Source organism: Protopterus annectens, chromosome 7.part0 (assembly GCF_019279795.1).
Source record: "Protopterus annectens isolate FY-2018-M chromosome 7.part0, PAN1.0, whole genome shotgun sequence".
NCBI lineage: Eukaryota > Metazoa > Chordata > Ceratodontiformes > Protopteridae > Protopterus > Protopterus annectens.
Window position 1 is genome coordinate 259,097,377 of NC_056739.1, and position 130,000 is coordinate 259,227,376.

The window sequence follows — 130,000 nt, forward strand, 5'->3', positions numbered from 1 at the left end:
GACCACCCCTTTTAAATGGTGGTCTAAAAATTTAAACTAACTAAAACAAAATAATAACTAAAAAAGGCCTGCATACAGCAGTTAGTGTATCATTCTAAATTATTTATTCTTAATTTTTCATTTTACTATTATATTCAAAAGTGACCAGTGCATACCAGTTTTGGCATTACTGCCTTCATCACTGCAATAACTCTCCTATCATATATAAGTTTAATTAAACAGCAAAACATGTTGATTGCTTGTGTATAAATGATCATTAAGCCCTGGAGAAAATAACTCCCCTAAACTAATTATCCAATTTTGTTTTTATTTAATATAACAAGCCATCCTCTCTTATTATTGCAATTTAACATAATCCTATTAATAATAACAAAACTGAATTCATATGTATTATGTTTGATAGTACATTTAAAAAAAGCATTTGATGAATGAGTACACCTGATACCACTAAGATGTTCTGAAATTCTTAATTTAAAAGCATGTGATGTTTGGCTTACATAGAAAGCTGAACACCTACATGTGGCCAAATAAAAGATCCAATCCAAATTGCAATTGCCAAAAATATTAATATTAAATATCCTGGAAGCATTTTGTGAAGTAAATTATTTACTTGTGCATACATAGTTACAGAAACTGCAATTCCCACAAAGTTGACATCCCTTCAATGCTTGACCTCCCATCATTGACTGATATAACCCAGAATTGGTAAAATTCAATTTCTTATAATGATTGAACAATCCTTCCAATGTCTTGTCCCTTCTATATGAAAAAAGACACCTAGCAGGCAATAAATCCCTAAATCGATCAGCTGATATCAGGATACCCCAATGTTTCTGAATGAATTCTGTAAAAAATGGGTATTGCTACCAACATTGGTAGTAAATCTAAGTAGATATTTTGGTTTGCTCCTAATATTACTTCTTAATAATTGCAACCTATGGCTGTAACTGATGGATGCACAGACCCAAATACATCTGAACACCTATACCCTCTCACAAAACCTTTCAACCATATCATTTTCTTGTTTTAATAATTCCTGTTTCAAAGAACAGATTCTATGTAATCTAAGGAACTGTGATTTGGGAATATTTTTGATAATATGTTGAGGATGACAGCTATTTGCATGTAGAAGAGTATTAAATTGTGGATGTTTTTTAAATAAATTACTAGCTAATGTACCATCCTCCTGCAATGTAATCTGTACATCTAAAAATTTTATCAGTTTAAGATGAAAATGAACTGTAAAATGAGTCCCCATTTATTCTCATTCAAATACTGTAGAAATTCATGTAAATACATTGCATCTGATCTCCATACTAGCCAGCAATCATCAAGATGTTTTCTCCAGATATCCATAGAAACCAAAAAAATATTATGGGCCACATCATAAATAATTTCTTCCCTGATATATGCCATAAATAAATCAGCATAAATGAGTGTAAAAGATGCACTCATAGCTGTATCCCTAAGTTGCAAATAACATTCATCCTTGAAATGAAACATATTTTTTGTTAAAACATGTTCCGTAACACGAAGCAAAAATGTATTAAATCCAGGATTATATATCAAGGCTCAATTCAAATAATATTCCAAGGGTAACAGCCCAAAGCAATGAGGAATATTGGGATAAAGAGCTGTACCATCAAAGGTACATAAGTACCAGCCCTTCTTCAATTGTGTCTGATCAATTATATTTAAATATCACATGATCTTAACTCCCTGAATGAATCTTTGGATGTCTTTGAATATAAACTTACTAAAATACAAAAGTTACATGTTGAGAATGGGTATTTAATGGAGTGCATTCAAACAAACAGTGTCCCTAAGGGCTTAAGACTGTGGAAATATCCAAAAGATCTTGTCCATAATTCACCACTGCATCAGTGTGTCCAATCCACCTACTGCATGTCTTTGGGATGTGGGATATTACTCTGGGAAAAAAAGAAAAGTTGCCAATTCACTAACAGGTAGTCATTTGCAGTATTCCAACAGGTGGCATTTGTTGCTTCCTTAAATCAGTGCTGATTAGATGAAGGCTAGAACTATTGTCATTTACAAGGTTGAACTTTGTTGGCAGTTCTGCCAGTTGCTGAACATTGTGCTGTATTAGCATTTTGTTTAGTGTTTGGGCAGTGGGTTAACAGTACTTTTTGAAATTTCTCCAAAATTTGTGATATCTGGAGTATCCAAAGGGAAGATATTTTGGAGCAGATTTTGTAGGGAGTTTGCAGTAGAGGGGGAGAGATATAGATTATGCCAAGGTATATGTTAGTATCAGCAATAGGTATATCAACTAAAATTCCAGTTTGCATTATAGCAATTGTTGGTTCCTGCTGTATTTACTGTTTTGATAGTGATTGATAAATTATTATAGAGTGACAGAGCAACACCTCTACTTGGTTTCTCTCTAAACTACTTGCTTTAGAGACAGGTAAAGTTTAATTTATGTAATGTAATTGGACAATGTGTTTCTTAAAGCCATGTTTCAGTTATTCCTAATATATGGGGGTTTTCATAGATTCATAGGTTCATAGGTAGGTACTAGGCTATCTGCCTGAGGGCATTTATAAGCCTAGCCAGAGTGTGTCGGCTTTTGCCGCCCCATTGATTAATTAACTGAGCCTCTGTCAAGCAGAGCCAGTGAAGTGATCCCCGGGGTGTATTTCTGTTACCCATCCACTTGTCAAGGTTTCTCTTGACGAGTATTTAGTGAGGTGCTCTGCCTAATGTCCTTAGGAATTTTGTTCCAAAGCACGGGGAGTCTCTGTGACAGGAATCTATTCCTCCAGCATGCTCTATTTATTGTTGTGGTGAGGTTTAGCTCACTAGAGTGCGTGGCTCGCAGTGACTTGGATTTCTTTAGGTGGAGCATGTCCATCAATTCTGAGTTGGACATGGCTTTGTAAGTCAGGCAGAGATCACCTCTGAGTAAGCAATATGCCACTGAGTACAGCCAGAGGTTTTTCAGTCGGGCTGCATAGGGCATATGTTTGATGCCAGTAATCCTATTGGTGAGGTGCTTTTGTGGTCTTTCAAGCTGTTGGAAGTGTCTTGTGAGGTACATCCCAAATGGGGCATTATACTCTATGATGGGTCTGATGAGTGATGAGTAGAGGGACACTATAACCTCTTTATTTCTAGATGCGAACCCTTAGTAATTAGATGGGCCACATAGAAGGATTTCTTCACTACTTTGGCAATATGATTGTCAAGGGAGAGATTACTATCTACCTGGGTCCCCAGATCTCTTATTACCTCTTCTGTATTAAAGGGGCTGCCGCCTATGTGGTAATTCGTGGGTGCTTTGTTTTTCCCATATGGGATGACTATGCATTTTTTGGCATTTAGCTTGAGGCCATGACTTTGACACCAGGTGTCTGTCTCAGTAAGGCCTTTTTGAAGGATGTCCATGTCAGCTGGAGAGTCAATTATCGCTCCCAGTTTGCAGTCATCGGCAAACTTGGTTAGCCATAGTCCTCCTGTGTTTGCCTGTATTTCTGAGAAGTATATGCCGAACAGTAGGGGTCCCAGGACCGAGCCTTGCAGGACACCACTTGTGACTGGTTTAGAGTCGGACCTGGAGCCCGCTGTTCTTACCATGTGAGTTCTGTCTGTAAGCCAGTTGGCAATCCATCTTGTGATATAGGGGTTTATGTTCTGGCTGGTGTGTTTTTCTATAATACTCGAGTGAGGAATGGTGTCAAACTTCTTGGCGAGATCAAGGTAGGCTGTGTGAACCACCTTTCCCTTGTCTATGGCCTTGGTGACTGTCTTGAAGAAGTCAATCAGGTTTAGTAGGCATGATCTGCCCTTAACAAAGCCAAACTGTGTCAGGTCAAGTGTTTGGAGGTTCCCAATGTCTTTGTTAATGAGTTCCATGATGATGCGCTCCATAGCCTTGCAGACCAGGCTAGTCAGGCTTATGGGGCAATAGTTACCAGGGTCAGTTGTGGCCCTCCTTTGTGGAGCAGAATAACCGTTGATGTGCACCATTCTATGGGCACATAGCCTATGGAGAGGCTGAGGTTGAACAGCGTGTTTAGGTGGGGGTTAGTACGTTCTGTAGTTCGTGCAAGACCCAGCCTGGGACACCATCTGGCCCCACTGATGCTATGTTTTTGGCTTTTGAAAGGGCTGTTTTCACCTGTGCTTTTGTGATTTCTGGGACACTACACTTTTTTGGTATTGTTGTGGGCACTTTTGAAGGTGAGAGGGGGTAAAGTTTGCACTGAATCTATCTGCCAGGATGTTGGCAATATCAGTAAGTTCATTATATTTTGTGCTATTTTGCACTAACTCAGAGCATATCTGTGAGTTGCCACTTAGATTCTTGACATAGCTAAAGAAGGCTTTGTGGCTATCTTTTGAATCCTTGGCTATTTTTCTTTCGAAGTTAGCCTTGGATGATTTTATGAGGGACCTTTGTTTCTTACTGATACTGATCAGGGATGTCTTTCCTTCTTGGGATTTGCTTTTTTACTGAACTAGTTTCCTACGTTTGTTGTATAACCTGTTTATGGCAGTGGTCCACTAGAGTGGTTTCCTTCTCTTAGTGGAGTGAGTCTTGATTTTGCTAGGGATGGCACAATCCATGCATCCTTGTAGGTGCTCATAGAGTGTAATTGTAAAGGATTCTGCATCTTGGGCAGTGTTATCCTTTAGCGTGGGGGCTGTGAAACTTACCACCTCTGCCTTAAGTAAGGTGAAGTTTGCTTTAGAAAAGTTTTTCACTGTGGTTTCCTTGGTTGGGGGTGGTGTTGGGGTGTGGACATCCAGAGTGATTTGTTTATGGTCTGACCTAACCAGTGACGGGTTGACCTCCATTGCGGAACACCTGTTGCCCATGTTGGTAATGACCAGGTCCAATATGTTGTGCCTCTGGTAGGGGAGTTTACCAGCTGATCTAGGGCATTTGAGTTGATAAATTCCAGGAAGCGCTGAGCCTGGGAGTTTGCACTTAAGTAGTTTTCCCAGTTAATGGCAGGGTAATTGAAATCACCCAATATCAGGGTGTTTGGTAGGACCTTCATGTTTTCCAGTGTCTCCAGAAAGGCGGAGTGGTGGTCCTGGGTCATGGAGAGTGATCTGTAGCAGGCCACAATTTTTATTCATTAATCTAGCCTTCTACTCCTGTGTATTTGTTCTTTAAGCTTCTAATATTTATTCATGCAATTTGAAGATTGTTAGAGCTGGATATGGCTATGACTGAGTGTGAGCTTTAGATGGTATGTGAGCTTGAGTTTGGGCATACATTTGTTGATTCTGAGTCTGATGAGTTAATAGTTGGGCCTGGGTTTCTTTAAATGTCACCATCCAAGATTTTTTTTTTTTAATAAGATAAGAAGACTTATATAAGTTTTTTAGGAATGGCATGGGCTTTGAGGTAGTTTTGCTGAGGATACAAATGAACAATAAACTGAATTATATGTGTGCACCTTAGAAATTTAAAGTATATTTAAAGAAACATTGTGGGGTTAATGATGAAGTTGTAGTGAGAATTGCACTGCATTGAATGCATATTGTTTTACAATATTATAATGTTATAGAGCAATAGGAAAAGAGGAAGGATAAGGAATATGATAGCGTTTGCGATTGTAGTTTATATTTTCATTTTGGGAGGTATTAGTTTCATGGATAGGCAGATTTACACTGGGGATGTGTATGGTAACATGTAATGTGTTTTTAGTAGGTTAAGAATAGTGGAGTTAATGGTAGCAATGTTTAAATAGAGATGTTTAAGGAAGACTGAAGGTCTGGTTTAAGGAAGGGAGGACTGAGTAGTAATGCTTTGTTTTAGCTATTATAAATGTTGAGGGGTAGAAAGTTCAATATCTGTGAGCTGAGCTGTAAAGTTGAAAGTAAATTGATATGGGGTGTGGTCACTGATGTGTGGGGGGAGTAGAAGTGGTGAGCAGGTGATGTGTGTGAAGTAAGTAGGTGGGATTTATTCAGGATGGGGAGTGGCTTAGACTGTATACATTTAATGATCTGGGGGTGGGTGGGAATGTGGGTAGGGTGAGGAGAGAAATGAAGCATACATAGTACAGCAAACATTTTGTGGCTAGCTCGCCATGCTATATCACATACAACAATGAGATTTCCAGCAAAAAATTCCATTTTACTGCACTTTGTGAGTGACAAATCCCTAATTTAGACTGTAGTTTAACTTAGGTCTAAATTTAAGTTTTAGAGCTGGCAGTATAGCTAGTCTTCACTGAAAGGAACAGTAACAGTAAGCTTTAGAGGCTGCTTATGAATAAGAAAGTCGTTTGCTATCTATATATTGCCATTAACAAGCCTGAATTACATTAAAACAGGAAGTGTCTTTTTCCTTTAGCAGTAGCACTGTCTGTATGCTCAGTGGTGCAGATGACTTAACAATGCTAAAGGTACCTGTCTGTTAATTGCCCACACAGAGCAACAACCTTTGCAGGTGACAAAACCTCCTTTGCAGAAGAATGATAATTGTGATAATTGATAATTAAAAGGAAAGTGCAATCTTATAAGCCCAGAGCAGCTCTGATCCTTCAAGTGGAGTGTAGCTGTACTGGCTCTAAGTGTTAGATTGACTTTATAACAAGAAATGAATATTTTGTCTACTGAAATTTGCTGACCTGTGAGGGAACTATTTACTGTACTGGGCAGCATGAATTAGTGGGAAATGGAGAGAGTGAATTTGTTGGCAATTTCAATGTAAGAATGAATCCATTCCTTGTGATAAAGTTTAATGGCTGATGAAAAGGCAGATCAACTAATCAGTTACGTAGCACCCAGTGACTAACAGCATACCATCATGTCTGAAAGAATTAGATGATACATCTTGGACTGGCCTGGTTGTATTAGTAAAGCATTCTTCATGTTGGAAGAAACAATTCTTCATAATCCTTACATAGGTTCATAGGTTCATAGGTTCATAGGTTCATACTAGGCTATCTGCCCGAGGGCATTTATAAGCCTAGCCCATTGTTTTGTGGCTTACGCCACCCCTTTAGTATGGGGAACTATACCCATTATTTTGCTGTGCCTCTGTCGAGCAGTGACACTGAGGTAATTCCTGGGGTATATCTGCGATCTCCCATCCATTGGTCAAGATTTCTCTTGAACAAGGCCAGCGAGGTGCTCTGCCTCACATGTACCGGGATTTTGTTCCACAGCATAGGGAGTCTTTGGGTGATGAATCTATCCCTCCAGCACGTCCTATTAATAGCCGTGTCGAGGTTTAAGTCTCCGCCCTTGTGGCTCTGATGGATCTAGATTTTTTGAGGTGAAGCATATTCATCAAATCTGGGTTTGACATGGCCTTGTATGTTAGGCAAAGGTCACCTCTGAGCAGCGGTGACTGAATAGAGCTGGAGTTCTTTCAGTCGGGCAGCATAGGACAGATTTTGAGACCCTTTATCCTTTTGGTGAGGAACTTTTGTGGCCTCTCCAGCTGCTGCAAGTGTCGGGTCAGATACATTCCGAATGGGGCATTGTACTCAATCATTGGTCTGATGAGTGATGAGTAAAGGGAGACTATGACCTCCCTTGATCTAGATGAGAATCCCTTCATGATAAGGTGGGCAATGTAGAAGGACTTCCTAACTACTTTAGCTACATGGGTGTCGAATGACAGACTACTATCAACCTGGGTCCCCAGGTCCCTGATAACTTCTTCTGTGCTCAGTGGATTGCCACCTATTTGGTAGCTAGGGGTAACCTTGTTTTTCCCGAAGGGTATGACTATGCATTTTTTGGCATTTAACTTTAGGTCGTGGCTCTGGCACCAGTTATCCGTTTCTGTGAGACCCTTCTGAAGGATATCTGTGTCAGATGTGTTTTCTACTATGGCCAGTTTGCAGTCATCTGCAAACTTTGTCAGCCATAACCCTCCTGTGTTTGCTTGTACTTGAAAAGTAGATGCCAAACAAGAGTGGGCCCAGGACTGAGCCCTGTGGGACACCACTTGTGACAGGCTTTGAGTCTGACATGGCGCCAGCAACTCTGACCCTGTGGGTTCTGTCACTCAGCCAGTTTGCAACCCATCTTGTGATGTATGGGTTAACATTTAAGCTGATGAGTTATTCAATGATACCCGAGTGGGGTATTGTATCGAAGGCGTTAGCCAGATCGAGGAAGGCTGTATGGACTCCGTTTCAATGGCTTTGGTGACTGATTTGAAAAAGTCAACCAAGTTTAAAAGGCATGATCTGCCTTTGACAAAGCCAAACTGGGTTGGATCCAAAGTCTGCAAATTCCCTATGTCTTTATTTATGAGGTCCATTATGATCCTCTCCATGGCTTTGCAGATAAGGCTTGTCAAGCTAATGGGCGGTAATTTCCAGGGTCTGTGGAGGCACCGCCTTTGTGAAGTGGGACCACAGTTGCAGTGCGCCACTCCTGGGTAATATCCAGAGGTAAGACTTTGATTAAACAGCTGTCCTAGCTGTGGGTTTAATTCCTCATTGAGTTAAGTGGAGCACACAGCCGGGGACACCATCGGGTCCCATGGATGCTGTGTTTTTGCTTTGGAGAGAGCAGTTCTCACTTGGGCTGGAGATGTTTGGGGGCTGCACTCATTTGGTATAGATATCTCTCCTTTTGGGGGGGGGGAGAAGTTTGCACTGAACCTGTCAGCCACTATGTTGGCAATGTCTGTAGGATCAGTAATCTTCACATCATTTTGAACTAGTTCTGAGCATATCTGGGAGTTTCCTCCTAGGTTTCTAACATAGCTAAAGAAGGCCTTATGATTGTCTTTTGAGTCTTTAGCTATTTTTCTCTCGAAATTTGCTTTGGATGATTTTATGAGAGCTCTTAGTTTTTTACTTATAGTGATCAAGGGTGTCTTACCTTTTAAGGATTTTGCTCTATCTTGTAGTAGCTTCCTCCTTTTGTTGTAGAGTTTGTTTATGGCTGGGTAGATTTATTAAATGCCGGGAAGTTAAGATCAAGTTTCTGATAGCTGAAGGGGTAAATAGGATGCATATTTAATATTATGGGTAAAGCACAGCAAATTGCATGAAATACAGGGGAAAAGTTAGGCTGCAGGTATTTTGGACAGGTTAGACCTTGCATTTCTTTAATGAATCTCCTTAGACATTTTCCATGTCTACAAAACAAAGAATGAAATCATGTGATGATCTGAAAATGGTACCTTATCATGTTTCAATTTTTCAGTTTTCAGTATTCTTACCCCAACAATGCCAAACTTGGATGTTGTAGTCTTTTTTTTTTTAAATGTTTGAATCTTCCTATACATACCATCAAACCCTTCATATCCCATTCATTTTCTGAGATAATGTTGCCAGCTGGGGCGAGAGTCAAGGCAAAATGTGCGTTCATGCATATACATATTTATTTATTTGTTTGTAATGATCACTCCATCTCATTCCATGTCCAACAAAGTGATGCTGTGTAAAAATCAGTAGATGGGCTACTGATAAATTTTTAACAATTGCAACATCCTACAAGGCCGAAAACCCTGTCCACTGTTGGTTGTAGCTAAAACAAGATTCCTCATTCTTCCCTTGTGATGGTCATTTACAATAAAATGCTGTTCATTCTTACCCGCACCATCTTCAGGGACTGAGTCTACCTAACTGACTACAGTTGCAGTCTGGGTCCATTGCTCTGTACCACAAAGAAGAATGAATTCTGTACTCTTGATATTTGTGGAAGTATCAAAGCCATGCCTCTCAACAGCTTAGAATGAGAAATCTGTACAAAGCCATAAATAAAAGTGAACAAAGGCCCAAAAATAAGGACGCTTTTTAAATATTGCTCTTAGAAACTTAGAAAGTAGAGAGAATGACAGATTTTGCATTAGCATGAAATTTCTGAAGTGTATGATGTCTGAAATTCAAATGTGTGTTATTGTTTTTTAAGTTCAGTCTTTAATGATTTGTTAGTACTTTGCCAGAAAACTACAATTTTATGAAAAATGGACCAAAAACATGAGGCAAAAATCTGGACATTCTGTGAAAATTTGTACAGTTGAGGGGTATGACTTGATTCAAAGCATTTCAATGTATGTAAAGTATTGAATACAACTGGTAAGAAATCTATATTCTACTTTTATTAGAAGTAAAGTGCTAAGATGGCATTTAAATCCATTATTCTCATGCCTCTGATAAATATTTATCAGAACCAAATATAAATGAAATTTGATATAACTTCTAAACCCATATGATCATTTTATTTCAATAATTTAAGATTCAGATACGACCTGCAGGATGGCAACTTTAAAATACTTACTTTGATTAAACAATGTTCTGATTAATGTGTGTGTCTGTGGTGTAGGAATCCCCATGCTGAGATTTTCTCTCATGTGTGATCTTCTCTCTCTCTCTCTCTCTCTCTCTCTCTTTGTTGGGGATATTAAAAATAAAACAACAAAATTTCAACTTAAATAAGACCATATAAAATGAAGTTAAAGGGTCTTTCTTTTCTCTTCAGTTAATATGTATTGCATTTTTTTTTATTTTGTTTTTCAAATTTATCTGAAGGAAGAGATCCAGTTCCATTTCTTTTATTTAGAATATAAACATATGCTTTTTCAAAGATTATGCCAACATTTTTAATAGTAAAAGTGAATAAACTGCAAACTAATGATTTAATCAGCAACTTGATCATCTATCTCTCCAGCTACATAATTCAAAATAATCCAAATGCAACAACAGAGCAGACGTTATCCCTTTTCTGATGCTGTAACCTGCCTACAGACATTAAGCGCAGATACTGACAACTATTAGGTTCTTATAATTTATTTAGCTGGACTCCATACCTGCACTGTAAAATTATTCGTTCTTTCATTAATCCTGTAAATGATCTGCACAAGCATTCTACTTATTCTGCTCATTTTTTACAAGTTCTATACCCTAGGATTGTACATGTATTAAAGGAAAGTTCCATTGTTCATGTGACTATTCTGTAAATGTATTCACTTGATTTACTATATGTGATTTTTAAACACCTTACAGTTTTTGTAAATATGTTAATGCATAGTCCTACCTCATGCATACATTTTAGCTGAAAAAATCATCATGCCAAGTTTAGAAATGCATAAAAAAGTGAATACAGCATTGTGATTATAATACACCTTTGTTTTACTGAATATTCATGTTTTATCCAACAGTTTCCACAAAATGTATTATCGTTTTGTAAGAGTCATGATATTTGCCATTGAAGAGATTAACCAAAATCCCAGTTTGCTTCCAAATATAACACTGGGATTCCAGATCTATGATTCGTGCTACACTGAAGTCCGAGCACTACAAGGAGCTTTATGGATTTTGACAGGAAACAAAGAAACCATTCCAAATTACAGTTGCCACCCTTCAGTCACACATTCTGCCATTGTTGGTGAAATGGCATCCAGGCTTTCAATGACTGTATCAAGAGTGCTGTCACTGTATCGTTATCCACAAGTATGTGAGTATTACAGCACAGATCCCTACATATTGTTATAACCAGGCTGCATATCAGGCTATGTATAACCCACACGTAAGCAAAATTACTTACACATGACTGTAAGATAACAGAATTCTTGTGGGTTGGCATAATGATTAAGGTGTTTACTTTAGATATACAAGGTGCAGGGTTTGATTTTCATGTTTAGGAAGCTTGGCCGCACTTAAAAAACAGAACCTTGGGGCCATTGGCCTAAAAATTAACTATAAACTATTGAATTACCATAATGTTTGTTTCCACACCATATTAGTAAACTGGTTGTCAACCCACTGCAGTAATATCATTTTAGAAAATAGCTGTATTTGTCTTATGTCCTTTATCCAGTTACAAAATGATAAATTAATAAAACATTACTAAAAGTTAATTTAACATTCCAAATGAAGTATCTCCAAAGGTGTCAGTATAAGGATATAGGTGAAAAGTGATGTTTATAACATCTTCAGTGTGCTAATACTGTTTCTCAAGTCACATTATTTTTGCATTAGTGGAAATGTGTGTTATTTTTTCAGGAGAGAAACTCATTCAGTGCATTACTTGTGTCACTGTCACAAGAATATACATCATGCCTCATATAAGAATAAGAGCATTCATGGCTGTGGCACTTATGTTAGTGCTGAATTTAAGTTGGTGTATTAGGTCATCATAACAATCTAATTTTATTTGATATTTACAACTTATGAAGCACTTTAGTGTCAAACCATTAGGCAAAAATATGCTATTTGATCAAGAATCTAATTGCATGTGTACATGCATCTTGTCACATCTGAATTTTCAGAAAGCAGTTAGGACTAAAACCATTGATTTTTGTATTTCATTGAATTCCCATCCACTGTTAGAGCATTTGCTGTAATGGTGAAGAGATTTTGAGTGGCAGAAATCAGATACTAATGGCTGGACAGAGAAGCAAAGCTGTCAGTAATAAGGGTGACTACTGGGGTGCACAATGTTAGGACTGGGCCCCATTTATCTTGTTTTGTATTCTTTTTGTGGTACAAAAATGACCAAAGATGACCAAAGGGGTTAACAGTATAAGCAATAAAAGAGCACTTATAGGATTGAAGTGTTCAAGAAGACAGTGGGATTTTAGAAAGGGACGATTGATTCCTGAGTGTTGTGGGTAATGACCTAAAATGCATCATAAATTCACATGTTTCTTAATATCTCAACAACCAAGTAAAACACACATAGCTGCTTAACCTCATAAGAAAGTTCACAGATGGATGAACAAAATGCTGTTGACAGTATGTCTGTAGCTTCTGTGGCTAATGAGATATGTATGTTAATTTCAAAATATTGCATAATTAATTTTACAGTGTTTATTATGACTTCCAAGCAGGGGTGGCTCATGCAATTGGGCTGCAGGACTGCAACCCCCCCAGCTGAAATCAAAAAAGAAAAGAAAAGAAAAGAAAAAAATAAAAACAAAAGCGAGTCACGGAACATCGTGCATGTGCATTTGCAGCATTTCCCATTATCGGGACTGCTGTTGAACCAGTCTGGAGCATGCGCAAAGAATCCAGACTGTCTCACCAGCAGTCCAGATTAGGAAGACAGCATTCAGCAGCAAATATCCCAGAAGTCTATGTAGTTACAACTGTATAGACTGGAAGGGGATCGGACTGCAATGTCTGCAGGCTGAGTAGCACCCAGCTTGCTCTGCTCTCTCGGGAAAAACTAGGACGAGCCTCGTGGGAAGGGGAAGGACTTGCTCTCATTGCGGGCTTTTGTACTGAATGGATGGATGTTACAGAAGTTGGGCTCAGGTATAGAAATGCAGGAAGGAATACAACGGACTTTGGAGTGTGTGTGTGTGTGTGTGTGTGTGTGTGTGTGTGTGTGTGTGTGTGTGTGTGTGTGTGTGTGTGTGTGTGTGTGTGTGTTTGTGTGTGTGTACAATATTTGAAATGTAAGAAAATTCATTCTGACAAAAGGAAAAGCCATGTTTAGGGTATAGTTCTCTTTTAAGCACATTAGTAGCCATTTTCTGAACATGTGATTTAGTAAGCATATATTATTTGATTTTTTTCCTGCTTAGACTTTGAAAATTCTGACCCTCATTAAAAATGACCTTTATCAGCTGGGAGGTACAGTAAGTGGGTCATGTGTTACTGTACACCTCACTAAGTGCTATAGTTCAGACGTGCACTGCTCTCAACTGTGCTTGGTTATGCAGAATGTCTCTGAGTTTTCCCTCATATTTGTGCTCTACCCTTTGTAAAATAGTTTTTCTGGTCAAATACTGTGATTATGGACTGCCAGTAATGCCATGTGTACTTCTTATTGTTTATGGAATGCATGGCATCGCAAAACCTGCTATTCTTTTAAGCTTTTAAGTGAATTAGTGTAATATTTAAAAATGTGTTTGATTTTTGGCCTTTGTATTCCAATTATTTTTGTGTTTTTTTTTCCTGATTTTTGAACAAGAAGTGGTGAACTTTTGACACCAGTGTGGTGTAGCTGGGGGATTTGGAAGGAATTAGGAGGTATTGTATGTGGGATTAGGTACCATGGATAGAAATTGTGCTATGTAGCATCACTTTGTGTAGATTTTAATTCACAGTATATATGCTGAGGAACTTGGTCTGGACAAGTGATAGACTGCATTTATGTGTGTAAACATTTGAATGTCATGTTTGGGTGTGGGAGGGGTTATACTGGAGGATGGTAGATGAATGTTAAAATCTGAGTGAAATTTGACTGTTTTGCAATGCAACATTAGTTGTTTGCTTATATTGTTGGTTGAGCGGAGTCGTGGTTTAGTGATTTTTTTATGCTTTATAATTGAAATAATTGCTTAAATTCATGTAACATTATTGTTTTTGCTCCCTTATTAGTCAGTGAGCCTTTGCAGCTACATAGCTGCATACCCTACCCACACTGGTACTTTATATACCTACTGCACTCCTTTCCTTTATTATTGGGTTGTCCACCTGCATTGTGACCTATTTTATGTGCTGACCCAGGAAAAAAAATCTTCAACTAAAGTAGAAAATATGCAACATATAAAAAAATACAAATATATGCCAGTAATTAGTACAATGCAATACATAAACACATTAACAAAACCAGGTATAAGGTAATTCAGCTGAGATACCATGTAACAGTACCTGACATGCTTTAAGGCATTATTTGTTCTTCCAGTGCATTGTATAGGACAAGACACTGCAGAGTGTCATAAGCTCACTTTTAGTTACCATATAATACAGTGTGATAAGCTCGTGGTATTTTTTTAATGATTAAATCTTTGTATACCATTGTGTGGACATCTGGAAATTGAGCTGGATGTTTTGTAGGGGTTTATATTCAAACCTGAAAAGAAAAGGTTCAGGCACCTAGGCAGCGAGATTTCTCCCTGTGGTACATTTGATTGGGGACACATGGCTAAAGTGACATTCAGCTGCAGAGAATATGGCTGTTTGCAAATTCCCTGTGGGCAAAGAGAAGCACACATTGCCATGCCCACAGCTTTATTGACTGAGTGCTTGGAGGTAGATGAAGTAATGAGTGTTGTGCTCAGTGTATAGTACATACTTATACTTATACTCTTATCTTATCTGCAACAAAGCTGTTCTGTTTGTTCACTATTGTTTCTATAAAAACATTTCTTCAAGTTTTCTTGAATATTCCATAATTTTTTTTAACAAATGTACCAACTTATCTCCTGTCACCTCACTCGAGGTACTTAAATGTTTCTGTCACATTCCCCTTTGTCTCAGTTTAAGGCTGCACCTGCTGAGTTTTATAAGTTTTCTTTTTATGTTTGCAGGTACAGACCACACACTGTTTTTCTCTCCATTCCATGTGCTACCTGTATCCTAGCTATACCATGGTGAACATTTATTCTCCAAAATAACACAGAATGTTCTGGACAGCTCTGGACAGTTCATTAATAGGTGCCTATGTAGAAGAGTAATTTTTTCCTTTTCTAGGTTTTATGTAAAGTACATTACACATTCCAGGGGATCAAAACCAAATGACTAAGGATGGAGAAACAAGGAATTCTGAAACACCATGGCAGTTCTCTAATATACATTCTAGTTGAGCTGATTACTGTTGTGAATCAGTAATGAAAGACATGCTGAGAAGAGCAGCATCTGATTTAATATAGTGTTCAGATGTAAACAGTAAATATTTATTTATTTCTACTGGTAAAGGCCTAGTTTAGTCCAACTACTCCCCCCCATTGAACACAGCAGTCTTATTTCTATTGTGGGCAGCACATTGACATAGCAGCTAGTGTTGTCACCTCACAGCAAGAGGCTGGCCCAGTTTGATTTTTGGATGGGGTGCCTTCTGTTCAGAGTCTGCATGTCCTCCTGTGTTCATGTAGGTTTCCTCTGGGTGCTCTGGTTTCCTCCCACATTCCAAAGACATGTAGTAGTAGGTGGACCAGGCATTCTAAATTGGCCATAGGTGTGACTGAGTGTGTGGTGAGGAAGAGCTACTGTGGCAGGGCTAGCCAGCCATGTGTGTAAAATTTTGCTCTAGATGACTGCAGCTGTTGAAGTGACACCCCAACTCCATCTAAACTCTCTAATTTAAACCTATCCCATTCTTCTGTCAGTTGTTTTTCTAGTTACCTCTCCAACAGACAACAAGCTGTCAGATGGAAAAAAGCCACCTCCTCCTTCCTTAATACACCTACAGGCATATCCCAGGGTTCCATAGTGGGCCCCTTACTGTTTAACATTTTCATAAATGACTTTCACCAAAACATTCCTAGTGCTAAACTGATTCAATACACAGATGACTCTATGATCATCTGCTCCACCACTCCCACCTCCACTCTCTTAAAACTAACTCAGGTTGCTTTTTCTTATACCGAATGCTGGATGATAGATAATCACTGATTACTCAATGCATCAAAAACTAAAATTATGTTATATTCCCCTTCCAAAAGTACCATTATAGACAAGAACTCATTCTCCATTACTGATAAAGAATACAGGAATCTCACAAACAACGTAAAAACACGAACTCTGGAACCAAACAGGACAAGTAAAATAACGCTCTTTATTTCAGGAATCACGTTTTCGCTCCCACAACTGTAGAAGCTTCCTCAGTTAATACAAATTAATTCCTTAACAATTCCTTTTATATACATTAAAATCATGATGTCATTTCCTTTTATTTTATTTTAAAGCCACAAACCCACCGCAAAGTTGCCATAGGGTGGGTAAAGACATCATTTCATTCAAAAGGTGACACTTCATACTTTACTTAACAGTTCCATCCTCCCACATTTATAATATATTAAATTACAATACAAATTTAATAATCAACATTTCATTATATAAATCAATTAAAATTTTTGTATATAAAATAAAATAAATATAAAATATTAATTTTAAAAATTTATTTTACTCTATACATATATGTGTATACTTCCCAATATATGGATCATACTCCATCTGTTTTTATGTATATGCATATGGGTATAATGTCCTTCACTTATCTCATATAACTTTTATATTTAAGGATTACTGAGATGTTACAGGATTCATTTAATCCTGGGTAAGTGAAGGCATCTACACCAATCTGCCACTCTAACTCTCTTACTTCAAGTAACAGAGTTTGAGGTCCACCCCTTGCTCCAGTTAAAACCTGCTCAATGCCCATAAATTGGAAACTATGTCCAATATTTTGCATAACATGTTTGGACAAAGCATTATCCATCTTTTTGTTATTTATCGCATAAAGGTGTTGATATATTCGATCACTCAATTTGCGATCGGTCTTCCCGATATAAAAACAGGGGCAACAAGTGCAAAAAGCAATATATATCACAGATTTTGTAGTGCAATTAATTCTTGAATTAATGGTATATTTTTTATCTCTGATTGTAAATGAGTTACCAACTTTCAAGCAATTGCATCTATTACAAAATCCGCACATAACTGTGCCAGGTTGTCTGTTAGAAAATGTACATAATCCAGGTCTCTGTAATAGTTCTTTTAGGTTTCTGCCCCTTTTAAACACTACAGACGGTTGTGGTCCTAGTTTTTGAAGCAATCCAGGGTTATTGAAAATAAAATACCAGTTTTTCTTTATGATATTCCATACATCACCGATATGTCTATTAAATGTTAAAACAAGACTTGTCCTGAATTTATTTTGACTACAGGTTTCAATACCAGTACTGTTATGGTCTAACCCGTTTTCTAGGGGTAGATCTATAACTTCACTAACATCCATGTTTGGGGTTTGATGTTTACATCTTAACAATGGCTGGTAAAAGCCTGTATTCCGTTTCATGGAGACCTCATAAATTAATTCATCAATTAAATAATTTGGGTACCCTCTATTTATAAACAATTCCTTTAAAAAGGAACACTCAGCCCTGAATGTTTCAATTGTACTACACATACGTACGGCTCTAACTAATTGTCCTTTGACAATAGATCTTTTTTGTTTAGCCGGGTGGTTACTAGAGTAGTGCAAAAAAGCGTTACAGTAAGTAGGCTTTCTATATATAGAAGTCAAAAAACAGCCATTTACCACATCCTTTGTTAATTCAACATCTAAGTAGTCAATAACATTATTAGAAAACTTGTGAGTGAATTTTAAAAATGTGCTGGAGTTGTTCATAGACTCAACTAATTCGACTGCTTCACTTTCACTACCCTTCATTAAAATAAACACATCGTCTAAAAACCGTGTGTAGTACTTTACATTTTTAAATAGGGGATTGTTTTTCAATGTAGCCTTTTCCCAGTAAGCAACTACTAGGTTCGCCACGCTTCCCCCGCATGGCGAGCCCATAGCTATACCTTTTTTCTGTAGGTAATATTGATTGTTAAACAGGAAAAAGTTTGATGTTAAAACAATATCCAAAAGTTGTGAAACCAAAGAGATCTCATTTTTTGTAGCGCCCAGGCCTTCCAACATCAATGCACTCCATTCAATTGCTTCCTGGTGTGGAATCGATGTATAAAGATCGATTACGTCTATAGTCAAAAAATTAAGTGTAGGTTCAAAAGTAATGTTATTAATTGACTCTAGAAAGGTCCAAGAGTCCTTACAGATCTCAGATATTTGTTTTAAATATTTTGAGATGATGTCATCAATTACTCTAGCACATGGGTGGGTAATGCTACACCTACCGTCAATTAATGCTCGCATAGGTGGATTCAAGATATTTTTGTGCAGTTTTGGGCACCCAAACATGACAGGTACTTTAGGTGTTACAATATTGATGAAATTAAAGATATCAGTATCTATTAACCCGTCAATAAGTAAGTCACGAAAATAACCTCTGATCCTTTTGTAAGCCCCCATCATTTCATTGTAGGACGCATTTATATATGCGTCAGAATCTAAAATTAATAGCATTCTGTCAACATATTCAGAGTTATCAAAAATGGCTACCCCACCCCCCTTATCAGGTTTCATCACCCTTACTGCTAGTTCTCGAAGGTTGTTTAATGCTTTGGTTTGTTCATATGATATATTGCTGTTAGAATCAAACCACTTTAATCCATGGAACAGATACCTAAAATCCAGTTCACAAACATTTTCAAATATATTCAGGTTAGGGTGTAGTGGGGGGTTAAATGTGCTAGGTAATTTAAAGGGTGGTGCCTCACCAAGGGGCCCACTACTGAACAGTAACTTTAAATTTAACTTTCGGACATAACACTTTAAATCCAAAATAGTTTTTGCTAAATCCAACTTTTGGTCAGGTACAAAGGAGAAGCCTTTTGCTAGCAACTCAACTAGGTCTTGATCTACATTACACGAAGAGAAATTATACACTTTAAAATCCCCTTCTTTATTCAATAAGATAGTAGGTCTTTCTAATCCAGTTGCTAAGAGTTCGTCACCATCAATATTTTGAATATCATCTGTCCGTGCAAAATCACAGGGAGATGTTAAAGTATTGGGGGAATCTAATTCTTCTTGTTCCACCGATTCTGGCCATTTTTGTTGTTGTTGTTCTTCCCCCCTAAAAAAGGCTTTTGAAACCTTTTATTTGTGTGGTTTCCTTGGTTGTGCTGTTGAGAAGCCTTTATCCTATTACTTCTCCTCGGCCCTTGGTTGGAGTTAGTACTGCTCCCATTATTGTCAGCAGTAGTATTATCATTTACATTACTGTCCGGCTCATCAACTAGAAAATTATCTAAGTCTTCTGTCACATCATTTGGGTTTCCTTCATTTATCAATTGTCTTGAAAGATTTGGGTAAGCCAGTCCTTTACCATAGGCGTGTCTGTCTCTCACTAATTTTTTAGATTTAGTGAGTTTCAGTTTAACCATGAGCGCATCGATACTTTTAAAAATGCGCTCATAGTCATATTTGTAACTACCAAAGTCCATGTCACTTTTGATCATATTGTCAAGCTTTTCAGTATCAATGAATAAACCACTAATGTAGGTGTTGTAATATTTGACCATTAGTTCTAATAATTCTAGACCTTGTCGGTCGAAAAGAGTTGTTAAATCTTTCAAAAAATTACAGTCACTGAAAAGGGTAGTGGGTCTGAACGAATTTCTCAGGCCCTTCGGTATTATTTTTTCAGAAATGCATTGTTGGAAGTAGGACACTTCCAACTGTAACTTTTTTATCTTTAACAACTTTTGGTCAAACAGTTTTAAATTCTCACCTATATTACTTGAAGAGTTGCCTGTAGCTTGATCTAATAGTCGTGTACCCGTACCATCTTGTGTAGCGAACCCAAAACAATCCACATTCTCCACCCATGTAGAGAAGGAAGGCAACTCATTAGTTACCCGGTTGTAATTAGGGACAAATCTTTCCGTCGTCTGCTGTCTTGATCCTGATGTGTTGTCAGGTGCTCGTTCACTATTTAATGATCCATTACCAGTCCGCAAATCAGTTGTTGTAGTAGGGAAACTTTCTACTACCTCTCTTCGTGTTAGGAAGGTCAAATCCGTTCCACTTGGTGTTTGTAAAGGCGGTCCGTTAGGAATGCTGCGACCATTAGTTGTTTGTTGGCCAGTACTTATTTGCTGGCCTGGCGGGATGGAACAATTAGAACTGTTCGTAGTACCATTACTTTGTGTTGCGCCAACAATGTTGGACCATGAAAGTCCAATGTTTGCGCCTCCAGTTCCGCTTTGAAATGCCACGTTTTTCTTCTCAATTGCGTCAAGCCGTTTATCTAGCTGTTCAAGACGCTGATTTAGTAGTCCCAACAAGGAGGCAACGTTCAATGATTCATCCTCCTTATTTGATTCGCTGGAACCAAACAAATTCGGTGTCCTCGGGCTCCCAGAGGTTCCGGTCGACATACTGATAAAGAATACAGGAATCTCACAAACAACGTAAAAACACGAACTCTGGAACCAAACAGGTCAAGTAAAATAACGCTCTTTATTTCAGGAATCACGTTTTCCACGTCATTCTCCATTACTAGTCAAAACAATACCTCTCTCGAGGTAACATCCCATTCAAAGTTTCTAGGAGTCCTTATTGATGAACAGTTAAAATTTAATACCCACCTACTAACCAATATACTACACCAGAAGCTAGGCATGCACTACCGCCATAACTGCTATATCACTCCCACTACCAAACTTGTATTCTCTAACATCTTCCTCATTCCTTCTCTCCTGTATGGTGCCCCACTTCTTACCAACCTTCAAGCTTATCTAAAAACAAAGCTATCCTCCTGTTCTAACACAATTTCTAAGTTTGCTACCTGCTATAAAGCCTCCTCCCACCACTGCATTGCCCTACACAAACTAAATTGGTTCAAACTTCCCAACCATCTTACCTACATTCAACTTACTCATGCCCATAAACTCATCTTTAATCCCTCCATCTGCCCCTGCCTTGTCTCCTCCTTCAAAATGCACCTACCCAACAGACTTCTAAGATCCAGTAACCAGAATTTGCTTGAACTGCACAAGCCTGCTCATCCTCCAGGCAGACACCTACTATCCTTTTCCCTAGCTCGCCTCTGGAACTCCCCTGCCACCTCTTATTCGTACTACTGACGACCACTCTACCTTTAAGACCCTGATTCATTCCTATCTCAAAACCCTCTGGGAATGTTCCTGCTCTCATCCCACATGACTCACCTCTTTTTTCCCCATTCCTCATACTCCTTTACTTCTCTCTTCTCTTCATCATACGGAGCTTCTCTGACTACCATCTTTATTTGTCTCCTTTACTCCTACTCTTGCTCTACTTTTTTTTCCTTATTGTCCCACCCTTCTTACATTCAACAGTTAATACCACTTATCCCCACCCTACTTTAACTCTGCTAAGAATCCATGTAAAAATGTAATGTCAACCCTGTGTTATTTCACATTGTAACAAATCTAATAGGCATATGCACCAGTGGATATTTCTCATTTTAATTGACTTAGTTCTGTGTGTGTGTGTGTGTGTGTGTGTGTGTGTGTGTGTGTGTGTGTGTGTGTGTGTGTGTGTGTGTGTGTGTGTGTGTGTGTGTGTGTGTGTGTGTGTGTGTGTGTGTGTGTGTGTGTGTGTGTGTGTGTGTGTGTAATGGCCCAGTTGCTATATGATGGTAAGTAGAGAATACTGTAGGCTTGAACTCTGTACCTTGGACCCAGGTATTAAGAGCCTGAATTCCCTACCCACCACCATTTGTAAACAAATTACAGATTTTTATCTCATATTTGTTCTGTTCCTCATAAAATCTGTGGTTTCTGTATTTTATTGTCTTTACACAGTCAGTGGTGCAGTGGTAGCATTGTTGCCTGACAGCTAAAGGTTCTCTGGTTTGATTCTTGGCTGGGGTGACTTCTGTGTGGAGTCTACATGTACCCCCTGTGTTTGTGTGGGTTTTCTCTGGGTGCTCTGTTGTCCTCCCATCTTACAAAGACATGTGTCTGGAGTGTTTCTCCCTGGGCCTCTGCTGTAAATTGGCTTTTGTTCCAAGTCAGACTTTCCTGATTAACAAATGTTAAATAAATAAAAATGACAAGCACTTGAATTTCAGACTTCATATTCTTCAGAAAGTACATGGTAACACAAAACCTTTCATTCTAGCAATTTTCTAAGTATATAAGATGGATATTTGAAATTTGTCCCTATTTTTGGAACTGTGTTCCCCCATTATTGGCTTTGTCCAGGATTTTTGTGCTAAGGTTGAGAGCTATGGTAAGAACTGAATTCACTGAATATGGTTGGTGGCTGTATTCCCCCATTACTGGCTTTGTCTAGGTGTTTTTTTGCTGAGAGGTTGAGAGCTATGGTGAGAACTGAATTCACTGAATATGTTTGGGGGCTGTATTCCCCCATTATTGGCTTTGTTCAGGTGTTTTGTGCTAAGAAGTTGACAGCTATGGTGAGAACTGAATTCACTAAATGGTAGCCATTTTAATTTCAGTCTTTCTCTCTTTCACAAAACTGCTGATTTGGCATAGTGGTATGTTGCTTTGACTGTTTTTGCAGGGTCCTGAGTTCAAGACTTTGTAGTGAAATGTATGGTGGTAACACAGCATTTTATTCTAGCAACTTTCCAACATTATACAAGCAATGTTTAAAATGTGTCCCTGGTTTTTGGGCTTTTGTCCCCCTTCCCCCAATAAATGTTGGCTTTTTCCAGATTTCTTGTGCTGTAAAGTTCAGAGATACAGTTGAGTGTTGAGCAGATTTTACAAGGAGCAGAGAGCTGCAGGGGAACAAAAGTTTAGTGCTGGTTATGCTGAGTCTACTTGCATTGTTAATAGCACAACAGGTAGTATACATGCTTTTGATGCAGAAGGTTGTGGGTTCTACTCCCACAATAGATAGATTCATTGCTGATACTGTATTGTGTTGCAAAGGGGGTGGATGTTGCAGTCTTTTGTGGCGAAGATACCTAGTAACTATGAACCTGTTATCCATTTGCCATGCATTCCCTATTGCAATATTACTAGCTTATCATTTTTTTAGTGTAACATAGGCAATTTATTCCTCAAGGGCAACAGGCACTTTATTTGTAGATGAAACAATGAAATATAAAGTTGTTTGCTAGCAGCAACCTCTTCATTAGTTACAGATCTCTCTAATGTGGAATTATTTAGATGACTTCTACTTCTTCTTTTGCATATTTACTAATACTGACGGACTGTAGAAGTTTGAGTAGACTTTTATGATGGAAATGTTCTGAATTGGGCAGTTTTGTCATTACTGGTGCATGCATTTTGTTGTTTACTGGAAAAATGTTCAAAACAATAAATTTAAAACGCCCTCTAAAATGTACTGTATTGTACAAGGAATATAATTTAATACAATCAGGAAGGTGTATCAAACAGCATGTGTATGTTTCATGTGCAAGGGGCCTGTAATTTGAAAACAGCCCAAAATTAATCTTTATCTGGCACTGGCAAAATGCATTTTCTTTGAATGTGGGTTTCAATGCTGTTTCAATGGCAGAGAAGTTTTAATGCTAAGTCGGTTTTCATTGTGAGACTGCATTGCTTTGTTTCACATATATCTATTAGTGTTTGTGCTGTAAAATGCAAAATAAAACTGAAGTCCAAATCATCGCAGAATTAAAGTAGTATGCACATTTGTGTTTATGGTAAATGGGGTGAAATAGCCAGGTAATGGTTCACTGGAATGGCTGCAGGGGGGAGGCTCCATGCAACCATGATTTTGGGAGGTGGAAAGGGCGGCAAACTCAAAGACAGCTCCAGCTGAACTGTACCTCTCAACTGTCCAGATTTTTGCAGAATTAATAGATTTTTGCTTCTTATTTTTGGTTTGTGCCTCATAAAATTTTTGGTGTTCTGGCAAATCATTTAGGAATTAAGTCACTAAATAATGACAGACACTGAGTTTCAGACTTCATAACCTTCAGAAAAATCCATGCTAAAGCAAGACTTGTTATTCTATCAACTGTCTCAGTGTATACAATTTTTAGTACTGTTTATATGTTCCCCCAATATATTTTCTGCATTAACAGGTTGAGAGGTACGTGCAAATAAATTGCTTTATAGAATTAGTCATATCCAAACCTCTCAACTGTCCCCAGTTTTGGCTCAAAATATTGCTCTTCCCCTAATAATCCCTCTGCAAAATGACAATTTTGGAAGAAAACGTGGAGGGTTTACAATTAATAAATAACTGTAATAATCAGAGTTATAGATTACTTTTATTTCAGAAATGCATGTAGATTCTTTTATTTTGTCAGCTGCTCAAGTTAGCAGTACTAATATTAAAAAAAGTGTCCCTTCTTTGACAGGTTCCCAGCTGTACTGTGTGGCTATTTTATATTTTTGCATCACATTTTTGATCCGTTGTTCATAAAATTGTGTTTTTTTGGCAAAAGTAGTGGCAAATCATTAAAGACTGAAGTTAGAAAATAATGACTGACATTTGAGTTTCAGATTTCATACCCTTCAGAAAATTTATACTAATGCAAGACCTACTATTCTATTATCTTTCTAAGTTTATAAGAGCAATATTTAAAAATTGTTCTTATTTTTGGTCCTTTGTCCTACTTCTGTGTATGGCTTTGCCAGATTTCTTGCTCTGAGATTGAGAGGTATAACAAATGTGTCAGGGCCATCACAATCAGCCATAGACATTTCAAATTGTGACATACTTGTTGCACCCCACTCTCGCATGTAATGACTCTGGATGTGTCCAAGCAAAGCAAGGAGCAGTTATGCAGTGTAAATGTGCAGAGTATCCCCCCATCCGAGGTAGACACAAGTACTACAGTGGCTTTTCATCTGTCCTTGATTTTGCAGAATGTTCTGGTTTCTGTCATATTTTTATACTGTTGATTTATGCTTATTATTACTCAGAAAGTGCCTTTTGCTCTGTGTTTAAGTAGCAATGCTTTAATGACCATCAGGTAAGCTTGTCTGAGATTGTAAGATGCAATTAAGCTTTAATAAGCATACTGTTAAAGAACTGCCAACATTGAAAGCCATTCTGTTGTTGCCATGCAGAGAATACTTACATAACTAGATAGCGTGTAAACCTTGGGTATTGAAATGCATATGACAGTATTTGTAATAAAGGACAGGATTACATTATTTTAAGCTCATTACATTTGTTGGAGACTTGCAGTCATCTTTGCAGGCTTTACCTGTAAACTAAACAGAATGCCAATCTATCATGTGTGGTCCATAACCTGTGCAGTAATCCTGTAAGTAATGTATCTTGAGCTTGGCTCTTGTTTGCTTTTCATTTTTTACTTTGATAATGTTTTCCCAATGAAACAAGTAAATAGTTGTTGTCAGGCAGCAGGTTTTTTTTGGATAAGAAACATTCTTACAAGAGGGAGTAACACAGAGATTGCTACTTTCAGCATGTTACTTGGTACTTTAATAAAGCTGAATATAAATTATAATTAGAACTGCAGTGCAAGGAGAAGTGGTTTGAGTTGAGTGCTGCTTGTTTTTCTTATACTTGATTTTGACTGGCATTCCAATAATGTATTTAAAAAGTAATTTATTTTTTCATGTCTCACAACCTTTTTGTTTCCATCTAGATATTAAGTAAGCTGTCACACAGCCAATGTATTGAAATGTTTTTTTTTTTCTTCTACACTTCATTTTGTGTTGATTGGACTCTCGTAATGATGGTTTGGCACCCGAGGCAGCATATTTAATTAAAGTTACAGTTTTTGTGGTTTTGAGCATAGCTCCTCCCCTTTCTAGTTGGCCGCACCCCTTTCCATTGACCCCACCCATTCAGCTGTCTCCAGAAGCTGCCCTTTGATTTGAAGTCACCAGCTGCCACTGCTTCTAAGATCCAGTTCAAGATCTAGAATCTAACGGGTACTACCACTGTAGAGATGTGTTTGTGCTGAACAGTTTGCCATTTACATTTTTTGTAATTTATGTAATTCCAGCAATATGAGCATTTGTTTAAAACAAGGCCATAGCTTGATGTTGTCAAAATGCTTAGGATGCAACCACTGGGAATTAAGAGTGCAACACCCCCCTCATGAGCACCACTGGATTGAATGAGTAAAAGGCCATTGTTCGTAACATATTATGAAAGTTGTATTTTTTTTAAACGAGAGTTAAACTATATGATAACAGTAGGGAGTCAATTATCCAAACGTCAATTATGCAAACAGTCAATTATCCAAGCACAGCCTTCCAAAGTTTTTGAGTTGAAAAAATCATAACAACTGAATATGTAAACATTATATGTATTCACTTGTGCATGTGTTTTAGCTTGTAGCCTGCTCATGTGTGAAAAATATTCTTTATTATCCACTGGAATCACTCAGTGTCTGAAAAGTGCATTACCTGCATGCAGAAAAAAATCAAGATTTCAGTAGTGTTTTATCTGGTTCAAAGTATGTCTGTTTATCTGAACAGTTTGATTATCTGAACTACCCTAGGTCCCGATTAGTTTGGATAATTGACTCTCTACTGTAAAATGTATATTGAAAGACAGAGAATTATGATAAGAGCAACTCAGTGGAGGACCTATGTCCAATCCTGATATCATTGTTTTAATGTTAGTAAAGATCATGTCTAATATATTTTGACCTCTCATAGGTCTTATAACTAATTGTGATAAGTTATTTAAAGCAAACATGTCTAAAAATTCTTGTGTTAGTGAGCTGAAAGCAATATTAGATATCAAATTTATTCCATGATAATAAAATTGCCAAACAAGATAGTGCAGAAATCATTGCAATATGTCTGAAGGAAGTTTATATATACATACATATATACATATATATATATATATATATATATATATATATATATATATATATATATATAAATATATATATATATATATTTACTCATTGTTATAATTGCATTGTTGACATAGATGGTTTTCTAGAGCTGCATATTAATCTTATTATTTCTTTATTTGAGCAATCTGTTAAGTCATTTATTATTGTCTCACTTGTAATAGTCATGTCCTTATAAGTTGAATTATTATTGATCAAAAAGGTCACCTCCTCCATTCTTTAATGGTCTTAGTTTGAATCCTGGAAATATTAAATTGGAGGAACCCCACACTTCAGTTATTGCCACAACACCAATACTTTTTTAATAATCTCTTTACTGACATTTCTTAAATAACATTTCCATTGCACAACACCGATATTTTTATTAACAAGGAGGAATGCTAATTCAGAGTGCTTGTTGCTCAGACTTTTTGCATTGCAGTAATGTACTTTTATAAAAGTATTACATCCTTTGTTAATGATTCTTTCTCAACAGGAGGAGATAACTGGTATTTAAAAAGATGGCAGCATTGACTTTGGTTTGCTATATTCAAAATGTGTACCATAATAACTAAGATGTAATTTAGTGTATGAAAGCAGTTGATAATCCAGAAAAAAGTCTTTCCTGCAATTAAGTAGTTTTAAACTATCAATTGTTGGAAGTTGCCTGAGCCAGTTATTAAACAGAAGAGTTTTAGTGTAATTAGAATCAATCCACTTTAAAGAAGGAGTAATCTCACTGAGGACCGTTATTTTAATTTTGCTTTCAACAAGTTCAAATATCCCCGATGTGGCATTTTTCTTATAGTTCAGCTGGGTGAAACTCAAATCGCTAGTTCCACTGTGTAACAAAACTAGGGTCTCTATTAATCTCAAGACTGACAGTGCTGATACTGTATTGCTAATATAATCAATACTACATAATATTGGATCTATACTACAACAGCGAAGAGGCATTTAATCAAGCGCCTCTTCACCGACACATATAGAGCGAACGCAGTAATGCACAAATGCTGAGAACAGCAATTTCTTTCCCTGGGAAAGAAATCGCTTGGCCTTCCCTGTCTGTTTGCCCCTTTCCCCACTACAGTGCAATCTTGGAGTTGGTATATTTAGTTAGGGGGGTGTGGGGGACACAGCCCCCCACGTTGGGGGGTGTGGGGGGTAGAGCTCCCCATATTGTAATGTTTGAAAGTGTGTGTGTTTGTGTGTTAGTACTGCTGATTTCTTTCCCAGGGAAAGAAATTGGTGTTCTGGGCATTCGCATTTTAGTGCATTTGTGTCAGTGAAGAGGCATTCAATTAAACACCTCTTCACTGTTGTAATATAGACCCCATAATATCTCCCTTGCATTTTTAGCATGAAGTCTGATAAAATTAAAATTTCATTCCTAACTGAAGTCATATCTGTTGTCTTCACTTCTTTTGTATCAGGTTCCACTCATTTATAACAGGAGTTACCTAAGTTGCTGTAGATCAGAGTGTGTGTTATACCCTTAAGAGCCATTGCAGTCTATGGGCACATGCATGTAAGTATGGAGCACGTACAAGCAAGAGAGACATTTTGAGTGAGCAGCCAAAGTGAAAGCATGTATGTGTGTAGCAGTCAGTCAGTTAGTTAGTTCATTTAGGTTTTATTTTCCAGCCATCCATCCTGAAGTATTTGTGTGTAATAAACAACTTAAATGAACACCCAAGCCTTATCATCTTATTTGAATACACAAGACAAATGACATGATGTCAGAATAGGATCCAAAGTGAATCTTCTTCAAAACCATGAGGCACACAGTTACAACTGGAGGAATATATATGAGTGAATCTTCTGATGCTCAAATGGCTCATAAACAGGTCAGAAAGATAATCCCAGGTACTAAACTCATTTAAATGATTTTTCACTCAACAAGTATAAAACAAAGCATTCAAAATGTTCAAAACAAATTTCTAATTAAACACAATGTTCGAAAATGTGACATATTGATAAAAATACTTGAAATGCTTATGAAAATGCTTAAAATAACTTCCAAATCACATAAAATGTGTAAAAAAAGGGAAGAATGACCATATTTTTTCACTATGTGCTTCTTTTTTCTATTAGCTAAAGCAATTCGAAATATCTGAAGTGTGCAAAGTGCTGGAAGTGTGTATAGCATTACAGTACATTTATTTTGCAGAATACAGTTATTTTGAAGAGATTGTTGTGCAGCTGAATATTTTTCAAGTAACTGGTGTATGTTTGAACATAATTAGAAAGGGCAGGTCTATACTACTATTTGTTGGCATGGCAAAAGAATTTCGCAAACCTGGTCCACTTGTGTTTGATAATAATATTGCAGAAAATTGGAGAGTCTTTGAGCAAGAGTATGATATTTTCATACAGGCTGCTTTTTCTGATAAAAACGCAAGTACAAAAGTATTTATTCTGCTTAATCTATCTGGTCCAGAAGCTATTGAAAGGGAGCGTGTGTATGCATTTACCTGCTGTGTATGCCAGGGAGGGAAAAGACCACCATATTGTGGTACTGGCTGAAACATGGCAAAACCCTGAGTGCTTAAAATGCAATTTTAGAAAAATGTGCATGTCACATATTTTACACAAGTGATTAAAAGCCTGCTGAATCTTTTATAGCATATATAACTGACTTGAGAAATAAGGCAAAAATGTGCAGATTTGCTGATCTAAGAGATGAGTTAATAAAAGACAAGCTTATGTGTGGTATTAAAGATGACACAGTGAGAAAGATTTTGCTTTGAGACAGTGATTTAACTTTAAACAAAGCTATAGATTTGTTAAAGATATGAGCATACAGAAAAGCAGACAAATATGCTTACAAATGAAAAAAGCATGCTTACAGTGCCTTCCATTGCTAATGTTGATAGTATTCAGCATGAAGTTAAAAGATACAGGCCTAAGGTTATGGTTGCTTCAGCAAAACCTATAGCAGCTACAGTAAAACCGAGGGTGCACTCGGTAAAGCAGAGGGGTGATTCATCAAAACCTTTGACAAGTTTCATAGTCAACTATCATAATTGTGGAGGTAGCCATGAGCCCAAGAAAGAGAAGTACTTTTCATCAGCAGTGCCACACATGTACAAAGAGCTACAGTTATCCCAATCCACAAGGAGGGATCCACCTTGGATCCCGGAAACTACCGTCCCATCAGTCTGACAAGCCTTATCTGCAAGGCCATGGAGCGTATTATCATGGAACTTATAAACAAAGACATTGGCAACCTTCAAACACTGGACCCCACCCAGTTTGGGTTTGTGAAGGGCCGATCTTGTCTCCTGAACCTGACTGACTTCTTTGACTCAGTCTCCAGAGCCATGGACAAGGGTAAGGTGGTCCACACAGCCTATCTAGACCTTGCCAAGGCCTTTGACACCATCCCCCACTCTGGAATCATAGATAAACTTACTAAGTTGGACATTAATCCCTATGTCACCCAATGGGTTGCTAAATGGCTTACTGATAGAACCCACACTGTAAAAGTAGCTGACTCCAAATCCAGCTCCAGACAAGTGACAAGTGGAGTACCTCAGGGTTCAGTCCTGGGGCTGCTCTTGTTTGGCATCTACTTCTCTGAAGTACAGGTCAACACTAAGAGACTCTGGTTAACAAAGTTTGCAGATGACTGCAAACTGGGAGCCATTATTGAATCCCCAAATGATGTGGATACTCTACAAAAGGGCCTTACAGAAACAGATGACTGGTGCCAGAGCCATGGGCTCAAGCTCAATGCCAAGAAATGTATTGTTATCCCCTTTGGGAAAAAACATGTATCCATGAATTACCATATAGGTGGCAGTACACTAAACACAGAAAGTGTGATAAGAGACTTAGGGACACAGGTGGACAGTGGTCTCACCTTTGATAACCACATCACCACAACAGTCAGGAAATCCTTCTATGTGGCACACCTCATCACAAAGGGCTTTTCATCCAGAAAAAAGGAGGTCATTGTCCCACTGTACTCATCCCTCATTAGACCCATTATAGAATACAACGCCCCATTTAGTATGTACCTCTCAAGACATCTGCAACAACTGGAAAGGCCTCAGAAATACCTCACTAAAAGAATCACAGGCCTAAAGCAGATGCCCTACGCTGACCGCCTTAAAAAACTCCAGCTATACTCTGTCGCATATCGTCTACTCAGAGGCGATCTCTGCTTAACATACAAGGCCATGTCAAACCCAGAGCTGTTGGACATGCTACACTTAAAGAAATCCCAATCCTCAGAGCTACACGCTCAGGGATCTAAACCTTGTCATCACAATAAACAAAACATGCTGGAGGGATAGGTTCCTGACCCAGAGACTCCCCAGACTCTGGAAAAGATTGCCCATACATGTCAAGCAGAGTGCCTCTTTGGACCGCTTCAAGAGGAACCTTGACGATTGGATGGGAGAAAGGAAATTCACCCCAGGGATCACGTCAGTCGCCCTGCTAGACAGGGGTCCAGGAAAGTAAATAATGTGGGAAGAAATAGCCAGGGAATTGTAATGGCTAGGCTTGTATAGGCCCTAGGGCTGATAGCCTAGTACCAACCTATGAACCTATAAACCTATGATAAAAAAGAACATTCTAAGAGGCAAGCTGATCAATTAGAAAGCTTCATTCCTACTTTTTATGTTGATGATGTGTCTGTGCTTGGTGAAACAGTCAATGCAATAGATTTGTGGGTAAAAAATGAAGTATTTTGTACTGTTCAGGTTAATGGGAGACCTGTAGAGCTCAAAGCTGATACTGGTTCAAAGTATAATGTTATGTCAACAGAAATGTTTGCTAAAGTAAAAGCTGGTGAGATACTTGATCTGGCAAACTGTGCAAAGCTTGTTGCATATGGTGGTGAAGAAATTCAAATCGAAGACTCAGTAGTACTTTCATGTTATTCTGCTGGAAACAGCTATGACTTGCAGTTTTACGTAGTCAAGAGACATGTGCTGTTATTATTAGGCCTCAAAGACAGTTTGAAAATGGGATTGCTTTCATTTAATAAAGAAGTCCACCATATAAGCATGTGTAACAATTAGAATTTTGTACAAACTACTTTTTCTGACTATGCTGATATTTTTGACAAGTTAGGCAAACTCCCAGTTGTGTGCACCATGAAGTTAGACCATGAGGTAAGCTCAGTCATTAGACCAGCATGGAAAGTTCCAGTAGCCTTGCAAGGTAGAGTCAAAGCTGAGTTAGACAGAATGGTGCATTTAGGATTAATTTGTCCAGTAGAAGAACAAGCTGAATGGATATCCTCCATAGTGGTAGCTCATAAGAAAAGCACAGATGATATTAGAATATGTATTGATCCAAGAGATTTGAACTAAGCACTAAAAATACCTCACCATCCAATGCGTACAGTTGAAGAAGCTGCTGCCCTTATGCCAAATGCCACTGTTTTTTCTGCCTTAGATTCAAAAGGTTAATTTTTCTGTCTTAGATTCAAAAGGTTAATTTTGGCAGATTTTGCTTGATCAAAAATCTTCATTGCTAACCACTTTCAGTACACCATTTGGAAAGTACACACTTTTGAGAATTCCATTTGGGATAAATTCTGCCAGTGACTTCTTCCAACATGCAATGGAACAAATTGTTTTCTGGCTATCCATGTGCTATAATAGTAGATGATATTCTTGTAGAAACAATGGTGAAGTCGAACATGATAGAAACCTCAGGAAAGTTCTGGAACCTGCTAGTGAAGTGAATCTTAAATTGAATCCTCAGAAATGTAAATTCAGACTGTAAGAAGTTACTTATGTGAGTCATTTGTTTACCAATTCAGTCTTACGACAAGATCCTTCCAAGCAAACTGCAATTCTTGAAATGCCAGCTGCAGACAATGTCACATCCTTACAACATTTTCTTGGCATGGTCAACTATTTGGGCAAGTACAATCCAACCTTCACTGAACTTTCATTACCATTAAGAGAGCTGACACACAAAGATGTAACCTGGTCCTAGTTAGAATACCACCAAAGAGCATTCAATGTCCTGAAACAGAAAATTGCCAGGCCACCCACTTTGAAATATTATGATGTTCACAAACCAGTAACTCTTTCTTGTGATGATTCAAAGTTTGGTCTTGGTGCGGTCATTCTTCAAGAGGGCAGACCAGTAGCCTATGCATCCAGAACTCTAACCCAAATGGAGATACAATATGCACAAATAGAAAAAGAACTTTTGGCAATTATGTTTGCATGTTCAAAGTTCCATGATAACATTTATGGCTGACCTATTCAAATCAATACTGACCACCAACCTCTGGTCACTATTTTGAAGGAGCCAATGCACACACCTCCTGTGAGATTGCAATGCATGATATTAAAATTGCAAAAGTACAAATTCTACTTGGTTTATACAAAAGACAATCTTCTTTATCTTGCTAATACTTTATCCAGAGCACCTAGACAAACCACTGAACAACCTCAAAATGAGAAATCTGACTCCGAAGTCATGGAAGTGAGAAATTTTTCGTCCACACATCTTGATGAGCTTAGATCTCACACAGCTTCAGATCCAATTGTCCAGAAGCTCAACCATTTTATCGTTTGAGGATGGCCATCAAAGTATTCTTGTTTACCACTTGATGTGCAGCAGTACTTTCATTACAGAAATGAGATTTTGATGGAAGATGGTATCATCATGAAGATCCAAAAGTGATTGTTCCAAAATCCTTGCAGCAAGAATATATTACAATTTTGCATTGTGGCCACCCAGGAAATGATTCTACCAAAAAAGGGTGATTGGACTAGAATTTTGCCCTTCTATGTCAAAAGATATTGAGAAAGAACTTTCAGCTTGTTGTGTTTGTAATAGTACTAAAGTACATCAACAAAAAGAACCACTTCATCTAAACTAGATTCCTGAACTACTTTGGTTGGCACTAGCTACGGATATTTTCAAATGGAATGGTCAGCATTACTTGGTGTTAGTATACTCATTCAAATTGGTTCGAGATTGACCTACTTATTAACCTAACTTTCAGTACTGTCATTATGAAATTGAAGCTGCATTTTTCTGTCGATGGTAGTCTGCACAAAGTTGTTTCTGACAGTGGTGCACAATTTACAAGTCAGCAGTTCAAAAGATTTGCTAAAACATGGAACTTTATTCATGTTACTAGTAGTCCCGAATGCCCACAATCTAATGGCTTGGCTGAACATGCAGTTTAAAGTGCGTAACAGCTGTTGGAGAAATCCAGATGAGACAATCCTGATGTTTTTCTTAATCTGCTTAAACTCAAAACATTCCTCACACCAATTTACTTGGTTCACCTGCTCAGAGACTTATGCCAAGACAAACCAGAACCACACTACCAATCAGTATTTTTGATCCCGAGTGCTAAAAACAATAAAGCAATATAAGCTAAACTCATAAAGAAGCATTTGTCCCAAAATTCCTACAAAGCTAGTAAGCCTCTGAATCCATTAAAAGAAGGAGAAATAGTGAAGATGCAGACAGCAAAAGGATTTGACTGAACAGGGCTTGTGAAAGATTTGTGTGAAGAACCAAGATCATACATCATTGAGTCTCAAGGGATGGAATTCAGGCAGCACTGGAAGCATTTACTACTGGTGTCCAAGTCAGTGTTACAGCAGCTTGCCTGTAATGGAAACTCTAATTCAGATGTGTCCAACCCGCTGCAGCCCTCAGATGTCTTCCATGCGGCCCGTGACCCTTAAGTCCAAATTCAACATTTTTTTCGTTTTTTTTTTTTTTTGCATCCACAACCTTTAACTTCAATGTCTGTGTGCAAATGCACCAAAGCACCCTTCCCATTTAGTTTTTTCATGCCGAAATATAACCTGTGTGTTCGCACCAAAGAAGAGCTGAAGAAGAGGGATTTAGTTTTTAAGATGGCAAATAGAAAACTGTGGGAACCATCCACAAAGTGAAATTGTTTGTTTGGCGTACTGAAAGACAAAGAATTGTAGATCTCATAATTCCTGCAAGCTGTGCATCACCACTGATAAACCTTCTTTTATCTTCAGACTAGCCTCACCAAATAGCAGTGCAGCAGCAACAAATGTGGGAACAACTTCATCCGCAGAGCATTCGGCACTTTATCAATGCTACAGAGTGACAAAAAGCAGAGGTCCAGTATTCCAGTAGTGATGACATACCTACTGCAGTGGAATTGGAAACAGAAGAATACATCAGCACCTTGGATGACATATGGACATTAAGGACATGATAGAAGACATGGACATCTTTAAGAAACCAGCAAAATCAGGAGGTATTATCTCATACAAATGGAAGGGTTCTGTACCTGTTAATTTTTTTTTTTTTTTTTTTACAAATAAACTAAGATGTTAGAGTTAGCTGTTAGATTAAGAATTAGAATTAGAATGAGCATTTGAATTTTAGGGCAAATATTAGGCATTTATTACATTTATTCATTGTTCAAATTCACCTACAGTACAGCTAGGAGGTCGACTTTGGTTGCCCGTGACAGCAAAACAGTTAACTATATGATGTATTTTAATATCCAGTCCCAAGACAATTTCTGTTCATTCAATGTGGCCCCAGCAAGCGAAATAGTTGGACATCCCTGCTCTAATTCTAAGAGTGATTTGTCCAATGTTCCTATTTCAGAGAACATGTCATCATCTGTTCCTGTTCCTGAAAGTATCCCTGAAAATCCTGAAGCAGAGCATTCCCCAGTGACTGTCCCTGTTGCTAAACCCAGTTCTGATTATTACATTAGGAGACTGGGTCATATGTCAAGATGTAGTCCCAGATATATGGCAACCTGGACGTGACTGTTATTGTTTGCATATGTCTGTATACTTCACATGCTCATCTAACTGTCATTTTTATTTGCATTACAGAATAGTAAAAGAGGGAGTATGTAGATCAGAGTGTGTGTTGTACCTTTAAGAGCCATTCTAGTCTATGGGCATGTGCATATAAGTACTGAGCACATGCAAGCAAGAGTGCCATTTTGAATGAGCAGCCACAGTGAAAGCATGTATGTGTGTAGCAGTCAGTCAGTCAGTTAGTTAATTTAGGTTTTATGTTGCAGTCATTCATCCTGATCTGTTTGTGTGTAAAAAACAACTTAAACACCAAAGTCTCATCGTCTTATTTGCATACACAAGACGAGCGATGGTTTCCTTGAGCATTTTGGTCAACACATGAAGCATTCAATATGTCTTCAAGATTAACATATTTGTATTGGCTTGTTGTCTACCTCTGTGATGATATGGGCTAGTGCCAGCATAGCCAGCTGGAGTTCTCTAATGAATGACATGTCCTTTGAATATCAAACTGGTTTATACAACAGGCTTGTGGTACATATCTGTCAGCACTGTATGGCATTTGAATATCAAACTAATTTGCACAAATCCTTATGTTACACATGTATTAAAACTGTATGACATTTGAATATCAAACTGATTTGTACAGATACTTGTGTTATAAATGTATTAGAATTGTATGGCATTTAAAAATCATAATGTGTCTGTAAAGTTGCTAGTGTTAAAAAAATGTATCAACAGTGGGTCCTGCTGAACAGAGAAGGCATATACATATGAGACTGTATGTATATATGTTAGCAAAGGACACTGGAAGAGAAGGGGTTAAACAGCTAGCTTACTTCTAGAAAAATACTGTTAATTGGCCCACCTGTTGGGCCATGGAAGTACTTATCTCATAGCTCTGAATAGGATCGAACATGGCATTTCTGAAAGAAGTCTTTGTTCATTAGCTCAGTAAAAAGAGGGGAAGCCTCAGCCACTGCCATAAACATTAGCAAAATTTTAAATATGCATCTTATCACATCTATGCTGATATCCTGTCTGAAGCTTCAATGGGGAATATTGTGGCAACATAGAGGAAGGTGACCTGATGAGGTCATTCTGCTAGCCATCTTGGAAATTTTAGATATTCCAAAGCGAAACCTCTCAGTATTGTCTTGGGCCTGACAACAAGAAGGAACATTCACCACTTCATCCGCCTTGTTTTATTAAGTAAGTAGGGAATAGTAATTCTAGATTTCGTCGGGAAAATATAGTGAAGCTTAGTTTAGATATTGTTTTTCTTCATTTGTCTGAGTCTGTCCATCAGTGTTATTTTCAATGTTTCCTGTGATTTGAACTCTGTGGTTTACTGTAAATATATATTCAGTATTCTCATGTTCTTTTATTATTTAATATTAAATATATTTATTTATTTTTTTGTGGCTGGTCTTTTTAGAAAGTATTTAACCTTTGAGAGTACTTATATTTATTTGGTGACACTGTGTGGGCCTCTCCTAAAGGCCTAGCTCTCTTGGTCAAATACTACCATTTGTGTTTGTATTAATATTACACAGTATAATTGGACACCCCAGGGAATCACTCCAGTTACCCTACTGGATAGGGGCACTGTGAACTAACATTGGGTGGCACGGTGCCTGGGCAATTTTTTTGGGCTAGGCTTGTTAAGGCTCCAGGGCCATTAGCCTAGTACATACCTATGAGCCTATGAAGCTATGAATCTGAAAGTATGTTTTTTTATTATTTTTCTTAACAGGGCATGATAAAGCATGGGTTTCAATAGAATTTATTATGTCACTTATGTGAAAAAGAATTCTTTCTTTAAGTAACCTATTGGTTTTACCAATGTAAAAGGTAGGGCAGAGATCACAGGTAGTGACATACACAATGTTCTTGCTAGTACAGTTCACATGTCCCTTAAAGTAATAAACCTTTCCTGTAATTGGGTGCTTAAACTGACCTGAAGTGTTTATATAAACGCATGCCTTACAATGACCACACTTAAAAGTACAATTTCTATACTCATATTTGGATTGCTCAATACCATTTTTATGACATAAAAGTCTTTTCAACTTTTTTTTCTGTTTTTAAAAACAAATCTAGGAACATCTCCGACAATTCCTTTAATATTGTCATCAACTGTGAGAACAGGCCAATATTTCCTAATAACGTCATATACCATTGTAGTGTCTCTACTATAAGTTAAGACATATCCGAGGAACTCTTTCTTAGATCCATGTCTGTTTACAGTATTTTTCCTGTTCCTCATTCCAAGTAGTGGGGGCATCCTTTTCTCTTTCTTAATTCCATAGCATTTTTGGTGTTTATTAAAACATCCCTCCTATTGTACCCTCTTTCAACAAAATTATCAATCAATTTCTTCTGTTCAGAAAGGAAAGCACTGTCTAAGTTACTTGATTTGAAGAGAAGGAAGGAGTTGGCTTGTTTCTTGTGTGAGTATTGGTTAACAATGATTACATAGAGTGAAATGATTGGCTTAGTCAACAGGATCAGAAGAAGGCTATGGCCAAGAGTGCTTATCTTGTTTTGCTTTACCTTTGTTTAAGGATATTGAATACATTCTTCATTGTTGTTTTATGCTAAACGTTTTTATTAACTGAAGTTTTTATTAAAGGAAGTTTTCACTTCAGTCCATGGTGGTATGTTCACATTTATCACATTTGTAGTTTGTTCTCTGTTGGGATACCTTCAGTAATGCTCATGTTTGTCATTTTATTTAGATCTCTTCAGCATCAGTGGTGAGGAATCAGGCTCCTTGATTACTGGCCCAATGTGGGGACATCACCATGGTTTCCAAGAGAACATGTCCTCAAACTCCTGTAACACTGCTCGAATTTTTGGAATCTGGGTATGGGATACCCACTGGGACATTGCTACCACTTCTACTGAGGTGTCAGTTCCAGCCTCACTGAGGATATCAGTCACCAGATCCCCCTCAGACCCCTCCTGCCATCCACTGCAAATACTCAGCACAAGGGCTTTCCTGTCATGGTAAGGATTCATCATGTTAACATGGTACAATTTGTGTCCCTGCCTCCTGCCTAGCAGTTCTACCATGTAGATAACTTACATTCCTTACCACTTTGAAGGGTCCCTCCCAAGCTGACTGCAGCTTATTGTTTCTGGCAGGAATGAGCACCATAACCTGCTGTCCCACAGCATACTCTCTGCCTTGAGCATTTCTGTCACCCACAACTTTTTCTGCTGTTGGGCTGCTGACAGCTTCTCCTGGGCTAAGCCCATGAGCTCCCTAAGCTTTGTCCTGAGGTTTAGGACATATGCCACAACAGACTCCTTGTGGGACTCATCGTCCCACTCATCATGAATCAAATTTAAAGTGGTCCAGTGTGGGGATATTACCCTAGTTTCCCAGCGAACATGTCCTCAAACTCCTGTAACACTGCTCAGATTTCTCCATCCTGGGTAGGGGATAGCAATTGAGATGTTGCTACCACTTCCAGTGAGGCTGGAATACAAATGGATGCACTCAGTATTTCTCCTCAGTTAGGCCCCTTGTTTTCCATTTCTGTTGCAAAAGCAAGGAATTCCACCCCTGTAGATATTAGGACCACTGAAACCAAAAATAATTTTAAAAACATACTCCGGTTCCATTTACATAGTTCATGGTTATGTAATTGTTCTGACCCTGGGTAGCTTCACTTAATTAGATCATATCATACTATGAATGCTTGCAACAAATCCTTTCTATACTCTTACTCAATCAGTGTATATTCGATGTATTAGCCAGTGATGAAGTTAACCAAGGTGAACAAAATGTCCTTTCAACTGTATTGTTTATTGTAACGCACTGCGGTCCTTATCGTATGTTTACTTTTTGCTCTTTTCTTGGCCTTGAAACTGTACCTTATTAACTTTTTGACTCTGTACTGTATTTTATTAACATGTGTATTGTATTTACTGTATGGAAAAAGCCGAATGAAGAAGAAGATTGTATTTACTGCATTTCCTGTACTAATCTTTATGGAGCTTTTCTCCCCGAGCCTCTGCTGAAAATGGGATCAATGCCCAGTGGGAACTTTCCCGGTAAACAAATGTAAAATAAATAATAAATAAAATAAAGGTCCCCTCACCCTATGCCCATACAGCAACTCAAAGGGTGAAAAATATGTGGCTTCCTGGGGTACTTTCTGTAAGCAAACAGCAGATGGAGAAAATATTTGTCCCACTCTATTTCAAAATTGTCTGCAATTGCCTGTAGCATGGTCTTTAGTGTAGAGTTTAACCTCTCCAAAAGACCATTAGTCTGGGGGTGGTAGTGGGTGGTCTTTAGGAATTTCTACTGCCAGGATATACTTCTTCCCTATGGAGCTTTGGATACTCAGAGGCCTCACAATATCCATAGTTACCCTCTGAAATGGCTGCTCAGTCACAGACAAAGGCATCAAAGGAGCTTTGACCTTGTCTCCTTCCTTGCCTCCTTTTTGGCACTGCTCACAGGTCCTGCAGTACCCTGTTACATCCCGGGCAATCCCAGGTCAATACAAGGTCTGCATACTATGCCTCTTAGTGCACTTTATGCCCATGTGATCTGCAAAAGGAATGTCATGGGTTATGGATAGAAGTGCCAGACAGTAGGCTCTGGGCACTACCAACTGCTCTATTACCTAACCTTCTAGCCCTCCCTCAGGGGTCCACTCTATTGCCACATGGCCTCACTAGTTATATTTAAAACATCTGAACCTAGGCCCTGGATGTTTACCTGAACTAGTGGCTTCCTCTGTTACTGGTTAGCTCTGTTGAGGTGGTTTAGGCTGCTGACCATGGGTTTCCTTACATCCACGTGCTTCCCTTTCCTGTGCAGTGATGCCCTGCTTGCTAAGTAGAGATCCCCCTTTTTCCCCACTTCATCTGCAGAGTTGCACTCACGGTCAGAAAACTAGATTATAATGTCCTCAGGAAAAGTGTTAAGGGCTTTTTTTTTTTTCACCAAAAGGCCAGATAGCCCTTAAAAAATGGTGACCTGACACCCACTCACCCACCTATGGAAATAAGCGCTTAATTCAGCAATATAATCACACATGCTTTGAGCTTTATGTCTATTCTCACAAAACATTTTTCTGTAAGCTTCTGGTGTTAACTTAAAACATTGCAATAAACATTTTTTAACTATATCATAGTTTAAGAAATCAGTATCAGGCAATTTAGAAAAAAAGAGTTACAGCTTTACCATGGAGTAAGGGGGACAGGGACCATACCCATAGCCCTTGATCAACATTATACTGTTTACATATTCTTTCAAATATATGAATAAAAATATCAAACATCACCATCTATAAATTGTGAAAGAAATGTACTGATGTTTGTTGCTTCTGGGGTTCAGTTATTCCCTTCCCCATTATCTCCATGACTCTGTCAAAGAGTTATCATCTCCCTCTCATGTTGGTGCTGTTTCTCATTTTCTTCAGCCTCCAAACATGACAGTCTCTCTGCTGATTCTAATCCCAAATGTTTGGCCTCCAGTTCAAGTCTCTTTAACTCCAGAAAGATTTTTAAGTCATCTGAGGAAAAGTTGAACTGTCCTGCTTTTGAGGGCTAGAAATTCCCATCACCAGACTGATTATCCTCCTGGTTGCTAGTCTGATCTGTGACTAAGGCTAAAATCAGTTCCTCTTTAGTCAGGTTGCCATACACCAGTCCTTTGACTTCACACACCTTGGCCAACTGGTTCTTTGTCAGTTTGCCATAATCCTCTGCTGACATCTTTGCCTGGTCTCCCTGACGTCTAAACTTAACTAACAAAAATAAACAAATAAATAAATAAATAAAACTGTTGTGAAATGAAACTCTGAATGCTCAGCTTGCGACTGCTGGAGATTGCGCCTTTAGTGATGACTGCTTACAGGCAACAGAAGTTTAATATCCACACAACTGCTTACCAATATGTGATATCCCCACACTGGGCCATTAATCAAGGAGCCTGAATCCTCACCAATGACGCTGGAGAGGGACATTCACTTGGAATACAAATGGATACACTCACTATTCCCAGATACAGCTCTCTGCACCAAGTACAATCTCCCTTAAAAGCACACAGGGAAAGCAGTCAGCCCGGGGTCAGGATTTCTTTATATCTGTCTCCCTCCAGGTCCCCAGTAAGACTCCCAACTTGTACAGCTGTAGAGTTAAGTGCTCAGTGGAGTGTCCAAGCCACGCCCTCCAGCATCTTCTCTGTGAAACCAGTCCTTTGTGTCCCTGCTCCAAGTAGTTGACACACACACACACACACACACACACACACACACACACACACACACACACACACACACACACACACGCACACACACACGCACACAATCACCTGGCAGATTTGATTTTTCACACACACACACACACACACACACACACACACACACACACACACACACACATCTGGGAAATGCTAGCACAGATTACCTGCCGTGCCCCCTTCAGCCCAGAGTATAAGGTGGTTATCACTGACACCAGACACTCCACAATCATCTGCTCTAAGGCCCTTAATAAAGGGTGTCCAATTATACTGACTCATCCAAATAAACAATTAAAATTAAATTTAAACTAGGAACTTCCAATTGCAATCTCCATTCAGACCAGCAGAGGTCAGAGTACCTAATATTAGAATAAACACAGTTCCCTTGTTCAAAAGTTTACTTTTAAAATCAAAGCAACTATCATGCACAAATATTTTTTCCAAGATGGTATCCTTTAATTTTTCTGGGTCATTATTATGATGCATTTGAAATGTGTGGCCAAGGGACCCTCAGGTTTAACATTTTTTATATCCCTCACATGTTCTTTTAATGTTAGCTTAAAGGCTCTCTTACTTTCCCCTATATAAAACAAGTCACAAGAACATCTCAGTGCATACACAATTCCTCCAGTATTACAGTTACTTTTGTGTGGGCAGCCACAGTGGTGCAGTGGTTAGTGTTGCTACCTCACAGCAACAGGTTCTCCAGTTTGATCCTCAGCTGGGGTGCCTTCTGTGTGAAGTCTGCATGTCCTCCCTGTGGTTAAGTGGGTTTTTTCCAGATGCTCCAGTTTCCTCCTAAAGGCATGCTATAGGTGGACTGGACACTCTAAATTGGCCCTATGTATATGCCTTCTATGGAAGGTTGGGCACCAGGCTGGCAACTCAACACTGTAAAACTACACTGCCAATCATGAGCAGACAGGTGATTTGCTGTGGTGACCACTAACTGGGAAAAGCTGAAAGAAGATTGCAGTTGCTTTTGTATAAGGGAACTGTTTATTTTAAAATATGGTACTCTGACCCCTGGTGGTCTGAATGTAGATTGCAGCTGGAAGTTCCTAGTTTAAATTTAAATTGTTTAATTGGATGAATCAGGAGCTTTTACTCTGATATTTCAGTGATGAAAGAATGACGTTTTTTACTCCTTGAAGACTTTTAAGCCGAGGCACTACAGTCAGTTTTGCACTGTTTTTATGAAATAAATATTTCTTGTTTGGATTCACTGGTCATTTTGTTGTTATATATAACTGAATCACGTGATTTCATGTGCTCATGAGGGACATTTTAAATACCTGTATGCTGTACTAATGAGATCACTAAAATGTCCAAAACATATATGTCTGTTCTGTACTCAATGGAAAATTAGCAATCAGGAAGAATAGGTCAGACGTCCATAGGTCTGCACCACTCATGAAGAGTATTTGCTTTGCACAAGTCCCCTTCAGAGCTATCCTTGCTTTTTTGTTGCATGTACTTGAGGTTGACAAACTGGACAATCAGTCTTGTGAGAGTAAGATAACAGGGGTCAATAGCTGTTTTAATGACGAACTGATGATAGTTTCTGCCTTTACATTCCATCTGATATGATGATGAAATCTGTCAACCCCCTACTACTGTATGCATTGAACTATGTGAAAAGTAATCTGTTAGAAGATAGTGATTTTAATTTGCTGTCCTGACCTGAACATATAGACTGTCAGAATAAACTTAATCTGTCTACCACCTATAAGTTCATTTCTAGTCTGGTTTCACAGTTGGATCTGGTGGATGGTGGCGTTCATTATACTTTTCAAATTTCCCCTCACGTCACTGACTATTAATGTCTGCAGCTCACTCTTACATAAACACAATCAGTCATCCAAGCTATCCTATGTCTGTGATAAAGTATTTTTCTGTGGCAGCTCCTTTCCAGTATGGCCATACTCCTCTTCTCCTCAGTGATTACTGGACCATAGTCTGCCTTCTCTTCATTGGCAGGTACTTATGTTTATGTTTTATGATGTTCTTCATCTCACATTGCTGCAGTCCTTACATATGGGTAGTCCGCTGTCCTCGGTCGGCCCGAATACCAAAGTATTAGGCTGACGTCGATCACAGATCTGACATCAGAGCGTCAGGGTATAAAAGCGCATGACCGACGTCATATCCTCAGTCTTTTTTGCCGCATGGTCCGATGCAGAAGCAGCATTGCAAGTGAAGTTTTTTGTTTTTCTTGCCTCAGTTATTTCCGGATGTCAGAAAAAGTGAATAATTGTATTTCCTTTGTATTCCTTGTTTGGGACTTTAATAAGCTTAATATAAAAACGCGCTAGGTTAGTCTTTGGTAAGACAAATCTTTGAAGCCTAGGCAGGATGATTCGGAACAGGTGGATCCGGCTGAAGTTTCTGTTGAGTCTCAGGGGGAAACTTTGATTTTACAAGATGTGGCCTCACAGGAGTCAGGTCAGGCTGAAGGGGCCTCTCAGGTTACTGTTCTCCCTTCTATGCCTAAGGTGGTTAGGCCTTCTTCTTCTATTTCTAAGGCTCCTTCTAAAGGCAGGTCTGTTTTGCCTTCCTCTGGTGTCAGTCCTGGTGCTTCAGGGTCTGTGCCTAAAAAGCACATGCTTAAAATGGCAGAAGATTTGATTACTTTAATTAGAGGTTCTATGCCCCCTCCTGATAAGAGGCCCAGGGTGGAGCCAGAGTTGGAAAGTTTGGATCAGGCCTCAGATGATTCAGAGTCTTCTGCTGAAGACATTCAAGATTTTCTTCCTTATTCTGATTCTGATGCAGAGGATTCCACTCCTTCTGCTTCTCCTCCAGAGGATTTTTCATTTTCAGAAACTCTACATTCCATGAGGGAGCATTTTAAGTGGGAAGGACAGGATTTCTCTGATTCACGGAAGAGGCTTAGGGAATTCTTGTTTTTACCACAGCATAGACCCTTGGCTATACCTCCTGTTTTGGATGTTGTTCAGGATGTTTTCGAGGCTTCCCTTAATCCAGATTCTTTGCCTCCGATAGGTATTACAGGGTGCCTGAGGCTCATAAATATCTGTATAAGAGTCCTAGGGCGGACCCAGAAACTATTAGTCAGGGGCCTAAGGGTGTTAGAGCCTCTGTTGTAAAGAATCCGGTTCCTCTAGATAAGGAAGCTAGAGCTTTGGACAGATGGGGTAAGAAGGTGTATACCTCTTCTACTTTAGCAATGAGGGCTTTAAATTGCCAGTTTCATATGTTGAAGTATCAGAATTTCCTCCGTTCTCAGCTAAAATCTAAAGTGGATGCTTTGGCAGAGGGCATAGAGTGTAAAGAATTGCAGGATTTGGTGCATGTCTCTGAACAGGTGGGTAAGCATTCTTTGCAGTGTGGTTTTGATGCTTTACAGGCTTCTTCAAGGGTGGCTGCCACTGGTTCAGTTCTTCGGATCAGAATTTATCGAGCATGTTAAAACTAGAATTCTGGATGCCCCTTTACAGTCTGAAGTTTTGTTTGGTCCCCCTGTGGAGTCAGTTTTGAAGAAAATGGAAGACAAGGCTAAGTCTATGCAGACTGTTAAAGATTTTTTGCAGGTGCAACCTCCAAAGTTTAGTAGAAATTGGCCTACTAAGGGGTGGACTTCTTCTGATTCTCAGTCTAGGAGTAGATCTAGAAGTACCTTCAGGCCTAGAACTTGGAGTTCGCCTGCATAATCTGCTGGTGAGGGCAGGGGCCAGTCTTTTCGTAAACAGGCCCAATGACCTGCATTTTCAGCTGCCAGATTCTTCTTGCCTGGCAGCTCCTTTGGGAGGAAAGCTAGCACTTTTCAAGCAAAACTGGCTTTTAGTCACCCACGACAAATGGGTATTGGACATTATAAACCGAGGCTACAAGTTCTATTTCCATACATTGCCTCCTTTCAAAGGCATGCCAGACGTTCCTCCTTGGCAAAGGATAGAGGCTCACAAACAGATTTCTTTACTTCTTCAAATGGGAGCTATACAGCCAGTTCCTCTGTCAGAAGTGGGCCTAGGATTTTATTCTCGCCTGTTTCTAGTACCAAAGAAAGGGAACACGTGGAGACCGATTTTGGATTTATCTATCCTCAACACTTATCTGGACATTCCAAAGTTCAAAATGCTGACGTTACAACAGCTTTTACCTCTGTTGGGAAAAGATCACTGGATGGTAACTCTGGATCTCAAAGAGGCTTATCTTCATGTTCCTATCAGGCCCAGTTGCAGGAGGTACCTGGCTGGAGATTTACATTATCAGTTCTCTGCATTGCCCTTTGGCTTATCTACTGCCCAGAGTGTTCACAAAGGTTCTGGCTCCAGTGATAGCCTTTTCAGGTTAAGAGGAATACAGATTTATCCTTATTTGGACGATTGCCTGATTATTGCACAAGACAAGGACGAACTTCTTCATCATCTACAGTATGTGATGGTAGTGTTAAGATGCCTAGGGTATTCTGTGAACGAAACAAAGTCCAGTCTAGTACCCTCTCAGGACATGTGCTTTCTGGGTGTGAGACTGAATACAGCTTCCCAGATGGCCATTTTGACCCCGGACAAACAAAGAAGCCTTTCTCTTTATTTCCATCAAATGTCTCTACAGTCCAGGCTGACTGCAAGGACAATCCTTCAAGCCTTGGGGTTCATGGCATCTAATGCCAAACTGCATATGAGGAAGCTTCAATGGTATCTCAAAAATGTATGGACACAGCACTGCCAAGATCTAGACACTGTCATTCAGATAATACCTTGCATTCAGAAGGAATTTTTGTGGTGGGCTCAGGAATGTCACCTAAACAATCAGATTCTAACGACAGATGCCTCGGACAAGGCTTGGGAGCACACCTCAATGGAAAATGGGTGCAAGACACGTGGCCTGTCAGACTTCAACATTTGCATATCAACTTGAAGGAGATGTTAGCAGTCCAATTTGCATTGATGGCTTTCGCAGGTGTTGATTCAAACAGACAACACTAGTGTCATGTGGTACATCATTGCAGGCAAGCGATGATTTTGTGGGAGACTGCTCTCAGTTTACACCTCAATCTTCAGGCAAGGTTTCTACCAGGAGCACAGTACTCCTTAGCAGATGTGTTGAGCAGACAAATAGTGGATCCTCACGAGTGGAAATTGGATCCTCATGTATTTCAAAAGTTGACAGTGTTATGGGGAACTCCAGACATAGATCTGTTCGCTTCTCCACTAAATTACCAGTTGCCAAAGTTTTGCACAAAAATGTTTCATCCCACAGCTTGGAAGGTGGATGCTCTATCATTCAGTTGGAACAATCTTCATGTCCACCTCTGCCTCTTCTCCCCAAGGTACTCTTGAAGGCCAGACAAGACAAGCCATCCATGATTCTGATAGCGGATTGGCCTCGACAGCACTGGTACCCACTACTGAGGAGTTTAGTACGAGAGCCTCCATGGCCTCTGCCTTTGATTCCGCCCGCACTTTTGTCTCAGGAGGGCAATCAGTTCCTCAATGTCAGGATTCAGTCTCTGCATCTAACAGCCTGGCATATTCTGTTTTAGACTCTGGAGGGTCTCAGCTTCCACAACAAGTTTTGAATGTTATTTTGGAGGCCAGAAGGCCTAGTACAAGGAAAGTTTACGCTGATAAATGGAGGAGATTTTTTATTTGGAGCAAAGGGAAGGACTTTGATGTTTCCAAGCCTGATTTAAGTGTTTCTCTTCAATATCTTACTGAGTTATTGGACAAGGGTTTGTCCTTCTCCTCGATAAAGGTTCATGCTGCAGCCATTTCTGCTCACTATGACTGTGACCCTCCTTTATTCTCTCATCCTTTGTTTAAGCAATTTCTTAGAGGGGCAAAGAACATAAGACCCCCATGTAGGGTTCCTACTCCTGCTTGGGATCTCAATTTTGTGTTGAAAAAACTTACTCTACAACCTTTTGAGCCTGCAGCTACTGCCGAGTTAAAGTATTTGTCATGGAAGACTGCTTTTTTGTTGGCCATTACCTCTGCAAGAAGGGTTTCTGAATTACAGGCAGTGGAACCTTTCCTGATTTTTCATAAGGATAGGGTATCTTTGCGTACTAATCCTTCCTTTATGCCTAAAGTGGTGTCTAGTGTGGCCTTGAACCAAACTATTCATTTGCCTACTTTTTATGCAGACCCTCAAAATAAAGGGGAGAAGATTTTGCATACTTTGGATATTCACATTATTATTTGAGCAGAACCAAGGGGTTCAGGCAGTCTCAGCAGTTGTTTGTTTCTTTTGCTTTGGGTTCTCAGGGAAAACCTGTTTCAAAACAAACTATTTCTAAATGGATTGTTTTTGTATTTCTTTCTGTTATTCCCATCATGGTAAGGAGATTCCGGCTGGAATCAGACCTCATTCCACTAGAGCTACTGCCACTTCTACTGCCTTTCTAAGGGGGGTAGCTACAAAAGATATTTTGGAGGCAGCTACTTGGAGTTCAGTACATACTTTTTCTAAACATTACCACCTTCCTCTTTATTCTAAGTCTAGGGCTGGATTTGCCACTGCTATTTTACAGGGCATTTTAGCAGCCCCTAATGCTTTGATTTTGCCGTCCTCCCTTTCCTCTGCTTTGGGATTCTACCCATATGTAAGGACTGCAGCAATGTGAGATGAAGAACATAGTACAGTTTTGTACCTACCATAAATGCAGATGTTCGAAGATCCACATTGCTGCAGTCCACCTCCTTCCCCACTGTAGTTTGGCATGGTTATATGGTTTGGGTGGTGGTTGTTGTTGGGCATGTTTTTGGGAGGTATTATGTTTTTGGCTGTGGCCTTTCTTTTTAGGGCCTTCTGACATCTGGGGCAAGAAAAGACTGAGGATAGTCATGCGCTTTTATACCCTGACGCTCTGATGTCAGATCTGAGTGCCATGATCAGCCTAATACTTTGGTATTCGGGCCGACCGAGGACAGCGGACTACCCATATGTAAGGACTGCAGCAATGTGGATCTTCGAACATCTACATTTATGGTAGGTACAAAACTGTACTTTTTATGTAGAGAGAGAGAAGCAAGTGGAATAAACGGTTGGATTTACTGGCAGTTGTCTTTTTTCCTGCTGGATTTATTCTTCTTTTGGTGCTCATGTTGTTTTCAACTTATGTTTTATTACTAAAATATCTGCAGCTGAAGAAGTGAATTCCATATTTACAGGGAAAAATTCAGGCTGACAACTTGCAATGCTTCCCTTTGTCAGAAGTGTTATGGGATACTCTTAAGAAACAGCTGCAGGCTCACTTGTGATAATTCTTCAGAAATTTGCTCCTGGGCTGGGCTGGGGTGAACATTTAATACATCTCAAGGGATGGCTTAAAAATATTTTAATGCTGCAGTTGGGCAGGGAAGTTACCATTTCAAGTCCTGCAGCAATAAGCTTATCATAAAAGAAAAAAGATTTTTAGGAAGTATTATGATGAAAAGTTCACTTTTGCCTAAAGCAGTTCATAGTCTATCTTTAGTTTTCTGTCAACTAGGGCAGTGTCAACTTTTTTTTTGTAAATAAGTGCTGAAAATCAGTTAGGTTTAGAAGAAGCTGGTTTGCAGGCCTGAAGGCAATTTGGCAACAAGCACAGGTAGTTTATTGAGTACCAGCACATATATCTTTGTCATAAACCATAGCCTGGCCATGCAGCATGACCCTAACAAAGCTTACCAGTGAAGGTGTTCAATATATAAGAAGGTAATACAAAATGCAAAGTTATATACTGTACTTTGTAGGCTAAATAAGGTAAGTCACTAGGTTCTAATAGTCTTCATTTTGAGATACAGTGGATATAAAAAGTGTACACACCCCTGTTAAAATGCCAGGTTTTTGTGATATAAAAAAATGAGAGCACAATAAATCATTTCAAAACTTTTTTCACCCTTAATGTGACCTAAAACTAGTACAATTCAATTGAAAATCAAACAAATCTGTTAGGGGAAAAATATAAAAAATAAAAAACGTACAAGAAGATGGTTGCATAAGTGTGCACACCCTTAAACTAATACTTTGTTGAAGCACCTTTTAATTTAATTACAGCATTCAGTCTTCTTGGGTAGGAGTCTATTAGCATGGCATATTTTGGCAATATCTGCCCACTCATCCTTGCAAAAGGGCTCCAAGTCTGTCATATTGGGAGGGCATCTCTTGTGCACAGCCCTCTTCAGGTCATCCCACAGATTTTCTATTAGATGTAGGTCTGGGCTCTGGCTGGGCCATTCCAAAACTTTAATTTTCTTCTGGTGAAGCCATTGTTTTCTTGATTTGGATGTATGCTTGGGGTCATTGTCGTGTTGAAAGGTGAAAGTCATATTCAGCTTTTTAGCAGATGCCTGAAAGTTTTGGGCCAAAAGTGACTGGTATTTGGAACTGTTCATAATTCCCTCCCCCTTGACTAAAGTCCCAGTTCCAGCTAAAGAAAAGCAACCACAAAGCATGATACTGCCACCACTATGTTTCACCATGGGGATGGTGTTCTTTTGGTGATACAAAGTGTTGTTTCTGCACCAACGTACGTTTTGGAATTGTGGCCAAAAAGTTCAACCTTGGTCTCATCAGACCATAACTCATGTTCCCACATGCTTTTGGGAGATGATGTGTTGTTTTGCAAATTTTAGCTGGGCCTGGATGTTTTTCTGTGAAAGAAAAGGCTTCCATCTTGCAACCCTACCCCATAGGCCAGACATATGGAGAATATGAGAGATTGTTGTCACATGTAGTACACGACCAGTTCTTATCAGAAATTCCTGCAGCTCCTTCAGTGTTGTTGTAGGTCACTTAAGAGCCTCCCTGTCCAGTTTTTGTCTTGTCATTTCATCAATTTTGGAGGGATGTCCAGTTCATTTCAGTGTCACTATTGTCCCATATTTTCTTCACTTTTTGATGACTGTCTTCACTGTGTTCCATGGTATATCCAATGCTGTAGAAATTTTTTTGTACCCTTCTCCTGACTGATACCTTTCAACAATGAGATCCCTTTGATGCTTTGTAAGCTCTCTGTGAACAATGGCTTTTGCTGTAGCAGGCAACTGAGTAAATGTCAGGAAAATCCTATTAGGGCAGCTAAACTTTATTTGGGGATAATCAGGTGTGTACCCAAGAAGAATGAATGTTGTAATTAAAGCAAAAGATGATTCAACAACAAAGTATTAGTTTAAGGTTGTACACAATTATGCAGCCAGCTTATTGTACACTTTTTATTTTTTATATTTTTCCCCTAACAGATCTGTTTTTCAATTGAATTGTACAGGTTATAGGTCACATTAAAGGTGGGAAAAGTTTTGAAATGATTTATTGTCTCATTTTTTTATATCACAAAAACCTGGTATTTTAACAGGGGTGTGTACACTTTTTATATCCACTGTATATTCACATAAAAATACCATGTTTGACTAATTTAACTTAATTATGACCTAAGTGTGTAATGTTTGAGCAGTTCCAACATCTTGAAAGCATGTGACTGCTATGTTTCCAATCAACTAGGTTAACATGGTTCTGAAGTGGCATTGTATAAGTTGGCATCTCTGATGAACAGCAAGCTTGACATTTAGGACAGTATTTTGGCCTCTCGATTGCAGTGGTACATGGGTACCTTTATCAGTTTGGATCAGTGAGCCTTTTTTCAGTGGAAGAGAACTCATAATTTCATTTATGATGCATTTATTTGACTCAAAAGCACATGATGAGGTATCATATTCCTAAACCTTTTTTTCCATTTCAACAATAGAAGAGCTTTGTATAGGTTAAGGTGGAATAATTAGAGTATGTCAACATTAAGATATCCCTCCCTCCTTGATTACAATCACCCATTGTTGTCTAAAGCTCAAATATTGTCATTTGGAGAGACTTTTTGTCTCAGATTACATTCTGCTTGACAGGGTTTTCATGCAAAGATGTGACTGGCACTTTCTTTCATGCTTTTGATTGAACCTTTTGCCAAATGTATTTATTAAGAAAAACAGGTCATAGGATCTTTTTTTAAGAGCAACATGTAATTGATTACCACATTTTCATTTTTATATATTGTGCGATTCCCATAAGTGGGACCCTTAAACAGATTCTAGGATTGGTTGTGGAACTCATGAAGCATAAGGTTAAGTTTTATGTGGATGACCACACTGTGACTGTGATGTAGCCAGCAACTGGTATGGAGGCTTTATGGGAGATCTGATAAGAGTTTGCTTCATTTTCCAGTCACATTTTAACCATGGGGGAAAAAAAACAAAGATTTTTTTTTTTTTTGTGGGGGGAGGGGATAGTCACCTTACCAATAATTAGTCAACTGTTTCATTTTAGCAGAACAGGATAGTTAATAACATTTCAAGGGCTAAAACTTACCTTCTTTCATTGTACTTCAGATAAATTATGATTATATACTACATTCTCTAGAGGAATATATAACCATTTTGAATCTGAATCTTCCAAATGAACAGCACCTCATGGGTGTACAGAAAACCCTTTTCAGAATTTTGCCTTTATTTTTTATTTGATCAAAGTGGTGGGATCAGGCCCACTTTGTTCCAAACTGATTAAGTTGAAGTACTTTTTCCCATCTAATTAAATAGAAAGAACACATACCAAGTTTCATGCAACAGCCTAAAAAGCCACTGTTGGTAGATTAATCTCATTTGGTAGCTGTGATATTGGGTTGTTGGGTAACCCGGATCTTGAGACATGATTTAGGCAGCACCATTAAGTTTGTGGACATTTTGGGTTTCAGCAATGTTTGTCATGCCATGGAAGAATATAGCTTTATTTTACTATCATTACTGTGGGCAGTTAAGACACCTGAGGGAGCAGAGAAGAATTCAAGCACTAGTTATCCGAATGTCTGCCCTAAGCAGGAAAGACTTGATGCTAATCAAGGACCAGAAACTTTACCTATCCACCATTTTTCACAAATAGTCCTTATTCTTCAGCAATTGAAAAAAAAAATGCAGCACTGTGTGTAGCTTGCAGCTTTTTAGAGACAGAACATTTAGTCTACACTGAGATTCTTCAAGGGGATTTTGGACTCCAAGTTAATGGTGTTCTATATAAATACTTAAAGATTTATGCACTAACATTTTTATATTCCTTGTAGACTTGGTCATATTTTCTCAGGTTCTTCACTGTATTGTAGATATTAGGGAGTTCAGGAGAAGGGTGGATGGACTCATATATTTTCGGTTTCTTCTGAAATCAGAGTATTTTGGGATACTCTGAAACAGATGTTTTGAAGAATTTGGGGGCATCAGTGCAGTTATTTGAGCCTGCGGTGTTATCAACAGTGTCAGTCCAGATTTCAGCCCTAAGAGGAACAACATCATCTTTCATCTCCTCTCCACTACTGCATGCAGATATATAGCTTCAGAACTCCCTGTACTCTTCAATAGAAGGAAAGTTATACACAAATGTCTCTGACAAGAGCCGCATTGTTCTTTTAACTTGGATGCTAGGCCTTCAGTCAATAGAACACCCTCAAAGCTATAATGAGGGGTAATATCAACAACCCTGACAGACATGAGTTTTAAATGAAGCTGAGTCATTTTAGACTGGTACTGTGTCTTTTTCCATGTGAAATCTGTCTCATCAATGTAAAACAGCAGGGAGAGATGTTAGTTGTTGGAATCCAGCACAGAAATTGTTTCAGTCATGTGATAATTTTGTCTTGCTATTTCAAATGACTTGTACATAGCTGTTGACAAAGATTTTTTTTGTGAGTGTGTCTGTTGGTCTGACCATTTTTTTTTTTTGTTTGGCTTTTTATCTGTAGCAACCCCTGACTTCTCAACTGGTTGAAGGGTGCACATGTGGGGAACTTAATGTATTATTTATGGAGTTTAAACAGCTTGTCTTTTAATAACACTGAACCTATAAGGGATACTAGAGACCAACGTGAATTGGACTCTTAAAATTAATTTAATGTTTTAATTTTTCTGTGGAGCAGAACAATATATGTAACCTAGGCCTAGACTGAAAACTGATGTTTATCTTCTGTTACTCCGATCTCACAGCAGTGCATCTTTTAAATCAATTGTTCATCATTATGTCCTCATCTAGGTCAGAAGGTGGACAGTAGTCTCTCCTTTGATAGTCACATCGCCACAGTAGTCAGGAAGTCCTTCTACGTGGCACACCTCATTATAAAAGGGTTCTCATCCAGGAAAAAAGAGGTCATTGTTCCCCTCTACTCAACACTCATTAGACCTATTATAGAGTACAATGCCCCTTTTGGAATGTACCTCACAAGATATCTGCAGCAGCTGGAAAGGCCACAGAAGTACCTCACAAAGAGGATTAATGGCCTCAAACAAATGCCCTACACTGACCGCCTCAAAAAAATTCCAGCTTTACTCCCTAGCATATCGCCTACTCCGAGATGATCTCTGCCTAACATATAAAGCTATGTCAAACCCAGAGCTGTTAGACATGCTACATCTAAAGAAATCCCAATTCCTCCGAGCTACACACTCTAGGGACCTAAACCTTGTCACCACAATAAACAGGACATGCTGGAGGGATAGATTCCTGTCCCAGAGACTTCCCATACTCTGGAACAGGCTACCCATCTATGTCAAGCAAAGTTCTTCATTAGCACTCTTCAAGAAAAATCTCGATGAGTGGATGGGAAATCGGAAATACACCCTGGGGATCACTTCCGTGTCTCTGCTTGACGGTGGCACAGGGAAAAAACTTTCTTGGGTGGCATAAGCCAGTGAACCTTGTTGGCTGGGCTTACGTAGGCCCTTGGGCCGATAGCCTAGTAACTACCTATGAACCAATGAACCTATGAACTTTATATCTCAGAGATGTCATGATTTGTTTTCAGTTCACACAACTCGGAGTGGAAGGAAAGGGTGAGTTTATTGATTATTAATACTTTTCCTATTTCTCTGAGTTAACTACAACCTCAAAGACAAAAAGTATAGAAAACAGAGGTGAGAAAGCAGAGACTCCATAATGGGGGAGTGTAAGATGCACAGCACCCCCATTTTGTCATAAGTTGTACAGTGATTTGTTAACTTTACAATTTTATGTATTTCGATATAACTACAGCAATGTTTTGATTCTAAAGTGAGAAATACCTTTAATAGCAAAATGTTCTTTTGCTGTTGGGGGGGTTGTTTAATGGTATTAGTATTAAGCTTGAGATAGAATGGGTTTACCATGGGTTAAGTTTTGTAACAGTTTAATTAGCTACTTAGCAAAGTAGAGCAGTATCTCACAGGTTGTCATATAAACTGTATATCACACAGCAGCAAGATGAAAGTTAATATCAAACACTGGCACAGATGAGTGAAGAGATTATAATATAAAGACAATCTCCTAAACATTTTAAAGAATTGCTTCTGTTGTTGTAGTAAACATTTATAGATTGGTTAGGGATAATGTAATATAAGTTAATCAGTCAAGTGGGGATCAAAGATCCTATACATTGCATAAATTAGGCATATCTGAATTGCAAGATAGAAGTGACTGATATTTAACCACCCCAAAAGAAAAGACAGGTAATACCAAGTCTTTCAGATACAGTTTATGTGAACCACTGTACTACAGTACAGAACTAGAAAGACACCAGAGGCATCACACTACTAACAATAACAAATAGAATGGTATTTGCCGACAAAGTAGTAATCTTTCCTTACATCTCTAAATCTGCTTAACTTCAGAGCTGGAGGTAACAGAAAAGTAAGGAAGTGAATAGATTAGGATAGAAATAGAAACTGTATTCAAGCGATGCTCTTCTGCAACTTGAAAACCAAACAAGCACTGTTATGTATAGATGGACAGCATTAAGATACTAATATATATGCTGTTTATCTCTAAATTTAACTCTTACGAACCTCCTGTTCCCAGTGGTAGAGAAGGTCAGGATGGCACCACTTCAGGTCACCTTATCAATGCCTACATTCTTTGCCTGTATAGACGATGCCTTGTTTACTGGATAGCATCTGTAACATGTTTAACTAATCATCAGGCTCCATAAAGGGACCATCATAATCCCCCATAGGGCACTATTATCATCCATGTGGAAGATTGTGCTTTCCCTGGCACATCATACTGAAGCTCTGTTTATCGTTAGGGATGAACTAGCCATGGACACTTAAATGATTATCTCAATGAGCAATAAGATAGACCCCTGCAAATGAACGTGTGTTTCTGAATCACTTCTCATATAATAGTAGCACTGCACCATGGTGCTAAATGCATTCCCAGTGAACGTGTGTTTCTGAATCACTTCTCATATAATGGTAGCACTGCACCATGGTGCTAAATGCATTCCCAGTGAACGTGTGTTTCTGAATCACTTCTCATATAATGGTAGCACTGCACCATGGTGCTAAACGCATTCCCAGTGAACGTGTGTTTTTGAATCACTTCTCATATAATGGTAGCACTGCACCATGGTGCTAAATGCATTCCCAGTGAATGTGTGTTTCTGAATCACTTCTCATATAATGGTAACACTGCACCATGGTACTAAATGCATTCCCAGGCAGGTATTTTTAGCATAAACATCACATTCCTTGTATAAACAGTACATGTATGTCTCGCACTGCTAAGTATGGCTAATGCAGTGCACAGAGGAAGAGAGTTAAAGACTATGGGAATATCTGGCCTGTTTTGCATACCTGCAGTAATAAATGCCCCATGTTGCCATAATATAAACCTTGATCACCAACTTACATAAGACAGCATTCAAACATGAATGGAATTTATTGCTCTTGATATAGAACTGCTGTTGGCCTATGGAGGATTAAAGACAGAAGAAAGGAGAACTGGGCTGGTAATGTATTCACTGCACTTTTGCAGTGCCTGTGTGCTGCCTGTCAGGAAAGAGGGGGAGTTCATTGTGTTCCTTCATGTGTTCTTCAGACATACAGAAGTGAGACACACACATGATAGACGTTTTAAAGGATGCACACATTTCAGTGTACATAGCTGCTGAGGCTCCCAGGTGTCTCATTTCAAAGATGCACACATGTCAGTGTACATAGGTGCAGAGGCTCCCAGGTGTCTCATTTCAAAGGATGCACACATGTCAGTGTACATAGGTGCAGAGGCTCCCAGGTGTCTCTACATATTACAAGTAAAGCCACCACATAGCCACACATCATGCGTTGTGTGTGCCTGTGGGTGGCCATGCAGATAGGAAATTGCATGGTACACATTGGCATATAGGGTACATGACTGACCTGATCCTAAATACCTGCATAGTTACAATACAGTGCACTGGGTGGAGACCCGGTAACTGCTGGTGATAACCAGGTGGATACAATGAGTGGATGTGATCATTAAAACATGCATAGTATAGCCTAGGACATATACCCAATGACTGACATGTATTGTCCACAAATGAGGTACTGGTATAGCAACCCAGGAGAGATAAACCATAACTAAGTTTTCAAGCCAGGAGAATAATGAAATTCTTCAAGCCATATGCTTATATAGCATGCATATACTAGCTAAAGGTGATGCAGACCAGCAGGTCAGAGACTAGATCTGGGAGGACATAGAGCAGTATGTGATTACCATGGGAAGCCATAACAAATCTTTACATCCAGGGCAAAGATGGGTCTCAGATATAATCGCCTATGCAAAGACTCGGGAAATAACAGTGGATAAGACCACTAAAGAGGGGAGGGGAGGCACATCACATTAAAGTTGCAGACTCACATGTAGAGATTCTTGGTGTCACTGACAGTGCAGGACATCCAAACCCTCATATCAACTAATGGCTTATGTGTGGGCACTAGCATGGCACCTATGTGTCAGTAGGGGAAACTTTGGACTAGTACTAATATTAACAGTATCATATGACACATACCTCTGCATGAATTGATGCAGATATGACTGTCAGCTGCCTGTATATTGGCCTAAGTAACCACTCTGCCAGTGCAAAAACATGCCATTGAGGTACTTGTTCCAAACTATTGCATAGAACTATTTTCCATGTGTCCCACACTGAATGTCATGGTGAGGTATTTGGAAAAATATTTCTGTGGGCTTATAGTGATGCCATATCTGTAATGCATGCACAGATTCTACTTATAGAGTGTGGAGCTCAGTGTGGCAAGTGACAGCTGACATCAGCATGACTGCTTTGAAGGACAATGATGGCAGATTACAAGTAGCAAAGTCCAATGACACAGAGGCACTGCCCTCAACACTCATGGAAGAAGGAACTCCCACATTTACAAGGACATACACCTGTTGACATACACGGGGCGTGTTGAGATAGCCAATGAATGGGTCAGTTCACTAGACTCTGACGTGCCATCCTTAGCTATGAGTCCCACACAGGGTCCTCCTGTGTTCCCAACCAGTGCAGCATCTGATTATGTGCACCGTCTCTGACAATGACATACTATCCACAGGACACTACTGTGAAGTCATGGCTCCTGGACTGTCCTTGAAATGTATGCAGCACTTGGAATCAGCCAACTGGTTACAGGTCAGTGACTAAGGCACATGCATCTGCTGTGTACACTGCTGTGGAACAGGTAGGTGTGTCTGTGGCAAGCATGAGGACATTTGCAACTACACAACTATCTGGCACAAAGAGTTGACAGTGTTACTGTTGTCATTGCCAGCAAACATCATATCTGTAGGCACATCCATGTGACTCATTGCAACTGCCCTCCATTCTCTCTCTGCAACTTGTGTGTTCAGTGGAAATGACAGGGTCTGGATGTGAGGTGGACATGCGCAGGGTGTCTGATGTCCAAGGAGAGAGACTGTTGCAGGTGTATCATTCATCTCACATGATGGCACACAGTCTGAAAACCCTTCTCTTGTTCACAGAACAGATGGCTATAACTTTTATAAACAGTAATATGATTAACTGTACTGGGAAAACCATTATTTAAAGATAAGCAGGAATGTCTGATGAACAGTGATAGCAGACCATGTACCACATAGCACAGCCCACACATAGCATTGTATGCATCAATTATACTTTGCGTGTTTTTTATAAGAAAAGAAACACTAACCTGAATGTCATAATCCATAGTTCTTAATGCGGTGTCTTTAAATGCATAGCCGTATACCATGCACAAGCCATCCATGTGGGGTGCTTAACTATTATTGCTATTTGATGATCATTAATAAAAGTAGGACCTACACTGAGAGCTGCAGTGACAGCATGGGCCACTTTACCATCAGAACAGAGCAACTTGTGCAGGATGCAACGTCCTGCATGCAGTACCTGGGTCATATTGAAAGGCACCGCTCACCCACAGAATCAACCAGGCATCTGCAATGGGCTTGTAACTTACCAAAGACTCTATCAATGATAATATGAGTTTGGGACATGAATGCATTAAAATTATCTTCAGCAGCTCCTGTAAGATTTCTCAAAGGTGTCATGGGCCATGTATCCTACAGCACTTAAACAACAGAACAAAAAGAAAAAAGAGGGAGAAAAAACAAAGGAAATGTGGTTTATTATTAAACAATGCATTTAATAATTACTTTACTAAGAATAACTAATTAGGTTATGATAATTATAATGTCCACTTACCAACAAGATGACCATGGCACATTCTACCATGCAGGAAAAGGCAGAGGAGTGAGTTAGTGTGCCAGATATAGGAATCATATGCACTGCCAGGATGCTGGATACAGACAATGGTGATGCACCCTCATGCATCGCACACACTACCTGGCATTTGATGGAATAGTAGCCATTCCTATTATGGTACTTTTCCTCACATGGCCATGATAGGGCCATAATGGCAACATGGGTGGAATGTACCACAGCAAGAACTGTAAGGATATGTGCCAGCCCAAAAGGCACTCGTAGACTTTACTAGGTCCTGAGATGACACTGGGAAATAGATGTACTGATCCACATGTGCCAAGAGTACATCCAGGAACTGCTGAAGTATCCTCAAGGTAGAAGCCTGAGAAATACCCAATGTCTTCCCAGTCTGTCTCTGAAAGGTCCTCATGGCAATTTTAGTGAGGACTATACATTCTTTTATTTCTGTAGGGTAAGAAGGTTATATAACTCCCCATTACCTATCTGTGGGCCATGCATGCTAACTAAAACCCTTACAAAATCCATGTCAACTCTGAAACTATTAAGGATTTCTTGATTATCAACATTATAATGAGTAATTATCTGCCTATATCTTTTCCTTCTTGTCCAGTAAGCACTACTGGGTGCCTGCATGTTTGGATGGCCAAGACAAGCAGCTCACCCTGAGAAGTTGAGAGCCAGAGTACTTTATTTATAAAAAAAAACAGAATGTTTACATATTTCGCACTCATATTTAACGGAATCTTTATTAACATTTATTCTATAGTTTGCACTCATAGCATCCCCACTCATTATCACAGCCACATTTTTTATTTATTTTTAAATCACAAGCTACATCACATTTTTATTTAACATAATCTCTTTAGATCATCTTTTTCAGACAAATCAAACACTTGAAAACATAACTCACGCAGTCCCCATGCCTTAGCAATATTTCCACTGAATACAAATACCGCTGTGTGTCTTCTCTGAAAAATAGTCCATAAGCCTATGGGGTCTTACCTGGCCAACAAACCATACATTCATGCATGCAAATAAATAAATAAAATACTGCATACAGCAACAAGTTTTTGTTCGTTGTGTGTCCTGAGCAAAGCATTTTCACATAGATTAGTTTAACGACTTTTTGTTTGTAACCTATGTATAACAGATTCATTTCACTAAACAATTTTTTGCCCTGCATTAGTTGAATATTATATAAGTAGTCTATAATTCCTCATGAAGCACAAAGCCTACATTTTTAATTACAGAGGTTGGTGCACAGGTTCTAAAGCAGTATGTTGTTAAATTATTTTCTTGCAGATCAGCTATGGTGCTGTTATTTCTACCCTCAGTGACAAACAGCAGTTTCCATCCTTCCTTCGAACAGTTCCAAGAGATAGCTCAGAACCTTATGCTTTGGCACAGCTCCTATGGCACTTCAAATGGAACTGGATAGGCATCATATCTTCCAACGATGACCGTGGAATACTAAGCAGTCAGGAACTGCGTAATGAATTTTTTAAACTGGGTGGATGCATTGCTTTCTTGGAAACAGTATCCTTGCATAATTCTAGAAAATCAATCCTCAGAGTAGTAGATGTGGTTAAGGCATCTTCGGCCAGTGTCATTGTTGTGTACTGTTCGGCAGAAAATTTAACACCATTCATGGAAATGGTTGCTATGCAAAAAGTTACAGGAAAAGTATGGATAAGTTCCTCAAGTTGGTCTGTGTCTTCAGATTTTTCCAGCACTGACATTCTTAAAGCATTAAATGGTAGCATAGGGATTGCATATGAAAGAGAGGAAATTCCTGGGCTTATGGAACACCTCCAGGGTCTTCATCCAGCCACATCCACAGATGATGTATTTATTCAGACTTTCTGGGAGAAGTCCTTTGGTTGCTATTGGCCTGCATCTGAAACTAAACTTCAGGGCAGTTCAAACAAAACATTTTGCACTGGTTATGAGACAATGGAGAATGTAGATGTTTCCTTGTATGATGCTCATAATTTCAGTTTTGTCTATACAGCATACAATGCAGTATATGCAGTGACCCATGCTCTGCACAACCTGTTGTCATGTCAACCAGGGAAGGGGCCTTTTGTAAACCAGTCTTGTGCTCACATCCTGCATTTTTGGCCTTGGCAGGTAATGGTATTTTTTTTTAATTTATATTAATGATAGTCATTAATAAGTAAAGATGACTCTTACATTTTTTTAAGAGTAACACGATGAGTTTGTCCACTAATAATTTCAAGATTAAATGCAGGCAGAAAAATTGAAAATGACTGTCAATATGAAAAAAACATCCTGCAGCTATCAACAAGGATTAAGGCTCTGATATTTTAGCAAGTTGCTTCCTGTAGTCAGAGCTACAGTGTATAATTCTTTTCACCTTCATTTGCCTACTGTGTGACTCTGAACAAGTGCATGTATAAGTAATTTAAATAAAAGACATTTTCACAAAAGGGAAAAATAAATCATAATACAAAACAGAACTTTGTTTGAAAAGCAGTTCTATAGCCAGCTTAGAACTTTTTACCAAAGACCAAAATAGAATATTCCCCTTCAAAGATGTATAGATAATTTAATCATGTAATACGTAATTAAATTGCATTTATATTTACATTTTTGATTTTTTTATAGGGTCAAGGGTGCATAGGTAAATACTAGGCTAACTGTCCTTGCAGGCCATTTTAAGCTTAGCCAGTTTCCCTTTTTGTTCTTGAAATAACCTATCCCCTTTAGTTATAGATTGGTCATACTCATCCCATAGTCGATACTTATATATTACCTGTAATGAGAATAAATGGATCATATGTTTGATAATGTGTATGTTTTCAATGTGAGAGTGTTTTGTTTAGCAAATGATCATGAGCATGTTTGCTCTAAAATTTTAAATTAAATCTAAATCTTTGATAGTTATACAATTAAAGAAGAAAATTGTATACTCACTGACATGTTCAAACAGTGTTTATGATAATTAGGTTGAGACTTGCAAGTAATGGTACACTGGAATGGCTCCCAGGGCAGAAGTCTATTACCCTGCCTAGGACCCAGTTTGACCATGACCCAGCTCTGTCAGCCATAGGGCAATTTATCTGTCTATTCTACTGTTATGAAAAGCAAAATAATGATTAAGTAGTAATTCATTCATTTCCATCAAATGACTGTCGAAGAATTTGGATTTAGATAGGATTTAAATTTCACAACAGATTAGATAAACTCCCAGTAGTTTTTATAAAAATTCAATTGTTATATACAAACCTTAAAGCTACTGTATCTACTATTGGGTGCCTGTTGCAAACTAGAGATTTGGGGTAGGTGACATGGATGCCTCTTGTCCCATTACTGTTTGAGATATCAACAGGATTTTTTTTTATAAATTTCCTAAACAGGCAAATTTCAGATTTAGGCATACCTATACTGCAGGAAGCTCCCCTGTTTTCCAAATGATTTGCTGCTTATTGTGTGATATGGCTGTCTCAACCAGAAAAGCTGCATCACATTTCTGGTCTTGAACAGAATGAGACCAAAACTGAAATATTCCCCCTATCAAAAGCCATGAGGACACAGATAGAGAACTCCCAGAATTGGTTTATAACAAAAGTGACATTAAAATATTACTATTTGGGGATCATTATAAGGCTCAGCAAACCACGAAAAAAGCAAATATAAAAATAACTACCAAACGCTACTGATCCAAGAAAGATGAGTTCAATGAAACTTAATGCTTCAGCTTGCAACAGCCTTCCAAGAATAAAAAACACAATTCAAAACAGTGCTTACATACAAAAAAATAAGCAATTAAGCAATCAAAAAATAATGTAATTTTTAAATGACATACTTCCAATTATATTCTTTATTGAGCCCAAAGGGCACCGAAGTACCATACTTTAAAATTAACAATGTTTCCTTCCTTGAAAGTTTTTCATTTAAACTCGTACATTTCCCTAAACATACCTTTATTTTTTCAAAATTACAACCCTGTAAATTTTCAGTATTAAAATCAAGAAAATAAATAAAATGACCACCTAATGGACTGTCCATTCTTTTATTTCTAATGTCTCTTAAATGTTCTTTTAAATAGACTTTAAAACTTCTATAAGTTTCCCCAATATAATACAGGTTACATGTGCATCTTAGGGCATAAATTATTCCTTCAGTTTTGCATGTAAAGTTTCTCTTTATAAAAAAAATCTAGATTTATTAATATAGGGAAAAAAATAACCACTTGCTTACAGATGGAACATTTATTACAAGGCATAATACCTTTATTAAGTAATATATTCCTATCTATGCTGACATCTGGTGGAGTAAAGTGGTTATGTACAAGCATATCAGACAGATTTCTAGCTCTTTTATAAGAGATTCTGATATGTCCTGGTAAAATATGCCTCAAATCCATATCTCTCAAAACCATGTGCCAAAGTTTTCGTACGTTTTCCACAATATGCTCAGAAATCACAATAAAAGTAGTGACAAAGTAAATTTCATTTTTATTATCTTCATAAGAAGAAGTTCTGCCCTCAATACTAGTTATTACCCTTTTATCTGACCCCCCTATACCTACTACTTATATAAGGGGAAATACCCCATCTGTCACCCATCGTCTGATGCTGTCTCATTTCCATAATTTTTAATTTTGCCTCCATAAGTTGATTAACATTATAGCGTCTCTTATTAAATATTTTTTCAGCCTCCAATATTTCCTTAGTAAATACATTATCCATACTGCACAGTCTATAAATTCGCAAAAAAATCATTATACAGTAGTACATACAACAAATGTGTAGGATGACAACTACTACCATATAAAAATTGATTTCTTTGGTCAAATTTCCTATGTAAACTAGTCTCCAAACCATTTAGATCAATATCCAAAAACTTCACCCGGGGACCTATTTGAATCCCATCAAATATTATTAGATTGTAAGTCATTTTTCAAATGTCTGGGCATCCCCTTGTTGCTCCTCACATAAAAAAAATTAAATCATCTATAAATTGGAAGTACACTACCTGTGACTAATAGAAACTGTGGGGGTAAATAAAATCCTCCTCAAATTTGGCCATCACAAGTTTGGCAGACATGGGGGCAAAAGGTGCCCCCATAGTTGTCCCTTGCAGCTGGAGAAAAATCTCCCCATTAAATGTAAATGAATTATTCTTGAGGCAAAAAAGAACTAAAACAATAAGGACATGAGACATGGGAGAATGACCCAAAAAGTAAAATAAAGCTGCTACACCTAAATTATGCTTGATGTTAGTGTACAGACTTTTAACATCCTTACAAAGCCAGAATGTTGTACTATTTTATGTTATGTCCCTAATTTTGTTGAGAAAATCCTGACTATCCCTGATGTAAGAAGGAATACCAAATATATATTTTTTCAAATATTCATGCAAAAAAATGCAAATATTTTTCAAAAAATACTTTTCTGCTGAGACAATAGGTCTACCGCTTAAGTTATCCAGGCCTTTGTGTGTTTTAGGTAAGCAGTAAAACACTGCTATACTAGAATTTTCAACATTACATATTTTAATTAATATCATTGGCACTGAAATATCCCAGCTGTAGTCCCTTCTGAAGTAACAGATGATATTCATCTATACACTCATTATATTTAGAAATATTGCATTTCTCATAAATGTCCTCATTATTGAGGTGAGCATAACACATATGAAGATATTGAGTATAATGCATAATAACTATTTGGTTCCTCTTATCAGACTGTTTCACCACAAATTTTTTAACTTTACAAAAAAGGAAGGGGACTGATTAAGGTGTTTACCTTACAGACGCAAGGTGCAGGGTTTAATTCTCACTTGCGGTAATTGGCTAGGCTTAAAATGGCACACAAGGGCAGTTAGTCTAGTACTAAACTATGAACCTATGAGCAGAAAAAGCCAACCATGGCTGCTTAGTCAAATTATAACACACATCAGATTTGTCATTAATGCACTTTGAACAGAATTGTTCAACCTCAACATTCAAGGTAGCAGTATTACTTTGTATAATATTATTAGTAAAAGGTGGAATAAACTGACTCTTAACAGGAATAGTACTAGTATTAAAATTACTGTAGGCATTTATTTCACATACAGAAGCATCATCTATCAAAACGTTATCCTCCGTAGAATAGCAAGAATGAAATGGATCATCAGAACTCTCATTAATATCATGTAAAACATCATTGTTACATTCTTTAAAATAATCTATTAAATGTAATTTCCTACTAAGTAGGAAAATTTCACTCTTTAATACGTGTAACCTGGTTATTAATGTGGGTATAAATTTAAGTCCCAAATTAAGCACAGAAAGTACAATGTCAGGGACTTCTCATTTAGATAAATTTAACACTAAAGAGTCTTTAGGAAAGTCATACCTGTTAGTTCCAGCATGTTCTCTTATTATTGGAACCCTTCGAGTTTCTTTTGTGCTGTTTATATTGTCCCCAGTCATTACAGCCACGTTTTTTTTTTATTGTTATTGTGGAGTTTGGTGTTATTAGGGCTCTGAAAATGCCTATTAAACTCTGCAGTATTTTGGGCTTGTGGTAAAGCTGGAAATTGTTCATTTACACCAGCAGCCCCCATACTAGATTTCGCCTCCTCTGAGGACACAAATGACACTGAAGTGGAAACGGAAGTGCTATTATAACTTTGGTCCTTCCCCCTTCCAGAGGAAGACCTATCAAATTTACGTTTCCACAGGAATGCGTTATCCAAATTATAATCCTTAATATCTCTGTTAATTTTATTACTTTTGCTTTCCACTTACTCCCCTCTTCAAAACCAGCTAGTCTGGCATTCATATCACGGAGCATATCATCTAATTTACCAGACGACAAATTTTTTTGTAACTCCACACTCACCAGCATAATCTCTTCTTTCAACCTTTGTTTCTTAAGGTGTTCCCTATCTATTAAGATATGAACCCATATAGTAGAGCATCAGTGTGCAGCCTCAATCCACCTTTTACGGAAAATAACATCATCAGGGTTCCCCCCATCAAACGATGTAGCAGGTGTTTTAAAGGCTCTCAAACCCCTAAGGGTAATATTGAATTCAATATAATGCTGTAAGCACAAAACATTATTATGGGTGCTACTTTACTTAAACTTTATCCCTTAAGTTGTAAGTTAATGCAGGCAATGAAGCCACAGCAGAAGAACCCACTGTTGAAAAGGGATTGTTGCAGTGACGATTTCACTAACCCACAAAGTGATCCCATACATTAGCTGAAGACAAGTCATCTACATCCATGTTGCTACCAGAATAATGAGCAGTTATTCCTTCATAATTTCTCAAACTCCTCTCATTATATTGAAACACATACTGCTCAATCAGTTTTTGGGAAACATCAGGTTGGTCATTTCTAAAAACTTGAGGTATGTTGTTAGCAGGGTCAGTAGCCAAGAAAACATCAAACCATGAAAAAAGCAAATATAAAAATAACTACCAAAAGGCAACTGATCCAAAAAAGATGAGTTTAATAAAACCTATATACTGGGGAAAAAATATATTGGGGAAACCTATAGAAGTTTTAAAGTGCATTTCCAAGAACATTTAAAATACATTAGAAATAAAAGAACAGACAGTCCATTTGGTAGTCAGTTTATTTCTTTTCATGATTCTAATACTGAAGATTTACAGGATTGTATTTTGGAAAAAGTAGAGGTATGTTTAGCAGAATGTAGAAGTTGAAAGGAAAAACTTTTCAGGAAGGAAACATTGTTAAATTTAAATAATGGTACTTTGGAGCCCTTTGGGCTCAATAATGAATGTAACTAAAAATATGTAATTTAATAATTACATAATTGTTTGATTGTTTAGTTGCTTGTTTTTTGTATATAAGGACTGTTTTGAAATGTGTGTTTTACTCTTGGTAGGCTTTTGCAAGCCAAGGTGCTAAGTTTTATTAAACTCGTCTTTCTTGGATCAGTAGTCTTCTGGCAGTTATCAGTTGGTCTGATGAAGTCTAAGCTACAGGTTGACGAAAACGCATGTATTGGATTTTAAAAGCGTTTACTGACTCTGTGATCTAGTTTTGGATTTTTTGATTTTTCATTAAAGTGCGGTTTGTGTGCGCTACTTCCAGCTTCTTTTGTTTATCCTTCTGGCAGTTATCATTATAAGGCTAACCCATGTGTCATTAATACCAATGCCAAACCTTTAATAGGTGACTTAAGCTGTAAAATCTTGAGATGGAAAAAGAAAATATTCCAATTCCTTACTAAAGTACAAATAATAACAATTAATCTTCTCCCTAAGCTCTTATTTTGCTTCTACACCTACCTCACTTCCACAAATCCAAGTATTTGACTTAAGTTCCAAACACTGAATTCTAGGATGCATCTCATTCCACAAAAAATCAGAAAGCAAAGGAAAAATCTTACCCTACACTTGAGATATTGAGGGGTGGGACTAGACTTTGGTGATACCATAACATGGTTGCTAAAAGTCAATCTATAACAGCATGCTTGCATCCAAGACCTATGTGGGGGGTTCCCTTAGAACTATGATTATCAAGGAAGTATGAGAACAAGGGGTGACATCCCAAAACTCCAATTTTGGGGAACAATGAACAGTGGAAAAATTGGTGAAAGTGAAAGGTTGGAAATGGGATATCTACAAAAAGGGGAGGATGTACAATAAAGCCAAATATAGATGTTCTCTAATTTTCAAGTAGATTCTAGGCCAATATTTTGAAAATGTTGGGCCAAAAGAGGCACACAGTTTATAAAAGATGTATGGAATGTGATCAATAGCATAATGTTAGACTATAATGTAATAAAAGAAGATCGCCAAGGTCAGCAATTTAAATGGTAGCGGTATTTGTAAGCAAGAATAACGTTACAGGTTTAAAAATTTCAAGAGCCAATAGAAAGAAACTAAATGTATTAGAAAGGGCAGATTAATAAGGAAAAATGTAAAGGAGAACTTAAAATGGGGTGAATACGATAAACAATATTATAATCAGGTTGTGGTTAAAAGGAATGAGATGTTAAATATACAGACTGAAAAAAAGTATGGGTAGAAATATGAAGTTTCATACAACAAAAAAGAGTGCCAGCCACATTGCAATGTACTATGCTCAAACATATACATATGTGGCAACACTTCCCACTGAGATTACTTAAGAGGGTTGGTATATAGAGTCAAACTGTTGGAGAGATTCAGCTACAGAAGCGGATTATTTTCATATAGTATGAGAATGCCCATACACTAAAGCAATGAGTGATGCAGTAATTGAAGCAACCAGATGGGCAATAAGAATTTGTTTGTCATATAGAGAAGATAGAAGCTTCTGGATTTTGGGCTTAGCTTTCCCAAAGCAGAATATGGATAGGACAATCTGACTGCAGGTCAGGACAGGAAACCCATCTTAAATGGCTTCATATTTAAGGTATGGAAGTTACCCCAGTTGAATGACAGTTGAAATCTTTTCAGTTCACGTCTTTGCTCAACGTGCTCACCAGTCGGTGTGGGTCAGAAAGATCACCAGTGGGTGTGGGTCAGAAAGAGTGGCAGGAACATTGGTCAGGATTCTTAACAGTGATCTAAAACTAAACTAAATGGATAAGATAAGACACCAAGCAGTTAAGCCTTGGACCTATATATTTGAACTGCTTCTTACTGAAATTGGTACACCTCGTTTGCTGTAGCATAGACTAGATCCAGGCCTGCTGAATCTAGCTTTGTTTGTATAACTTGAGCACTAATCCAGGCATTCTTTAAAGTATTCAGTTGTATTTATTACTGCTGGTAGTAACTTGATTAAAGTGTAGCTATCATTTCTAAGTCTTTTGGATTAAGCACTTGGGCTTCAGACCAGTTGTTTTACATTAGGAAGGTTTGTGGCCTGCACTGTGGTGGCAGGACAGGTAGCTTACATCCTTCTAAGTTGGGAACTGCTGATTGAGAGCTCAGTGTCTGTTATTCTAAAAGTGTATTAGTTCTGGTTTAAGCACTTGGGCTTCAGGCCAGTTATTTTACGTTAAGAAGGATTGCGGTCTGCACTCTTGTGAGAGGAGAGGCTGGACTCTGCCCTTCTGAGCAGGGAATTTCTGGTTAGAGGCTTATAGTGCCTGCATATTCTAACTGTTTCTTACTGAAATTGGTACACCTTGTTTGCTGTAGCATAGACTAGATCCAGGCCTGCTGAATCTAGCTTTATTTGTATGCTTGTTGTTTGTTTATTTCCTGAAACGCTAATTCCACCTAAAACGCGCCTTTTAGCACTTCTGTGGATCCCTAGTGTCATCTGCTTTGCTTACTATACTTATTTCCTTGATTCCCTGGACAGAACGTTACTGTTTGTCGTTTTGCATTTAAGTTACCTGTAACACATTGCATTTAAGTTACCTGGCACTTGCTCACTAAAGCAATTATATAAGTCAGCTCTAAAAATTAAAAGCACTACACCCTCACAAACTCCCCTTGAGTACCTTGTTCCCCATTGGCCCTTTTTTCAATTATAAAGGAATTCCCAATACTATTCTAGCATGTCCAAAGGTCAGTTGTCAATCTCCTCTCCGGTCCAGCTGGTGAATCTGGGAATCTTGAGGCAATGTTACAACTGCCTCATGTACACAGACAACCCTCTCCTCCTCCCAACAAATTCCAACACATGTGAGAGATGCAACCATATAGCCAAACTGGAGGCTAAGCTCTCTCAACTCAGTACTGGCGTAACCAGTCAGGAGGAGAAGGAAACCACACTCACTACAATTCCAGTCTCACATAGACCTACCACGACAACAAACCAAACACATAAACACACAAAACATACTCGAGGCTCTAAATAAAAATCTGCCTAAGCAGCAGAGACCTCCAAAGCAGACACCCAAGCAACCGCTACCCCAAAACAAAACACGTGCAACACATAGCTCACAAAGCCAGTGTGCCGAACAGTCACAGCCCTTAAGGCTAAACAACACACCTGATGCACTTGTAATAGGTGACTCTATCGTCAGGCACACTGACGTCCCGCTCACCAGGCTGAACAAGGAGAAGGTCACGGTGAGCTGCCTGTCGGGCGCTAGGATCCGCCACATAACACAAGCACTCAGGTCACTCCAAGGCAAGTACAAATATGACTCAGTCATTGTCCATGCTGGTGTGAATGACCTGAGACGTACCTCCCTGGGCTACATGAAAAGAGACATAGTGGAGCTCTCTGAGCATGTAGCCCAGGCCGGTATGACCCTGACCTTGAGTAGCATCTTACCTTCACCAAGAATGATGCCACAATATGAAGACAAGATGATCAATTTCAACAATTGGCTTAAGTGTTGGTGTCATTCAAAGGGGATCCAATGCCTGTCAGCCTGGGATGACATGCTCGACAAACCCACTAGGACGGCTTGCACCTGTCACCCTTGGGCTTTGGATATTGGCAAAGGCTCTTGCTACCCCATAGTGCCTTTTTAGGCAAGGCTCAAAAGACAAACCCACCTCCATAGGTATCACAAGGGATAAGAAACTAAGAGTAATGCTACTCAACACCAGAAGTCTAAACCTCAAGATGCATGCACTCGAAACTCTCCTTAGCATGGAGAACATCGATATCTGTGCAGTAACAGAAACCTGGTTCAAGGCTGCACCCCAGCACTACCAGGTTATACCTCATACCATGCTTTTCCCAAGACTTGGACCGAACCACAAAAGGAGGGGGAGTATCAATATTTGTCAAAGATACCCACACCTCCAGGTTGGTGGCACAGCACGAAGCATCAGAGAATATCCATGTGCAACTAACTCTGGGTAAAACTGCCTTCCAGTTTATAGCCTGCTACAGACCACCCTCCCAAACACAGGAACCCCACTTGGCCTTCCTGAGAATACTGGAAAATATGAAGGTCTCTCCAAACACCATTATATTGGGCGACTTCAACTACCCAAACATAGACTGGGAGCATTACTCTAGCTCCAACACCCTAGCCCAAAAGTTCCTAGAATTTATAAACTCAAATGCTATGGAACAACTTGTTACCACTCCCACAAGAGGGGAAAACATACTGGACCTGATCATCACCAACATGGGGACACTATGCTCCAGACCAGAAGTGTATCCCTCACTGGTAAGATCAGACCATAAACTAATCTCACTGGATATTCACATCCCGACCACAGTCCCTGCCCAGAAAACCAAAGTGAAAAACTTCTCTAAAGCAAATTTCACACGCCTCAAAACCGAGGCGAAATCCTACAAAGCGCCCGGGCCTGTGGAAAATATGTCCCAGGGCGCAGAATCCTTTATAAACGCATTCTATGAACACCTTCAGGAATGCATGGATCATGCAATCCCAAATAAAACCAAGACCCAATCCTCCAAAGGCAGACGTCCTGTCTGGTGGACCCCAGCCATAAACAAACTATACAATAGAAGGAGGAAGCTACTACATGATAGAGCAAAATCCCAAAAAGGGAAGGCATCTCTGATCAGTATTAGCAAAAACTACGCACTCATAAAATCGTCTAAGACCAGCTTAAAATTGCACAGGACACTAAGGATAATCACAAGGCTTTCTTTAGTTATGTTAGGAACCTGGGTGGGAATTCCCAGATATGCTCAGAATTAGTCCAAAATGACAAAAATACACCGAGCCCACAGACATTGCCAACATCCTAGCTGACAGGTTCAGTGCAAACTTCTCCCTCTCCCCACCAAAAGGACAAATATCTATCCCAACAGAGTGCTGCCCCTGACATGTCAGATGCTCAGGTAAGAGCCGCCTCTCCAAAGCAAAAACACAGCATCAATGGGACCAGATGGTGTCTCCATGAACTCCAAGAAGAGCTAAACCCAAACATAAAACTACTGTTCAATCTTAGCCTTACTACAGGATATGTACCCAAAGAGTGGCGTACAGCAACAGTGGTCCCTCTCCACAAAGGTGGTGCCTCAACGGATCCTGGAAACTATCGCCCATAAGCCTGACTAGCTTGGTCTGCAAAGCTATGGAAAGGATCATCATGGACCTCATAAATAAAGATATTGGGGACCTACAGACACTGGATCCTACCCAGTTTGGCTTTGTTAAGGGCAGATCCTGCCTCTTAAACCTGGTCGATTTCTTTGAAACAGTCACCAAGGCCATTGACGAGGGGAAGGTGGTCCACACAGCCTACCTGGACCTGGCATTATATATAAGCTCACCAGCTTAAATATAAACCCCTATGTCACTAGATGGGTTGCAAACTGGCTCAAGGACAGAACCCACATGGTTAGAATTGCTGGAGCCATGTCAGACTCCAAACCAGTTACAAGTGGCATCCCACAAGGCTCAGTCCTGGGACCTCTCTTGTTCGGTATATATTTCTCGGCAGTACAGGCCAACACGGAAGGACTGTGGCTGACCAAGTATGACTGCAAACTGGGCGCCATAATCAACTCTCCAGCCGACACAAGCATCCTCCAAAAGGGCCTCATAGAAACAGACAACTGGTGCCAGAGCCATGGCCTCAAGCTAAAAGTGTATAGTCATCCCCTTTGGCAAAAACAAAGTGCCCACAAATTACCACATAGGTGGTAATCCATTAAGTCATTAGGGACCTGGGGACCCAAGTTGATAGCAATCTCTCATTTGACAACCACGTGGCCAAAGTGGTTAGAAAACATTTTATATAGCTCACCTAATCATGAAGGGATTCACATCTAGATCAGGGAGGTCATCGTATTCTTTACTCATCCCTCATCAGGCCCATAATTGAGTACAATGCCCTTTTGGGATGTACCTTACCAGACACCTGCAGCAACTGGAAAGACCCCAAAAGTACCTCACCAAGAGGATCAAAGGGCTCAAACAGATGCCATATGCTGCCCGGTTAAAGAAACTCCAGCTCTACTCAGTGGCATACCGCCTGCTCAGAGGCGATCTGTGCCTGACATATAAAGCCATGTCCAACCCGAATTAATGGACATGCTGCACCTCAGAAAATCCAAATCCCATCGAGCTGAGACTTGAACCTCAGCACTGAAATAAATAGGACATGCTGGAGGGACAGATTCATAACCCAGAGGCTCCCTTCACTCTGGAATAAAATCCCAGTCCAGGTTAGGCAGAGTCCCACATTGACTCTCTTCAAGAGGAATCTTGATGAGTGGATGGGAGATCGTAGTTTACCCCGGCTATCACTTCTGTGTCACTGTTAGACAATGGCACAGTATACTAACCTCAAAAAAAGGCATAACAAAATTAATTTAAAATGGGTGCCAAACACACTCTGGCTAGGCTTATAAATGCCCTAGGGCAGATAGCCTAGTATGAACCTATGAACCTATGAACCTATGAACCTCCCTTTGAATATACACAGATCAGCACAATATAGTTAGAAGTAATGCTAGAAATACAGCATAATTTTGAAGAAAGTCCTGGATGGACGAAAGAAAGGTGGATGTCATAAATGAGAGCCAGATATTTAGAGCATTGCTTAACACTCGCAATGTCCACTAGATTGCATAAATCTAAATGATGGAAGGTGTAAAAGAGCACTCCCTCCTTGTACTGTGATGTAATTAGCAGGATGAATATTTTTTACTGCAATTCTAATTCTATATAATCAATGTGGAAGAGGAACATTATTAGCATTATGTTAATGGGTTTGTGGATGAAGGTGGGGGATTTAAGGAAACCATAATATAGAAAATGTAATTGTTTTTATTGCAAGTTTTACTTTAAAACAGAATATCACATTGGTAAACCTAAGGACACGTATGAAATGATGGAGTCAGCTGTTATTTGAGACTGAAATATTTAAAGTTAGTCAAAGAAGAATAATACTGTTGAAAAAAATAAATTAGATAAAATTGATATACCTGAATGTGTCATTTCCTTTCATCACTTCTGATCCTAGGATCTCCTATGTAGCAGCTTAGTTTCTAGTGCCTGTTTTCCTTTGCATTACAATGAAGGTTTATAGAAAAAGTTGCATAACAGAGCATTTCATTTTTGATCCAAGTAAAGAGTTCCTTTCTTCTTTTTTTTTTCATTTTTGTATACTTTGCTTCCTGTTTCTTAGTAACTTTTACTATTTAACCTTTTATGATTGAAATCTGCCTTTCACATCCCATCATTCTCATGACTGCTTTTGTTCCAGTGCATCTCAAAATAAAATTAAGAAATGTCTTATCACTGTTTTCTGTATCTTTGTATCTAGCTGTTCCATTACATAAAAAATGTCCAGTTTTCAAACAAAGTCGGTGATGACGTGTTTTTTGATGAGAATGGTGACCCTCCAATTATATATAACTTTCTTAACTGGCAGATGTTTTCTGATGGAAGTAGTACATACAAGAAAGTTGGTGTATTTGATTCACGAGCACCTCCTGGATATGAACTCAGCATTAATGAAAGTGCCATCTTGTGGTTTGGAGGATACAATTGGGTAATTTTTAAATTTTTTTTAAGCTTATATACAGATGACCAATCCTAAAAATCAGGTTCATCAAAACATTTAGCTTATCAGTAGGTATGAACCGCTTGATCCATCATGTATTCTCCACACTGACAGATCTGTTTCAGAGTCTGGAGGCCAGTATACTGTTGCTTTAAGTCCCTCTACATTTGCTTTATGTCTGCCTTGCACATTTTATAATTTTATCATTATCATTCTAATCTAGGCTACTGTTAACTTTTTCTCTACATTTAAATTGTATTTATGTCTTACTGTACAGATCTTGGTTTATCTAGCATTCTCTTTGTCAACTTCTCTGATGTCTTCTTTGTCTATACAGTAGCGAAATCTCCAGATATATATTAACACTTTCAGTAAGCCCCTGTACAGAAAAGAAGGAATGTATCACCTTTCCATACAATAGACTTCACAAACTGATCCAAATATCACTCATATCATACTTATTGAAATCTTACACTGATATCAAAGTATCAGGTTATAGCGATTACAGTCACAGTGTTAGCAAGGTCAGCTTAAGAACAACTCTAGACAGGAAATCATCTAAGAGATATTAATTATTGCAAAATGACTTATTCAGCTGAAGTTTAATGCTGAGCAGATTTGGAGATTTCTTAATCTTGGTAGGGAGAGGTTTATATACAGTGCTTATTCTAAAACAACTTAAGATGTGCCTAAGTGTACATAGTTCACCGTAGTGTTTTCGTAAGTATTGTTAAATGAAAATAACAATGATGACCATGTAGCAACCAATATCGAATGTATTGTACTTTCTGTATGTAAGAGTTTAGAATGAACACTTGTGGCCAGGATTCATACACAGCTTGTGTGGTATGCATTGTGCACTTGTGCCAGAACTGGCCACGCACAGACAAACAGTGGTGGTTTATGATTCCATGCTGCACTACAGTGGTACTTACATAGGTATCTCAAATATGCAACAGAACTATATGCAAACAACTCCGTAATGGCATGCAGATGAAGTCAGAATGATATTCACATATATGCTATTTGAGCATAGTCATCATTCATAGTCTTATGTACAGGAAATTGTGAAGCTGTCTGTACCACAGTATAAAATGAGGATTTTGCTACTGTACATAGCAATAATGGAGAGTCACAGCCTTCATTTCCCAACAGCATACTGTAATCAGTGGGGCTGCCAGTACAAGCTGGTTTGTATGATGTACCATCCAGCAACAATGCAAAACAGATCCATCTGTGATGTGCCACAGTTTTGCCCATCTATGCATCATTTGTATCAATATGCTTTGAAATATTCATCTCAGAATCAGGCTATATAATAATGGCATCATCCCCATTTGGCATATATTCAACTGGTTAACTGTTACATAGACTATAACATGGCGAAGTGTTTCTAACTGGATCTGGTTGCAAGAACATTAACGAATTTATTTTGCTTCCAAACTTTTGTGACAAAGTACAGCTGGCTGCCTATGCTCATTTCTGACAAGTAGTAACTTGCAGCTCATGCCTGAGACTTGTTTATTTAGGTGCATTGTGATACTTTGTAGCTACAAACAGTTAAGAAATCACATTGTACTCATGATACATTTTGTTCCACGTAAAATTAGCACAAGTTTCAGAAGATATTCAGGAGAACGTTAGTCTCTGTTGGTACATGATGAAGGGTGAATGCATTACACATGAAGAAGTGTACAGCAAACGTCTACGCAATCTCCTCCATGACCACTTCAGACAGTGCCTGGGCCCCTGTGAAGGTGCACTCCAAAAGGTAGATGCCTGGTACCCAGATGAGGAGTTGACCGCAGCTATAGACATCACCAGAAGAGGAGAATGGCACAGCCATCATTATAATGACCTGCAGGGTAGACTCCCTGATGATTTCTATGCATGAGAAGCAGAAGTTAGGAAGCAATACCTCAGTGGCATGCAAGTGTACAGTATGTTTGACACATTTTATAACATAGCTCATTTTAACCCTACTTTTACTATCTCTTCTTCCCGCCATTATTTTTATTTCTTTTTATTTATTTGTTGTAATTTGTTAACCAGGTTGGGCCAACTGAGCCAAAGGCACATTTTCAGTGGAGACCAATGGAGAAAAGCTCCAATTACAATTACAGACATGCAAAAACAGTAATTAAGACAATGACTAAAAATTACAATAGCAATATTATCACAAACATTTACATAAAATGAAATCAACAAAAGCAATATAGTTATATAAAACTTTCAAAAAATCCAATCCAATAGTGTCAGGATAATCCCTGAGTAGGAATATTTTTAGAACCTGATTGTAGATATACTGTAAAGAAGAGCAAGAAAGAAAGACGGATAAAAAGAGAGAAAAACTTACAATAATCAAAAGTAGAATTTAGGAAAAAATCAGTTAGAGTTCAGGTTGGAGTTGGCAAGGACTTAAGAAGGTTGTGTTTGAGTTGTAGTTTGAAATGGAATTTATGGGGATACTTCTTATTTTAAGTGGAAGGGAATTCCATTAGACAGAACATCTGCTCAAAGAAAAGAAAGTAAATGCAATTGCTGCAGAGACAAGGGTTATACAGAGGAATACTACTAGTTAACATCCACTAGAATGCTAGTTCCTTTATAAAATCTGCAGGTTCAGTCCATTTGATACTATATTAGGACAATATGTATGATGTAAATATAGTTATCCGCACTTTTTATTTTGTACAATCATGCAGCATTCACAAGCTAATTCCTAGTCTATTACAAAGTGGCATTGTGAGCTGTGCAATATACTATTATGTACCCTTCTGAGTTTATCATAAAGTTTAAATGTTCTGTATTGTATATTTAACCATTATTAATGTATGCATTCCTGTAAATGTTTTGTGTTTCACTTATTCTTTCTTCTACCCTGGCAAGTGCCTTAAGTTGCATAACTGTTTTTTTTTCTTCTTCTTCTTTGTATTCCTAAGAGCATATCTAACTTGTTATATTATTGTTTTTGCCACTAAGGTCTGGATTGTGGTAGAAATGGGTACCTAGACTAATTCGCTTACCCAGTTACAAAGATTGAATACATAAATCAATACATACATACATACATGAATATATATATATATATATATATAGAGAGAGAGAGAGAGAGAGAGATGATCTATTTATAACCCAGGCTCTAACCTAGGCTCTACCAGTATATGAATCACCTGCAAGTAAGTGTCATATAAGTTAAAAATAATATAGTATCATTTTTCAGACCATCAAAGCAAGATGAGTCCTCTAGCATGCCCTTCCTACTGGCTGTTTTTGTGGCATTATTTCTTGTGCTCCTGTGCGCCGAGTGATTTTAAGCACTATTTCTTCTCCTTCATGAATACTTTCATCCCTTTTGTATCTACTGAAATTAAAATAAATTGTACTTTAGTTTTAATACTTGTCTTTTTTCACTTCCTTTATACTCTACTCCTGAACTACCAACATTACTGTCTAATGAGTTGCTGAAAGAAATGGCTAGCAGTATAATTAATGTCGCCATTCCACCTTTTATAGCTCTGGGATGATTTTTATCAGGTCATATTTATCTTTCTATATTTATTATGTATAATATATTTTTAGGGGGACTACCTGCCCACAGCCTCTTTCCTCATTTTCTGTTTCCTATTACTTCTACTCTCCCAGGTAGCTCTGCTCTCGATTCTTCTACTAGTTCCCTCCCCTTCTGCTTTTTATCAAATGGATAGTGGTGATGTGTATTTGTGCAGCTAAAAAGGCACATGCCAGGGATGTGGATCATCTTTGCCTTTTTAAATGCTATATGCAGTGGCATCACAATGACGTGCATGCATACTCACCTAGTCATAGCGGTCATCATCTTAGCACAAGTCAGTGACAAAAAATACAAAATGAGGGTTAAAGGGCAAAATCAGGTGCACGTCTTATATATTGGTCTTACATGCTCAGAAAATTGTTAGAATTACAAATGTTGCATTCATATGTGATTTTAAGGATATGAAATCTGAAACTCATATGACTATCATTATTTAGTGACTGTAGTCTTCAATGATTTACCAGAGAAGAGCAAATTTAATGAAGAACAGAACAGAGCAAATTAAGGCTACTCTAACAAATCAGGGGAAGTTTAGAGCCACGTCCCTAAAATTGAGAGCCTAGTGCTTAATATGTCATGCTACCAGCCCCACTCCCAGTGCAAACTGTAGTCACGCTTACCTTTATTGTGTTCTTGCTGTATTTCATGGGCTAGCTATAATCTGGGGTGGGGAGGGAGAACTTACCCAGCTCTCCAACTTCTGCTTCTTTTCTAAAATGCATACCACCAATGGCAAGGTTAGATGCCCTCATCAATGCCACTTGGACAGTTTGTATTTTTAGTGTTATATGAATGGAATAGTAATTACTCCGCATTTAGGACTGTATTGCCTTACACCATCAGTAACACCTATTCAGTATCTGTGATGCTACCACCTTCACAGCACCAGTATATCCTCATTGACAGGAAGGAATGCTCTTACTGGTGCACAATAGTGGTATAAGCAAAAGGATCTATATTATATGAATGAAAGATCATATAATGGATTGCTTTAATAAGCGAAAATCCAGGAAATTGAGATGTGTGCTGTTGGATCGCAGTACAGTGAAGATTGGGGTATTTGCCCTTTCCTCACTGTAGTGTGATTTCGGATTTGGAATATATATTTAGCAGGGGGTGTGGGGGCACAGCCCCTTACAATAATGTTCTCAATTTTGGGGATTTTTGTTCATTAGCGTGATTGATTATATGAACTTTCGTTCATATAATATAGACCCTAAGCAAAACAAGGGAGACAGACTTCCATGGTAACAATGATTGTCATTATTATACTGTTTGCACAACTGGTCTTTTTCTGCCCTTTGGGTTCCCTGTTGAAAACCATATATAATGGCTGAGGTGCCAACATATGCACAATCCTGCCTACTAACAGGACTATATTATAACATCGAATTTTATAAACATCAAATGTTATAATATTGAACCCGTAATGTCGAACGCTGAAAACAGCAAATGTGCAGGACACCAAATTCTTTCCCAGGGAAAGAATTCGGTGGGCCGTTGCTGTGGCTTCGCTGTTTTCAGCGTTCGATATGTTGGAACTTTATGGGTCAGGTTCAGGTAAGTGTGTGATTGTGTGTAGGTTAGGGTTAGGGGGCGGGTTAGGTGAGTTAGGGTTAGGTAGCGGGTCAGGTAAGTGTGCGGTTGTGTGGACGTTAGGGTTAGGGAGCGGGTCAGGTAAGTGTGCGATTGTGTGTAGGTTAGGATTAGGGGCGGGTTAGGTGAGTTAGGGTTAGGGCACAGGTCAGGTAAATGTGTGGTTGTGTGTAGGTTAGGGTTAGGGGTGGGTTAGGTGAGTTAGGGTTAGGGCGAGGGTGAGGTGAGTGTGCTATAGTGTTGGACCTTAGGGTTAGGGTTGGGTTAAGGTAAGTGGATAGCTAGTAGTGTATGTAAAGTTTAGTTTAGGTTTAAGTGTAGGATTTTAAGTGTATGTGTGTGGATTGCTGTTTTTTGTGTGTGTTTGTGCTGTGTGTATGTTTCTTGGAATAGCAATTTTTTTCCCTGGGAAAAAAATTTGCTATTCTGATTGTTCGATGTTTTCAGATTTCGGTGTTTGGGGTTCGATATTATAACATTCTATGTTAAAGAACTTCAATGTTATAATATAGACCCCCTACCGACACCCCCTGCTATGGCCGTTTTGCATAACTTGAGACAAAAACTCTTGAAGAAAATTCCTTCACCTACCCTTCATATTGGCAGGTCCCTGCAAGTATTCACTCTGCCCCCCTGTGAAAACTACCAATCTCATACTAGTAAGTATCACAACTGTGTGAATGGTAAATGAAAACAGAAAACATTTCCAGCCAGTACATAGTTAAACTTGCAAAATTTGGACTCAGTGTTATAGCAAACATATGTAAGTAGATATTTTCTGGAACCTGAAAAGTTTTGTTTCAAAATGCATTTAAAGTAGGAACAGCAAGAACAGCAGTAATTTTTAGGTGGGACTCTGATTTTCATTTCGAAAAAAATACTTGCAGGAATGAACCTAAAACTGTAGCATAAATAAAGGCATAAAAAACTGCCTTTCTCAGATAACAGCAGCATATTACTTTCCACTCTGACCTAATTTAGTTTTAATAAGGTATCAGTGCTGTCGTTATTGGTTTGTCATAAAACAAATCCAGAAAATACCCAAACCCTTCAAAAGATTATTATTGAAAAATACATTAGTTACTTTTTTATAATTTGTGCCTCAAGCTAGGATTGGTAAGTGCTAGAAAGACATAACCAGGTCAGCAGCGATTCAGCTGCACAGCTGTGGAAACCTCTATTCTGCCTTACCCCCTTGCAAAACCACAGTAAGCTGTTCTCTGTCTACACATACCGATAGCTCCCAGCAGGATCATATGTGATTCTGAGACACTGCAATACCTCGATACAGGCAGAAATAAGTTGCAGGACCAGAACCATGTACCTAAAATCTGTATATCACTTATATCCATGACAATCACCTTCCCTACTGAAATACTGCTAAGCTTAGTGTGCAATTAAAAAATACATAATAAAAAATCCTAAGAAAAGTAGGAAAAAACATACTGGCTAGTTTTCTGTGGTGTGGTCAACCACCTCTTGCTCTAATGCATTGACATAGTTGAGCTCCAGCCAATGGGAGCTGCCACTTTACCAGTACCCCTCATTACCATAATTTGGCAATGACCCAAGTTCTCGTGTCATGCCTAATGAATACCTAAACATAATAAGTTACATTTAGGCAAGATGGCTGAGCACAGAATAGCAGGGAATAGCTATTTAGTAAGGTAGACTATTCAGACCTTACTATGCAGTTGTACCCCTGCTGTGCTACATTATACTTCAGTAACACAGTGTTTGGGAATGTCTTTAGAACTGGAATGATGTACACCACTGTGTTCCATGAGCTGCTGTGTACCAGTCATAAAAATACAGTTCTTTGTGTGCAACACATGAGTGCAATGGTCCATACATTTGAATTGTGTTACTGACAAGTAGTATACCAAACAAAACCCAGGATTCAGAAAACAAATGCATATGCAGATGTGTAATGGCGATGAAGCACATTCAGGGTCATGCAGTATGACTCAGTGGTGGTGACCTATACAGTGGAAATGATGTTGTACTACGGGGTCTCAATATATAGACAATTTGACAAAGAAAACAGAACAGGTTACACAATGATTGGGACAGTGTTGAGGTAGGTCACATGACCCCATGAGACCAGACACATGCATGTAGCATGCTCATGACTATGCACATTCACACACGAAATGACATGCAGCTACATGCAGAGCAGAGCTCTCAGGTAAAAGCTACATAGCAAATTCCCTACAATGGTTACACTAAAAATGGGAAGGAAATGGGTGTATCGGTCTGGCAGAAAGCGGGACAAGCAAACACAAGAACACAACAGTGGCAGTTTTTTTTTTTTTTTTTTGGACAGGTGCACATTTTATGATATTTTCAAGGGTTGGGAGTTGGCATGTGAAGGTGCTTACCTCACAGACAAGAGGTACAGAGTTTTATTCTCACCAAGGGAAACTGGCAAGGCTTCAAATGGCCCACAAAGGTAGTTAGTCTAGTACTTACTTATTAACCTAAAAAGGGTAGAAGAAGAGATGGCATAGGTTAGGTATGGCTAGCAAAGAGGGAATAAGGATCATAGCAGAGGCAAAAAAAAGACAGACAAAGACAGAGATGGGAAGTACTAACGCAAATGGAGAGTGACACAAAGGAAAGAGACAGACAGAGGAAGGACAGTTGGTGATGACGAGCAATGGTCTGCAAACTCGGTTGGGATACTAAACATAAGGATAGGGAATGCATGATGATGGATAGCCCTGAGTGGCACCTGACTGCTACACTGCAGAGTGCCACATTCAGCCTGGCATCAATCACTTCCATGATTGCCTTCATTCCTTGTTCCAGACACTGTTGGCCACTAGTAAAGGCTAGGCAGCTCTGTGAGTCTGCCAGTCAAACAAGAACATGCGCCAAGCTGTCAGTGCTGATGTCCAGCTGCCACTTCTATATGTCTGTCACTAGATCTTCTACCTGCTTCTGGATGACCTAGTTGGATCTCCAAGTGGTGAAACCTAATGGAAAACTTACACCCCACCAGAGATAGATCCCCAGAGGGTATCAAGGAGCTCAGCAGGTCACCCCCTGCTGGATGACTTACACCACCTTGCAGAGATGCAGCGTGGATGTCACTGGGTACTCTCCTGTGTGATGGTGAGGCATGATCAAAATGCAGTGGCTGCTGTCCCACCACATCTACTGGACACAGATGGCAATGCATAAAGTATGAAAGTAAGTGCACTGAAACACAATTAAAAATGATGAATACAAGAAGAAGAATACAGCAATAATAGAAAAAAACAGAAGTAAATGCAGTTATCAATAATGTGAGCTGCACTGGGTGGCAGTGCAGAGCTAGGAGCAGTAAAATGCAGTAATGTATTCAATGACAAGCCATAAACAACATACCAGTCCCAACCCAATATACTACAGAAGAATGTGCACTACAAAGGGTAAGATTATACACCCCATAACTAGTCCCCTGTAGGTAGGACATTGGCACAGTCTATAAGATGCAAAATGTGTGACTGTAAGAGGCTGTGAAGCTGGGATTAGCCTACCCTCTGAACATGTAGTGCCCAGCGTGGGGAATTTAGCAGCAGATGATAAATATGGCCCACCAAATGTTAATCTGCATGGAAGAAAGGAGACCATGTCCCATTTACCCTGCAAACAAAATAGAGCCAGCATACGGTGAAATCCTAGAAACTTTTATTTGTAAAAACCAAAAAATCACAGACCGGTTTCGGCCGGGTCAGTACACAGCCTTCATCAGTGTAAAGTAAAAAGAGAGTGATAAGCATGACAATAAATACATCCATCTACAATGTGATTGGTGAATTCAAAATTGTTCATTGAGACCTGGTGGGAACATACCACCCAATTTTACAATCCATTTTTTCTCTTTGGTGTTATGAGTGCCATCCTGTCTTATTGCCTTTGTTTCCTTTTATGATATCTATAATCATAAAGGAAAAGTTGGCAGAGTGGTGTACTAGGTGGTGTTTATATAATGCGTTGTTGGCTCTTTTATTTTTAATATTACTGATATGTTCAGATATTCTGATTCTCATCGGTCTAGAGGTTTGACCAACATAAAATGAGCCACAAGAACATGTGGCCAAGTAAACAACCCACTTGCTACTGCAATTAGCAAAGAACTTGAGATCGTATACTAGTGAACAATTCCTACTGGAAAATTGTTTAGATTGTATCATTCTAATACAGTTTGTACAATGACCACAGGGATAACAACCTATCAGTGGTTCGCCAGTCAAAGTGGTCTGCAAAATTTGTGGTTGCTCAAATGTGATATTGTGTTTGAAATGATTGAAACAAGAACCTAAGTTTTTCCCTTTCCGAAATGAAAATAAGCATTGGTCAGGAATGATATTAACAACATCATGGTCATATTGTAAAATATTCCAATGTCTGTTCACAGCTTGTATGAGTTTGTCAGAATTGCGAGCATATGTGGTGGTGAACCTGAGTGGGACAGAATTGGTGTTGGAACAGGGCTTGTAACCTAAAAGATCTTGTCTGTCTAATGAACTGACCAGATTACTGGCACTTGAAACATATCCCATACCATATCCCCTGGATCTGAATCTGTTAATGAGATCCTTACGTTGTGATTGAAAAGTAGATTCTTGGGAACAAATACATTTAATACGGATAAATTGAGATTTGGGAATATTACGGGCAACATGTGGAGGGTGGAAACTAGAGGCATGTAGTATAGTATTATATTCAGGATGTTTCCTGTATACTTCAGTATCTAAAGTACTATCAGGTAGTTTAGTGATGAGAACATCAAGAAAAGTAATGAAATGTTTGTCATAATGGACAGTGAACTCTAAGCCCCAGATATTATTGTTTAAATAGGTAATAAACTCAAGCAAACCACAAATGTCACCTTTCCATACTAACCAACAGTCGTCTAAGTAGCGTCTCTAGGTGTCCATATATTCCAGATAAGTGTTATTAATAGAGTCATATATGATGTTATTTTCTACATAGGCCATAAAAAGGTCCGCATAAATGGGGGCAAATGAAGGCCCCATAGCGGTACCCTTGGTTTGCCAATAACACTTATTCTGATAAAAGAAGACATTACTAGTGAGGACAAATCTAGCTAATTCCACCAAAAAGGAATTGAAGCAAGGTTGATATAGACCAGCTTTGTCTAACCAATAGGCCAAAGCTTCTAAACCTGCCTGATGAGGGATATTTGTATATAATGCACAAACATTGAGGGTACACATCAACCAGTCCTCTTCTAACTGACTGTCAGAAATAATTTGCAAGAAATTAGTGGTGTCATGTAATCTGGAGCATATAGAGCCAAGTAAAGGTTTAAGATGTTGAGTGAGAAATATTGAAAGTGGTTCAGTGATGTAACCTCGTCCAGAAACAATAGGTCTACCCGGCGGCTTGGAAGGATCCTTATGTACCTTGGGCAAAAAGTAGATGTATTGTATGGCAGGATCATGTACCAAAAGTTGTTGAGCAGTCTGGTTGGTGATGATAAATTCATCCCTAGCCCGAAGAATGAATTCTTCAATTTGTTTCTGGAATCGAGAAGTGGGATTGATTGTCATAAAGGAATAATATTTCTCATCCGATAACTGTCGTTTGGCTTCTTGAGCATAGTCACACCAATTGAGAATGACAACAGCACCCCCCTTGTCTGCAGTGATGATAACAATGTCCTTGTTGTTTTGGAGTTCTGAAATAGCATCCCTCTCAGCATTAGAAATATTATTACGTTTCAAACATGTGTCAAATTGTGAAAAATGTAGATCTTTAAGAATGTTATTCTGAAACTGATGTACTGATGGATGCATCGGTGGATTGAATGAAGATTTGTGATATACAAATTTACCACTGTTTTGTTTCCCTGAATCACCAAAATACAGTTTAAGATTTAAATTTCTACAAAAAGATATCACATCTTGAGCTTGAATTTCTTCAGAAACCAAAAAAACAGGTACAAAAGAAAGACCTTTATTTAAAACAGACAATTGGGTGGGTGTTAAAACATAGTTAGACAAGTTGAGAACATTGTTGTTAACAATTATTTCTGCATGACCATTTTCAGAAGGCCTTGTATATTGTTTATGTTGTCTGTGTTTCCTCCCGCCCTGCTTGTATTTGGACCTAAAGGGATATTGTTGGGTGTCCTTTTGGGGGTCGGTGATCCTAGAACTGACTGTGGTTCACTGTCCGTCCCTGATGAAACATCATCAGTGGAAGAACCTGAAAATGTACCTGATTTTTTGAGGATAGAGCGTGGTCTCTTCCTCTTAGAGGTCCTGGTGGGGGTGGATGTAAACCTGACTTGTTTGGTATTAATAGCAAAAGGGTTGGCATTCAGATAGTCCCTCTCATCCCTCTGAAATTTTTTAATTTTTCTGGTGCGTAATTGTTCCTCAAGGTTGTTCAAATCAGCAGCAACTTTTTGTAATTGAGTTACAAAAAAAGTTTCCCCCTCAAAACATTTGATGTCATCCACCAACTTGGTAACAATTCCAATTTCAGAGTCGATAACCCTATCGTGAAATCTAGATAAGGCTTCGACAAAGGACATGGTGGCCTGCTGTTGTATTGAGGTCCACTGTTCAGTCAACTCCTGATCTGCAATCCCAACATGGGGTTGAATGCGTATCCTAAGACCTCTGGGGGTGATCTCTTTAGCCATATAGGCCTTAAACAATTTTGAGTGCCATATATTAGATCTGAGTATTCTCAAATGTTTATTTAGTTGTTCAAAAGATAATATACATTGGGCTTCAGAATCCAAATGGACAGAATTGCTAGAATTGCCCATTATAGCAGAACCAAGGCCAAATGCCCTAAGGTCCTCCCTGTCATCAGACCATTTTGACACCAAAGTTGAAATATCCATATCAGTGGTGAATAGACTGACAATAATAGTATAAAACTACGTCAGAAACAAAATTCAAATAAAAGGGACAATAACAGCCTCAAACCAACAAATAAGAGCTGTGTCCCAATATCAGAATTCAGGGAAGTACAAGACTCCCATAAGAAAAAATGTTTGGGTATTAAACAGAATAATCATAAAAGTTTTTAATGTTGAGAGAGTAATAACATGTGGAACTCAATACAACAGCATGGCCATACCATAAATGTGAAACAAATCCTGGGATGAAACTCTCAATAAGTTAGTCAGACTGAATGAATGATCAGTCAGTCTGAACAAAGTAAAATATAATATGTGCTGAAAAGAAACAACCCAAGTACAACCAGACATAAGTTAGTAGAATGCAAGGAATATACCAAATATGGCCAAAAGAATTATAGTACTGCCAAATAACTAGCAGGTAAACATATAAACCACCATAGAGAAGGTCCAAAAGGAAAAGAGGAAAAAATGTGTGTAATCCTCCACACAAAGTAAAACTGGACTTGTGTGTAATAGTTCTATATAAAAAAGGTAAAACCTATCCCAAGAATGAAATATTCACATAGGGTATAAATAAGGACTGTGGGTATAATATGTGAGGAAATATTTGCAATAATGATATACTGATCATTTATACTCAAGAGCCAGACACAAATGAGCAGAAAATTATTTGTGACGCTCCCCCAGGCTATAGAAAAAGACATTAAAGCCTATCAAAATGTTGGGAACCTGACCATAGTTTGAAAAATAAAATAAACTAGCAAGACAATAATATATACATAAATACTTTTGCAACCCCCTGTAAACAATAAAGCAATGTGAGATGATACATTCATAAGCAATGACACTGTATGACACTGTATGCTAGCAAAAGGGGCACAACAAACCAAAAGTATCAACTGTAATAAGAAATAGTATATGTTGGATAACTAAAAAGTTATCCTAGGTACAAGAATAGGTGAACAAAACCTACCCCTGTTGAATAAATATTACAAAAGTACATCAAATGTCCAAAAAAATATACAGAACAGCTGAATTTTTCATAAATATGAAAAATGTGTGAAAATTAGTTAGTCCCTGGTGTTCTTAGTCAATATAGCCCTGGATGTGAAAAGCGACTGGTCTTTATCAAAATAGGAAAAAAGACCTGATCCAATTGAGATGAATCCCCATCGTGTTCATAATACATATATAAAAAAGAAAACAGTACCTGCAACAGTAAACACTGTTTTTTCAAAGGATACCAATCCTAGTAAAGATAGAAAAAAAGTAACATGATACAAAATATACACCGTTAAAGTCCAAATTCAAGCCAGAAATGAGGCAAATAGGCAGCAAACCCCATTTTCCATGACACACTAAATTGAGCACGCAGACAGTAATTTCGGCTATGCTAACAGCAAACCGCCATGACAATATGCGCCTCAGACACTGATAAAGTCCATGTAAAGAATAGAAAAAGTCACACAGACCAGCATGTTCATAAGTCGAATCCAAATTACAACCAAAATGAAGAAAAAGGGCAGCAAACCACGTTATCCAGTAGGCACGCTTTGTCAAACAAACAAACAGCAGTCTCCACTGTGCTGACAGGAATCCGCCATCTCAGTGCGCACCTCAAACGCTAATCCATATCACAACGCCAACAGGCTTGTAGAATAATGAAGCTGGTAAATCCAAAAGAGAAAAAATGTTCGTAGAGAACCAGAACAATAAACAGTCATCCAAATGTATATATAACATCAAACTGGATGAGCCAAGGTTGACGAAAACCAGAAAATTGAAGATAGATGTAAACTGCAGAATAACTGCAGTCAGTTGTAGGATCACCGGCCCCCAGCAGGAAGAAGGAGGAAGTGTAGCAGCAAAAAAGGTACTCCTGCACGGTGGAAATGCACGGCTCAAGGAACAAATCTACCAAACAAACAAAATAGAGCCAGCATACGGTGAAATCCTAGAAACCACCAGGTCTCAATGAACAATTTTGAATTCACCAATCACATTGTAGATGGATGTATTTATTGTCATGCTTATCACTCTCTTTTTACTTTACACTGATGAAGGCTGTGTACTGACCTGGCCGAAAACGGTCTGTGATTTTTTGGTTTTTACCAATAAAAGTTTCTAGGATTTCACCGTATGCTGGCTCTATTTTGTTTGTTTGGTAGATTTGTTCCTTGAGCCATGCATTTCCACCGTGCAGGAGTACCTTTTTTGCTGCTCCATTTACCCTGCCACAGAATTCCAAAAGGAATATACCTGGGCTACCTAAACCCTAAGGTAATAACATACTGTGACATATGACACCATCATGAAACATCATCTGACAGACTATTAGATATGTGACCATGGCATGTCATATGTATCCCGCATAGGTGAGGTAATTGAATAGCCAGTGTAAGAGAAAGATATGGCAGGCTGACAAGGACATAGTACACTAAAAGTGGCATAGATAGATATGGGCATGGAACTGAACGCTGCCAAGCAAACAAGTCCAAAGCAGAGCATGACACCTAGAGTGGTGGCAGTGCAACAACTATCAGCTCACTCCAGATCAACAAGACACTTTTGGGAATCCTTAGTGGTATGATGGATAATAGATGAGTTCAAACTGCATCTTCAAGGTATGCTCATAAGCCTAGTACTTATTATACAGCAGGAACTTCTTATTGTAACATTTGTTAATGTCTGTTATGTACTTCACAGATAAAGATTCTAGTTGTCTACTGATGTACTATGTTCTTCATTTGTAAATATGTTGTAAGTAATTGCTATGTTATATTGTTAATCGCTATGTAATCCAATGTAACTACTGTCTGTTTATTTTAACTGTGGAGCTTTTCTCCCCTGGCCTCCACTAAAAATGGACCTATGTCCAGTCGGACACTCCCGGTCAACAAATGTAAATATATAAATATAAATAAATAAATAAAATGTAAATCAAAGTAAAGCTATAAGCAGTTGTTTAAATAATTGTATATACTATGTCCTTTGTTAGTAATGAAATGTAACTTGCAATTCGTGGAGCTTTTCTCCCTGAGCCTCCACTGAAAACGGGCTCTTTTAGGCCAAGTGGACTTCCCCGATCATCAAACTTAAATAAATAAATAAATAAATAAATAAGCAATTAGAAGCACTGCAAACATGGGCTGTGATGCAGGAATCTAACAGAATATGCAGCTATAGCATCTGTTCCTCATATATACCTCAACTCTTGGATATCTGTGCTTGCTTCCTCTGGCATGTCAGACTTTATCTCACCAGGTGATGAAAAAGAGAACAGTAGAGAACATGAAATAAAATAAATTAAAAGAAAAGAAACATTTCCAGGAATGACAAAAATTGAACACAGCTGAACAAGAGTGCCTACGTACGTATAAGCTGATACTGATTATCCGTAATGCTGCAGAACTCCAGGTCCCTTTCCTTAACCTCTTCTTCCTCTTTAAGGTCACAATGTTGCCTGTTGGGTCACTGTAATAATGCCGGCATTGGTCTCATAGGTTCATAGGTAGGTACTAGACTATCGGCTCAAGAGCCTACATAAGCCTAGCCAACAAGGTTCATTGGCTTACGCCACCCAAGAAAGTTATTTTCCTGTGCCACTGTCGAGCAGAGACACAGAAGTGATCCCCGGGGTGTATTTCCTATTTCCCATCCACTCATCAAGATTTTTCTTGAAGAGTGCTAATGAAGAACTTTGCTTGACATAGATGGGTAGCCTGTTCCAGAGTATGGGAAGTCTCTGGGGCAGGAATCTATCCCTCCAGCATGTCCTGTTTATTGTGGTGACAAGGTTAAGGTCCCTAGAGCATGTAGCTCAGAGGGATTGGGATTTCTTTAGGTGTAGCATGTCCAGCAGCTCTGGGGTTTGACATAGCTTTATATGTTAGGCAGAGATCACCTCGGAGTAGGCAATATGCTACAGAGTAAAGCTGGAGTATTTTTAGGCGGTCAGTGTAAGGCATTTGTTTAACGCCAGTAATCCTCTTTGTAAGGTATTTCTGTGGCCTTTCCAGCTGCTGCAGATGTCTTGTGAGGTACATTCCAAAAAGGGTGTTGTACTCTATAATGGGTCTAATGAGTGTCAAGTAGAGAGGAACAATTACCTCTTTTTTCCTGGATTACAACCCTTTTATGATGAGGTGTGCCACGTAGAAGGACTTCCTGACTACTGTGGCAATGTGACTATCAAAGGAGAGACTACTGTCTACCTGGGTTGGTCTCTTATCATGCATTCGGTGTTAAGTAGATTGCTGCCTATGTGTTAGTTCATGGGTGCAGAGTTTTTACCAAAGGGGATGACACTGCACTTTTTGGCATTGAGCTTGAGGCCATGGCTCTGACACCAGGCATCTGTCTCAGCGAGGTTCACATCATTTGGGAACTTGACTATGGCTCCTAGTTTGCAGTCATCTGCAAACTTCATTAGCCAGAGGCCTTCTGTGTTAGCCTGTACTTCAGAGAAGTAGATACCAAACAGGAGAGGTCCCAGGACGGAACCCTGTGATACTCCACTTGTCACTGCTTTAAGGTCAGATTTGGAGCCTGTAACTTTTACAGTGTGGAGTCTGTCAGTGAGCCAGTTGGCAACCCATCTTGTGATGTAGAGATTTATACCTAGTTTAGTGAGTTTAGCTATAATTCCTGAATGGGGGATGGTGTTGAAAGCCTAGGCGAGGTCAAGATAGGCTGTCTGAACCACCTTACGCTCATTTACGGCTTTGGTGATTACCTCAAAGAAGTCAGTTAGGTTCAGGAGGCATGATCTGCCTTTCACAAACCCGAACTGGGAGGGATCCAGAGTTTGGAGGTTACCAATGTCTTTGTTTATGAGTTCCATGATGATACGTTCTATGACCTTGCAGACCAGGCTCGTCAGGCTAATAGGGCGATAGTTCTCGGGATCAGTGGTGGCTCCCCCTTTGTGGAGTGGGATAACTTTTGCTGTGTGCCATTCAGTGGGCACAAAGCCTGATGCAAGGCTATTATTGAACATGGTGCTTAAGTGGGGATCCAATTTGTTTTGAAGTTTGTGTAAAACACAGCCTGGGATGTTATCCAGTCCCATGGATGCTGTGTTTTTGGCTTTAGAGAGTGCAGCTTTTACCTGCATAGTTGTGATTAAAGGGACTCTGCATTCTTCATGTATAGATATGGGCCCTTTAGGGGGTGGGGTGGGTAAAGTTAGCACTGAATTTATCTGCCAGGATGTTGGCAATATCAGTTGGTTCTGTAATTTTCGTGCCTTTGTGCTGTAACTCAGAGCAGATCTGGGTGTTGCCATCAAGATTCTTGACATAGCTATAGAATGCTTTGTGGTTGTCCTTGGAATTAGTGGCAATTTTGTTTTTGTAGCTAGCTTTGGAGCATCTTATGAGGGATCTCAGCTTCTTACTGAGGCTGACCAGAGAGCTCCTCCACTCATGGGATTTTACTCTCTTTTGCAACAGTTTCTTCCTTCTGTTGTACAGTTTGTTTATGGCAGGGGACCATCAGATTGGCTTCCTATTTTTGGAGGATAGTGCCTTGGTTCTGTTTGGGATAGCACGATCCATGCACTCGTGTAAGTGCTCATAGAGTGCATTTGTGTAGGATTCAGCAGTTGTAACTGTATTCTCCATCTGAATGGGTGTCATGAAGTTCACCACTTCTGTCTTAAGAAGCGTGAAGTTGGCTTTGGAGAAATTTTTTACCGTGGGCGGCTTAATGGGGGGTGGGGGGTGGGATGTGGATATCAAGGGTGAATAGCTTATGGTCGGATCGGACCAACGAGGAGTTGACTTCAGGTGTGGAACACCAGTCACTCATACTGGTAATGACTAGGTCTAGGATATTGTTGCCCTTGGTGGGGGTGTGGATAAGATGATCCAGGGCATTGGAGTTTATGAATTCCAGAAAATGTTGAGCTAAGGAGTTGGTACACGAGTAGTTTTCCCAGTTAATGGTAGGGTAGTTGAAGTCACCCATTATTAGGGTGTTTGGCTGAACCCAAATATTTTCCAGTACATCAAGAAAAGAGGAGTGGGAATCCTGGGGCATGGTGGGGGATCTGTAGCAAGCTACAATTTGGATTGCAGTTTTGCCCAGAGTTAGTTGCACTTGGATAACCTCAGATGCATTATGCTGAGCAACTAGCCTGGAGGTGTGGATATCCTTAATGAATATGGACACACCTCCGCCTTTGGTGTTTCGGTCCAGGTTACATGGACGAAAAGTGTGGTATGAGTTATAGCCTGGTAGTGCAGGGGTGCTCTCTGGAGCCTTGAACCAGGTCTCAGTCACTGCACAGATATCGATGTTCTCCATTTTAAGGAGTGCCTCGAGTGAGTGCATTTTGAGATTTAGACTTTTAGCTTGTGTCCATGGCATCATGCTTTAACCTTTCAAGGTAGTGTCAAGTGTCCACTTTGTACTAGGAGGGAGGGGAAGATCATATGAGATCTCCAACAAATACTTACAGTTTTGCTGAGAAATATTTTATCATCCTTCCTACATCATATGTTTTCCTTTCCAGTCTCAGCCCTTTCAGAAGCCATAGCTGCTTAACAGATTGATTTCAGGAGGAAAATATAGCAGCTCTGCATCTACACACCATATGATCTGCAATGACGAGGAGCATAATAGCATTATATAGGCCGGTGCTACTACAGAGGTGCATGTCAAAAGACCTGCCCATGGTGGGGAAACAGGTACAGTGGGCTGAAGGCAAGTTGATACCCAAAAGTTAATCATTGCTCCACCAATAGTGCAATGATGGTAGTCCAATACACTTAAGTGCTATGAGGTAGATGTTAAGAAGCCCACAACTTCATTGCCATCCACATGTGCAGACTCCTCTGAAGTCAACAAAAGCATGTGCACATATAGACATGAGCTTCACTGCAAAACCTAGAGTACATATGCATTGCACAAGATGTGCAGTTCAGAGACATGTACTCTGAATCCCATGCATCATTAACATTAGTGCCTTGTTATGAGACCCAAAGACAGCTTGATATAAACAGCCACTGCCATTGCATTGCTCATTATGCTGTCTGATCCTCTATATTACAGCAAGCACATCCTGAACAAAATAATTACATTGGTCTACAGATTGAAGAACGGTTATATGTCTGCTCAGGTAAAGGCCAGTGGCATATAGGGAAGTTGATTGGATAAGGGGTATGATAAGGAGTATGATTCTTTTATTATCAGATAGTTGCTGCACAGTAGATTGCTGACAGGGAGGATGGTAATCATAGGGAGGGTTGTAAATGATATCTGCAGTAAATAAGTACAGCTGCTTGCAGTGTGCATTACCTGTAGTAAGTGTGCCTGTACTAAGTGTATGCAGGTCTGTGGCATGTGGCAAGGGTGACAGGATAGGGGTATGATTCTTTTATTGTTTGGGGTGTTGCTCCATAGCAATGTGCTGAAAGGGGGATACACAGAGATGGCTGAAATGATGAATGAGAGAAGACTGGGTACAGCAGCATACAGCAGTATCCTAACAGATGTATGGCTGAGAGGCTGTGTGAGGTGGAGTCTTTGTCCTGGAAAGCAGCTCAGAGGGAGATGTATGTGTTTCAACACACAGACTGCATCTGTGAATCATATGGTAAAAAGTAGAAGGAGTGGGGTTGTGGAGATGCACTGGATAATCCCAGTACAGGTTGTGAGTATGTGAGGCATATGATGGCTGTGCTATGATGGGAAAAGATCAGTGTAGACTGATAACGGGGTGCATGTTTCCATGCAGTTACCACAATGCTACCCAACTAGACCTTTATGAGGAAGTGTCCTGCAGTACTGGAGGATGTCAGGCATGGTATCTTACACTTGCACTTGTGCTACATGGGTGCATGACCAGTACAGATGGTGCTGTATGGATTTTATGCTCACACACTAACCATAGATAGATGCCCATATTTACAGTTTCATATATGCTGTCAGAAGAGTAGAGACACCTTAACAAGTTTTCCCAAACAGAGACAAATGTGCTATTACAGACACTTCATGAACATGAATGGAAGGTTCTGAAAACACAAAACTGAAGAGGCTTTTGGGAATGTGTGTATTCTGAGCTGGTTATATATCTTAATGCATTGAAATGCCCTGGATCAACTGGTCAACACCCTGCCAGAGGTGACAACATATTGGACCTGGTCATCACCAACATGGGCGACCAGTGTTCCACACCGGAGGTCAACCCCTCGCTGGTTAAATCCGACCATAAATTAATCACTCTGGATATCCACATTTCACCACCACCCCTGGTCAAAGAAACCACCATGAAAAACTTTTCAGAAGCAAACTTCACGTTACTTAAGGCCAAGGTGGGAAGTTTCAAAGCCCCCATGCTAAAGGGTAATGCTGTCCAAGCTGCAAAATCCTTTAGTAATGCACTCTACGGGCACCTACAAGAATGCATGGATCATGCTATCCCAAACAAAACCAAGACTCACTCCTCCAAGAAAAGGAAACCAGTCTGGTGGACCCCTGCCATAAACAAGCTAATCAATAGAAGGAGGAAACTAGTACAGAAAAGAGTAAAATCCCAAGAAGGAAAGACATCACTGATCAGTATCAGCAAGAAACTACATTCCCTCATAAAATCATCCAAGGCTAGCTTTGAAAGAAAAATTGCCATGGACTCCAAAGATAACCACAAGGCATTCTTTAGCTATGTCATGAATCTAAGTGGCAATTCTCAGATCTGCTCAGCGTTAGTACAGAATGACACAAAATACACTGAAGTGACCGATATAGCCAACATCCTGGCAGACAGGTTCAGTGCAAACTTCACCCCCCTCTCACCCCCAAAAGGGCCCATAACTATACCAGAAGAATGCAGTGCCCTTGAAATCACAGACAGTCAGGTTAAAACAGCCCTCTCCAAAGCCAAAAACACAGCATCAGTGGGACCAGATGGTGTCCCGGGTTGCGTCCTACACGAGCTCAAAGATGAACTAACCCCTCACCTAAACACACTGTTTAAACTCAGCCTCTCCACAGGCTACATGCCCACAGAGTGGCGCACAGCAACAGCTATTCTGCTCCACAAAGGTGGAGCCACAATGGACCCCGGGAACTATCGCCCTATAAGCCTGACTAGCTTGGTCTGCAAAGCTATGGAGCGCATCCTCATGGATCTCATTAACAGAGACATAGGAAACCTCCAAACACTGGACCCTACCCAGTTCGACTTTGTTAAGGGCAGATCATGTCCTAAACCTGGTGGACTTCTTTGAGACAGTTACCAAGGCTATAGATGAGAGAAAGGTGGTCCACACAGCCTACAAAAACCCTGCAAAGGCCTTCGACACCATTCCCCACTCAGGTACTATAGACAAGCTCACCAGCCTGAACATAAACCCTTACGCCACGAGATGGGTTGCCAACTGGCTCATGGACAGAACCCACATGGTAAGAGTTGCGGGAGCTAGGTCTGACTCTAAACCAGTTACAAGTGGCGTTCCCCAGGGCTCAATCATAGGACCTCTCCTGTTCAGCATATACTTCTCAGAGATACAGGCAAGTACAGGAGGACTATGGCTGACCAAGTTCACAGATGATTGCAAACTAGGGGCTATAATTGACTCTCTGGCTGGCATAGACATCCTCCAAAAGGGTCTCACTGAGACAGATACCTGGTGTCAAAACCATGGCCTCAAGCTAAATGTCAAAAAGTGCATAGTCATCCCCTTTGGAAAAAACAAAGTACCCACAAACTACCACATAGGTGGTAGCCCCCTAAATATGAAAGATGTAATAGGGGATCTGGGGACCCAAGTAGATAGTAACCTCTCCTTTGATAATCACATTGCCAAAGTGGTTAGAAAATCCTTCTATGTGGCCCACCTAATCACAAAAGGGTTTGCATCCAGATCGAAAGAGGTCATTGGGCCCCTCTATGCATCACTCATCAGTCCCATCATAGAGTACAATGCCCCATTTGGGATGTACCTTACAAGACACCTGCAACAACTGGAAAGACCACAGAAGTACCTTACCAAAAGGATCACTGGCCTCAAGCAGATGCCCTATGCAGCTTGACTGAAGGAACTCCGGTTATACTCGGTTGCATACTGCCTACTCAGAGATGATCTCTGCCTGACATACAAGGCCATATCCAACCCAGAAATGATGGACATGCTTCACCTAAAGAAAACCATATCCCCTCAAGCCATATGCTCCAGGGATCTAAACCTCACCACAACAATAAATAGGACGTGCTGGAGGGATAGATTCCTGTCCCAGAGACTTCCCATGCTCTGGAACAAGATTCCAGTCTACATTAGGCAGAGTTCCTCACTAATCCTCTTCAAGAGAAACCTTGATGAGTAAATGGGAAACAGAAAGTTTACCCCAGGGGTCACTTCAATGGCTCTGCTGGACAGAGGCACAGGGAACTAATCTAAGGGGGCGGCAAAAGCCAACACATTCCAGCTAGGCTTATAAATGCCTTCGGGCAGATAGCCTAGTATCTACCCATGAACCTATGGTATCTACAAGTGAGCAACCCATCATGGCTGTCACAGAGGAGAAGATTGTTATGGGTGATTGTCTTCCATCTCAGGCCACCCTCACTGCCGCAGATGAATTCCTCATGTTTGTAGATATGAAAAGGACCCTGTTATGAAGACTTGGATCTGGGAGCTAAACCAGATGTACTACCTCGCGCCTCTGCTAGGGATATACAGAGTTGACTATCCTTATGTTAGTAACGTGACATGACAGTGCCATGCATTCAGAAATTCCAAACACCACCATATCATACATTACGTTAACACTACTACACCCTCTTCAATAATAGGCTAAGTCAGCAGAATAGAGGTGTAGTACTTTAATTTGTTAAGAAAATCATCCCATACCTCAACCTTAGTGTAAAGAAGAAACACCTAACTGGACATTAACTCGATCTATTTAATCATGTGTATATGCAACACCATAATGGAATACTCCCCCAACCAATTTCTATCAAATAAATGAAATACTTAGGTAAAGAGTCTTGTATTACTCAGAGAACTAAATGTCGTAAGCTAGGAAATTTCAGGAGAACCTGGATTAAATATTGCCTTTGAATAACCTCAAACAGCCTCACTTGGCCTTTATCATTACAAATTTCAAAGAAAAAAATCACAAACATTAACAGATCTCCAAGATATCTTAAGTGAGTTTTTATTAGTAAAATCATCAGTCATTTTGTAATCACAAGTTAAAATTTTGAAAATTATGATGTAAAAGTTGAGACAACTTAGATGCAAAATGCAGTTGTACCCAACTCCAGTATTTAAAAAAGAAATTGATGGGTTTTGAGGTTATTGGACTGACTCTGAGGTAATTTCTAAGGTATTAGTTAATGAACTTACAGTAAGGATCCTAAACTCAAGATATTAAATGTATTTCCTATGATGCATAAGAAGTAGCAAAGCCCCCAGGCAGATCTGTTTTCTCAGAATTGGGATCCGTAAAGGAACTTATGTCATGCTATTTGGAGGAGCATTTGTAATCCCTCCTTAGTCTCATTAGCTCTCCACTTAAGGACACTTACCAACTTTCTTTGTCTGCTTTTAAATGTGGAAGATGAGCAGTCTTGGCTCTTGTGTACACTTAATGTTAACTCTCTGTATATAAATATACCAGACACAGATAGATTGCCTGCACTTAGATTTTGGCTGGGACAAACCAATATTCACACTTGTTCATTTAATGACTTTCTTGTACAACATTGTGAGCTGGCTTTTAACAGAAATGTTTTCTATTAAGCTCTGAACATGCCCCCAGCTCTTTCCCAACCACTTATCCACACTGCCTCCCTAAACTCTCCATATGTCACACCAATCCCATTCAATGATGTCCTTTACATTTAGCCCAAATGTAAACTGATTAACTCCATTTATAGTAACATTTCCCTAGTAGTAGACATTCACCTAATCCTGGCCCTACTTATCACAACCAACTTTAAGACAATTCCTTGCATAGACTACTCTTGCCTCAAAACAGTCTGTGCCCCATCCCAGTAATATAACTTTTGACACCATTGCTTTTAGAATCATTAGAAATAAAACTACTGAACTACATGCATGGCTTACCCAACACAAGCCTGATTTTCTTGGTAAAACTAAAACTTGTTTAAACCTAGCAATGACTACTACAAAATTACATCCCCTGCCTGTAATGTCATAAGCATATAGAGAAGAAAGGTGGTGGCATTGCTCTATTATTTCCCCAAAACTACCACATTTTTGCCTACAACAAACAAATAACAACATTTAGCAGAGCTTTTTACTGATTTCCTAAAATAAACAAATATAAACAATTATGTATTACTGTCCTTTACATCTATCCTGGTGACAATACAGCTACATTGGAAGATGTCTTACATTGGATATCCATAACAAGTCTACATGAAAAAATTATATTAGGTGATGTCAGTATCACTTGATGGGACATAATCTCTAAATCTACTACATCTAGCATGAACTTACATGATTTCACACAACTAATTAATAGCTTCACACATTATAGCAAGACATTAATTCCTTGTTAGACTGAATTATGGTATCAGAGCCTAGGACATTTACCACCACAGGTACAATGTCAGACTTTCATTGATCATCTCCCAAATCTATACAACCAGACATCTCACACATCCACTCCAACAGCATGTTTATAAAACAACACACAACCTGTCCAAGTTTAACTCAGAAATATTCATTACTATCTCAATCATCTATTAACTGGAGCATCCTACAAAATTGTTTCCTTAGGTGATGCTGTAAATGAATTCAGTGCCACTTTACTAAATATCCTAAACAGTCTGGCACCCCCTCGAAGGAGGAGACTAAAAACAAATAATGCAATTTGGCTATGTAAAAGAATAGAATGATAATGCAGGATAGAAAAAAGCATGGAAAGAATGGCAAAAAAATATAAAACACCACAGAATCTTGTAGAATTCAGAACACAGCCATAGTAAAAAAACAAATAAATGAGGACAAAAAACTATAGTACAACAACTTTCCAAACAATCGTACAGAAAACCCTAAAAAATTATGGTCATCCATTAAAAAAATCTTACATCCTGGCCAATAATTTAACCCTTACCACTCTCCCAGCAATTTACAACTTTAAACTGCAATAGAATTCATAGATTATATAGTGTATATAGAATATTATTATTCTGTTATATAGAATTCTCCAACATCTGATCCCAACATTACCTTACAGCCACATATTACCACATCCACTTTCACCTTCAAACCTGAGCCACATCTTATATAAAACTACTCTTCAACAAATTCAAACAATGCTCTACTTCAGTTGATGACCTGCCAAGTGAGTGCCTTAAAATTGCAGCCAATAGTATTGCCTATCCTGTCTCAATCCTTATAAATAGATCAATCCAGAAATACCACAAACCCTCTCTCTGAAAAACAAATCATACATTATCTCTCTACATAAAGGAGGAAATTCAAACTACATGACTAACTTTAGGCTTATAGCATTCTTAACTCCCTCTCCAAAATACTTGAAACATTTCTTCAAAAATTAAACGACAAAACAAGTCATGGGCATTAAGAATCACTAATTAGCTCAAACACCTGATGTACATAAGGGTCATCTGCATATATCCCATGTGCCTCTGATACAAGAGGTTTGGGAGATCACTCAGTGGAAGTTAGTTTGTTGTTTGGGATATTTTTGCAGTGACCCTAATGATAATGGACATCAGCTGGATATGACAGCCCTGTGTTTCTTAAGCTTAGTCAAACACTCTGCTTGTGCTGTGCTAAGTTGTTCATTGAATTGACAATTAGTTGAAACACCTGATGTGCATAATGGTCATTTGCATATATCCCATGTGCCTCTGTGCCTCTGATACAAGAGGTTTGGGAGGTCACACAGTGGAAGTTCTAGCTTTGCTGGAGTTTTTGTTTTGTTTTTACTAATTGTTTTTTCAGTGATCTTCTCACTTATTGTTTTAATTTATTCATTGGGATATTTTTACAGTGACCCTAATGATAAAGGACATCAGCTGGGTATAACAGCCCTGTGTTTCTTAAGCTTAGTCAAACACTCTGCTTGCAATGTGCTGATGAGGTCATAACAAGGCAGAAATATGCATATCCACAGCTAGTGGGGTTTGGCTTTATTGGTCTGAAATTGTCCATTAAAATGAAGAAACAAGTAATAGGCATTCAGAATTGCCAATTAACTGAAACACCTGATGTACATAAGGGTCATTTGCATACATCCCATGTCCCTCTGTGCCTCTGATACAAGAGGTCTGGGAGGCCACTCAGTGGAAGTTCTAGCTTTTTGCTGGACTTTTCATTTTGTTTTTACTGATTGTTTTTCAGTGACCTTCTCACTTATTGTTTTAGTTTGTTGTTTGGGATATTTCTGCAGTGACCCTGATGATAATGGACACATCTAGTAGGGTTTGACTTTATTGGCCTGAAATTGTTCATTAAAATGATGAAACAAGTCATGAGCATTCAGAATCGCCAATTAGCTGAAACTCCTGATGTACATAAGGGTCATTTGCATATATCTCATATGCCTCTGATACAAGAGGTTTGGGAGGTCACACAGTGGTAGTTCTGTCTTTGCTGGAGTTTTTGTTTTGTTTTTACTAATTGGTTTTTCAATGACCTTCTCACTTACTGTTTGAGTTTGTTGTTTGGGATATTTTGCTGTGACCCTAATGATAATGGACATCAGCTGGGTATAACAGCCCTGTGTTTCTTAAGCTTAGTAAAACACTCTGCTTGCACTGTGTTGATGAGGTCATAACAAGGCTGAAATATGCATATCCACAGCTAGTGGGGTTTGGCTTTATTGGCCTGAAATTGTCCATTAAAATGAGGAAACAAGTCATAGGTGTTCAGAATTGCCAATTAGCTGAAACACCTGATGTACATAAGGGTCATTTGCATACATACCATGTCCCTCTGTGCCTCTGATACAAGAGGTTTGGGAGGCCACTCAGTGGAAGTTCTAGCTTTTTGCTGGACTTTTCATTTTGTTTTTACTGATTGTTTTTCAGTTACCTCCTCATTTATTGTTTTAGTTTGTTGTTTGGGATATTTCTGCAGTGACCCTGATGATAATGGACACATCTAGTAGGGTTTGACTTTATTGGCCTGAAATTGTTTATTAAAATGATGAAACAAGTCATGGGCATTCAGAATAGCCAATTAGCTGAAACTCCTGATGTACATAAGGGTCATTTGCATATATCTCATATGCCTCTGATACAAGAGGTTTGGGAGGTCACACAGTGGTAGTTCTGTCTTCAATGGAGTTTTTGTTTTGTTTTTACTAATTGGTTTTTCAATGACCTTCTCACTTACTGTTTTAGTTTGTTGTTTGGGATATTTTTGCTGTGACCCTAATGATAATGGACATCAGCTGGGTATAACAGCCCTGTGTTTCTTAAGCTTAGTCAAACACTCTGCTTATGCTGTGCTGACGATGTCATAACAAGGCCAAAATATGCATATCCACATCTAGTGGGGTTTGGCTTTATTGGCTTGAAATTGTCCATTAACACAATGAAACAAGTCATGGGCATTCAGAATCGCCAATTAGCTGAAACACCTGATGTACATAAGGGTCATTTGCATATATCCCATGTGTCTCTGATACAAGAGGTTTGGGAGGTCACTCAGTGGAAGTTCTAGCTTTGCTGGAGTTTGTGTTTTGTTTTTACTGATTGTTTTTTCAGTGACCTTCTCACTTATTGCTTTAGTATGCTATCTCTTATAGGAAGAAATCCTATCCCACACACAACATGGCTTGTGTCCTTCCCATAATACTAAAACTGCTCTTCTAACCTTTATAGATACTGGAAATAAAGCCAGAGATAACAGCAAACTAGTCTTTTCCTTATTTCTAGTCTTGTCTAAAGCCTTTGATGCAGTTTGTCATTGAAAACATCTAGTTCAAATGTCCTCACTAGGTCTTTTTCAGCCCACCTTTCTATGATTCAAAAGCTACTAATCCAATAGGTATGTGTCAGTAAAATGGCACTCCACCCTCTCTTTATACCTATCCTTGGTCCCCTCCTTTTTAACATTCTTACCAATGCTTCACACATCCACACAGCAGGCACCCCTAATAATCAACAGATGACTTCATGCTCATGCATATCAGACAACCTGGCAGATCTCCAAAAATACTCAGGAATGGCTCTGTAAAACCCTTGCTTTTAATAATACAATAATTGAAGCCACTTCTCATCACAAATTATTAGGGATGATACTGAATGATAATTTGAAATTCACCCTGAATATACAAAACTGTATTAAAAAATCAGTAAAAACTAGGGATGTTTTACAGAGCCATAAACGTTCTCACCAACATAACTAAAACTACACTTGCCACTACATAGCCCCCCTCACTACTCAATGGCTCTTGCTTCCTTACTAACATCCAAACATCACAAAAAGCAAAACTTGAACAATGCTGCAATAAAATCCTAGATTTGCAAATATCCCTTTCAGAATCCACCACTGTATAGCACTAAAAAGCCTAAACTGGTTAAACCTACCCCATCAACTAACATATACACAGCTTCTCACCACCCATAAAATTATCCAGCATCCATCTGCTTGTCCAGCACTAAACACCACTCTAAACAATTATGTTCCCACTAGGTCATTATGACCCAATTATCAAAAACTCTTCAATGTCAACAAACATATCAAATATGCTGGACATGGTCTGCACTCATAACATTTTGCTAAGGCCTGAAATTCCTTACCTGCTGCCTTCTGGTCAATACTCTCCCTCCAGTCTTTTAAAACCACTCTGAAAGACATCCTAGACAAAACTCTATCTCTGTTCTTTCTTAGCCCCAATACAAACAGTATCCCTAAACATGAACAAGTACCTATTCATAGCTTGCACCCCACTTACTCCCTTTTTTCACTCACTTCTTTACTTCAAAAATGTTTCTCCCCTGACTAGCTAAATATGCTATAACCCTGCTTTTTTCTCCACTTTATATTGCAATTCCCATTTGTATTATACTAACTTACCTTTAATTTCTCTAAAGTGATTAAAATTTCTATAAATATTAAATCATCATCATATAAGTTGTATCAGCTCTTATCAATGTTTTCACATTATGTGTAACTTGGTATAAAATTTTTAATTGTATTATTTTTTGAAGATTGCAAAATTATTGTTCTTAAATGTTTTGTAATACTTTGGAGTTTTTCCTCCATGCTTCCACTAAAAATGGACACCTACCAAGTTGGACTTTCCTTGTATTCAAATGTCAGTAAATAAATAAATACTATGGTAATTAATGTTCTTGACAAGTTAAAGGGATGATAGAGGGCAAATCTTTGTACCCATTTAGGGTAATTTCTTTAGAAATATATTTATAACAAACACAACAATCCACTGTTGTCCAAGATTAATATGTGGTGATTTGTGTATAATGTGTAGATGATTTGTCAAAGGGATGCTAATAAAGCTATTAATTTTGTTCATTTTTTGAATAATGAGTTCAGACTTATTTTTACTATACAGACTGATTCACCTAATATTAATTTTCTTCACGTGAAGATTTCAAGATGGAAGATGGTTCTCTTCAAAATGATATTCTCAGGAAAGAGTTTTTGAAGAATATGTTCTAGACACACCATAGTTGTCACTCATTTTATATGTCCACAAACATTCCCAAAGCACAGTATCTGAAAACAAAACATGTTTTTTTTATTCCCAAGATGTATTATTTTCTATAACAGATGTTACTCCCTATGATATTGCCTGTTTAAATGATCACTTAGTCCTACATTATTCCATGAGCTCACTGTGAATTATGTTTCAGGTCCCAAGGTCTGTTTGCAGTGAAAGCTGTGTTCCAGGATACCGCCAGTCAGCCTTTGAGGATCGCCCTTTGTGTTGCTTTCAGTGCATACCTTGTCCTTTGGGGGAGATCACAAACCAAACAGGTGAAGCCTTTTGTCACATAAGAATATTGGTATGCTTATAGATATTACTGTTAACACTGTACTCTTAGATCAAAAACTAGATTATCCCTCAGTCATTGTACTATAGTCTTTTTTTCAATGCAAGCTTAAATGATACAGTTATACATAATTTGCCTTGGACATCTACCTTAATGCAGATTGATGAAGAAACATTCAAAGAATCTATACAGTATTACCTGACAAAATGCACTTATTTTTGCTTGTGGCATGCATTTATTAACACTGCTTTCTGCAAGTGCAGACTAAATGCAAATCCTAACCCACATATTTTCATGATGAAGCTGTGGAAGCAGAAAACAAATACCCTGTGTGTCTAATCTGACATTTTTGTATAGATTGCATTGTTCATTTACCAATCTTTTGCACTTATTTTGAGGGGCATCCATGTGTTGCCTTCTTGAAGCATTTTGTGGTTTTACTGTGCACTGCACACTTGGATAACTTGTTCTGTTTATCCACTGCTCTTTACATGAAAAAGTGCTCTTTTGCACCCTTACACTGTGTGATATAGTTACCCACCATCACTTTATATCTGTTGTCATACATTCCCTTTGTTACCTTGCTAGTCCTTTTGTGTATCTTCCTTATCAGCTTAATATCCTTCCGCACAGTGTTTTAATAGGGACTGGACCAGTTATTTGCAGAAGTGTGGCATAATGTTTCCCTATTCCTAAATTGTTTTATTTCCCCTCAAAGAGTATATTTGAGCATCTTATAACTCCCTTTGATGCAAGTGATAGTCAAGCCTGCTGTTACTACCCCATGGAGATCTTTTTTTTTTCATCTGTGCTTTTTAGGGTCATTCTTCCCTAATGGTTTTCTACTTTGGAATTATTAGGGCTTGGCTGAAGTACTTCAGACATCCCTCCATTAAATCTTAGATGCCTTTTCTCAACCCACTTTACCCGCCACTTCAGATACTCTACTGTACCCACTATACTAATGTTATATAGTAATAAGCTTGTCTCGTTTAGATGCTGAATGAAAGAGGCCACTGTTGGACTTCACTAACCACATAGCCTTCCTTTGTGTGATACATCTTAGCTGTCACACATTGTCAAGTTTAGCAGTCATTTTACTTATGCATTGTCATGTTTATAAGGCAAAATACCCATTCACCCTAGGACATTTTATATTGTAACCTTATAACAAATGTCAGCTGGCCAGAGACTACTTTTGGAACAAGTTTGTTAAAACTTTATTCAGAAAATGCTCTTCCAAATTTGAAAATGTATAACTGTGTACCTAATTAATGCTTTTTATTTGAATGTTACCCAAACAGGCAAACTGAAGAAAGGATCATTTTTGGATTTAGCTTAGGCAAAATGAGATAAAATTAAAATGGTAGTATCAGTAACACAATGCAGTAGTTGTGTACAATACATAAGTATGAAAACTTAAACAAACAACACAGTGAAGAAATAAACAAGATGCTCAATAAGAACATGACACACCATGATAGAGTAATAGAAGAAAATCACAGCTACCAATAGGAATACATTAATCCAAGGGATAATGCAGAGCTAATCCCAAAATAACAAAAAGGCATCAGAAGAAAATTAAAGAGAGTAAACAAGAGCCTTGGTAGTCAGGTTGAGAACTGTAAGTTGTTGTTTGCTGATTGTCTTTCGGCTTTTCTCAGTTAGTGGTCACCACAGCGGAACTCCGGTCCGCTAATGATTGGCAGTTGTTTTTTATGGTGTCGAGTTGCCAGCCCGAAACCCAACCTTCAACGAAGGCACGCCCATTCAACGCATGTCTTTCGAACGCCCACTCGACCGCTGTAAGTAAAAATATTACAATTCATGTTGTATTAAAAGTAACATAGAAGAGAAGAGGAATAATATGACAGGAGTTAAACATGTGACAAGCCGGAGCAAATGAAAACAGCAAAATAGAAAAGTGCAAAGGAAAGGCAGCAGCAGGCTATTAGGGTTACCACCTGTCCCACTTTGCGAGGGACAGTCCCTCTTTGGGCAGTTGTGTCCTGCAAAAAATGTGAAAAAATGGCAAATGTCCTGAGATTTTAGGACAAAATTATTTTCTATATTTTATGTCATAGTTGCATAAAACAGTTATTCTATATCTGAAACACCTAAATGTTATAAGAAACAGAATAAGGAACTAAAATGCTACAAGAATAGACTTTTATTCAGGCAAAAAACTGAAGTTCTGTCCTTTGTACTGGCCGTGGGTATGTTTTGCCCTGCAAAATCTGATGTTTGTAGTACAAATGTCCCACTTTGGGCATTTGGAAAGGTGGCAACCCTACAGGCTATGGAATAATCTATTCAAATGCAGTCGGTACTTATGTGTAACACACAATAATCATGTTATAGTAACCTTACATAATTTAACACATTCCCATCAAAGTTCTAGCTAGTAAATCACAGTCATACAAAAGTGTCAGCTATGCTGACATAATTTCAGACGGATGGAAGTAACAATGGAAGCAGCTATTCAGCTTCGTTATATTCACTGAGACAGTCTCTGGTATCTTTATTCTCTAGCCAGGGAATGAGTCTCACTGTCTACAAATTATAAGTTGTGTTAGGTGTTGATCCTGAGGCACAGATGCAGACAACAGAATGTAATGCCTTTGTTTTGCATATTATTTATCAGTAACAACTTTCTTTTTGTAAAGTTAATTCATGTTTAGCTTTATTCAGTACCTTGTTTCTTGGTGTAATTAAACTACACATACTCCTATTAAATCCTGTTTGGTTGTGCATTGCTTACTGAAACAGAAAAAAAAATACATGACAGTTACTTGGGATGTAGTAAGATTCCTTAAACTTGCTACAGGATGAATTAATGGGATACGGTGAATGCATTGTCAAGCAGAAGGAAGTTAGTTTTCTACTATATATCTAATGTTGCATGTAGACTTGTCAAGACATTTTTAACTGAAAGAAATAACAGCTGCACTTAAAGATGCAGCAAAAACTGTCTAAGTTGTGTGAAAGTGAAATAAAACTATTAGGGAGGCTGCCAACAGGAGAGAATCTGTGGCAAATATATGACTCTCACTGGTTGATTCAGATGGAGCAAGAATCAGGTTTTCTAACACAAAATTAAGATCCCAGTGAGGAAGCACTTGATTTCCAGTTGTTTTTATATGCAGCATCTCATTGAAAATTTTTTTAACATGTGACTGCATTGAAAGAATGGAGTCCATGGGAAGACATGCAGAAATGGTTGAAAAATGAAACTTGACTGAGGAATAAAACAGGCTAGATGACAGTAACTCATTCAAATAACTTAGAACCAGAAAAACACTAGCCTTGAATGGATATTGGTACTTTTCTTGCCACCAACTAGAAAACTGCTTGCTTGATTTCCTAGCAGCAAAATACTCAGAAACAAAGTGAGGTATTGACAAACCAAGGCCAGAGGTTTAGAAAAACATTTTTATTTCTGATGATATGAAGTCTATGAAATGCTGTTTTGGATGAAAGTACATTCATTGTTTTTTGGTGCTCATCTACAGACCCTGGAAACTGCAGACTCATTAAGTCTCTCTAGTCTCATATGCAAATCTATGGAAAGAATTATCATTGAAATGACCAGTAATGATATAGGAAACTTCCAGACACTGGACCCAACCCAATTTAGTTTCATCAAGGGTAGATCATGCCTACTCAATCTGGTGTCCTTCTTTGAGAAGGTCACCAAATCAATGAATGAGGGCAAAATGGTTCACACTGCCTAACCTGACCCGATCAAGGAATTTGACACAATACCCCATTCTGGCATTTATGACAAACTTCAGAGATTAGGTACTAACCCTTATGTCACCTGCTGGATAGCCAGCTGGCTCACAGACAGGACCCAGCAAGTTAGACCTGGTGAGACCACAAGCAGAGTCCCTCAGGTATCGGTACTGAAACTGCTCCTTTTTGGCATTTACTTCTCTGAAGTCAAAACCAATGTCAATGGCCTCTGGTTAAATAAATTGCTAATTAGGAGCTGTCATCGAATCATCTGCCAACACAAGCGTTCTCCAGGAAGGGCTGATACAGACAACTGGTGTCAGAGCCATGGACTAAAACTAAATGCCAAGAAATGCATAATAGTGTCCTTCAAGACATCATCCAGTCCTGGTAACTAACATATTGACAACACACACCTGAGAGTTGATCCAGTAGTCAGGGACTCGGGGATGTACATAGACAGTAATCTAGCCTTTGACCATCATGTGCCTATAGTACTGAAGAAATCATTCTATGTTGTGGAGCTTATAAACAAAGGTAGGTCCAAGGAAGTCATTATTGCACTGTATTTGTCATTCATTAGACCTATCATTGAGTATAATACCCACTTTGTTTGGTACCTAACAAGGCATATCCAACAACTGGAATATCTACAGAGGTTCCTCATTAAAAGAATACAGGGCATAAGTAATATATCCTATGTATAGCACATCAAGGCCCTATGCCTGTCTCCTACAGGCAGTTGAGGGTAGATCTATGCCTGGCATACAAGGTATTGTCAGGCCCCACTCTGATGGATCACCTCCATATCTGCAAAACAAACAGCACCAGAATTATCCATTCTAAAGAATTAAACCTTGTCTGTGATATACATTGGACCAGATGGAGAAACAGGTATGTATTTCAGAAACTACATCTTGTCTGGAATAAGCTCTCCATCCATGTGAAGCAGAGTTGCTCCCTAAACTAATTCAAGTGTATTTTGGTCAATTGGATGCAGAACAGGAAATTGGTTTGGCACCTGTGTCTTTAATGAACACAAGCAGCCTGTAAATGGTTCATCTTCCAGGTCCCTGCATGTAAGTATTTCACTTCCCAAGCCCCTGCTTACAGTTATAAAGGGAGATTTGCGATGCATGGCTAGGCTTAAAAAGACCCTTGTGGTTTTTAGCGTAGAAAACACCTATGAACCTATAAACTATTTTTATTCTTGGTAATAAAGTGTTTTAAACCTCTGCACTTCATTCATCAACACCACATGTAGTTTCTGAGGTTTTAAGTGGTGATTTATGTTTTTAGTGTTTTTTGGATGCTTTTTTCTTGGTTTATTATTTTCTAGTAGCAGTTTTCTAGATTACTTTAATACCTGTTGCACATCCTCAGATTTTTAACAACTTTTAGATGCCTTTTTTCCTATCATCCAGGAAGTCAGGTGTACGTGTTTAGGAACAGGGTATATCAAACACCTCTGTTATTGTGTGAGTAGATCTGGGCTGTGAGGAAGCTTGTAGTAATTGTCCCTGGCCAATCTTCAGAATGACCCAGGATATTAATGGAAAGGGTAGAAAAGCATACATGGATATGCATACCCATTGAAAATAAACAACATCTATCTTCTAGACCTTCTTTTATGGAACCCTGGAGCTGAATATTGCCAAATGATTGTTGAGAAGGGAGGCAAAAAGATCTATTAGAGATGTTACACACAGTTAGATTAGTTACTGGAAGAACATCTCATTCTATTTCCAGTCATAAGGGTCTGCCCTCGTCCTGCTCCCATTTTGCTCTGATGGTATGTAAAATGCCTGTAAAGTGAGATTATGCTGAAAAAACATATCCCAGCCTATCACAGCTAGTGTCTTAGAATCCTGTTTCCATGGCAGCAGAAACATCCTTGAATAAAACCCTTCTAATTGTGGAGGAGAGGTCTCATTCTGTGGGAAAGCATGTGCTGAAAGACAGCAAGGAAAAGAAGAGTTCGGTCTGTTGGATGTAGGGGACTCTTTCTAGAAGGAGCGTGAGATTACCATTGCCACGTGTAACCTCAATAGGTTAGTCTCAGAACACATCTGCCTGAAATTCTCTATTGCTAAAAATGCAAATGAAGGTTCTAACTTTCTGAAAGGATTAAGGGAATGCCAGAGTGATAGGATGAGGGAAGTCCTTCATATTGTCATCCACACATGCTAGACTGTCATTTATTCGATGGAGGGGCTGCAACTCCAATGTAGGTTAATGATACTATAACCCTTATCATAATTAGGAAAGAGGAACTTTTCCTGCTGCCTTGGAAAAATTTCTCCTTGTCTGTCTAAATACCACTTGACACATCCCATGAATATGGGCCAAAAACTCCATTTATACTCTGTACATACCTCTCAACCATACAGATTTTCACAGAATGTCCAGATTTTTGCCTCATATTTTTGGTCTGTTTTTCATAAAACTGTGGTTTTCTGGCAAATTAGTGGCAAATCATTAAAGACTGAAGTTGCATACCCTTCAGAAAATTCGTGTTAATGCAAAACCGGTTATTCTATCTTTCTAAGTCTGCAAGAGTAATATTTAAAAAATTGTCCCTATTTTTCAGCTGTTGTCCCTCTTTTATTTATGGCTTTGTCCAGATTTCTTGCTCTAAGAGGTTGAGAGGTATGACTGTCTATAAAACAAATGCAAAGAAATAAGAAATAGGTGTATAATCTGTTAGATAATTTGCCTCTTATCCATCAACACTGGTTCTGGGAGATAGAAAGAAGCTGCAAATGCAGTAATAAAAATGATCTGATTGTAGACGGGACACTTGTTTTGACATGACAGCTCATTACATCATAAAATTACATACGAGTATGCTGCTTAGTGTAGTTTTGCATTTATGAAACGCATTTCACCTTAAGCAAAAAAGTTGCGTATGCATGAACTATACTTTCTACTCCCACTGGTTATGCCTTCTATTCAGTTTTATTTATTTATTTGTTTGTTTTGTTATTAGGGTCCATTTTATTAGCAGAATCACACTTTCCAAGGTGAGATGAAGTGTCTAATAGGAGCTTGCCCTGGAGCTAAAGGCAGGCAGTGCAAGTACATTTTGCCTTATTATACACTGGAACATGCTTTTATCTGACAATTGACATGTCTTTTTCCTTGCATATGGCATGCTATTCCAGTCCAAGTGTATACTGCTCTGCACCTCTATGACATTCTTCTAAAACTGCTGGGCTAAGTAATGGGATGAATTGTCACAGTATTTACATAAGTGCCCATGTTTCACACAGAGCATGGTCAGAAGTATAATAATGGCCTTAGTAGCTGCTGATCCTCCCCATTGTTTATGATAGACAGAGAAGAATGACTATATATTCAAAAATGTGCATGGGGTTGTGCAGTCTGGGCAGTGTCTGAGAATGCAGGTATGAAGAAGAGTGTGTCAATTATTGCTGTACCTGGCCAGAAGAATAATGTTGTAGGGATGCTAAATGCAGCTTTTTTTTTTGCTTGAAAGTATTGACTGTGCAATGCTTTATTTCAATTGTTTGTCAGCACTTTGAAGCACTACCATTACCAATATTTCCTGCTGCACATTATACAATTCTATATTTTGTGTCCTGAGATTATTCAGTCCTGCTAAGGAGAAGCAATTTCAAGTCACTATTTACTAATATAACTACTTTGATCTGAAAAAATGCAGCATTTCTAAAGAACACAATTTGCATTAGTTGCAGTTAGATTTGCTTATATTTTTAATTATCTCTTAGTTAGTAAATTTGCTGATTAGCTGGGATTACTTCCAAAAAATACTTTGTCACAGTTGGCATTCAGGTTACTAAATCTCAAGACATGAACATGTATCTGTACCGCAGGCCATAGCTAAGAGGATTTCATTCAAAACATTTACAGTATCAGTTGTATGTAGTCACATTCCTGAGCTATTCTGATGGGAATCTATTCATTTCTCATTGTTTCAGATTCCATTGATTGTCGCAAATGTCCACAGCACCAGTGGTCCAATGAACTGCAGGACAGATGTATTCCAAAGCATGTAGATTTTTTGGCATTTGAAGATTTGCTTGGGATGTCCCTGGCATTCATTGCAGTAATCTGTTCCTTGTTTACTCTAGTCATCCTTTCACTTTTCATCAAATACCGTGAGACACCAGTTGTGAAAGCTAACAATCTAAGCTTGAGCTACCTTCTCCTACTGGCTCTAATACTTTGCTTTCTCTGCTCCCTGATGTTTATTGGTCGTCCAATGAATGTGAACTGCATGATACGCCAAGTCGCTTTTGGTGTTGTCTTTTCATTTTGTGTGACTTGTATTCTAGCAAAAACCGTTGTTGTTATCATCGTATTTAATGCAACACAGCCAGACAGCATATTAAAGAAGTGGGTTGGGACCAATGTACCCTCCTATATTATCTTCATTTGTACAGCAGTTCAAGTCCTTATATGCACTTGCTGGCTTACAGTATCACCACCTTTTCCAGTACTTAACATGAGCTCTGAACCTGGATGGATAATTATGGAATGTAATGAGGGTTCAGCCATAGCCTTTTGGTGCATGCTGGGATATATCTGCATCCTTTCAGGGATCAGCTTTCTGGCTGCTTTCATGGCAAGGAAATTACCTGATACTTTTAATGAGGCAAAATATATCACCTTCAGTCTCCTAGTTTTTGCTAGTGTCTGGCTTTCCTTTATTCCTGCATACTTGAGTACTCATGGAAAGTATATGGTCTCAGTTGAGATTTTTGCCATCTTATCTTCCAGTGCTGGAATGCTTGGATGCATTTTTCTGCCAAAATGTTATATCATTCTACTGAGACCTGATCTCAACACTAAAGAACATTTGATCAAAAAGGGAAAGCTGCATTAACTATGAGGTTTGGACATTTGCATTAAATGTGTAAGAAAATGTCTGTGTGTCTGTCTATATTATATTTATATATACATCTGTTTCATGTACAGTGCAGTTAAGAGTAAAAAATAGATGTATTTTAACTAACTACCTTTTACAAATTGCTAAAGATTTCATCAACATGAAAACTGCAATTGACATTGAGCCTTGTAGAATAAAGAAGGAATACTATTTAATGTTTTAAAAAGCTAACTGCATTAATATTAATCATGTTTTTCTCTTTGTTTAATAGTAAATCGCAATTTGATGTTCCTGTTTATTTTTTATTATATTCACTGCATATTTTTGTGATTTTTTTTTCCTTTTCTAGGACTCTATCAGGCTATTAAAAATGTTCACATGTATCTTTTGCAGGATATTTAATATTTTTTCCAAATGAGCAGCTAATGAAATGCAACCATTTTCATCATACATTGTCCTACATATTATTTTACTGTAGCTGCATTAGCAGTTTTCTTCAGGATGTGAGTATTTAGTTTAGCTGAATAAGACAGCTTTTACAATTGCCTGCTTGTTAATACTCCATCAATCACTTAGTATATCCTGTTTGATATCTTAAATATATTTATAAACTTTCACAGTTACTAAACCAAACTGTTTCTTAACATTTTTCAGCAAGTCAGTATATTACGTACTTATTATTCACAAATATTACATTCTATTACATAGCAGATGTTTTTCTCTTCCTTTACAGCATAACACTATATGAATCATTTAATTTATTTTTGAAAATTGTTTTTCATATAATAAACATAAAACAAGATTACCCACAAATGTTTTCCTTTATGTGTAAACAAATGTTATGACAACTATTTCTGTAAACATCTCTGTGTCTATTATTTTTGTACAGGAGTTTTCTTCTCATGCCTCTGCTGAAAATGGGTTATTTTGTTGCTTAGTCAGACTTAGTTTGTATGAAATGATAGTAATAAATAACACATTTATGACAGGAAGGTGAAAATCTGGTAACTTTATTAATATTATTATTTATTTATTATTTTTTTTTTTTTGCTGTAACCCCCTTTGACCATCCGGCCTCCACCTAAACACCTCTACCTTGATGCCTGTTTTGTTTCTTCATTTACCCAAAGGTAGAATCCTGAAGATAACGCATCTACTTAAAATGAGGGTTGAATGCTGGGAGCTGTGTCATCTTCTAGGACATGGAGACTGGGATTTTCTAGTTAACAATTACACTCCCCCTATTGCAGAACTACTCATTTTGTGTTCAGTTTTGACAATGAAATATTAAGAATTTGAAACCTTTCTGAAGAAAACAGTTTAAATGTTAATATAAATGCATATCATGATGTTCTTTCTTCTAGCAATTGGCCCACTTTTAAATGTGAAATTAAACACTGTTTAAAGATAAGAACTTTCACATCATGACAGATACTTGAAGCTATTGTATCAATGAAGTTTGAAAAGCCATTTATTGCATTACAGCTGTCATACATTTCCTATTCACACCACCTTCTCCAGAATTCAGTAAATTATATATCTTCACTCTAGAAATAAAGGTAATGAAATCTGTTGTGCAACATGAATACAGCGGTAAAGTATCACATATACACTTCTGTGAGCAAACAGGGATTTGCACTCCAAGCAAAATGGTTTCTTGGCTGTTGGTCAGTTCTCTGTAAGTTATATATAATTCAGTAACATGTCAGTTTATGTAGGTTCTATATAATGAAGGGTGTACATAGAAGCAATATAAACTTTCTATACAGTAGGATGGCCTTAATTTGGCTTCTGATTGCTGTACACTGTTAACATCTTGTGGAGATAAGATATTAAGATTAAAATAATAAAGTGGAAGAAATAATATACAAACTATCATGGCTGCTTTGGCATTACAAATACTGTTATTTTACAATGACACTAAAACATGATTGTCTTATTTTTTTTTTAGTTCTTTTTTGCATGAACTAGTAAAAATTCAGAAACAAAATACTTCCTTGCTGAATACCTCTGACGTATGAACAGTTGCATGAACTACATTCTAAGTCTATATTGTGATAATAAATAGTTAAACCTTACTTAGCTTATAAGAGATGAATATGTTATAAAACAGTTTTATTAACTGTAACAACACATTTCAGGTATTGCTCTATAATACTTGATGTAGAAAGCAAGGTGAGCCAGTGCCAATAAGGAGATGAAGCAGACTCAGAACCCAAAGTTGTAAATACTGACCAACTCGAAAAAGCCACAGTACAAACTCCAATGCGGACACTGCTTTATTGCTCTATAATACATTGTAGACATCACAGATAGGTCTATAGACATCGTATTCATTATGTCATATTATACTCCACTAAAGTATGGTGAACGGAACAGAACACATCCAAAAATCAAGGTGCAAACCACCGTACTGAATGAAATCATAGAAGCATTTTTGTCAAAAGGTGCTGCTGACCAGTCAGTAGAAAATGCTTTCTACCTCTAGTCGATTCCAAGTAAAGACAGTCCAACAGCAAACACATTCATACCTGCATCTTACACACACACACACACACACACACACACACACACACACACACACACACACACATACATATAGATAAATAAATAGCTAGCTAGATAGATAGATAGATAGATAGATAGATAGATAGATAGATAGATAGATAGATAGATAGATAGATAGATAATATATAATTTAAAAACTGCAAAGCAAAACCAAAAATGATAACAACTGTAATATATATATATATTATTCAGAGGACAGGCCTACTATGCTCAATATGTATGAGTTTAACCTCCACTTGCCTTTATTTTCTTCCTCTCAGGCCTTTATTGCCAGTGAAAAAATGACATGGCATCTCTTAATAGATTCATATGCACATGAAATATAGCAAGCAAATTTACAGCTTCTGCCATTATACACATATAGTCTAATTTAACATACTTCAAAGTGGATGCTTCCCTACACAAGCTCAAGCAGAAATGCTAAAGTGTCAGCAGCAGGCAGAACAAAAATACAAATGGCATAATGCCAAATTCTGTTTTCCATAGCAGATCATTGGCAGTGCAGTTTCTAAGTAGGCATCATCAGTGATTCACTTATTTTGGGAGAGGTCTCCCTTCTTTGAGGTGGTGCAACCATGGAATCGGTATTTGTCAGTTCCTGGGGTTTAGAAGACTGTGATGCTTTCCCCAGAAAAAAAAAGATTAAAATTGATTTTTTCACCCTTCTGAGTTTCAGGCAGTTTTTCCCCTGTCCTTGCAGCTTGTTGGCATTCAGAACATTGTCATTTTATAGCAGAACCTTCAGTCAAGATTGTCAATGTGCATTAGGACAGGGCTTAATCTGAGAGATCTGATTTTTCAAAAGCTACCACACTTACTAATCCTTATCTGCTTTAACTTTATTAGTGAGAGCTGAAGTAGGTAAAGTCATGCTTCTGTAATTAGTCCACGTGTGTCTGCTGACTACAATATTTCCTGCTACCCCTTTGCCCTCCCTTCTTCCATTTACTGTCATTGCTGTCTTCTTAACTCACTGTAGTGCTGACCTCTGCTTGACTTACAGTAATGAAACTCTCTCCTTTTATTATACCTCACTAAAACTACCCCAACATTTTTCAGCAATATTTCTGGTTACCCTCTTGTAAATGCCTTCAATATTTCCTTCTATTGAATTCATATGGATCCTACCCTAACCTGTGAACATAACAGCAGTATACCTTTATAACTTACAACAATATATTACACTACAAGTTACAAACATTAGCAGACTTTCATTCAGCCTACCAAACACTATCACCTTCATCATTACACTCTAGAAAAACAAGCTTCATTTTACTCTACTAAAATACCAACACAACTTAACTACAAACATTAATTTTATGAAATAAAACACCTACTATTTTGACTTATTTGTTTTCTTCTTCTTCTTCTGTTTCTACTGAGCATCTAGTACAGACCAAGTAATGCTTTTATTATCCTTCCACTCCCACACAAACACTTAATCTACAAATGGTTAATAGTACAGCAGTAAACCTACTGATATTCAGACTTAACAACTCTTAAAGTATCTACCAGCAAAGCGAACATGTTTATCTAAACAACACAGATATAATCAACAATTACTACAGAAGTCTAAATACCATTATAAACTTAAACACAGATTAATTCTAAAATGTAGAGATATTCACCATAACCCAAGATTTAACACACATAATACTGTCTTCAACCGGTGGTACAGCGGTAGCATTGTTGCCTCACAGCAAGAGGTTCTCCCGTTCGATTCTCGGCTAGAGCTCCTTCTGTGTGCAGTCTGCATGTCCTCCCCGCAGTCGAGTGGTATTCAAAAGACATGCTTAGGGCATGCCTTTGTTGAAGGCTGGGCATTAAGCTGGCACCTCAGCACCGTAAAAATCTAATGCCAATCATTAGTGGACCGGAGTTCTGCTGTGGCGACCCCTAATCAGGAAAAGCTGAAAGAAGAAGAACAACAATACTGTCTTCAACAATCCTAACACACCTTGAGGATCAGCACTTGGCATTAAAAGTAAGTCACAAAATGTTCATAGTATGAGAAATAAAATAATAGACTTGAATAGTTGTTCTGTCTCTCTACATCCCTGACATAATTGCAGTAAGAGAAATCTGGCTTAAATCAGAAACATAAGATTAAGAAATACTATCTCCTGGCTACGTCATTGTCCTTAATGATTGTTCTAATGAAAGAGGTGATGGTGTAGCCGTGTTATTCTCAATAGCTGTTAACCTACCCATGCATCTGTACTAGCACTAAACATTTTTAAGGTTGAAATACTCATAATCACACTTAAAATTAACTAAAAAATGATATATAGCAACTCGCTATATACCTCCTTGTGCAGGCAAATCAGCCTGTGTGAACCTATATTATCTTGGCCAACTATAAATATAACTGTTTAATTCATTCATTCTGATGGAGCTCAGGAAGTTTGCACTGTAACGTCCAATGGGTGGAGCCTAAGCATTTTGACAGAATCAAATTATGTCCTCACATTCCAAACAAATGTTCATATCTCTGGAACCACAGTGGTTATAAAAGAAATATAAATGGCAAACCCTTCAGCACAAACTGTTTTATAGTGCTAGTATTCTTTAGATTCTAGGTCTTAAACTGAATTTTATAAATAACAGTAAATGCGGTAACTATGACATTAGTAATATTTTGTAAAGAACTTACAATATCTCATCAGCATTTTATTCATCTAGCCGAGAGCTTTCATATCAGGTTAAGGAGTTCTGTCTGTGATACTTGGTTATTGAAATATTTAGAAAAATGTGAAAATTAAATCATACAAATTAATATCATGAAAACAACAGTTACCTCTTTACCTGCACTAGACAGAGGTCAAATGTTAATGCAGTTGAGTTTGCCACTGTGTAAGCTTTCAGATGAAAGCCTGTTTTCCTAATTAATGATGCAAATATGAACAAGCAATATTTGAGCCTAGAGGCATCAGTAGAAGTTAACTGCAGATGCACCTGAAGGCGTCACGCAGATAATCCTACATGACCTTACAGCTGATTGGCTTAACTGTCCTCATAAAACTATTCTCCCCACTAACAAGCTATATGGATTAAGACAGCTAATACACATCAATGCAAAACATCTAAATTTATTAGAAAGGGATATTGACATCAAAATTACCCATGCAAGGAGTATACCCAACACAGTTAATAATCAAAACCCAGTTTTTACTAAATGGAAATCCATCAAAATTCATAAAAACATTTGCTATAAAACAGTCAGAAATACAACCAATTCTGGTAATGAAAAGTTTGTCTATCCTTTTGCATAGCAGCTGGGAACCAGTAAAATGCTACCTTTTAGTGACACAGTTACTTTCTTCAATAAAACCTTCCTCTCCATATTAAATTCCCTTGCACAGAAAAAAAGAACCAAATCAAAACCAACACCATGGATAGCTCAAGGTATCAAAAAGTTAATGTACAATAGAGATCAAGCATGGACAGATGGCATTCAGAAAAACAACAATCAACATCAGCAGCAGCACTTATAAAACTTAACTAAGAATACTGTTCTAAAGGCTAAGCAGAACTACTGTACTACTCAACACAAAAATGACAGTAGTGCCCCAAATGGTAACCATTAAAAATGTTGGGACCCACTAGAGGAAGTCCTGAAAAGCAGAGACAGAATGGCTGAAAGATTGGACTTACATATCCTAAGTCCAAGATACCATTTCTTAGAACAGTCTTTTCTCTGAGGTATGGCAATCTTGGAATTGGTATACATACATTTGGGGGTATGGGTGGTGCAGGGGGTGGTTGCCCCCTGCAAAAAGAAGTTTTTAGGAGAAGAGTGGTTTTCAAGATTTACTTTTCTCCTCCATTTTTAGTCTTTTTTCTGGCTTTTCAGCACTCTTCATTTCAGTGCAGATTTTTTAAGAGAAGTCACCCCAAAACAATTTTGGTCATCAATCAGTAAACTTATTTAGCTTTGCAAAATAATTATAACGCTGATCTTTCATTAATTAAACAAACAATAACCTAACATGCAGCTTTAATTCATTCTATATAAGTGTAGCTAACTCTCTTAATAAAGCATGTATACCCAACACAGCAGTAAATAATAAAGACAGTGCCATTACTACTGTCTCACTTATCAAAACCTTCTACTGGCATGATACAAAAATATTCAAAATCTTAAGGCCACCGCTCTCTTGAATCACAAAACTTTTTTATTTATATATCTCAAAATAGTTGCAAATGCCTTTGCATACCCAGTATCTGTACTTATCAATTGCTATCTCCAAGAAACGATTGTCCCAAAACTCTGGAAACAACCCTATGTTATTCCACTTGCATAAAGGTAGTAAATCTATTGAGATGGCAAACAACAGACCTGTAGCCATCTTGTAATCTCTCACCTAAAATAATTGAAAAATGTCTTCACTTTATGGCTGACCAACTATGAAACAAAGAAATACTTTCTACTACACAGCATGGCTTTAGTCTATGCCACAGCACAGAAACAGCATCACTAATTTTCCTCAACTATGTTCAAGAAAGACAAGATCAAGGTGAAATTGTGACATCCCTATTTCTAGACATATCCAAAACATGATATAATTTCACATCAAATATTATTGTCTAGGCTGAAGGAACCAGGTCTGACAAGCAATGCCATCAGGTGGTTTAAAAGTGACCTCAGCCACCAAGCGCAGTGTCTGTGCTAGACAGATGAGTTGTCAGCTTCTCAGGAAACAACATTACGTATGCCACAAAGTCAATACTCTTTAAATATATTTATAAATAAAATACATTTATCCTGTCTCCCAGCACATGCAATCCAATAAGCAGTCGACTCAACACTAATATGTACAGCCTCTTCAATCAAACAGCTGCAAGATGACCTATATTTCTTTACAAAAACTAAAAACTGGCTAGACCAAGCTAAAGTACTCCTAAAGTCAAAGAAAATTAAGTTAGAGCTTTTATGTTTTATGTTGGTCAAACTAACAGAGAACTATTTTTTAGAATTTAGGAGCACCTTTATGCAATTGAAAAGAATGATTTAAACAATGCATGGGGAAAGCATTATGCTACTACTAAATGTAAGGGAGAACCCAAGTTCTTAGTTTTACAACAAGTTTCTGATTTTGCTAATAGATGATGCTCAGGATGATTTGGACTAGAGTGAGTATTGCTGGTAGTTGAAATTAGATGGCAGCTGTCCTTCAGGATTAAATAGCAAAGAAAATTTTAAAATATTTCTTAAGTAGAGAAAGTTAAGGCATTAAGCCTTCTGACTGGTTAATAAGTTTAATTGTTTAATTAGTTTGTATTTAAAAATGTAGGAGTTTAAATGTTCATTCAGTCTGAAGAAGTCTTATGTAGACGAAAGTGCTTACTGAGTGGAATTTTGTACAATTTTTGTGGTTGGTTTATATATATTTAATGGAATTTTACCTTCAACCTAGCAATTAGACTTATACAACTTTAAAAATAATATCAGTCGATAATACTAGAACTGAGATAGTACACAATGCAGAACTACTAGGTAGAATGTAATATAAATAGGACTTGCTGGAGAGATAGGTATGTATCCCAGAGACTACCCCGTCTATGAAACAGGCTCCAATTCAATGTGAAGCAGAGTTCCTCCCTAATCCAATTCAAGTGCAACTTGGACAACTGGATGGGAAACTGAAAATTCATCCCTGGTTTGGCACCTATGTCTCTGATGCAAACAAGTAACCTGTAAATGGTTCATCTCTCAGGCCTGTGCTTACACTTATCAAGGGTATCAGATCTTGTCAGAGATTTGGGATGCATGGCTAGGCTTAAAAAGGCCCTTGTGGTCATTAGTCTAGTAAACACCTATGAACCTATGAATAATTGACAAAAGATTAAGATTTGATCAGCATATCCAACATATTAGCCTTAAACTAGGACTTCTTTATAAAGGAAACATTTTATGTGGTATGCTTTTCAAAAAAAAAACACTATAAACTAAAACTTCTTTACAAAGTAAACCTTTTCTATCAGACCATACACATAAGACCAAAGCTTATACCTATCTATTCCCTAAACTCCTGTATGTTTTTTCAGTTATAAATAACCTAAAATCCTCTTGGGTCCAAAGTGGTGCAATCATATAATAAGATTACAATGTTTGCAAGTGACCACATTAAACAAACACATCACTGTCTTGCACTTTAGCACTTTCACTGGCTGGCGCTACCTGAACCATTTGCCTCCACTCACATTAGGATTGCCTGCAATATCCTCTACAGTCCAAACAAATACTCTGGCACCAGCCATTTATTAAACTGGTCCTCACCCCACTGACACCTCTATTTACTGAGGTAATACTTAGTGTTTACTCAAAAATCTAAAAGTCATAATGGTGACTCTCTACCCTCTGTATATATTGCTAATCTGTGGAACTCTGTCTCAGCAAACATCAGAAATATGTTCTCTCATCTACTATATAGAATCACCTTGAAAACAAAGCTGTCAAAAAAATGGCCCTGCACTTGTACCCCCTCCCCAATAGTAAACACACATTTCTTCTCCCATCTGTTTTTAAACCCCCAATGAGATCATATCTATCAACAAATCAAACCTGTCCTTGCAAAAATATCATTACTGAGTCCCCTTTTTATGCTGCCAAATAAAGTAAGCATCACAAAATCCCAACATGATCTCACCTGCTTACATATTTCATGTAAATAACTAGTTGGATAAGACATACATATGCTTCACTCGGTGTCTACAAAAAGAAATTTCAATGTAACTTTATACATAAACTGTAAAACAATGCTGATTGTTTGGATAAGTTTGGATTTAGTATGCTGTACATACAGTGCAGTGTATTTAACATGGTGATCAGTTGTTAGACCATGTACAGTTTAGTGTTATCTGACATATTGTTATTATTAGCTCATGCTAATTGCCTGTGAAAGGATATGTAATGTGGAACTTCTTTCTCTCTCTTTCTGAGTCAGACTTTAGAAGTAATCGAAAGACTAACAAGTAAAAAAAAAAAAAGATGGAGAGCACAAATAACCCCGTTAGTGATGTATACAGTTTAGTTTACAACTATATGCTCAAAAAGTTAAAGGACCATCACAACACTAATTCATTTTTATATTCAAGATTTCTTAGCATTATACTTTCCTTTGATTTATTAGCCATTCATTTCTGCTTTCACAATTGCTGGGGTTTCCAGTGTTTTACCTCAGGAATGTTGTAAACTGGTTATTTAAATGTTTATAGCTATTCAACATACATGAAAAGGAAAAAAAAGCATGTCTGAAATTGTGGTATAGCATAATATCAAATATGCATACTGGTGGTTTTTGAGATCATAGATACTAGTATGATCTTTTCTGCCAAAATTTTTCGTTGTTTTCAAAGAAATTATGACTATCAGAGAGCAGCATAACATCATATTTAGATTAAAAAAAAGGTGATATTCTTGGATGTTAGAAAAAATAAAATAAAGCAGAGATATTATAAATATGAGCTTATCAAAAAGCATGGATATTATAAAGATGAGCTTGTCGTGAAATTAAACTAAATCCAAATCCATGCTGTATGGTAAAGCCATACTGAGTGATATCTTTACTATGCATATCATAGGTTCATAATTTCATAGGTTGGTACTAGGCTATTGGCCCTAGAGCCTCTACAAGCCTAGCCATAACAATTCCCTGGATATTTCTTCCCACACATTTACTTCTCTGGACCCCAGTCTAGCAGGGCAACTGATGTGATCCCTGGGGTGAATTTCCTTTCTCCCATCCAATCATCAAGGTTCCATTTGAAGAGGGCCAAAGAGGTGCTCTGCTTGACATGTATGGGCAGTCTATTCCAGAGTCTGGGGAGTCTCTGGGTCAGGAACCTATCCCTCCAACATGTTTTGATTATTGTGATGACAAGGTTTAGATCCCTGGAGGGTGTGGCTCTGAGGAATTGGGATTTCTTTAAGTGTAGCATGTCCAACAGCTCTGGGTTTGACATGGCCTTGTATGTTAAGCAGAGATCGCCTTAGACTAGACGATATGCGACAGAGTATAGCTGGAGTTTTTTAAGGTGGTCTGCATAGGGCATCTGCTTTAGGCCTGTGATTCTTTTAGTGAGGAATTTCTGTGGCCTTTCCAGTTGTTGCAGATGTCTTGAGAGGTACATACCAAATAGGGCATTGTATTCTTTAATGGGTCTAATGAGGGATGTGAACAGTGGGACAATGACCTCCTTTTTTCTGGATAAAAAGCCCTTAGAGATGAGGTGTGCCACATAGAAGGATTTCCTGACTGTTGTGGTGATGTGGATATTGAAGGTGAGACCACTGTCCACCTGTGTCCCTAAGTCTCTTATCACACTTTTGGTGTTTAGTGTACTGCCACCTATGTGGTAATTCACAGGTACATGTTTTTTCCCCAAAGGGGATAACTATACATTTTTTGGCATTGAGCTTGAGCCCATGACTCTGGCACCAAGAAGCTGTTTCTGTAAGGCCCTTATGTAGAGTATCAACATCATTTGAGGATTCAATAATGGCTCCCAGTTTGCAGTCATCTGTGAACTTTGTTAGCCAGAGTCCCTTAGTGTTGGCCTGTACTTCAGAGAAGTAGATGCCAAACAAGAGAGGTCCCGGGACTGAACCCTGAGGTACTCCACTTGTCACTTGTCTGGAGCTGGATTTGGAGTCAACTACTTTACAGTGAGGGTTCTGTCAGTAAGCCAATTGGCAACCCATCAAGTGACATAGGGATTAATGTGCAGCTTAGTATGTTTATCTATTTTTCCAGAATGGGGGATGGTGTCAAAGGCCTTGGCAAGCTCCAGATAGGCTGTGTGGACTGCCTTACCCTTGTCCACGGCTCTGGAGACTGATTTGAAAAAGTCAATCAGGTTTAGGAGACAAGATTAGCCCTTCACGAACCCAAACTGGGTGGGGTCCAGTGTTTTAAGGTTGCCATTGTCTTTGTTTATAAGTAACATGATAATACGTTCCATGGCCTTAAAGATCAGGCTTGTCAGATTGATGGGGTGATAATTCCCGGGATCCAAGGTGGATACCCCCTTGTGGAGTGGGATAACTGTAGCTGTGCTCCACTCAGTGGGCATGAAGCCTGAGGTGAGGGTATGATTAAACATGACACTTAGGTGAGGTGCCAGTTCATTTTGTAGCTCATATAGTACACAGCCCAGGATGTCATCTGGTCCCATGGATTCTGTATTCTTAGCTTTGCAGAGTGCATTTTTTACCTGTGTGGCCGTTATTGCCAGAATTTGGCAATCTTCTGGTATTGAGATGGGCCATTTAGGGGGTGAGAGGGGTGGTGAAGTTGGCACTGAATCAGTCTGCCAGGATATTGGCAATATCCTTGAGATCAGTATATTTAATGCCATTCTGTTGTGGCTCAGAGCAGATCTGAGCATTGCCATTTAGATTCTTGACATAGTTATAGAATACCTTGTGGTTGTCTTTGGAATCTTTGGCAATTTTATTTTTGTAACTAGCTTTGGAGGATTTTATGAGGGATCTCAGATTCTTACAGAGGCTGCTAAGGGAGTTTTTTTGCATCCTGGGATTTTCCTCTTTTCTGTAACAGTTTCTTCCTTTTGTTGTAAAGTTTGTTTATGGCAGGGGACCACCAGATTGGCTTCATTTTTTTGGAAAACATCTTGGTTCTATTTGGGATGACATGATTCATGCACAAGTTGATGTGCTGTTACAATGCCTTAGTGTAGGATTCAGCAGTTGAACTTTCGGTTCCCGTCTGCATGGGTGTCATGAAGTTTGTCACTTCTGACTTGAGTAGCATGAAGTTGGCTTTGGAGAAGATTTTTATGAAGGTTTCCTTACTGGGGGGGGGTTGGAAATAAGGTTCCAGCAGGTACCACTACTTAACTCATATCTTCAGATTAGAATTTGTGAACAGGGCCAGGGTATATGTTATCGTATGTATGCATGTATATCTGTATACGATTATATCAGAAAACAATGACTATACACAAGAGTGAACCTCAAATGACTGAAAAAAAGAGAAAATGCAGGAAGCAATGAAACATCACTAAGAGTAAATTACAAAACACAGAGTATTTCTCTTTCACTGAAAAAGCCCACCTTTAGTAAACCCAAGCTACAAAACCCCAAATGTTGCTTCGCCAGAGAGAAAAAAAACATTGGTAGGGAAAGGCATTAAGTCTTATTTTATATTTTTTTCAAGGAAGGACAAAATATAGTGGGTATAGGGCTCAGAATGTGATAAAATGGATTCACTATGTAATTTTGAAATATTGAAATCCCGAATTTCAGTATTTCGAAATTACATAGCCGAAGTCACCAAACAACAAAACCCTAAAACCGCAAAATTCCGACACTACACTACAGATGCAGCACACAAAAACACATACACACCACTTCCCTCCAACTCAAATATAATATCCTACACTACAGATAGCCGTCCTGCACCCCTCACAGCCCCTACTTATATATACTAACTCCGAGATCGCACAGATACACACAAGCCAATCAGTCCCACACATTATACACACCCTCGCACACACGCATCACAGTCAAAACACAAACTGACAAACACTAAAACCCCTAACCAACAGACATACACATACATACGTACCCAAACTCACATCTTACCATTCACACACCAGAACACCAGAAGCACTAATTCACATTCTCCGTACCTCGGTTTACCGGTATTTCAAGACTTCGGTATTTTAATTTCAAAATACTGAAATTCGGTATTTCGAAATTAAAAAGGGAACCCGATAAAATAACTCCCAAATGCACTACCAACATAAGCAGTCTAATACTTAAGATGCTGCATAAACCTTGTCTAATAATAATAAACTGCAAAGAGAAAGCATGAGAAATTAGAGGTTCCTCACAGAAAGAATAAAGGGCATAAACAAAATGTCCTTATCTCTATTATCTGTCTCCTAAAGACTGCTGACACGTGATTTGATCCTGGCATACAAGGCATCCTTGTATCCTATTCTGGTGGACCTTTTGGATAGCCACAAAGTGACTAGCACCAGAACTACTATCTAAGAATTTAAACTTTTCTTGTGATTTAAATAAGATATGTTTGAGGGCAGGTATGTATCTCAGTGAAAATAGTCTTCCCATTCATGTGAAGCAGAGCCCTTCCCTAACCATATTCAAGCATAGCCTGTACCAGCGGATGGGAAATTGGAAATTCACCCTTGGTCTGACACCTATGTCTCTGATGAACATTTAATTATGCAATTATTAGCACACAGCTCTTAAAATAACCTCTAAGACACATTAACTCATGGAATACATTTGGTGTGTATGCTAGGCTTACAAAGGCCCCAGTGGACATTTGCCTAGTGTACACCTCTGAAGCTATGTACGGGTCAGAAATGTTAAATCATGTAGAAAAAGCAGCACACAGTTGTACATTGTGTGGTTCATAGCATAGAACCTTCCCAGTGGAAGTGATGGCAAAATTTGCAATCCCTCAATATCTACAGAGCAGGTATAACTCTGTTTTTGTTCAGCAGAGCCATATGTCTTATACGTGGATTATTATTCTGAACTCCCTGAAACTGTCATAGTAATAGACACAAGAAAGGAAAGTGTGATTTGTATATTAAAGTGTATATTCTCAAAACTGGATAAGCAATGTCATAGCTACCAATGATCCACAAGACAGAAGTAAAGAATTCAGTAGGTTTGTGCATGAAGGAAATTCAGATGGCTGCCTGGTGAAATCCTGAGGAACATACCTGTAAATATCAGGGTACCATAACTACAGTTGTGAATGTGGGCAAAGATATATGAAATTCAATGTCATGTCACCTTATTTATTTATTTATTTACATTTGTTTACCAGGAAATTCCGACTGGACACAGGTCCTTTTTCAGTGGAGGCCCAGGGAGAAAAGCTCCACAGAATGACATGGTAGATGGTAAACAATAACAATCAAGGTATGCATACAGTAGAGGTGATCATGACATGGAGAAATACAGGAGCAAATTAGGTACAATTAAGTATAAACTCATTACAAATTTTGAGAAATAAGAAGTAAAACACAGCGCTACAAATGTTCTAGGCAGTAACTAGATAACAATAACTGACTAAATGAATAAATAAATCCTGGAAGGATTAACATGCAGTGAGTAATCTTCAGTTCAGTTTTATAGTGATAGAGGGGATACTCTATCTAAATCTGGGACAGGAGAGAAAACATTGAAATGGGGGTTATTAGTCGGGGTTTGGACAAGGACAAAGCCAGTGAGAATTTAGGTGAGATTTAAGTGCAGTCTTGAAAAGACTGCAGGAAGGAAGGGTAGTTATGGTATTGGGAAGGTTGTTCCAGAGCTTGGATATGGTGCAGGAAAATAATGCTTCACTTGCTAAAATTTTCCTACTGCTTCAAGGTAAAGTGGTATTAGAAAAAGTATATAAAAGTAGCGTGGAATCCAGATCTCCCTTTTTTAGTAGGTAAAGGGTGGCTATAAAAGTTTAACAGTGATTTGCATAAGTCCCTTTCCTGTCTGATACTATATGTTGTACCTCTTTCCTCTCATATTATATTCCAATTTAGAAAAGAATGTAGGAGGAATTCCATATTGCACCGAACAAGTATGCACCCTACACATGTATACAAAAACATAGTTAACGGCCAGGTGCTAAGGGCTTCTAGACTTACTAGTCAAGATTCCAAGTTTTTAGAAACAGCTGAGACTCTACACAATGAGTTTCAAGAGAGAGGCTACAAATCTAATGAGATGGCAAGTACCTTTCAAGAAAGTGTAGGAGAGAGGAATTCAAAAGGGAAACCCTACCTACATAGGAATAGTCATCTGGATACTGCAAGAATGGAGAATACAACAGTATTGAATAGACCAGTAGTGTCCTTTACCAACAACAACAGGAAAATTAGAGAGATCTTCACAAAAAATTGAATATTTTGACTGTAGCTGATAAAGTACATCATTTAGTAGGAGATACCCCAAGATTCATTTACAAGACCACAAAGTCTTTGAAACACCTGTTATACTATGAGAGGAAAGAGGAACGAGATAAAGTATCAGACAGGAAAGGGACTTATGCATGTAGGAACTGCAATCAATGCAGTTATATGTTGAATGGTAATGTTTTTACACACCCAGATACAGGACGACACTATGAATTTGGGATATATATGCTGACTGTAAAAAATGTAATTTGGTTTATCTGGCAGTATGCATGACATGCACATCCTTTTATGTTGGCATGACTACTAGGACTCTTAGAGAACGTGTAAGAGAACACGTATGTGCCATTAATAGAGACGATGATAACAATGCTTTGGCCAAACATGTGATGATGAAAGGCACGACACATACATTTAAGTTTATAGTCATAGAATTGATATATAGTGATGTCAGGTTGGGTGACTATACAAATTACACTGAACAGAGAGAAGCAAGGTGGATTATGAGGCTACACACTGATAGAGCCTCTGGTTTAAATGAAAGAGTATCTTTGAAACCCTTCCTTAGTGCAAGAGGTTATAAACATTAATTTCTATTTTTATTAATATATATATATATATATATATATATATATATATATATATATATATATATATCAAGTGGTACTTGACACTTTATTGTTACACCTAGCCTGTATGAGATATGACTTCCTGGTATTGCTTTATTTTATTAAATAGTAGTTTCCTCACTGTGAGAAGCATTTATATGATTTTTATAGATTTTTTTTAGCATTCTATATATGCATATATATTTTTACTATATGACACAATATGCTAGATAGTTGTTTTCCATAGTGTTCTTTATAGAGATTTTATGTTA

General features: G+C 38.4%; 1 protein-coding gene across 1 annotated transcript; it reads left to right on the plus strand.

The window, feature by feature from the left end:
* The first annotated feature begins 11,131 nt into the window (after positions 1-11,131).
* LOC122806385 (extracellular calcium-sensing receptor-like) lies at positions 11,132-114,352 on the plus strand. Its single transcript, XM_044076745.1, has 5 exons — positions 11,132-11,408; positions 60,906-61,733; positions 74,751-74,978; positions 104,886-105,009; positions 112,724-114,352. Exons 1-5 carry the CDS (start codon positions 11,151-11,153, stop codon positions 113,629-113,631), a joined length of 2,346 nt encoding a protein of 781 aa, XP_043932680.1. The 5' UTR covers positions 11,132-11,150; the 3' UTR covers positions 113,632-114,352.
* The last annotated feature ends 15,648 nt before the right edge of the window (positions 114,353-130,000 follow it).

Excerpts from the sequence above, each read along its gene's own strand:
- LOC122806385 (XM_044076745.1), top strand. The coding sequence starts at position 11,151 with ATGATATTTGCCATTGAAGAGATTAACCAAAATCCCAGTTTGCTTCCA. Across the intron at positions 11,409-60,905 it reads CACTGTATCGTTATCCACAA|ATCAGCTATGGTGCTGTTAT; the intron begins GTATGTGAGTAT and ends ATTTTCTTGCAG. Across the intron at positions 74,979-104,885 it reads GGTTTGGAGGATACAATTGG|GTCCCAAGGTCTGTTTGCAG; the intron begins GTAATTTTTAAA and ends ATTATGTTTCAG.